The sequence below is a fragment of the Urocampus carinirostris genome, chromosome 8 (genome assembly GCF_059441175.1).
Source record: "Urocampus carinirostris isolate Australia breed hairy pipefish chromosome 8, RoL_Ucar_1.0, whole genome shotgun sequence".
In the NCBI taxonomy this organism is placed as follows: Eukaryota; Metazoa; Chordata; class Actinopteri; order Syngnathiformes; family Syngnathidae; genus Urocampus; species Urocampus carinirostris.
In genome coordinates, this window is record NC_142356.1 from 38,994,665 (window position 1) to 39,138,843 (window position 144,179).

At 39.7% G+C, this 144,179-nt stretch overlaps 4 protein-coding genes, 2 long non-coding RNA genes and 2 pseudogenes across 13 annotated transcripts; 5 read left to right on the forward strand and 3 right to left on the reverse strand.

Moving 5' to 3' along the window:
* Positions 1-11,877: 11,877 nt before the first annotated feature.
* On the forward strand, positions 11,878-18,717 carry LOC148361843 (uncharacterized). 2 transcript variants are annotated; one of them, XM_088342648.1, is made up of 17 exons: positions 11,878-12,325; positions 12,407-12,562; positions 13,037-13,155; positions 13,232-13,403; positions 13,614-13,720; positions 13,795-13,897; positions 14,003-15,103; positions 15,563-15,687; positions 15,765-15,861; positions 15,960-16,082; positions 16,326-16,498; positions 16,620-16,717; positions 17,510-17,637; positions 17,819-17,999; positions 18,088-18,229; positions 18,308-18,384; positions 18,565-18,717. In XM_088342648.1, exons 1-16 carry the CDS (start codon positions 11,935-11,937, stop codon positions 18,380-18,382), a joined length of 3,291 nt encoding a protein of 1,096 aa, XP_088198774.1. In that variant the 5' UTR covers positions 11,878-11,934; the 3' UTR covers positions 18,383-18,384; positions 18,565-18,717. The 2 variants fall into 2 exon arrangements, with proteins under 2 accessions (XP_088198774.1, XP_088198773.1); XM_088342647.1 differs by having other exon boundaries at positions 13,795-15,103.
* A 4,131-nt stretch (positions 18,718-22,848) lies between these two features.
* Positions 22,849-83,653, forward strand: rbfox2 (RNA binding fox-1 homolog 2). 6 transcript variants are annotated; one of them, XR_015851158.1, is made up of 13 exons: positions 22,849-23,819; positions 35,963-36,013; positions 58,102-58,305; positions 62,169-62,339; positions 62,690-62,743; positions 64,439-64,531; positions 67,481-67,568; positions 68,686-68,742; positions 68,819-68,969; positions 70,262-70,307; positions 70,652-70,688; positions 75,678-75,769; positions 76,483-76,524. XR_015851158.1 is itself a non-coding variant. In XM_088342649.1 (13 exons), the coding sequence occupies exons 1-13, from the start codon at positions 23,568-23,570 to the stop codon at positions 78,094-78,096; spliced, it is 1,377 nt and encodes a 458-aa protein (XP_088198775.1). In that variant the 5' UTR covers positions 22,849-23,567; the 3' UTR covers positions 78,097-83,653. The 6 variants fall into 6 exon arrangements, 5 of the variants coding, with proteins under 5 accessions (XP_088198775.1, XP_088198778.1, XP_088198776.1 ...); XM_088342649.1 differs by lacking the exon at positions 70,652-70,688 and adding an exon at positions 78,052-83,653 and having other exon boundaries at positions 76,483-76,555; XM_088342652.1 differs by lacking the exon at positions 70,262-70,307 and adding an exon at positions 78,052-83,653 and having other exon boundaries at positions 76,483-76,555.
* On the reverse strand, positions 74,605-74,694 carry LOC148361845 (U2 spliceosomal RNA; annotated as a pseudogene).
* Positions 83,654-91,031: 7,378 nt separating the features above from the next.
* On the forward strand, positions 91,032-92,307 carry LOC148361846 (uncharacterized). The gene is made up of 2 exons (XR_015851227.1): positions 91,032-91,083; positions 91,840-92,307. It is a non-coding gene; the product is annotated as an uncharacterized LOC148361846 (long non-coding RNA).
* An 83-nt stretch (positions 92,308-92,390) lies between these two features.
* LOC148361847 (uncharacterized) lies at positions 92,391-93,560 on the reverse strand. Of its 2 annotated transcripts, XR_015851226.1 has the most exons (3): positions 93,427-93,466; positions 93,183-93,349; positions 92,391-92,766 (listed from the first exon to the last, which is right to left on the reverse strand). It is a non-coding gene; the product is annotated as an uncharacterized LOC148361847 (long non-coding RNA). The 2 variants fall into 2 exon arrangements; XR_015851225.1 differs by having other exon boundaries at positions 93,183-93,560.
* Positions 93,561-98,663: 5,103 nt separating this feature from the next.
* LOC148361848 (U2 spliceosomal RNA) lies at positions 98,664-98,842 on the forward strand (annotated as a pseudogene).
* Positions 98,843-100,365: 1,523 nt separating this feature from the next.
* pde6ha (phosphodiesterase 6H, cGMP-specific, cone, gamma, paralog a) lies at positions 100,366-103,903 on the reverse strand. The gene is made up of 3 exons (XM_088342654.1): positions 103,766-103,903; positions 102,001-102,119; positions 100,366-100,873 (listed from the first exon to the last, which is right to left on the reverse strand). Exons 2-3 carry the CDS (start codon positions 102,108-102,110, stop codon positions 100,756-100,758), a joined length of 228 nt encoding a protein of 75 aa, XP_088198780.1. The 5' UTR covers positions 102,111-102,119; positions 103,766-103,903; the 3' UTR covers positions 100,366-100,755.
* A 12,886-nt stretch (positions 103,904-116,789) lies between these two features.
* erp27 (endoplasmic reticulum protein 27) lies at positions 116,790-131,256 on the forward strand. Its single transcript, XM_088343205.1, has 7 exons — positions 116,790-116,958; positions 117,837-117,922; positions 122,861-122,998; positions 123,067-123,183; positions 123,260-123,385; positions 130,009-130,206; positions 131,145-131,256. The coding sequence occupies exons 1-7, from the start codon at positions 116,901-116,903 to the stop codon at positions 131,184-131,186; spliced, it is 765 nt and encodes a 254-aa protein (XP_088199331.1). The 5' UTR covers positions 116,790-116,900; the 3' UTR covers positions 131,187-131,256.
* Positions 131,257-144,179: the final 12,923 nt, after the last annotated feature.

A 144,179-nucleotide genomic window follows, 5' to 3' on the forward strand; every position in this document is an offset into this window, starting at 1 on the left:
TTAGGTGCCTCGCATCAGTAATCATGACAAAAATAAAGATAAAGCAGATAAGTTTGGTGGAAAATAAAGCATAAGGGCTTCTTCAAGCTCAGCGGCGCATTGTTAAGACAATAAAATATTTAACTTTTAACTTTTGGTCCTAACTTTTTTTTTTTTTTTTTTTTTAACTTTTTTCAACTTTGAAGTCAAACGTCAAATGACGCACCCCACCTTCAATAAATTAAGCTTTTTTAAACACTAAGGAGGTGCTAAATAATACACACTGTCTCTATAAGCAGTGGTGTAAATACTTTGACTCGACTAATAATCTCTAATCTCCTGGTATCAGATCAAATCATGATGGACCATCATTACTGAGTCCCGTAAATCTGTTTTGGACAAACAATGTGTTTGACTTTTTTTAAGCAGTTGGCACGAGAGTTGAGTGATTAGCGGGTCAGCGGCACAATTCTGCGGTCATGGATTTGAAACCAGCTACCAGCCTTCCTGTGCAGAGTTTGCATGTTCTCCCCGTGCGCGTGTGGGTTTCTTCCCACATGCCAAAAACATACGTGGCAGGTGAATTGGTGACTCTAAGTTGTCCCTAGGTATTAATGAGATACGAATGGTGTTCTGTCACTGTGTGCCCTGCAACCGGCAGGCAAACAGTTCAAGGTGTCCCGGCCCACTGCTTGAAGACAGCTGGGATGGTCTCCAGCACCCTGTGACCCTCGTTATAAGCTGTGCAGATAATGGATGTTTTTGAGCTCACTGGTACCCCATTAACACACATTCTGAGTCAGGGGAGTTTACTGTCCCAACATGTGGGCCTCGACAGCACACAACAGCCATTGTACAGAAGGTGCTTATTGAGAAGATACTGCAGAGCAGCAGCTGTCACGGTTGAAAAGTCTTTTTAAGTTGTGAACATCCCAGCAAGCTTTTCCCTTTGTTGCAAGACTGGAAGTGCAAATGTATTGAAAATGCTGCAACTGAGACATTCCACATTTGGGGCACATGCTTGATTTTCCTTATGCAGAGGAACCCTTACTGTGTTTTCTCTTCGTATTTCTCTCTGAGGCTTTGAAATGGACCATTCCTTCTTTCCTTTGAAATTCCTCTTCACATTCCCGCTTACATCCAACCAATTTCCACGCCCTTCAATACAAAATTTAAGTGCAGCACATCATACATTTGGACATTCCAAATGAGTTCCAGAGGTTTACCCCCGCCTATTTTTTCCCCCTTTCTTTTTGACACTGTAGCACATTGCGGTCTCATATGGAGGAGCAAGAATAGAAGTACAGCAACAACAAGGGAGTCCTCGTGCAATACATGACTTAATCATACAAATATGTCCTCACCTTTAATCCCTCCAAATAGCTTTAAAAACCTGCTGTGACTACAAATTCGTTTTTAGCATAAATACAGAATAGTGTGTCCACATGCTAGGGTAATACTGTTACTTTTCTATTAGCAAGGACAAAAGTGATTCTGTTGTCTGCTGCGATGCAATGAATCATTTGTGTTTGTTTTAGTATCCATCAGCTGATGTACAATATTTATCACGAGGAGTAAAAAGAATGCAAATGATGTGGACACCAAGATATCAGATCAAAACAAGTGAGAACAGTTCGCATGAGTTCGGACCATGTTTAAAAAATTAACAATAAGAATGATTATGGTATGGAGGGAAGAAAACTACACACAGAAATTCAATATTTGTGACTTTTTATGCCTGATATTGCAATCTAAACTCGGCAGAAGCACAAGAAGATTTTTTTCCTTTAAACAGTGTTTATTTTTTAAAACAATTTAACTGGTCGGGATTTTAAAAGCAATAATAACAACTTTCATGATTGTTTTCAATGTTTGTTTAAAATTGTTTTTCCCAGGGATTACTGTATTACTAGTATTAGTCAGCGTCTCCTGGTGGTAAATAGTCTTCATTCATTAAGAAAACAATATTGATTTAGATATAAGCAGAAATTCATGAACTTTCACATAAACGTGCAATTTTAAAATACTTGGAGGTAAAAAAGTATTTCTTTCAAACAACATGAGATTCATGTAAAGGGAGCTGACATATTTGTCCGCTATTTTTCTACAACAGGTACCCTAACACTTCAAAAAAGCTGGGCAAAAAATGACAAGTAAAATGGTGCATTTAAGTCACTGTGAGTCTCAGTGATTTGTATTCTTCCTTGTGCTATTTAGGACTTGTTTTTTGTTACACTCCACAATACACATCTAAGTGGTCAAATCCTACACCTTGTGCCTTTTTTAATAATATCCTACTGAAAAATCTACAGACATAGTCTATATTTGTCTTTCTATGCCTGATATTGTACAGTACTTCAAATCTAGCAGAATCACTTACATATTTAGTTTAATGGTGCCTTTGGAGTCATTTTTGTGTTGACAACCATTCTGTACAAGCAACACTTTTTACTTTTCTGCTCGTTTTCAATGTACAGTAATATGTTTTCCTATCTGTTTGAGTGTTTTTGGATGTTTCACAGTCCGCCTGTTTTTAAATTATGATAAAGTAGAATAGAGTAGAGTAGAGCAGAGTAGAGTAGAGCAGTGTTTTTAAACCAGTGTGCCAGAGCTCAGTATTGTGACATGAGACCTTTTGCAATGTGCTGCAGGATATCGTCTAGTTTTGTATGTGCAGATAAGCATGACAATGTTCAGTATATTTGCTTTCTTCCATTGATCAGCCGAGAAACTGTAATATTCATCCATATCAGTAGGTGGCAGCAGATTGCACTTTTATTTCTTTTTATGTACTAATTATCTGCTCATGAGTTAGCAAAGTATATCTAAAACATATTTTGTTTAACAAAACTGTTTAAGATTGCACTGAAAAAGAATATAACCTAAACCACACAAAATAAAGCACTTTTAATTATTTTAATTATACTTTTCTTGTTTTTACATACCAGTTATCTGCTCATGAGGTTGTAAAATGAAATGTTTGGAATAACTGTTTGATGAAGCTGTTAAGATTGCACTGCAATAATAACAATAATTCATTAAAGAAAAAAAACGCTTACACACACTTTTGATAATTACAATTATTAATTTTCTAGTTTACACAACAAACAAAAAAGGAACAAGTTACAATGTTGTAAAAAAAAAAATCTTCCGCTGGATAATAATTTTTGCTTATTTGAAGTATCATTATTGCTATTCTTTTCTGGGAAAACAAGATAATAATACAGTTTAACAGGTTATAGATATAGTAAAAAATGGAATACCCTGTGTTATCCCATGAGTCGCAGTGAACACAAATGATCAGAAAAATGTTAAACTGTCAATTTTACATGGCATGATCATTAAAACTTCCATTCCCAAACAAAACATGAAATTCGTGCAAGGGATTGATTTTTAAACATTTTCAGTGGACTGTGTGCCTCAAGATCTTTTCATGAGTAAAATGTACCCCGAGTTAAAAATAAAAGCTTGAAAAACACTGGGGTGGAGTAGGATAGAATAGTTTTGATTGTCATTGATAACAACATGGTGAACATTGTTTACAGTGAGATTAGACGTGGTACTCAATGATAACCATGTAATAAATGTAATATACTTGGATATTGTTTTTCTATTTGTTTATGTATTTGTTGAGTGTTTGTCTCCCACTCTCGCTGTTTTTAAATTAGAATAGAATAGGAAAGAATTGTCAAAACCTGACCGGGAGGCTTTATTTTACGGGAATGGGGGAGTCATGCGCGTGAACACAAACGCCAGTGATTTGGCGATCCCTGGGCAAAAGAAGTAAGACAGAAGTCCAGCGTGGAAAAACAGGAAGCCAGAGGCCGACGAGATTGATACCAGATACCGGACAGATGGGGTTGAAACCGGACACACAGGATCGATACCAGATATACGAGCAGATACCGGACAGATGGGGTCGACACCGGACAGGACGGGACAGCCAGGATCGGATTGATACAGGAGACTAGAGTCAGATATCAGAGAGAACGAGACAGATGGGATCGATACCAGATACTGGAGACTGGCACAAGATATCGGACAGGATGAGACAGGCGGAATCGATAACGGATACCGGAGACTGTGAGATACCAGATAGGACAAGATAGACGGGATCGGTACCGGACAGGTTACATAAGCAGGATACCGGACAGAGTCAAAACACACGTCTTGCGGGTGCAGATGTTCGTTGACGGACTGATATGAGGTGAGTGAGAGCACCAAACGGGCGGGGCCAAGTGAGGGTAATGGGCAACCGTGACAGAACCCTCCCTCAAGGGACGGCTCCAGAAGTCCCAAAAAACCAAATACAGTGCTCTTCAGAATGGGCCGATGCCCCCGAGGAAGATGGCCCCACTTCGGCATCTGGAGGCATGGACCAGGCAAAGGCTGAGCGGGCAGGCAGATATCGCAGGCTGGCAGACGGCGGGCCAACGGGCGGCGGGTCAGGCGGGCAGACAGGCGAGTCGGGCGGGTCTGACGGACGATTCAGGCAGACAGACGGACAGTTCAGGCAGGCGGACGGAAAAGTCCGGCAGGCAGACGGCAGGCACATGGACGATTCAGGCAGGCAGATGGACGAATCTGGCAGGCAGATGGACGAACCAGCCAGGCAGGCGGGCAAGCCAGGCAGGCAGACGATTCAGGCAGGCAGACGGACAAGTCCGACAGGCAGGCGAGCACGCAGACGGACGATTCAGGCAGGCGGATGGATGAGTCAGGTAGGCAGACAGACGAGTAAGGTAGGCAGACGGAGGACTCAGGGCAGGCAGACGGAGGATTCAGGCAGGCAGACAAATGATTCGAGAAGGCAGACAGACAAACGAGTCCGACAGGCAGGCGGGCAGGATGACGACTCAGGCAGGCAGATGGACGATTCAGGCAGGCGGATGGACAAGTCAGGTAGGCAGACGGACGAGTGAGTTAGGCAGACGGAGTACTCAGGCAGGCAGAAGGACGATTCAGGCAGGCAGACAGATGATTCGAGAAGGCAGACAGACGATTTGGGCAGGCAGATGGACGATTCAGACAGGCAGACAGACGATTCAGGCAGGCAGACAGGCAGGCAAACGGACAATCCAGGCAGGCAGATGGACGACCCAGGCAGACAGACGGACAGGGAGACGGATGATCCAGGCAGGCAGACGGATGACTCAGGCAGGTAGACGGACGATTCGAGCAGGCAGACAGACGATTCGGGCAGGCAGAGAGGCCGATGTGCACGGCAGACAGGCCGACGAGGACGTCGGACAGGTCGACGCAAAATGTTCCCGGAAAAGCCATTGGAGGCACAGCAATTCCCATGGCGGGCGAGTCCCTGAGTCGAATGGGCGGGTAACGCAACAGCACGGCAGAAGGTGAGCCCTCGGGAGGCGGGGCCGCTGCCGGCAGCCGACGCGACAGGAACTCTGTGTTCAGCTAATTGCTCATGCTGACGCAGCATGAGCTGTTGTCGTTGCTGGAACAGCAGCAGAAGGGTGGTGACGTCACCCGACAGTCGCCGGACCTCGCCCTCCTTCCGGTGCAACTGCTGCATGGTGAAGGGAGTTTCCAGCTGTCCCCAACCCGCGCTTGTGTGAGCGTTCGCTCGGTCCATTTGTGATCAGTCGGTACTGTCAGAACCGGAATAAGGGTAGGAACCAGATGCGTAACGTTTTGACACAAGCTTTATTTTACGGGAATGGGGCAGTCATGCGCGTGAACACAAACGCCAGTGATTTGGCGATTGCTGGGCGGAAGAAGTAAGACAAAACAGGAAGCCAGAGGCTGACGAGATCTATACCAGATACACGAGCAGACACCAGACACACGGGGTCGACGCCGGACAGGATGGGACAGACAGAATCAATACCAGATACTAGAGACTGAAGTCAGATATCAGGCAGGACAAGACAGATGGGATTGATACCAGACACTGAGGACTGGAGTCAGATATCAAACAGGACGAGATAGACAGGATCGATACCAGACAGGATACACAAGCAGGATACTGGACAGAGTCAAAACACACATCTTGCGGGTGCAGAGGTTCGTTTAGGGACTGACAAGGGGCGAGTGAGAGCACTGAACTTAAATAGGTTCGAAGCCAATCAGACAACGAGCTGCAGCTGGCGCCTAAAGGGCAGGGCCAAGTGAGGGCAATGGGCAACTGTGACAGAAATAGTATAGAATAGAATCACAGTCGTCCAGGCGTAAGCACCAACCTGAGAACATTAACGTCAATGAATAAACTGAAGATATCTATGCCCAGGTTCAAGACATCATAGACAAAGCACCAAAGAAGAATATCATCATCTTGCAAGGCCATAGAAACGCCCAAATTAGTGTGAATGCTCATAAAAACTGGAAAAAAATATTAGGAACAAGCTCTAACCCACAAACCAATGAAATAGGATAATGGCTTTTTGAACTAGCAAGCTACAACAACTTGGTGCTGGCAAACACTCTTGGTAACCACAAAAACTCCAGAAAATGGACATGCCACCATAAGGATAGAATCCGCCACAATCAGGTTTACTATAACACGATTCCACAACATTTCAAAAGTGGAATAAGACAGCAAGCAGGTGCAAATATCCTGGAGCTGATGTGGGAAGCATGATGAACTTCCATGTTTGTCTTCAGAAGGTCAAGAAGTCATGGAACCCTGATGTCCCTAAGAATTCTGGCTCATGGGAAAGGGACGACTAACCTATCCTCAGAGAAGACATAGAGGCAGCAATTAACTCACTGAACGGAAAATCTCCAATAATCAACAACATCTCATTAAAACTCATACGAAATGGTGGTTATCAATCTATTGACATATTGACAAAGATTTGCAGAAAGATCTGGCAAACAGGTCAGTGGCCATCTGCATGGACAAAATCACTCTTAGTTATGTTGCCAAAGTAAGGAAACCTTCGGCTATGCTCTAACTACAGAGCCATCAGCCATGCAAGTAAAGTCATGCTAAAGGTCCTACTGTACAGACTAAAACTACAAGCTGAAAACATCCTAGCTGTAGAACAGGCAGGTTTCAGGGAGGATAGGAGCACCACAGAAGAGATTTTGAATCTGCGCATCCTATGTCAGAAGTATCAACAACACCAGAGAAACCTATGTCACATTTATGTTGATTTTAAGAAGGTGTTTGACAGAGTGTGGCAAGCCGCTTTACGGGCCACCATGTGGAAGTTCAACATGGACCAAAATCTAGTTCAGACCCTTGAACAACTGTATGCCCATGCCAACACTGTGTTACTGATCAATCGCAGATTGGAGCATGGTTTCGGACCACAGTCGGTGTGAGACAAGGCTGCATTCCTTCTCCAACTTTATTCAACATATTCCAGGAGAGGATCATGTCCGTAGCTCTGGAGCAACATGAAGGTACAGTCAGTATTGGGGTAAACAACATCATTAACGTCCATTTTGCCGATTATGATACCAGATTGGCAGGAGACCAACAGGAACTCAGAAACCTTGTCATTCGCCTGGACAAAGCATCAAGCCAGTATCGGATGGAACTCAGCACAGAAAGTAACAAAACTAATGACCAACAATCCCCAAAGTATTAACACAAATGCCACCAACAGAGAGCAAGTCACCAAATTTAAATGTCTTGGAGCCGTCATATGATAGGAGGGGTCAGAACCAGGAATCATGGCCAGGATAGCTCACACTTGCCAGACTTAAACAATATGGAGGGACAAGAACATAGCAGTGAAATCAAAGATAAGACTCATGCAAGCGTTAGTTACTTCCATCTTCCTCAAACCTTGCGATACATGGACTTTCAGAGCAAAACTGGAAAAGAAAATCCAGGCCATGGACATGTGATGCTAGAAGTAACTTCTAGGCATCAGCTACTTAGCCCATTTGACTTACTTGTGCAATACCATCAGAGGGCACATTGGACCCTGCTGTTGTCAGCGGTGCACGGATGGAATCTTCAGTGGAATGGTCACATCACAAGATCATTAGGATTGACCAAGATAATTTTCCAGAGCATAGTCCAAGGGGGCAAAAATACTTACAGTAGGGACGAACTTATTCGGTTGGGTGGGCGTCTAAATTTCGACTTTTCGGGCACTTTTTACACCGCCTATGATATACCGAGCGAACTTCAAAGAGATCCGGCATCCTTGTGGACAACTATTCCTCCTAATAAACGTCGACAACGGCGCCGTAAAGACAGAAAACAGAAGCGTGGTTGCCGTGCGGGTAGATGTGTGAAGCGTGCGAAGTCAAAGGAGCAAGAAGGACGCGAGGATGTGACTAATTCCACCATTCATTCCTCGCCGGACAACCGACGCTTTAAAATCAACGCTCACGAACGGCCCCAACGGCGACATCTTTTGACGATCTCTACAAAGACTACAAAGACTTCAGCTAAGTCAAATGATTCAGCAAAGCTAAAATTTGGTCTTTTAAATATTAGATCGCTTGCTCCTAAAGCTTTACTTGTTGATAACATTATTCGTGATTATAAACTTAACTGTATTGGTCTTTGTGAAACTTGGTTACGCCCGGATGAGTATTTAGCGCTAAATTATGCTTCACCCCCTGACTACGCGAGTAGCCATGCAGCACGCACGTTGAAAAAGGGTGGCGTGTTGCGCTCATTTCTGAAAAAACGCTCAAATTTAATCCTCGTACCTCTAATAATTACAAGGCGTTTGAGGCTCTTGTGATGCGGTCCTCTCTATTGTCAATTTATGTAATAACTATCTATCGCGCACCTGGGCCATACACAACTTTCTTGGACGAATTTGCTGAACTTTTGTCTGAACTAGTAACCTATGCAGACAAAATTATAATTATCGGGGACTTTAACATTCATATGAACTCCCCACTCAGTTCACTTACTATTGCGTTTAGGTCTCTAATTGATGCATTTGGTTTTAATCAACTGGTTGATTTGCCAACCCATAAAGATGGAAACACGCTAGACTTGGTTCTGACTCGAGGAGTTTTAACCTCAAACATTATGGTGTTACCGTGTACTACCGTTATCTCGGGTCATTATTTAGTTACATTTGAGGTGCTAGCTAAATGTAGTGTTAAAAAAGCTGAAGGATTTAGCGGACGCAATATAAGCACTGGCACAGTTTCTGAGCTCTTTGAACTCCTTCCTGGAGCAGTTGTGTCCTTTCCTTCATACAATGGCTCGATTGACTCACTCATGAATGAGTTCAATACTACTCTGACTAGTGTCCTGGATTCAATAGCGCCCATAAAGCAAAAATCACGTCCTAAAAGACGCACGCCTTGGTTTACTGATGAAACTAGAACCCTTAAACAAGAATGCAGGAAATTGGAAAGAAAATGGCGCGCTACCAAGCTTGAGGTTTTCCATCAAACATGGTGTGACAGCTTGTTAAAGTATAAAGCGGCCCTTGCCTCTGCAAAATCGGCCTACCTTTCGAAGGTGATTGCGTCTCAAAAGAACAATCCCAAAGTCCTTTTTGACACTGTAGCATCGCTTACAAGGCAACAGACTATCGCAGATAGTTCGACGCACTCTGCTCATGACTTAATGGTCTTCTTTACTAAGAAGATTCAAAGCATACAGGAAGAAATTGCTAAATACATTATTAATACCACACATATTAAAGGGCTGAAATCTACAGATGCACGACAGGGTGGCTGTCCAGGGAAATTGTCCAGTTTTAGTGAACTGTCACTTGATGATCTCAAACAGGTGGTGAATGCGGCCAAACCGACGACTTGCCAGTTCGACCCGCTCCCAGGTTCACTTATTAACAGTCTTTTTGGCGTCCTTGGACCTTCAGTTCTAAATATTATAAACATATCACTCTCCTCAGGTGTAGTTCCAGCAGCTTTTAAGTCCGCCGTTATTAAACCCACACTGAAACGACCCAACCTTGATCCAGAAATCTTAAGTAATTATAGACCTGTGTCAAACCTACCTTTCCTTTCTAAAGTACTTGAAAAAGTAGTGGCACAGCAGCTGAATGATTTCATATCCGAGAATAACCTTTTTGAATCTATGCAATCAGGATTCAGGGCTAACCACTCTACTGAGACAGCTCTGATCAAGGTAACAAATGATCTCCTACTGGCAATGGATTCTGGCGCTTCATCACTTTTGCTGCTGCTGGATCTTAGTGCTGCTTTTGACACAGTGCACCACAATTTCCTACTAGAACGGTTGGAAAAATGGATTGGTCTCTCAGGAACCGTCCTCTCGTGGTTCAGATCCTACCTCTCAGATAGGACGCTCTATGTTAAATATGGTGAAATGACATCTGAGCCCTTTAATGTTACCTGTGGTGTTCCGCAGGGTTCAGTGCTTGGCCCCCTTCTTTTCAGCATTTACATGCTTCCATTAGGTGATATTATTCGCAAGTACAATATCAGCTTCCACTGCTACGCAGACGACACTCAACTATATCTTCCGTTGGAGGAATCTCCCACAATAAACTGTGGAAATTTGGAGGCCTGCCTCATTGAGATAAAAGAGTGTATGTCACTCAATTTCTTGCGTCTTAACTCTGAAAAGACTGAAATGTTAGTCATTGGTCCATCTAAATGCCGTGACTTATTCTCAAAAACTGCTGTGAACATTGACAAATGTCACATCACACAGAGTGACTTAAAAATTTAGGTGTCATATTTGACCCTGATCTATCCTTTGAAATGCATGTAAAGAAAATTACTAGAACCGCTTTCTTCCATCTTCGTAACATTGCTAAAATCCGTTCACTACTGTCTCAGTCGGATGCGGAAATTATAATTCATGCGTTTTTTACCTCCCGTCTCGATTACTGCAATGCACTACTCTCTGGTCTCCCGAAGTCTAGAATCAAGTCTCTTCAGCTGGTACAAAATGCCGCAGCGAGGCTTTTAACTAGGACAAAAAAGTATGATCACATAACACAGATTTTGGCTAACCTGCATTGGCTCCCAGTTAGCCTTAGATGTGATTTCAAGGTTCTCTTAGTATTATACAAAATCATACATGGACTTGCTCCCTCTTATCTTTCAGATCTGATTTGCCCCTATGTCCCGGTCCGAAGCCTGCGATCTGAGAGTGCCAGTCTTCTGGTGATCCCGAGAGCAAAGAAGTGTTCTGCTGGTTCGAGAGCGTTCTCCATCCGGGCACCGGTGCTGTGGAATGCTCTTCCCCCTGAGATCCGATCTTCAACCTCAGTGGACATGTTTAAATCTAAGCTTAAAACTCACTTCTACTCCATAGCATATGAATAACCTACTCTTCTCGTCGGCTGAAAAATAGTCGGCTGAAAAATAGTCTGTGTAATATAGTGTAATAATCTGTGAATCCCTTTGAGACTCTTCGTGATTTAGGGCTATACAAATAAAAATTACTTGACTTGACTTGACTTGAGAGGAAAACCGAAAAAAAACTGTGCCGACAGCATGAAGGAATGGACTAGTGCCATCTTTGCCATGTCCCAGGCGAGGGACCGTCAACAGCGGAGAAAGCTGTCCAGAGTTGCATCCTCATTGGTGCCCGACATCCCATGCGGTTAAGGGGTCCGTGAACCATGAACCGTAAACAGTACTCAAGGATAAACGAGTAAAAACGTTATAAAAAATAAAAAATTAAGACTTGAAATAAAAATATTAGGATTTACAAGGTAATGCCTTTAGACTGGTTGTAAGTGCATAAGAAAAGAGTGCAAATAAAGTAGTGTAAAATGGCATGTAGCAACATTTCGCCCCCAAAAAAAGAAGAAAAGATGGAATAAAAAATATGAATGTCTTTCCAAATACAAGCAAAATATTTTCCTCGAATTCTTGTGTGCTTGTTAAAAGGGTTTTTGTCGGGGTGAAAAACATATTGTACATTAAAAAAAACAGTCACCTAATTATGACGTCACTATCAACTGGCGTTTTTATTCTTCTCTCTTCTGATGGGCTGAGCTCGGTGTGACTTAATTGGCTTCACCTGGCGGACACGCTAGCATTAACGTCAACAATCTCAAGATGCATCATGAAGGAAAAACTCAAATATACATCTTGTTTTTATTGGCAACAATTTACTTGTTTAAGTTTTGCGGTTCTGTACCACCAGTGCCTTTGGGTAGCCGTCTTTCCGCCTTCGTAAAACAAGAGGCACTTTTAGCCGAACAGGAAAGGGTTAAACAAGATTTGCCTAAAGGGAACCTACATAAACGGCTTGTACAGGATGTAAAATATGGCAAAAATGTCAATAATAATTTTAGACCTCGAAGTACAGTCCTTGAGGATTCCCATAATTTCAAATTTACTGAAGCTGATCCAAAGAACACCTTGTCATGGACGTGGACCAGAGGTAAAGCAATCGGGTCACAAAGCTTGTCCGACACACAAGATCGATTTCAAAGTGATTTCTCAGGTACGTATTTTATGCACTCAAATTTTCCCATGCTACCTGACTACTATAAACAATATTTCTATCAATTGACATATGCACTAGGGTTTTCTGGTATTCCGGGAAGAGTCTTTGTATCATCCGACTCCGGTCCACATGCGTCTGACTGGCTGGCGATGAAGCCCTCGCTGCTGTGTAATCAGAATTTTATGAGCTTCACGGCGTCAGGACAAGGATTTTCCCAGCTGTTAGTGGACAAAGGTCAAATATATTTAATGTATCTCCACAACTGTTAATTATCAACATTTTTTTGACTGAGACTGTTGCATTTTTTTGTATCATGTGCAGAATTGAAAGGTTTGCATATCCTTTTTTGGTGAGTGATTTACCGTGCCAAGGACCTTTTTATATTTGGAGTAATGCAAGTGAATTAGCATGGTAGAAGCATTGGACAACAGCAAATCTAAATCTCAAAATACAAAGCGGCTGTGTCTAATACTAAGGCGTATTAAAGGAGATGGTTTCCAAAATTTGCCGTATCTACTGCATGCTTTTGCCAAGAAGCTACTGACCTGTAATATTTTCTGGTCTGAATGCACATGAGATTTACTTATTAAAAACATTCATTGTTTTTCTGAAAATAGATAAGACATTTCAAATTTCTGTCAAATGACTGCCTAACTCATACAAATGACAAAATGACTACCAAGTTTTTCCCCACTTTTCTCTGAACAGGGGAAGCCACTCCTGTTTCTCTGTTGTATCTCTCTTTATACTGTGGTTACACAGTGAGGACGTCATCGCATGACCTTCAGATGATTGTGCCGTATGATGCATGCTACATTACCCAGGAGGTATTCCTCACACTGTCATTCCTCACCTCACTGAGTGTGTCCTTGACCAAAAACTAGCTTCTCTTCTCCCCCCCAGAATGGCAGTTACGTGCTGCCCATGCTTTGGTGGGGCAACCCATTCAAGCTCTCTTGCCCAGTGCAGATTCCTACGGCCACATTGTCAATCCCAGACGTCTTCTGCTCCCCTTATGGCATGGCGGTCAATCTATACCAGCATGTGGACATTTTACCAGTGCTGGGGGTTTTTGGTATTCCTATCTTATTGCATTTAGTGACATTTCTACAGAGTCGTTAGTTGCAAACATTTTTTTTTCTTGGGAGAAGAGTGGGCAAATTCTGCGGCATACATAGCATTTAATGCAGAAACTCTGATGAAGAAAAAAAAATTCAAATTCAATCCTGTGAGGGAAAGATCTAGCTCCTTATCGACTGACATGAACTCACAATGTGTTTTCCAGTAAATGGAAATTGGGCTCCATTTATTTCTGCCCAGTGTGCCTACCGCATCGATTCCCAACCCGAGGAGTTGATCTTCTTCATCCCATTCACTGCACCTTGTCTCAGAGTAAGTCGCGTATTTTTAACTGCTGCTACAAGTGCTTGGGACTAAATGTGTTCTCTACATGTTTTTTTTTTCAGGATGAACCTAAACTCCAGCTTGTTTTAGATGGTCAACAAATGATCCTGTCCTGCTCTTTCTCTTCTCCACCATCTTCCTTACCTCAGTCAACTGAAAAAAACAGTATACCATATACTCATAATCTTTCCACTTTGCCTCCATTTTCAGACCAAGAATCACTTGCTCAAGTTCCCAATTACCCTCAAACTCCTCATATCTCCTCTCAAGGTCCTCAGCCCGACATCACTCCTTGGTTTTCTCAAGCTGGTGCCGCACCTCATCACTATCCTTACCCTTCAACTAATTTACCTTTCACACCTGGATCTTCAACTTGGGGTCAGATCTTGCAACCTCCTGATTATCCTCACCATAGCTACTCAGGGTCACAGTCCCCAAAATTTGCCCATGTTTACCCAAAACGGCCACAGGTTGCTATCCCGTGGTTTTCCCCGGAGAGTGCTCAAAGTCCCCCTTCAAATATGCCTTCTGTTGCACCTGGATATCCAACACAGGACCAGATTGCCCGGTATCCTCATTACCATCCACAAATGATTTTCCCCTGGTTTCGATCACCCACACATCCTGAGGTATATCCGCCTGGCTCAAAATCTGACGGATTCCCTCCTCTTTCTGAAGATGGTGTCCCCGGAGCTGGTTTTCTTCAGCCGTTCCAATACTCCCCAATTCCTTTACTGCCGGTTCCCCTTGAACCTCAGTCGCCAGATTTATCCCCCTCTAGGTTTCTGTCTCCTCATTTTGCCCAAGTCAATCCTCCTTCTCCAGAGCCTGCCAGTCCTCTTCAACCTGCTTATACTTACCCGCCTACGAATGGGAATTATTTTCAAGGCAGGGAGCCAGGTCCACTTCCTCCCCATGCCACTCCATCAAAACAACCTTCAAAGCCACACTACCAGCTTCCATCTAATCTAAATGGCTTTTACCATTCATATGTACCATTTTTGGACCCCAAAAAAGATTTCAACCTACTTCCCCCCTCCACTTTTGGTTTTCCTGGCTATCCTGCTCCCCAAGATCCCAATTTCTCACTTCCACCTCCTACTGAGGGACATCAATCCGAATGTCTCCCATACTCTAACTCACGTTGTGCCCCCCAGCAGTACCCTCATCCTTATAGCTCTACACCCTATTCACCAATACACCCTCCAGTTTCCAAGCATCTGACAGATTTACCTGCAACCACACAAAAACCGGCACTTGATGGGACCTTTGTTCGCCCTCCTTTTGTTCCAAAGCCCAAGGTTTTCTGCTCCCCCAATGAGATGCTTATTCAACTCCCACCAGGTCCTATTTCTGGAGTATCTGTTAAAGGTGCGCATGATTTTCGACCCTTCTTAGGTACAGTGCATTGTATGTCTGAAAATGCATATGGTTACAATCAACTCTATTTTGCTGCAAAGGAGCTACTCTGGTATAAGTTTATATGGGGGAAGGGATGAGTGTGGTCAAGTAAAGAAAGAAAGAAAGAAAGAAAGATATATATATATATATATATATATATATATATATATATATATATATATATAAACAACTGCGGTGGTCTTCAATTCGGCAAAGACCTTACTGAATGACTTTAGTCAAGGCGAGACTCATTGAGGAAGAAAAATGGACAACCATATTTCACTGAATGTATTTGTTATGGATTTTATATATATATATATATATATATATATATATATATATATATATATATATATATATATATATTAGTTGATGCACCAGTACTTGTGCATACAAAGAAAATGCTGGATTCTGTTTTCTATTTTCCAGATGCAAAAGGGGAGATCAGTGTACAGGATGCTCCAAAGCACTGCGGATATTCTGCTAGCTCAGGAAAAGCCGGCAAAATCCATTTTAGCCTCCGGTTACACACGCGCTGCCACATGATTGTGCAGGCAAGTATTGACCCAGATTACACGATGAGCACACCACCTTTTGTGTAATTGACCATTAAATTCTTTTTGTCTCGAAGGATAACATGTACATCATTAGCGTCATCTATATGACTCAAAGTGGCAAGATGGAGGCTAACTTTTACTGTCCAGTTCCACCCTCTTTATCCAGAAGAGGTACTTTTTTGTGTGCTCATAATTCTTTCATGGCATTCATTGGACAGTACATTTCAAATACTTTAAATTATGTTTTATCATTCTTTAAATGTTGTAAGATTGCAACCTTCCAAGGGACAAATGGCTACCTTGTGAAAAAAAAACGCTATCAGAGGCTTCGTGTCTTTCCCTGGGCTGCTGCTTCAGCAAACATCCCCCTGCCTGCTACTACCGTATGGATGGTGAGTTTGTCTTTGTTCTCAGCAGCATTTTCACACCACCTAGCAGTTAGGATGTCAGTTATGTTTTTGGGTGCAGCACTGAACTTTCAGTACAACAGCTGCTGGATTTGGGCGACATAAGGGCTGTGTAAAATTACTTTGGGTTTTATCAATGGCCTCCTGTGCAGTGCGACCTATTGTTTGTCCGACCTTTCCAATACTACATATATACTCTAGTCTTTGCGTGCATGTTTTCTTTTTCAGAGTGCACAGTAGACCGTCACTTTGTCTTTTCTGTGCCTGCAACTCTCACAGAGCCCCCCCTCGCTCCCGGCCTATTGGGGGTTGCCAACAATTCCACCTGTAAACCAATAAAAGTGACTTATGACTATGCCCTCTTCAAGCTCCCCATGGATGGCTGCGGGACTCGCAGAATGGTGACTTTTATCAAGTGGAACGTTTTCTGAATTCTAAAATGCACTATGAGAATAGGCTGTTTGAATTTTGTGATGCCGGAATGGTTTGTGTCAACTGTGCACTTTTTTCTGCCTCTCACAGGAAGTTGGTAAAACTTTGATCTATATGGTGGAAGTTGTCAACACTGTTCAGAGTATCAGCCTAAATTATGGCACCATCACCAGAGAGTCTCCAGTCAGGTCATATGTAGTTTATTTTTACTGCGTTTTCTGGTTTAAGTGTACTGAATGGTTCAACTTTGTTTCTATGTAATGTTTGTGAAGGTTTCTAATTTATTATGTTAATGATGCAGCAAAGTTGTGGGAATGGAGTTACTAATGAGAGCAAATGGTGTGTTAGGTTAAATAAGTAGAGATCACACCGTATAGAGTAAGACTGCAAGGTTATGCACCAGGGTGCCCCCTAAGGACATCCTAGGTGCCCATGGACCTGTTCTGAAAATAGTTGCCATTGCAATTTTCTAGTAAATAATTTTAATGGTTGTTTTAGTCTATTTAAGCCCACTTCCAATAATTAACATGGAAAGAGCACAGTAACAACATGGTAATTACACAAGTTGTTTTAAAGATCAACTTTGTATATAACCTTTGGCTAACTAGTATGAAAACGTAGCTCTCAGCTTGAAAAGGGTTAAACTCCTGGACTAGAATGTTTATAGGCCTGTCTGACCCATTAAAAAAGTAAATTTATATGCACTCATTTAAATGGAAGCAATAATCGGCTAGTGAGTTATGCTGATTTAACGCTCACTGGCATTCCCTGAAACCCTAAACGCTGTTCAGTCTCTGGTCAGGAAGTCCATGCAGGGTTAACAGAAAACTGTGTGATTGATTTTATTTTACTTTTTAAAAACAAATGCCTCCCATTTTTAAGTGCAGGTCCAAAAAGCCAAGTCAACTAATACACTGCTCTTCACCTAACTTAGGATGAAACATGTTACAATACATTATCTTGTATCTTCTCCCTTTCAGGTTGCTTGTGGAGTGTAGATTTGTACCAGGCAGCGCCTTAACAGTGAGCTACTTGGTTAAAACTCCCACCCTGGGGCCGGCAGTCCAGACTCTAGGGAGGTTTGGGGTTCAACTCCGCCTGGCCAAAGGTAGAGGCGGATACCTTTTGTTTAATCTTATAACCATGGAGTTTGTGCTAAATATTTAGAGGTTACACTGCTTTGATCATTTGAAGGAGTGCTTCCGCTCAGATTTCTTGAATTTTGTATAGCAGAACGTAGATTTGGAAAATGTAGTCCTCTCCCACTTCACCAATTCACCCAATTTCAGATGCTCATTACACAAGCTACTACCCACAGTATCACCAGCCCCTGCAGATGCTGCTTGGAAAACCCCTCTTTCTGGAAGTGAGGATGGTCAATGCACCAGATCCCACCTTGAGGCTGTTGGTGCACTATTGCGTGGCCTACTCGCGCTCTGGAAATTCAGTGTGGGTCCTACTTTATAACGGGTGCGTTCAAATATTTGTCTATAAAAAGTATCACCTAAAGTAAGGAGACTGGTTTGGTTTATCTGTAATGACTTTTACATGTGTCAAGATGCCCCAACCCTTTGGATCCAACCTCTCACGTTGTCGTGTCTGATCGAAAACCTCACTCCCCGCCTGCTCAAACGCGTCGCTTCACCATGAGTACATTCCAGTTCCTTCCTGAAGGAGAAATCAAACAACTTAATGAGGAAGTGAGGAGGACAAGCACAAATATTATAAGGTCAGATGTGACTAGTCTGACAGGGTCTGACATAGAGCTCCTTTTTCAGATTTACTTCATGTGCGCAACCGAAGCTTGCTCTGAACGTGACGGCCCGTGCGTTGAGGGCTGTTTTGGGCGCTGAGAGTGAGTAAAACCAATTGCACCCCACTGATGACTTTGAACCAAACCCTATGAACCTCGGCCGAAAACGACAAGAGTGTCATTCATGGCTGCTCTAAAGTCTGACAGATGGACCATGATTTAGTCATGAGAGGTTGTAAATTATTGAACAAGACTGATCCATTTCCTGTCTTTGCATTTAAGGAATGGAAGACACTTGATAACTGCAACAACCTGGCAAGATCTTTCTGATAAAGTGATATTTGTATTTTTGTCATTCTGGTCACACATCTTCTGTATTTTTTTTTACCCGGTAGATGTTAGTCACCACACAATAAAAGTTCCTCAAGGACGTAAGGGTGTGTAATGAGTGTTTTAAATTTGCCACAACCAAGTGATAAAACTAGAAGACGACTATCAGATATTTCCAAGGGCGCTTGTGTAAATAAGTTGCCTACAATTTGATGTTAAAACCTTATTAGCCCTGTGCACCCCTCATCAGCTGTATTGTCTTTTTTTTTTTTTTTTTTTTTTTTTTTTTAAACCTCCCACTTCGAATTGACACCACACACATACACTGGTACTTTTTCTGTAAATTTATTTTTAAGTGCAAGTAGATGAAATCAGCAGAGGCACAATCCTACCTACATTGTAGCCTGCCTGTACTATAACTCATCACTAATTTAGCCAAGCAAAGGATATCTGCGGCCCATAACTGGGCCGAGATGTCTACTCTCAATCTTCATTCTTGTGCAAGGCTTGTTTGCCTCACAAGCATTGTCCCCATGCTGATGCCAGGTAAACAATGAAGAATTTGAAGCTGGCCCCCCGCTCGTAAATAATTTCCTGTGCATTCCATTGAATGTTTTCGGAGTTGCAAAGCTAAACTTTGGTTCCGACTAGCCCTAACGGGCTTTTGTTTTCTAATTCATGGATGTTAGGGCTGTGGCACAGTCCTTGGTGTACACGTATAAGACGAGAGTTGCGTAAGGGTCAGAAAACGCAACACGTGAATGTCTCCAGTGTGCAATTTACATCCAGTATTGGAGACATCTTGTGTTCAGCTGTAAAACTGGTGATTGAGAGACTGCATGTAAACTAGGGTGCTGAATTACAGACCCTGTGACAATTAGTTTGCATTTTTTTAACACATTGTTTGTATAGTTCAGTACACAGTATAGTAAAACACTTTGTTGATATTTTTTTAGATCTGCAAAATGAAAATATAGTTATGTGATGGGACTCCATAATGGTCACCTAATGACTGAGTGAGGGGGCTGGGAATCCCCTCCTCTGAATCAATCTCCCGAAAAGAGTCAGAAATGACTCTAACCACCTCCCACTAGGGGGATATGGCTGTGGTGTGTGTATATATATATATATATATATATATATATATATATATATATATATATTACTCGCACCACAGATGTTTCTAAAGTGGCTACCATATTGAAATACAAGGAAAAAGGTGCAACAACAAATCTATCTGTGTACTTTAAAAAATCGATGGGCCTTTTGAAGACTAGATACAATAAAAGGTTGAGGGTAATTAACTAAATACATCCATATTTTTTAATAAAAAATGACTAGTTGTCATTTGATCCCAACGTCTGAACTGCAATTTCATACCAAAACATCATGGACTACTTGATATCCTGACCACGTCTGTAAATCTTTGACGATTCTATAAAAGCCTCAAAACATAAACTAGTTTATTTGTTTGGCTGGGTGAAAAAAGTGAATCCATTGTTCACCATTTAGGTCTTGAAGGTGTACATTCAGCCATTTAATATTTTTTGTATTTGTGTTTGTGACTGGCGGTTATATGCAACTTACATTTTGCAGTATATAACACAGGCAAATTGAAACTTGAGTTTTCCACGGTTAATCGCTGTGAATTACCTGACCAAAAGTGATCTGGATGAATGCAAAAGTTGCTTTCTTTGAGGGTTTGAGAAATATTTGTCTGCTATTTTTTTTTGTTTCATAGAAGCTTGATAGGTCTCTTGTTTTATGATGTGCATTTATAATCAAAGCCGGAAAAAGATTATTTTCTAAATTTCCCCAAATAGTTCAAAAGTTTGCATTTTTAATACATTGCATAACTGCAAACACAACCGTTTTTTTTGCCCCTTAAAATTCTACCGCTTGAAAGAAAAATCAGCTTTTTTGAATTCAAACAACTTGACTAGTATTTTAATCTATGGCTGCTTTATTCTGAAGTGAGACTAAGTCTTTGTTCGTAAATAAATTGCTCCTCACATTTGATCCCACCCCCCTTTTTTTTAATATATTCTGCAGACTGTGTATTTCCCAATAAATCTACGTTTTATGTCAAAACGTTGGATTGTATCTAAACAATTTGAATATTGCAAAATATTATATACAGGCAAATTAAAACTTGAATCACTTTGAACTTACCTGATACGAAGTGATCTGAGCAAACTTCAGTGAACTCTGTTGCTTTCTTTGACATCTCAAAAAATGTTTGACATTTTTATCACCATTTGATGGAAAGCTCTTTTATGACAATTTTTTTGTGTGATGAATGAGAAAGATTGTTTCAATTCACTTAACACATCTGTTTGCTAGAGGTTCAAGTGACTTTTAATGATCAAAATAAAGAACAACTATTCAGAATTAGCCATCTTTGCCATTTACACTTACTTGAAACGCCTTCAATTTGGGTAGGTACCATCTGAGTGGGCCAAATCCGACTTCTCAGAATTAGTTAACGTAGTTATTTAACACAACTTCCTTCACTTAACACAAAAGTTTTGTGAAGGTCCAAATTTTCCTTTAATAAACGCAAAGAACAATTATTCGCGATCAGCCATCTTTGCTATTTACATTTGCTTGGAAAGCAGCATGATGCTGCATTCCAGAAAAGTGAGAAGTCTCACTCGTATGGCACCAGATCTGACCAAAAAGAGTGTCAAGAAAAGTGGGAAGTTGGGTTTGCCAACCTTTGACCGGATCAAGTCACATTTATTTGTATAGCCCTTACTCACAAAAAGTTTCAAAAGACAGCACAGGATAACAATTACACCATCACTTGATTCCAAACCAGTATGGGTCCAGGAAAAACCCAAAACCTCAGCATGAGGAAGAAAACTCCAAGAAGGGGCCCCACAAGTGGCAATCCCACTTCCAGGACGACCAGGGTGCAATAGATTCAGCATTGGGTAACAGTACACAAATATCAATAAAAGAGAACAATAGGTAGCATGTTGAAATTTGTCCGTAAAGTGCATGAAGCAACGACGCCTCAAGCCTGTAACTTAGTCCAAGAATTCCATAACAGCAACAATGCAGCTTCCCCTCTCTTCCGGCTGGTCGATGCAGGTGTTGACATCCTTCAGGTCCAGATGCTGATCTGCTGACTCATTTTAAATCGTCAAATAGGATATCTCCCACTTGGGTGTTACCAGGTTCGACCTCAAAAAACCTAAGTGAATGTCAAAGTCAAAGATGGCTGATTGCAAAAAGTTGTTTTTTCTTTTGCTCGTTAAAAACATTTTGACCTTCATCCAGCAAACCCGTGTTCTCGCAAGCTTTCAAATTGTGGAGAAAAAATGGCGGTCCATCGCCCACACTTAATCATGTAAATCACATACCTGACAACCGTTTTTGCCGTACAAAGTACGCTTTATGCATTTTCAGACGTGTATGACGTACAAGAAAATGTGTACGGAAAAACGCAAATTTTTCAATTATGGGTACCATCCGGTAAACACAGACTATCACGAAACTGCAAATCAAGTCAAACGAGTTCGCCGCCGAAGCCTCTATCTCGGTGAAGTTTTTTTTCTTCGTGGCAAACGAAGCGAGCGGTTTGATGCTACTGTGCACATGCGTCTGCCGCCTGGGGATTTCCCATCATGCATCATTCCGAAAAAAATAATGGTGTAAGATTATTTTGTACGGGAAAATACGACAGTTTATACGGGCATGGAGCCTTGGAGGTTGACAGGTACTCGAAGTTAGGGTACAAAATTTTTTCTCTAACTTTGCAACTAAAACCTCCCACCTTGAGTTCTGGAGATTGGAGAACTCCCACTTTTCTGAAATGCAGCATTTGACCTAAAAACAGCTGTGTTCAGTCATTTCAGGGGAAAACGCGTGCACGAAAAAAAACTCGAATCAACCCCGCGTTGAGATTTTGCTGCGCACTCAGTGGCCTAAAATGCTAGCCTTTGACCACTGGGTGTCATCCAAACAATAAAAATACCAGAGCTGCACAAGGCGCGCTTCCATGCTGCATTACTCAAGATTTGGCCTCTAGGTCCTCGCTTGTGTAAGAACTTGTGAACTGCATGTGCAAGAGCAGAGCCAAAGAACATAACAACGAAAATACGCCACGAGTGAAAATTCCTCTCAAAAAATTGAATAGAGTGGGCTCGCAGGAGCATACGTCTTTTGGACCATCAGGTTTGAAACCCCACACCCCCTCTCCTCGCTCAACCGTATGGAGGCACTGCGGCACATTGCGCACACTTGCAGGCTGCGTGGCTCTGCTTTCAAAGGGAGAGCGGAAGACGGGAGGAGGGGAAAGACTCGCCAAGAGGGAAGGGAGGTCGCTTTCCTCCCCCCCTTCTTCTCCTAGCACACGCCGCGAGAACATACCGGGAAAGCTAGAAAGACGAACGCAACCGCGAAGGGAAAAACTAAACTGTGGTCAGTTGTAGCTCCTTTTCCCCCCCGTACGTTGGGTTGGAGGGCAGCGGACACTTGCGGACTATTATAGGGGCGAGAGAGCGTTCCTGACCGGCCTAAACGTCCACGCTTGTCGTTCGTCAACGAGGAAACATTGGCTACATGTCAGAGGGGCTTTTCCTTCGGTAGGATGTGGTGTGTCTTAAACAACTGCCCCACAGTGTAAAACGAAAGAAAATACATTTTTCCCACTTGGACATTTTGGCGGTAGGCAACCATTTGTTGTGATATCGCTGCTCGTTGATTTGTTTTGCGGAAATCAAACATAGCAAAGGCCTGCTTGGCGTCGCCGCGAGTTGTAGGGGCTGTATTTAAATATTTTTACCCTACAAACTCGCGTTTGTTTAATCTGCGCGACAGGGGCTCACTCAAAGGTCTGTGTGGTTTCAAGTTGTTATCTCTCTGCCACTAGCGCTGACTGGGAGAACAACAGTGGGGCCTTACAATAACCTCCACTGGGGTGAAATAAAAACATTTTCTCCCACTCTATGTTAATGTCGACCGACGTTGCGTCCATTATGCTTCCCGTGTCCCGCGGACTCATTGAGCGGGATAGAGATCTTGACGTCCTGGTCGGAGTGCATCCCAACGCGGGAGGTGTCCCAAATGCTGTCCGAGGAATGAAGCGAGGAGACCCAGAGCCTGACGGACAGGCAGTAGCCTCGCTGGTCGACTCCACGGGGGCCGAGTGCAAGCGTCCCCGGATGGAATGCTTAGGAGCAGTTGGCGAAGTTGGGCAGGTAAGGAAGACTCTAGCACCATATAGGACCTTCAGTGTTTCCTTTAAGGGGTCACGACTGGGCTGAGATTCTTACAAGAAATGCAAAACCCCTGCACACGTGCCTGCAAAACAATACTGCATGGTGACTACATGTTTGCACTGAGTTGTTAACACACTCCGCCGATATTGCTTTCAGTGCGTATATTTTGCAGTTCTAATGGTAAATGTTGACTCTTTCACTGTCATGCAAAACAAAACTTGGCATTGAATAGTGGATATTTGTTTTAGATAGTATGCACGTGTCAGTGTTTTTGAGAGCTGGGAGCAGGAAGGTATATTTGAGACGCACAAAACCCAAAGCTTTACAACAGGTTAGCAGGGTACCAGTTACAGTACTCTTGATCCTCCTACCCGTTGCTCTTCACAAGCCTCTGATTTGCAAATATCACTGACCTGTTTCCCCTGATGTCAACACACTGTCATATTATACTGTGAAATGATCAAATATGTCTGATGGAGGTTTGCAGGACTGCAAGAGGATGCTTTGTTCTTCATTATGGTATATTATGTATGTTGGAGTGCTCCTCGAGGATGTCGAAAGCTATTTGCAGACCATTGGAAATGGCTGTAATCGTAGCGAAGTGGTCTGTTTGCTCTTACTCTGAAAACTAAAAGGCTCGACTGCCATATAGGCCCATCAAAGCACTTTAAAGTAGATGTTTGTGTGTGGGAAAACAGCACAGATCAATAGCGTTGGTATCTAAAATGTATTGACCGCAAGCTTGTCGGATAGTCCGGAAATGAAAGCTCCGAGAGTGCAAAGGAGGCAAGAGAAGGCCAACCTCAATGGTGCTCTTTCCAAACAGATTTTCCCTATCACTGGCAGGAAAGAGGCTTTGTTTCCAGCTAATGGGATCACATCTCAAACGAGAGGGGGGTTTATAACAACACTGATCCCTGAAATCCTTATCTATGTTAAAGCTTTGCACAGCGTTCATGACACCAAAACATTAGTTCATTTAAGTTATGCAAGGTATCTGCTACATTTCCCACAGCAGTCAGTTTGAAATGCTTGCAGTATTCCGTTTCTTCAGGGAAAAAACAATTTAAAATCATAGTATTTAGCAAGAAACAAGAAGCTGATCATGGGGGCAATAGGATGACCGGTTTAGTCAGGTTTGGGTCCCAAGCCACCAGTGCTAGAAGAAATACAAAGTGTCATGTCAAACAAAGCCCCCAAACTTACCCTGCCTGTTGTAATAAGTAAAAGATAATTAATGTATGTGCTCTTAGTAGACATTGTGATGGAACCAGATAACTTTGCAGTGTATATTTTCCGTTACTGTCAATCTTGCCAAATTGTTTGTGTGTACTGCAATATGAAAAAAATGTTTGGCTTGCTATTCTAGTTGCAGAACTGATAATATAGCCTTTTATGAAAGTTATTTTGATCAAAATTCAACTGAATCTGATTTCCTTAAGTTTTATTTTTTGAAGGACTTGAGTCCATGACGTGGAAATGAAATGCTATCCTAGTAATAATGGTACACATTCCAAGAATTTAAAAGTTGAAAAATTTACCCTGAAGCGCTGTGTCTTTTGAATGTCTCCTACTTGCCTCCCATGGAGCTTACCCCTCTCCTAAGCATTTATTGCTGCCACAAGCCAGGAGTTGAACTTTGACCTCTCATTGAAGACGACACAATTGGATGAGAAGGAAGAGCAATCTGTATGGCTATATGCGGTAACGGGACTGTTCCCGCCACCCGTTGGCTCATTTGTCAGAAAGGGTTGATGTCATTTTGCTGAGTGGGTGGCAGTACAATATGAAATCCAGCACTTTGGTTTGCATTAGTCAACGTAGCAAAAGGTTCATGATTTCTTTGCAGCATTAAGTAATTAAAAATGTTTGGATGTAAATTTATACCAGTCAATTTTGTTTTCTACTGCAGCTACGGAAATCAGTCATTTACATTTCCTTCGGGCGATTCATAACACCACCCTGCATGCATATTCTAAATCTGCTACTGGCCAATGTTGAGATGGGGTTGTCACTTTCAATATCCATCTAGCATGTTGCTGAGCGTCACGTTTGTTGTCACTACGCATAGACATTGGGCTGTACATGTACTCCTTTTTTTCTCTTTTTTTTTTTTCCTTTTTTCCACCCTCTAACATTGTTGGGTCTTGTCTGGGGTGAAAACTCTGATGACACTTGGCTGGGACACAAGGATACGCAACTTTCGTCTGTGTTATTGCGGAACTCGCTGCAAAATATTTATAGAAAATAAACCCTGATTATGCATTAAGGTTCTATATCAGTGTTTTTGTATTTAAAGGAGTTTTCTAAACTAGGGATCCACTAATTTTGTTTTTCAGGTCTGATACTGATTATTAGTATTAAGAGGTAATCGATATTTGGAAGCGATATTCATTTGCTGTGAAAGCTCAATTTGGTGCGAGGAATTTTTGTTAGTGTAGAAAGAATCAAATAATTTGTTATAAATTCAATTAAAACTTTGATAGCTCTCTGAAACCTTTTACAGTAAATAAATTATAATTTTCAACACAACTAACATGACTAATCTTTAACCTAAACCGAAAACTAACCGTCCAGGAAATAAAATTTAGGCTTAGCAACTCGTGTAAAAGTACATAAAATGGAAACGTTTTACAATAAATACATCGATACAGCCATAATTTAAATTGGCTTAAAACAAAACGTGCATCGAAATTTCAACGAAGCAGGCGAACTGAAAAGTGTGGGTACTACTGTTTGATGGACTAATTTCATAGTAACTGCTAATCACTACATTTGAGCATGCTTTTATGCTCTCAATCACAAGCACACATTCTTGATTGGATGACTAATATGATATGTGGTAATATATGTCTCCACCTGAATGCGCTTCCCTTAGACAAGTTAACTAGACTTTCCCCCCCAAAAATATGTACCCTAACTTCGAGTACCTGTCAACCTCCAAGGCTCCATGCCCGTATAAACTGTCTTATTTTCCCGTACAAAATACAAAATAATCTTACACCATTATTTTTTTCGGAATGATGCATGATGGGAAATCCCCAGGCGGCAGACGCATGTGCACAGTAGCATCAAACCGCTCGCTTCGTTTGCCACGAAAAAAAAAAACTTCACCGAGATAGAGGCTTCCGCGGCGAACTCGTTTGACTTGATTTGCAGTTTCGTGATAGTTTGTGTTTACCGGATGGTACCCTTAATTGACATTTGTGTTTTCCCGTACAGATTTTCTTGTACGTCATACATGTCTGAAAATGCATAAAGCGTACTTTTTACGGCAAAAACAGTTGACAGGTATTTGATTTACACGATTATAGTGTGGCCGATGGACCGCCATTTTTCCTCCACAATTTGAAAGCTTGCGAGAACACGGGTTTGCTGGATGAAGGTCAAAATGTTTTTAACGAGCAAAAGAAAAAACAACTTTTTGCAATCAGCCATCTTTGCCATTGACATTCACTCAGAAGGTTTTTTGAGGTCGAACCTGGTAACACCCGAGTGGGAGATATCCTATTTGACGATTTAAAATGAGTCAGCAGCATCCCTTCACCCCCCATCTTTGTGATTTGGGTTGGCTTTCGAACTTTCCTAGCATCACGCATCTTATTTTCACCATTTTCATCTTATACTAACAAATAGAAACAAAAAACCTGCGGGAATTAGCTTCTCGTCATGCTCAAGTACCGTATTTTCCGCACTATAAGGCGCACCTAAAAGTCTTAATTTTTTTCAAAAGCTAACCATGCGCCTTATAACACAGTGCGCCTTATATATGGCTCAAAATTAAATTCGCAAGGTCTCGCAACTTACTTAACAGCCGCCGACTCGATTTTACCCTGAACGTGGAGTAATCCGCGGTGTATGCTGGGATTTATATACCGGCGTTTCATTGGCTAACCAATGTGTCAATCATCATTTGAATCAATCACTATTGGCTGAAGTTATTCGGAGCCTCGGATTGGCTAGATGGCCAAAAGAAACCCTGCAATTGGCCGAGTTTAGCAATGCGTAGCAAGTCCGCGGTGTATGCTGGGATTTATATACCGGCGTTTCATTGGCTAACCAATGTGTCAATCATCATTTGAATCGATCACTATTGGCTGAAGTTATTCGGAGCCTCGGATTGGCTAGATGGCCAAAACAAACCCTGCAATTGGCCAAAAAAGATGTGTCAATCATCAGTTAAATCGATCGCTATTGGCTGAAGTTATTCAGAGCCTCCAATAGGCTAGATGGCCAAAACAAACCCTGCAATTGGCCGAGTTTGGCAATGGCGTAGCAAGCTTAGCAAGCTTGCTAAAGTACACCATAATGAAACATGTTTTATTAGTCTGTACTTGCAAATAATTTACTCTCCTGGATTTACTTCACTAACGGTTGTAAGAAGACCATGATTGCGTATCATTATTGAACGTGAGAACTTAGGTGAGTTATGCGGCTTTATATTTTCCCGGTATCTTGTTTGAGAACGATCTTGATGTTGCTGTGATGAGTTGAGTGAATTAAACTCAATTCCAAGTGTTTATTGTCATATGCACAGTAAAGTTGTGAGCGAAAAAGAAAATAGAAACATAGAAATGTTTGGCATTTCTTGAATCCCAAGACTTCAACCTTCCGAATGATATTTGAAATGACGCTTTTAAGTGACATCGTACGGACACCGCATCCGCACGTGTCTACGACACGTATTCGCTTCTTTGCAAGCTTTGGGAATTTTAAGGGGGTAATCATTTTGACTGAATCATCTGACTGTTTTGTCGACGTTCCCATTGTAGCGCCTTATAATCCGGTGCGCCTTATCTATGGAAGATATAGGACCAAAAACTATTTTTTGGGGGTGCGCCCTATAACCCGGTGAGCCCTATAGTGCGGAAAATACGGTACTTACCTTGCCACCCATTCCTCTTACCCTTTGTGTTTTACCTCGAACAGCTTTGGGGGGGGGATCAACTGTTTATCCCCGTTCAAGAGAAATGGCCCATTTGCCCGCACATAAATCTGTGTCGGTGAGTATCTTGAAACAGTTTTTTTGTGGCTCAGTTGACATATTTTTTTTTAAACAAACACAAATTCAAATATTTACAAACAGAAATTAACACTTGAATCAACTAAAGGAATTTGAGTCATTTCTGTTTCTTATAATAGTCGTATAATGTTAACCAAACAGAATGCGGTACACAATGCACGATGCAAATTAATGTAGTACCAAGAACGTGAAATGTGAATCGTGTTATACTGGGGTTTCACTGTATGCCATTTACAATTTTATTGCTGATTAGAAGCAACTTATTTGTCACTGGAAGTAATTGCGTGCTCTGGAGATTTGTTGTATGGTGCTAACGCTGCACTCTAGCATTTACAGAGCTGATTTGTTTGTTCTACGAAAAGTTTGATTGTTATGGACCTGTAAATTTTAAGTTATACTAAGTTAACCTGGCTCTTTCATTACTCAGTTTTACGGAAGAGCATTACGCATACAAGCGTATGACGATTTCTTCATGTCCTGGCAAGTTCCTACGTGTATTGAAGCAGCAGGAAGGCTCTCAACAAAAATTTGAAATTGTTACATCGCAAATATCTCGTCTGACTGCGATGTATCCAGTAACACTAAAGATATATTTTTTTTTGATGGAATCACTTTCGTTTTTATTTATTCAATCTTGACAAAGGTACCGTATTTTCCGTACTATAAGGCGCACCTAAAAGTCTTAATTGTTTTCAAAAGCTGACCCTGCGCCTTATAATACAGCCTTATATATGGCTCAATATTAAATCGCGAGGTCTCGCAACTTACGCAACAGCCGCCGACTCGATTTTCCCCCGAACGTGGAGTAGTCCGCGGTGTATGCTGGGATTTATTTACCGGCATTTGATTGGCTAACCAATGTGTCAATCATCATTTGAATTGATCGCTATTGGCTAAAGTTATTCGGAGCCTCGGATTGGCTAGAGGGCCAAAACAAACCCTGCAATTGGCTGAAAAAGATGACTGAATAGCAAGCTTGCTAAACTACGCCATAAAGAAACGTGTTTTATTAGTCTGTATTTGTAAACATTTTACTCTCCTGGATTTACTACACTCACGGTTGTAAGAAGACCATGATTGCGTATCATTATTGAACGTGAGAACTTAGGTGAGCTATGCGGCTTTATATTTTCCCGGTATCTTGTTTTAGAACGATCTTGATGTTGCTGTGATGAGTTGAGTGAATTAAACTCAATTCCAAGTGTTTATTGTCATATGCACAGTAAAGTTGCGAGCGAAAAACAAAATAGAAACTAAGGAATAGTTGGCATTTCTTGAATCCCAAGACTTTAACCTTCCGAATGATATTTGAAATGATGCATTTGAGTGGCATCGTACGGACACCGCATCCGCACGTGTCTACGACACGTATTTGCTTCTTTGCAAGCTTTGGGAATGTTAAGGGGGTAATCAGTTTGACTGAATCATCTGACTGTTTTGTCGAAGTTCCCATTGTAGCGCCTTATAATCCGGTGCGCCTTATCTATGGAAGATATAGGACCAAAAACTATTTTTTGGGGGGTGCGCCCTATAGTGCGGAAAATACGGTAATCAATAATAATCCTGTGGATCAGTTCTGGCCATCCTGCTATCATTATAGTCACTATTGTTATAGGAAACCTTTGTTTTCAAGGTGGTCAACTCACAATGTCTGCAAAAAATGCACTTAAAGTTCTTGCAGCGTTTTCTCAGTGAGTTAGTGTGTTTGTTGTGAAAACGTTCCAAGTATACGGCATGGACTAAAATAAACTTGGTTGCTTGTTTTTAGCCCTTGCAGATAAGGGCTTTGTGAATACGACACATGAGTGTTCTTTTTGTAAAGTGAATAGTATGGCCTGCTTTAGCAGCCGTGCAGGATGAAAAGTCAAATATAGTTTTCAAAAGAGCAGCATTCCCAAGACACGATAGGAATAGATATGCGTTCTAAGACCAAATGAGATGCTTCTTAGGCATTTGCACACCACTCACAGGAGAGGAACAGGGGTCTTTTAACCATGATTGTGAAGAGATGAGGGAAGCTGGGAGGCCAATTGACTACAGGTTTCATTCGGGTGCGTGAAATCCCTAAATACTTGAATTTTAATGTTGCGTCTTCAAGGAATGAAAAGTACTTGAATTTTGGGTGAAGAGCTTGTAAATGCTTGAATTCGTTGCCATGTTTCTTAACAAGTATGCTAAGACATTATGCTCACACGCACTATGGTTCCTTCACTTTTCCATTGCATTTCTTCTTTCCTCGTGATTAACCGCAGCAGGTATTAATTTGTATGGCATTGTCCTACAAAGTGTCATCGTCCCCTACGGGTCGCAGACAAGTGGACCGGTGCATGCCACACCTAAAAAGGGCACTAGAAATGTGTGTTTGTGCACAGATTACGTATCAAATGGACAAAGCAAAAAAAATAAGGTGGTAAATTGTAATGGGAAGCACTTCCTGCAATCAAAATTGTAAGCTACATCTTACTGTCATTTTACTCAACGCGTATATGGCGAAAGATTTGTCTTAAATATTTACACATGTATTGTTCAGATCAGCATAAATATTCACAATTTACTCAAGATCTGAAAATGTGTCTTGAAAAATGCACAAGCAAGATTAAAAATTGCGCATGTAAATCCCAGATATTTTTGTGGCTCTGCTAAAACATGATTCACACCTGATTCCTTCTTTTAAGGGTACCTAAGAAATTGGAAAATTGGCTTTGAAAATCCTTATATCGCTTGAATCTGGCCTCCAGGGGTATATGATCCCTGTAACCAACTTCTAAATTCAAAATGGTTTCTTTAACCAAGTTAGCCTCCTTAATACTTTATTTACATGTATAACTGATGGATACGTTTTTGTTTTGACCGAGCACTGAAAGGGAATGTTAGAGGCTTAGAAGTTGACCTTGCCACATATGAGTCACTGATTTGACTAATTTTCAAGGCAGTTGGACATGTGCACATTAATTATCCTAAGCACTAACTCTGTACAGTCACTATTAATATCTGAAACCTTTTCAAATGTAAGATGTTGTAGTCTACGCTGTTGACAAAAGCCCTCAGCTATTAAAAAGGTGTTCCACCAACTGCTATAGAGAAAAAAAACTGAACTTCTGTCATTAATTCTCTGAACCCCCAAAATGTCTTATCAATGATATGTTGTATCACTAATGAGAATGAACTATTTATACTGTTTGTTGTTGCGGTTGAACCACTTTTTAAACATTGACACTGTAACCGAAGTACCTGGCAAAATTAAATAGATTTTAAGCCTTGTGAGCTATTGTTACCAAACCAAATCTGTCACTGTTTTTTTTTTTTTTTTTCCAAATCTCCTGAACTTTGACATTTCACTGAGTGGAAAACTGCATTCAATGTAGTGACCCGCTTCGGTTATCGCTGATTTACTCCTTAACGGATTTATATTGTCATTGATATCATTGCGATGTGCATTGTGTTTTGAGTAGACAGAAGACTGCGAGAAAAAGATTAGGGAGTGCACTTTGTGTTGGGTGGGTGTGACTCTCTGTGTGCACGACTGATAGGCTGAAGTATGCTGTCAGTCAAACAGCCGGTTTGGGCATGTGCAGTCAACGGCTCTGAATCAAAACAAACTGGAAGAATAATGGCCGATAGCTTTTAGCAGCCTGTTACATTGAAAATAAATTCATCAATTGAATCAGTCTCTAAGGAAAGTCAGAAAAATACCAGGAAATGCTGATCACCAGCAGAAGCTGCATGGACTTTTATTTGCTTCCAGGAATCAACTGAGGCGGCGTTGGAAGGCAAGCAATAGCCTGTATGCAGGTCCAGCATACTGCTTAGCTACGCTAACACCCGATGCTAGCGTCCCACTAGCTAGCTGCCCAATTACGTACCCACACAGGCGGAGGGGCTACAATGTCCATGTTAGTGTGGTGAAGGTCCAAATGTTCTGATTTTGCCATGTGGGTCGGGTGGGTGATAAATTCCGGACCACACGGGTGGACGTGGCGTGCGTGTTGAAGTAAGTTGGGGCTTTTCGCTCGTACTTGAAGCTGCACGTGCTTATGACGAATGTCTTTCAATTTCCTTCTAAATTTGTAGAATGACAATGAAACAATTAAAAAACAATTATGTGTTGCGTGTTATTTGTCGATCTGTAGTAGTTATTTTGTTACAGACGTATAACTCTGTCGGTTATCATCTCGAGGTAAGTTTGCCTCTTGGACACTTTTATGAAGGTTGTGACGGCACTTCACAGATTTTCACTTGTCGCGGCTGGGTTTGGTCGCCATTAACCGTGAAAACAGAGGGATGTCTGCATTGCTTTTGTAGTTGGCAAGCTGTTATTGAGATGGACTCTGCTGCTGCTCATTCCATGTAGCCCCCCTTTTCATTCCTCCTGGAAATCAAGCACATGACTCCACTCATGTATGAGTCATTGTTTTTGCTCCCTCGGTTCTCTCTTGTCTTTCTTTCTCAGGTTGTCTCATTTTAATTCCAAACGGTTTGCATTTGGCAATATCTAATAACTCTTTGTTTGATTCCTTGTAATCTGCATTCTTTAGATCTTCTGGCTTTGTTTCGGGGAAAAAAAGGTTATACTTAATTCATGTTGTTTAAGCCTCTAAAAGGTGTTCCATTATTTAGAGCTTCTACCTCTCTAAGCCAGTTCACTAAGTGTGTTTTTGGCTCTTAGATTCTCTAAAAAAACAATTCTGTCCTAGACCCACTTCCTGTTCCACCAGCCAAAATTGCTGCAGTGAAAAAGTCGCGTTCATTTTTAGTGAAACGGCCCTTTGAGGGTTTACTGTGAGATTGCTGCAGTACTAATCAGCCCAATGCAAGCTGCTATGAGCAAGGACCAAAGTGTTCCCCCTTGGGGAATAGAAAGCAAAGGGACATTAGTTCCAGAATGGAATACCATAGAGGGAGGACAGTGACGAGGAAGGATTGTCTTCTAACCGAACAAGATGAAGAAAAGCTGTTTTTCCCTTCAAAGTGTTGTTGTAATGCTTTGCTTTCTAATGGCATACATTAGCATAAAAGCTGGAACAGTGTCATGAGGGTTGTATGAAATGACTTCCAACCATTTGTAAGATTGATTTAAATCCTTCCAAGTGTTCTACTTCAAACAAACATGTTTTCCATTTGAATGTCAGTAATTCTGGAACAGTCTTCACAAGACCCAAGCCATTTGCTGTTTTTTCCTTCTAATGTATTTCTTACATGGATTGAGACATGTTCTTAAATACTAATCAAGGCACATAGAGCTTTTTTGTAGTAGATTATTTTCCTTCAATTTATCAAGATGCAAGTTAAATATTGATATAAATTTATTTTTAATCAATTTTATAAATACTTAAAGATAAAACATCCATCCATCATCTGCACCGCTTATCCTCAGTAGGGTCGCTGGGGTGCTGGAGCCCATCCCAGCCATCTACGGCCAGTCGGCAGGGGACACCCTGAACTGTTTGCCAGCCAGCATAGGGACAGACGATTCGCTCGCTCATTCACACCTAGGGACAGTTTCGACCGGCCAATTAACCTGAGATGCATGTTTTTGGAATATGGGAGGAAACCGGAGTGTCCGGAAGAAACCTAAGCAAGCACGGGGAGAACATGCAAACCTCGCATAGGAAGGTTGGTAGCTGGATTTGAACCCATGACCTCAGAACTGTGCCGCACACGCGCTAACCACCGCCCCGCCGTGCTGCCCAAAGATAAAACATGCCAAACTTAATTTGGTAGTGTTTTTTTTCAATTGTATTTTTGTCCCCGTTTTATCATTAAAAACTCGTAATAAATACATATACAATTCATTTACCTCTGGTGTGACTTGACTTGAGTTGGTACTGTGAAGTTGGTGGGTGGAAAAATAGAGAGTAAGTTGACTGCAACAGCGAATTTAAAATTAAAATGATTTAAAAACTTCCACTTGAGACGGTTAGAAGGTTTTTTAGCTTTTCTTACCTTGTTTATTTTAATATTACTTCTGATTGTCAATTGGTGACAACAATAGAACTTTGCAACATAGCATATTTCTTGATAGTTACAAACTTAGTTTCCTTGGTTATCATGTTTTTGCTTCCCTTTTTGCATCACAGTAAGCCTAAGGTTGCGTAGCAAAAAAATAAAGGTTTGTATCCATCTTGCAAAGTCTTTACGAAGCTAACGAGATCCTCAACTGAATGAAGAGAAAGTTATTGTGAGGGCGTTAAGACAAAAGCAGATCGGAATCTTTTATGATGCGGTGACACAAACCAAGCCAGCATTTTATTTGACCTCAACCAATAGACTGTCATCTTGGAGACAACTCTTTACACACTACTCATCTCATCTCATCTCATTAGCTGCACCGCTTATCCTCAGTAGGGTCGCGGGGGTGCTGGAGCCCATCCCAGCAATCATCGGGCAGTGGGCAGGGGACACCCTGAACTGGTTGCCAGCCAATTGCAGGGCACACAAGGACAGACAACTCGCTCGCTCATTCACACCTAGGGACAATTTGGACCGGCCAATCCACCTGAGATGCATGTCTTTGGAATGTGGGAGGAAACCCACCCAAGCACGGGGAGAACATACAAACTCCGCACAGGTAGGCTGGTAGCTGGATTTGAACCCACACAGGAGGTTCCCAAGACCTTGGAACTGTGCTGCACATGCGCTAACCACTGCGCCGCCGTGCTGCCTTACACACTACTATGAAGTTTAAATTAATACATTTTGAGGCATGTGTAACAATAAGTTGTTGATGTTGTACTGTGGGCAAAATGCCATAAGAGGGGCAAAAACATCTTATTCCTCACTTTAAAGTAGAAACATAAGAACGAGCAGTTAATCACGTATTGAATTTTAATCTTGATTTTTAATATTAATATTTCGTTTTAATATTTAAGATGAGTGTCTTAGCAGGTCCAAAAACTGTTGATGTAACCTGCAGAAGAATCGATTGCACTTTACTAAAAAAAATTGTAATTTGAAGAACTTTTCAAGTCAAGGCCATGCTCTATCTTACTGTAATTCCAAATAATTGTATACAGTCAATTGTGAATGCTCAAAGGTTAATGGTATTGATTTTGTGTGCAAACAGAACGCGTTTTGAAATTTAAAATTTGGTTTCTTTCAGAATAATGACCCGCTGACCCTCGGTTACCATGGATACCCATCTCACAGTCAGGTAGGAAAGCAATTACTTCCGACATGATAAACTCCTTTTTTTTAACTTAAACCTCTGTTGATTCATGACGAAATGCATTACCTTTTTCAATGTCAGACCATTCACTCAAATGGAAAGAGCCTATGAGAGGCATTTTTTGCCATATTGATCAATTTTTGGAGGCCTACAGAAAATTCTAACTAGTTTTGCAGGTTTTGTACAAATGGAAACTATCTTACTATCTTTTATCATTGTTGAGTGAACAACAGTTAAAGTTTTTTTTTAAATATTTGCTTCAACAAAACGTCAGTCAAAACAGCTTTTGTGAAAGCAGAAGTTTCACTTTGGTGCTTTATTATTCAATTTTTTTGCATTTGTAATACATGAAATATATGAATTATGCTTTCACAAACACAAAGTCACTTTGCTTGCAAAATAACATTTTATTGCAAGAACACCGGACTGCTGCATGAACAATGCATGAACGTTCAGCCACCATGGTGATCACGTTCGTGCGGACATGCACAAAACATCCCTCTCTGGCGATGAGACGATCAGGATGGGAATCTGTTTTAGGGATTTTTTTTTTGAAAGGGGACATGCTCTGTTGAGGAGTTATAACTGCTTACTATTATTTATCCATATCTACGCTGGTCTCACCACACTGCTTCAGCACACCTACTCGCTACATGGGGCCACCCACTCGCTCTCATTCCCCGGAAAAAGGAAGCGACACTATAAAGTGGGGGGTCCCTCCATGCGTGCCCAAAGATCTTATCAAAGCCACTTCTGCTCTCTTATGATGATTTTTTTATAATGAAATAATTCCAAACAGTATAATAGATTTTAAAAATTAAACAATATTTTGTTTTACGTATTTGTACGTTGTGGCATTGAATAAGTTAAGTATAAACTGGATTTCACACCACACCCCTCCTTTGATATGCTGTTTCTACCTACATTAGCCAACATTCTGATAAAAAGCATCGACTAGTAGAACTGCAGTGCGTTAAATATTAAAGTGTTTGCTGGGTTCTACACCAGTTTACTAGCAATCTGTTTCCCCGTGTTCCTATTAGCCTACTTGCTGTTATTAGACTGTTCAGTTGATATGGTTAATCCTTCGATCATCCGCCATTCATCTACTCATCCTCTGATGCTCTAGCCATAATCCCCCTCCCATTCCTCCCAAACCCCTGGCTGCACTCAAAACCTTGTTGATTGTATAATTTTTCTCCGGTGCTGCTGAGATTATTCACATGGCTGGCAGCCAATTAGCCAGTTCTCATTTTTTTTGCCGCATAGTGATGAGATGATACTTCTTTGAACTGTTTCTCCTCCGCTAATGATGATGTTGGAAGGAGAATAAAATCATAAAGGCAAACGAGTTGCCTGCTGCGAACTACATTTTTGTGATAAATTATGTAAAATCATGAATAAGTAAGCAGCGACACTGTGGCATCCACACGGCAGAGAAACTAGATGCGAGTTTCAAGTTAGAGCACCAATGAGAGGTGGATAAAAATATCCCCAAGTGTTTTTATGAAATACAAGACAATCTTGATTTTTTCTTCTTTGCAAAATTATAGACCACTTTAAGTGGTGGTCTTTTTTTCTCAGTGTATAGTGTGGAGGAAAACATGCTCTAGACACTCATTATTCAATTTGGGGATATCAGATATTCAGAGGAAGGAGACCAACACACGCTGAAAATTTTGTTTGTATTTTTTTCATTAAATGTTTTGTCTGCGGGTACCTTAAGCAGTGTTCCTACGGTACATGGTTCACGGATTTCTTACCTGCATGGGTCGTCGCGGCACCTATTAGGACGCAACTCTGGACAGCCTTCTTCACTGTTGACTGTTGCTGACCTTATTTTGGGATTGTAGCAAAGTTAGCACCAGTCCATTCCTTAATACCAACGTTATCACGACAACCCTGTATGTAACATCCCACATGCCGACATTTCTTGTGTAAATACCATGTAAATTATAACTATAGCCTTATCCCCCTTGTCTTATAACATTATCTTCTCTGTTCCTTTATCTTCTTGCTCATACCTTACTATGAATGTGTAAAACTGGAGTGTCATGCCCAATTTCGTTGTCACAATATGTTAGCCCATTTGTAACAATGACAATAAAGGTATATTCTATTCTATTCTATTCTAATGTTGTCGGCCCAATTCTTTTTTGGTCGTCCTCTCTTCCTGCTCCCTTGGACTGTGCCCTGAAGAATTAGCTTGGTCAGCTCTGATGATATTGTGACCTGACCATACCACTGAGTTTTCGTCTGCGCACAGTTGACAACTGTTCTTCGTATTGTCCAATGTGCCCTCTGAAGGTTGTTGAGCACCAATTCGTTTCTCACATGGGCTCAGTGGTTTTGCATCTCATTCTCCTGGATTTTCTTTTCCAGTTTGCTGTGGGAGTCCATATCTAGCAAGCGTAGAGAAATATTGAATTCAATGACGCTTGCATGAGTCTAAACTTTTATTTTACTGCTATATCCCTCCAGATGGGTTTAAGTCTGGCAGGTGCGGTTGTGGTTTGAGCTATCCTGGCCATGATTTCTGGTTCTGACCCCTCTTTTGATATGACAACTCCAAGATGTTTAAATTCGTTGACAAGTTCTAGCTCTCAGTGGTTGATGGTGATGTTTGTGGTGATACCGTGGGGATTGTTGGTCATTACTTTTGTTCTCAGTGTGTTCCTACACTAATACAAAAATCTGTTTATTGGTGCAGAAAATGCTGACGAAAGGGAATGAAAAATATATTTGTATCAGTTTTATAACTTCTCGTGTTGTAAAAGGCTTAATTGAAAACATTTGGGTTGCGGATTATTTCTGCTAATGTTATGTAAACATGGTAATGTCTCTTCTAGAAAAAAAATCTTGCCCCATTGGGAGAAAATGTTGTTCTTTTACTACAGATATTTTTAGTTTTAACCTATTTTTTGTTGTACCATACAGAAAAATACAGATAGGATACCTTTGCCCATGTAAAGATTTGCTTTGCAATCTCCTACCCTTTTTATTTTACTTAAAAGGAAAAATAACCCTTAAAATAAGCAAACATTATGTACAATCTGCCACGCCAGACAATTTAAATGATTGTATTTTTTCATTTATAACGCGCATAACAGAATCAAACCCCGGGTCGCTGTGGTGAGAGCTCCAAATCCTAACTACTAGACCACCAGTGAAATAGATGACATGAGAAGGCATTCGATTTTCTCATTATAGCACTATTTTCCTTCACAAGACCAGAGACGAATGTTAGAGAATGTAGAAAAGAGAAAGTTGTCCTGAAAGATATGAATAAGTGCAGAAAAAGTGCAACAAGGGAGACAACTTTTTGTATCTGATGATGAATCGGACTTTGAAGGACAATAAATAAATAAAGTACATTGTATATTTTATGTTAATGTTCATAGTATACATTATCAATAAATGGTTCTAATCATGGCCAAACGTATTCAACAACGTTAGTTACTTAAAATTCTTAGTTTGAGTTAAGAAAAGTAAAATACAATTTTATGCAGATTTTTTTTTTTAACAATAAATTAGGCGTTCTGGTTATACATGAGTGTGCGTTATACACAAATAAATGCAGTAGCTAAAATAAGCAATATTTGACAACCGAAAAAATATATTTTGGTAAAATTTAAACTAGATCTTGAAAATAAAATCTGTTTTTATTTACGGTACTCTAATCTGTTTTCACAGTTTTGGGATATTTATCTGAGTGAGAAAATTAATGCAAACTCTTTTTAAAAGAAATGTCCACTTTGATACAGAACCTCGGATTATTTGGATTTTTAGCTGCTATCCAGAGACCCTATGTTGTTCTGAAGTCATTTTTGCAACCTTGAACTTGTCTAATATTCCTAATCTTAAACAAACACATATGAGGTTTTGGGCTTATTGTGTTGGGCTTTCCCTGGAACTAAAGCCCAATCAGAGCAATTTACTTTTAAGGCACAGAAGTGCCAAGGAGCCATTGATGGGGAATAAAAGCCCCTGAGGAAGACACTGATGGCGTGCGGAAGATGTTCCCACATTGCGGAGGTGCTAAACTGTCATCTTGGGTGTGAAGGTGATGTGATCAAAGGCTCCTGGAGGAAGAGCCTAGGGAGCTGCAGAAGCTCAATGTGTGAAAGAAGACGTGCGCTGCCTGCTTGATGCAACAAACAACACTTTAGTCTCCCATTACAACCATGCTCTATTAGCATCTTAATTGGAGCATATGAAATGCTTACGTAGCTGTAATATGAAAGTGTTTACAATGGTAGATTTATTTTCTTTATGTGGTTGCTTTATTAGGCCTGTACCAACAGTTTTCTAAAAGTTGAATTATGATGGATTCTATATTGTCATTGATAACAACATATGTCTGAACATGGTGTTCATTATGGACAAGCCATGACGGGTACAAAAGTCCTATAACTGTACACCACATGGGTTTAGGTCAGGGGCGGGGCATTCTTCCTAATCACGCCCCTTCTGGTCTCACTGTCATTGTCCACGTGAGCATTGAAGTAGGCGTGGGGTGACTAGCAAGGAGGAGGGTAGGAAAGGAGCAGGAGCGAAAGTCTCTGCTGCAACTGAAACTTAATAATTTACCTGTTTAATAAATAAAATGACTGATACCGATATATGTCCGATTCCCAAATATCGTTTCCGATAATTGGCCCGCCCGATAATCGATCGACCACCAGTTAGCGACACAATTCCTGTACGCACACTCTCACGACTATGAATAGAAATTAGTAGATATTGTATGACATGCACCTTTGAGCGGCGTCGCTAATGCTAGTTTTCATATATTATATAAAATCTTTGCTCGCAACACTTGGTGCGCTGCTTACGTCATCATGGCACACTTCACTTTCAATGATTGTTCAGAAAATAGTGTCATTCCACCAAGGTAAATATTTTCAGCTTTCTCAAAAGTGATTTTTATGTGCAAATGATCTGTATTTTACTGCCTAATACAGTCCCCAGAAAAGAGATGCGAAGTTGTTGTAGAAAAGTTTTTCCCGAATGACTTATGCTGCGGGCGCATTTGACACAGTGGGACATTTTTATTCTATTTTAAGTTGCTTTTCAATGTGACGTGTATGTTTTTGGTGTTGGATCTTATCAAATGCATTTCCACAAAAAATGCAACTTATACTCTGGGTAAGACTTACGTTTTCCCTTCTTAATTATGCATTTTTGTCAGTTGCAATGTATACTCCAGAGAGACTTATAGTCTGAAGAAATACAGTAAAAGGGGAGAGATTCGTCTCAAAAACATACATATTTGCAATTTACTCAAAATCTAAAAATCATATGTCTTGATAAATTTACATAGAAGAATAAAAATGACGTCTATAGATTGCTGATATATTAGTGGCTCTGCATAATAGACTATTCACTCCGTTTTTTTGTTCTTTTAGGGTACTGGAAAAATTTAAAAATGTGTTTTGAAAATCCTAAAAGTGCTTGAATTTGGCCATGACAGGTGGGCAGTGCTTGCAATCTTGTGTCAGCCATTAGCTTACATCCTGATAGAACTCAATGGGAGACTTTAAAAGCAATAGTTACTGGTCTCATCATTCAAAATTAAAATTTTTAGTTGTATTCAGAAACTGTTCAAACCAAATGAGCAGCACAAAATGCTTGAATTTTAATATTATGTTTTCAATGATTAAAAAGTGCTTGGAATCTGGATAAGGCGCTTGTAAATGCTTGAAATTTTGCAAGATTTCTGAACAAGTCTGCTTAAAAGTGATGTTGACACTGCTCTCTAGTGGCTTCACTTTGCCATTGGATTTCTCTCGTGATTAATGGCAGCTGCTAACAATTTGTACGGTATTGTCCTATGAAGCGTCATCACCCTTACGTGTCGCGCCCAAAAGGACAGGTGAATGCTTCACCTAAATAAACACAGCATTATGAAATGTGTATTAGTGCAATAATTACGTATCAATTATGGAAAATTATTTTAAGCCATGCAAAAAATAAAAGTAGCGTTTCCCAGTGTTAAATTGTGATGTGAAGAACTTGTAAGCAACATATTACCGTCATTATACCTGACAGCTATATGGGGAGAGATTTGTCTCAAAAACGTTTACTCAAGATCTAAAAATACTATGTCTTGATAAATGCACACAAACGATTAAAAAATGCATATGTGTATTGCCGATGTATTTGTGGCCCTGCGAAAAGATTTATCTGGAATTTTACTTTTATTGGTACTGGCGAAATTAGAAAATTGTCTTTGAAAGTCAATAAATAGTTCTTGAATTTGGCCATTCAAAAGGTGTACAAACCCTGGAGAAAGTCGAGTGATCATTTTCCCACTGGTACCATCAGGCGAATTGCGGTAGATAGTGGCAAAAAGGGAAAGGTTAATGGGACAATGAGGGAAAGCGAGAGGGGAGGAGCAAGATTTCAGGTGTGACAGAATCATTGGGGGTTGGGTTTTTCTAAGGGTGTGTAGGCCGTCTCCGCGTGAGAAAGAACGAAAAGATGAGCAGGCAAGGGCACAGCAGCAAAACGGAACGCTGCGTGTAGCAAGAAAGACGAGAGTGAGAGCGAAACGAGAGAGATAAAGTGACAGGGACAGAGGCTGGAGGAGGAAGAAGAGGAGGAGGAGAAAGTGGTGGCGAAGGAGGAGGTGGGGAAGGGAGCTGTCAGGGCAGACCCAGCAAGCGGGGGCAGAGAGAGGGAGATTTTGAATCCGTGATACAGACGTGAGGAGACCGAGCTAGTGAGGTGACGCAGGGAGAAGCCAGGCAGCGTGACGAGAGGAGGAGGAGAGACGACTGTGTGGTGTCGCTCACAATACGATGATGGGACTCTACTACCCTTCCGTGTTGTCGGTAAGTGTTTACCTCCCTTGCGCCCCGATTGCCGACGACTCTTTGCAACCGTTCCGCTCTCCTGGGCCGCCATCGAATGTAAAGTGCTGATTAATGACTAACGGACAAGGACCCCGGCCTGACCCTTTCGCTCCGCTCGTATTTATTCCCCGCCTCCAAAGTTGCCGTTTTGCAGCCTTCGCAAAGCTTAGCGCCGGGCGGCAGCGCTTGTTGTTGTGGCATTTGTTCTGCCGCCCAGAGCTCCAAGCGCACGCAATGTGAACATCAGAGCAGCTCCTGCCAGAAATTGTTCTGCTACGTATTATGTATGCTCGGAGAAAACTATGCGATCAGTACGGTGCAGTTGGCTGCTGATTTTCTTGTGAAGAAACTCCGCACATGGCTGCAGGGCTTGAAGAGCAATAAGGGGAAGGCAGTAAAAGTAGTCTTTATTGCCCCCACAGCTGTTCTGTGGACATCATTCTTGGCTGTGAGCTAAATGGACAGGTGTATACAAAATATTTGCTCGCCCCTCTTGCTCTTTTGCTCACTTCCACAACATAAGCGGGGTGCACTAAACCTCTCCTAAAAAGTTAGTTTTCGAATCATTTCATTTGCTCTTAGTTAGAAATTGAGTCTGTGCGAGTTTCCTAATTCAGTCTCTCATCGCGTGTGCGCTCCCCTTTCAGCTCTACCTTGCTCTCTTTACTGTTTGACCTCTTTTCTCCCTCTTCTTGCTCTCCCCGGGGCCCTGGCAGCTGTTATCTCAATATTTTCTTTTAAGAGCTCCTGGATGAGGGGGGGATGGGGGATACTGAGGAGAGAATAAGAGCAGCAGAATAGAAATTGATTATTTGGGAAAAGGTGACGGGACACCCCCGGCAAGGGAAGCCTGCCGGATGATGAGGCTGACATTATGCAGGGATGACTTGTTCAGGGTATATTAGGCCAGAAGGCCAGTTTCTTTTTATATGAGTGTGTGCTGACTTTGCAGTTTATTTGAAATATCCTGGTGCAGTTTTTTTTGCTTTTTTTGTATCTGAAAAAGTTCAAGCAAGTGACTGGCTGCTCTGTTGAAATATTTTCTCAAGCCCCACCTATGCCCTAAAGCCAGGGAGAGACTCTTATATGCGGCAAACACACACTCACACACTTACTTTACAGGATCCCCCCCTTCAAATGCTTCCTCCGCCTCAAAATCTTATCGATTCTTCGCAGGGTTAACCATTATGCTCTTTAAATGATCCCAATGAGCTATGTTGCCTTAGCAACAGGGATGAGTCATTCACTTTGCACAGATTGTTAGTTAGATGGTTCGAGGCGTGAGGGAGACCGTTGATCTCGCCGCTGTTAGATAAACACCTTTGCTCTTGGTGTCTATTTTTTTTCCAAGCGAAGGGAATCTGCTGTGGTTGCCACAGTGCAGTATAAACGCATCTGCCTCCTTTGCAGCAATTTGCTCTCTAATTGCTCCGAAAGCATTCGCAGTGAAGCATCTGCGTTGCTTTGAAATGTATCGGGGTTGCCCTCGCTGACTCGTGCCCAGCGCTCTTTTTGGATTTTCAGTTAACCTGCTATAATATATATGTAACGGTCCATGTTTATAATTATGTATTGAAAGTGGCGAGTAAAGATGTATGACTTTGTTTGATCACCTGCACATGTTTGTTTAGAGGTGGCTTGCAGCTGTTAATAAGAATTAAACAAAGACAAATAATGTCAGTGGCCTTTTTGTTTTGTTGTGTTTACCATTCATACATTGCCGCAGTGGAGCCCGCCGGACCATTGATGGAGACGGAGGCGGGGGCAGCTGAAGTCAGTGATAGGGTGTGTACAGGCCTGCGCACATTTACAGCAGGAAAAAAAGGGGAGTCTCCGGATTTAAATCCTTAAAAGGGAAGAAATCGTGGGCGGATAGCGGAGGATTTGATGAGCAGACAGGTTACCCTATAAGGAGAGAAGGAAGCCTGGAGGAAGGCGGGCCAAGATGCTACTGAAACGTTGTTGCTATGAGGCAAATGAGCTTGATTGACTCGAATGGGGGCGGCACGAATGCGAGGGTCCCGTCTGGATTTTATGAAGCGTAAAGAAGCGAATCGGCGAGTGGGAGGAACGGAAGAACAGTGGCATGATGGGGGAGGAGGAAGAAGGACGGGGGTGATGCCGGATAGAATAATTAAATAAGAGGGTGTCTCCTGGCTCATCGGTATGCTGCAGACACGTTTTAAATGGTTTTCCATCTCTTTGCAGCCTCTCTAGGTTCCTTGTAGAGCCAAAGGCCAAAAGGAGAAGTTAACCTTTTGTAGGGCACACGTTGGCATGTTTGTAAATTTTGTTTGCACCAAGCAGTACATTTAAGCACTTAAGGATAAAGAATACTAACGGCCGGCTTGCATTTTCTCTGAAAGGCCAGCAGACAGAATGCCGACCGCTAAGTCAACTAAATGTCACCATACATACCTTACAAGCAAAAATGACTTGGAATTGTACAATTAAGATGTTAAGAAATGTAGACAAATGGGAGGGCACAAAAAGCTTAATCATTACTTTGTTTCCCATTCCGATAAATTAATTTGCACATTTTTTTTATATACTGTACAGACGCTGCCCTACTTACGAACGAAATAATAGGTTCCGGATGATCGTCCGTAAGTTGAATTTGTTCGTAAGTTTCAATGCTATATTTTGTATATTTAAGGTTTATACAAGTATTTTTAAGGCTTGTATAAGTAACATGTATTGTATTGTACTAAAAAATAAACATTTGATGAAATAATATGCTCGATAAAGATAAATAAAGTGAAGTTTAACTTACCTGTGGAAGATGGGCTTCAAGAGTTGGACTACTTCCACCTCCGTGGTAAAAAGTGGCCCAAAATAATTGATCCAATCATTTTATCAACCGCATCAAGCTTTCTTATAACACTTTTCTTCTTCTCCTCTTCTTTAAACTTTACACCAACCATATTGAATGGATTCACAAGATATAATTTAAAAATATGTAAAAGTTCTGGAGATTCAGTACAGTTTGGTTACACACGAACTAAGAAGTAGAAGCCGGATTTTTTCTTCGGGGTGGATGCTGGGTGACCTCTCACAGCGCCAGTAGCTTCGAAAAAGGTGCTCGCAATACAAAATCTAACAGCAGTGTCCGGATTTTTTTCGTATCCACAGTTTTTCGTAAGTCAAGTGGTCGTAAATAGGGGAGTGTCTGTACTAAATTTTGCCGACTCTTCCAAATTCCTGAAATTTCAGATTCTCAACAGTAAATTTTCACCAAATTATATTTTCTTGCATGATGGTAGATACATTAGATTTGTTCCAAAAACAAAAGGAAAGTCGTTTACTATAGATAGAAACCTTTTTTTGTCAAAATGTATTACATTTCAAGATAAATATAATAAAACAAGCATTTGTCATGGACATTCAGTTCATTCCATTGTAATATGAGAGACGTGACTCAACTATCCATCGACTAGTTATCAAATGTTTACTCCAAATTATTCAGGTTTTTGAGCGCTGTTCTCTGGAACATAACAGAACTTATTGCATTAAAACTGAACTCAATAATTATGCCTCGTATCATCCAACAGCCCGTGCAAAGCTACGTCTTTAGTCTAAAGTGTTGGACTGGGAAGTTTGTGTTGCTAATTTGGTTTGAGCAGTTTCTAAATACAACTAAACATTTTAATTTTGAATGATGAGACCAGTAACTATTGCTTTAAAAGTCTCCTATCGAGTTCAACCAGGATGTAATCTAATGGCTGACCCAAGTAGGACCCTCAAATGCCATTCTTCATATGAAGTAACCCAATGCTGCCATGTCTTTGCCGTGTCAGTCTTGAGGCTTTTCTCGCAGTCCCAAAGTGCAGCACTGACTACCGTGCACGAGCCTATTTTATAAAATGCCTCCTCAGACGCACTTGCTGCTGCTAACTGACCCGAAAGTAAGTCAGCCATGGCTAGCTCTCTGAGTCGCTTGCCTTGCTTGATCAGGGCATACACTTACACAACCCTTAATGCCCCAACGCCAGGGGAGTGTATGCACATGCCGATATGCACCCGAGATGGACACAAACAAAGCATGCACAAATCTGAGTGCTGACACGGATGCCCACTCTGAAATCTTTCTCCACAAGAATGCCCCCTCTTTCACTTAACATGCCAGTTTGTTTTTATTCATTGAATATGAATCACAACAGCCAGAAAAGAAAAACGTAACTTGATGGGTCAAGAGCACCTTTTTGAGAGTCATTCGCAGGCAAACACTATTTTTATGGCTGGTGGGTTGTTGACTTTGTGTTCAGGTAACAGAAAGAACCGCCGGAATGAAGCTAAAACGCTTGTCATCCGAATAGGCCCAACAAAATCACAACGCCTTCTTTGGCTTATCTCCCCGCTTCTATTTTGGTACTGCTAAAAGAACATCCACAGCATGGACTGTCCATTCTTTTCTTCCAGCCCGAACTGTTCCTCTATGTTTGCCCAAATGTTTTTTGAAGAGGTTTAGAATGCTGTCAAATATTACAAAGTGATGCTGCAGACGCATAAAAGTATCAAGTCCTGAAATCATTGCATCACCGGTTTCCCAAGTTTGAGTCATCGTTAAGGATGTGAGTTGTGACTCACCAGCACAGTCTCCCTAAGTGTATTTTTCCAACAAATTGTGCGGTGTTTTGTATTAGTAGTGTATCAACCAGTACTTGTGAAAGTGGATTACTTCTGTCTAGTTGTGTTAGTTAAATGTTCTATTATTGGTTCTAACAACTCCCTCTTAAAAATTGTTCGTTGTTTGAAGCGTGATTATTGTTATGAGCTAAATACAGATGAGGCTGACGCGCCCGTTGGCATTAGTGATTAGTGACACTTGGTAGTTGTAAGGGCCATAAATGGATGCAGCTAATGTGCCACTAATGCTAATGCATCATTTTCGTGCCTTTTAACATTTGCACATTAGCGGCATGTGCATTAGTACTTTTACTCTGTAACAGTAACACTTTTTGTAACATTACCAACTCTTAGAAATTTCTTAAAATCATATAAAATGGGCTGACTCAGGGTTCTGGTCATGCTGAAAATGGCCTGCGTTAAGGTATTTATGTATTTGTTTTTTGTTGGAGCCATAATCATCTCTCATCACACAAACCAGGCTTGGTGATAGGCATACCCTTTATACTAAAAGCACAGAAACAACTTCAGTTTCTGTTTGTATTTATGACATAGTTTGGTGCTTACCGCTCACCCTAAATGATGCTTCTGCCGGCTATCATTTATATCACTCACCCAAATGCTGACTGGAGGCATTGCAAGACACAGTCTGAGGTCATGCAGGTTATCATTTTTGCATGTCCTGTTTTGTTTCTCCCCTGCGGCTAAATGCTGTCCATTTTTAGAGAACCTAATTACAGCTTGCTGCCATGTTAAGACCAGGAAAGTAGTCGACAAAGAATTCCATTGTTGACTATTGTCGTCAGACATGTTTTTCTACCAGAGTGAGGCATCTCTACATGAGTATAATCTGTGAGTTGCTTATGTGCAATAGTGTCACTGTCTCATAACATAAACATACAGAAATGGCGGTGTCAACATCCAGCACGCGTACCAAAACTTCTTAAGTTTGGGAGCATTTTGCTCGGATGCAGCGAATAACAAGACTTGCTTTCAAAGATTGCAGAGCAGGCCTGGAGTATCATGACAGTACTTCAGTGATTTTCAGTTTTTAGTTTGACTCGCCTCGGTAAGATTTAAATAACATTCAAGCCAGTATGGTTTTGCTTTGTACATTTTGTACGTGTATATTTTACTGTAAAAGAGCTTGAGTGTTATGCCAAACTGTGCCTAAAAAGGTATTTAAAATTAAACGCATGCGGTCTGAAAAACAAACGTCAGTGGTTAAAACTTCAGACTACAAATGTCGGTTTTTAATCGTGTTTGATTTCAAACTGTTGAGAACCATTAAGTTTTGTTAGACTTTTCAGTTTACTACTGAATGTATCTCATAAAAAAGCACAAAGTATTTGTTTTATCTACTGTTCTACTGCTGCTACTGATCCTGTCCATGATTTGCAATAATAAAACAATGTCAAATTGATATAAATTTATTTATTTGCCTGTCCCTAATAAGTGAAGAGGGTTCTGTCTTGACTGCGGCTGTATTTTATTTGCATTTTCATTTAATTTGTGTACATACCTGCAGCATATTCAATAAAATATGTATTTTTCATGGTACCTATTTTTCTTGTATAGCCTTTAGTTGCTGCCCTAGTTATGGAATGCGTCTTGAATATTTGATTCGCTTTGTGGATTTGTCATTTTAAAAAGTGAGTGAAATCGTTTGTATTTAAATGAGCGGAATGTGTAAAGCTGCAGGGTTTGAAATTTGTGCACCCAGCTGCTCTCTGAGCATGTGAATGAAGTTTAATACGCTGGTTAGTAATGTAGCGACAGCACTCATCTGGTGCTGCCATCCAGCTGGGATTCATTTCTGGAATTTCTGGGATGGCACATGTGCTGCAGAGCATGTAACTAGCCCAGTGGCGGTTTTTGTATGCATGCTAAACACAATCGTAATAGATCATAGTTGCTGATGAAGATTACCCAAGCAAAGTCATAGCAGATTGCACCGCTTGAAATGTTTTGTAAACATTTTCAAGTTGTCTGCCGGCGTAGTGACTTTTTGCAGCCATTCAGCGCGAAAAGAGGCTCATGTTCCACATTGTAAATGATGCCGCAGTGGTTTCACGCTGTGTCGCCATGGCGACCACCCACACCGAGGTAATATAAGTGCATTGGAAAACTAATGTCCAAGTGCCAAAACTGAGACACGACGATAGGATACACCGAAACATGACGGGAGAAAGTGGCCCTTCTTGTCAGCCGTACGTCTCTGGCCCGTCGGTTGTGGCTGAAATAAATGCTGGAGACACAGGTGTGTCACTAAGAAAGGTCAAAAGCTGCAAGACAGATGGCAGACACACAAACACACGTACACGTACTAGATACACGCCCTCCCACGCGCTTTTTAACACTCCCAAAGGGACAGAGATCTATTGTGCTACTCAGATGGGTTTCGCCGCAGCCTGTCACACACGACACACTAGTCAGTGTAACCCACCAGATGCCAGGTAAGCTAGCACAGTAAATTTTTGAACGTGCCGTTTTCTCTGAAAGGCAAGAGACAGTCAATCAAACCATTGTCATAAGACAGGGGTCGGGAACGTATGGCTTGCAAACCAGGTATGGCTCTTTTAATGAGGACATCTGGCCCGAAGACAAAATGAGGGCTATGCTAATCTCTTCTGACGTTCTAATTGTAGTATATGCAAGGCTAGTGTGCAGAAAATATAGGGCATGGTTTCAACTACAGTTCACAGTCACGAGGATACACAAACAGACCTGGTTTTGGCTGTACGTCTCTATGGAAACCTGTACATCAGGGGTCAGGAACTTAAAGCCATACTGTATGGCACTTTTCATGGGTACATCTGGCTCGGAGATAAAATGGGGCTGTGGCAATTTCTTCTTTGTTGTTCCATTTGTAGTACAGGGATCCCTTTGTTTTCACAGTTAATGGGGACCTTAACCCACTGCAAAAAACTGAAAATCTGCGAATTGGCGTCACACCTTCATTAAAGCCCACAAAGGGTTTAACTTACCCCGAGATTGTCATTACCAACTTAGACTATACGACTGTAAAAACATAACTTTAGATCTACAAATATTAACACACCACACATAGTTGTAGTTGAATGGTTTTATTGTAATTACACAAACATAAAACGAGATGGAGGGCTTCTCCTTTCAGTGTAAAAAAGCAATTTGGAGAGCGGCTGGCGAGCTGCGTGCTAGCATCGGGTGTCCTCATAGAGACCAATCTCAGCGAAGAAAATCTTACCTGTATGTAGCGGTTTCCTACGAGTTGTTGATCAAAGTAATCCGTTTAATGGCTAATTGACCTGGTTTGGCGAGATCCAGGGTCTGCACCGGTGGCTTTGAAGAGTTGTTAGCCTAGCCGGACCAGCAGCACACTCTTGCCTTCTCCCAGGCGTCACCCGAGATGCTTATGGAACCCGATAATAATCCCATAAAACACACGCTGATGACCACAACGTTGTTGCGCTCTTCTCACTTTTCTTAAAATTCGATTAAATTGATCAATTTACTTTCAATGTAGGGCAGCATGGCAGCGCAGTGGTTAGCGCGTGTGCGGCACAGTTCTGAGGTCATGAGATCGAACCTCCTGTGTGGAGTTTGCATGTTCTCGCCGTGCTTGCGTGGGTTTCCTCCAGGCACTCCGGTTTCCTCCCACATTCCAAAAACGTGTTTCAGGTTAATTGATCGGTCCTAATTGTCCGTAGGTGTGAATGAGTGAGTGATTGGTCGATCTTTGTGTGCCCTGCGACTGATTGGCAACCAGTTAATGGTGTCTCCTGCCCACTGCCTCAAGATAGCTGGGATGGGCTCCAGCACCCCCAGTGACCCTACTGAGCGGTGCAGATAATGGATGGATGGACTTTCAATGTAACCAGCCGCTAAAAGCTGTCCGGCGCTATATGCTGACAGCTTACACAAGCCTATCAGAGCCGTGCACCCATATGGTCACACCCACCCAACACAGAGCACACCCCCCCCAATCAGTTCCTGCGGTTTGCTAACAGAACACAATGCACGATACATTATCTATGAAAATAAAGATAATCCAATTCAAAATCCGAAGCTTAAAGTTGCTAGGAGTGGTCTATACAAAACCGAAACAACACTCCAGACACCCGGTTCGGTCCAGAATATGTAGGGAATAGTTTCAATCATAACCTTCTAGTTTGCAGTATTTTGTAAGATGTTTTTTTTTACATAGGAAATCTGCTCGCTCAATGTTTTGAAACCAATATTTACAGGAAAAAATGCTAAAAAGAGCTAATTGCAGGAGGGAGACAAACTTTAAATGGTACATTGTTAGTTTTTAACACTGGATCGGGCATTATCTCATAGATTTTATGAAATCATTATCCAGTGAAATAAAATGCCCTAAAGAATTAGCTCATGTCCGGATAGCGGATTTGGTGGTTTTGCTGACTTTTGTCTTGGAAAATTATGGTATGGCTCTCACCAAAAATCCAAATATTTTACTTTCATGCCTCTTTGGGTAAGTTTTCCCCGACCCATGCACTAATCAGTGTAGCCTAACAGATGTCAGTTGAGCTGGCACAGTACATTTTGGGACGTGCCGTTTTCTCTGAAAGGCAAGTAAATATCAATTAAATCATTGATTGTTATACGACCTAACCGCAGCGCCACACTCATTAGGGCTACTTTTTATTATCGTATAATTTCGTTACAGCAGGGCATGGGACGGATAATTAGATGTAGGAGGGCCGCATGGAGGTACAAGGAGATGAAGGAGAGGTTGCAGCGAGCGAGTGTTTCATTTGCGCACAGCAAATACAGTGGCGCCTCAAAAGTTACATGTTGGCAAACGAAATTTGGCTGAAAGTCAAATAAACTTTCAAAGTGAGGTTTTCAATGAACATCAGCAAGAGTAGCAATTAAACTCAAGGTTCCTCAGTTCACTGTCGTATGTCCTAATCCTTTATGTTCCAGCCAGTTTTTATTTGTTAATATTACAATGGTTTCCTTTTCAATTTTGTCCCTAAGGATTTAACTATCATTTTAAACCTTCTTGTGTACTGTACTGGTAAGAGTTTATAATGCTGTCAGTTGGAACAGCTTACTTTAAATTTAATTGTACTCAATGTTTGTGCGGAATTTTCACAAGTGTATTAACCCAAACTTACAAAAGAAATAGTGCAAGGGTCATTGGTATCTCATAGTCATCATGGAAATGTAGCAGAAAGATTAGATATTGGGGTTTTAGAGAGAAAAACATCAACCTCTAGAAACACTATTGTTATCTTTCATCTATTTCATACCAACCATCTTTGAATGTAAGATAGCTACTATATATAATTATTGTAATACCTCCCAAATGGCAGTCAAGTAAAAAACAGTGTGATAAAAGTGATTTTTTTTTTAAAATATAAATTATATTTATTCCAGTTTTTGAATGGGCAAACCTACCCTTAAACCCTCGTTTTCAGTGATTTGGCTATCAAACAATGGTATATCTTTCAAATTTCACATGACTCAGCTCAGAAATGAAGTGATTCCTGATTGGTCCTCACCTGACCGAAGAAACAATGTCACTTTCAGTCTATGACATGTGGCAAAATGGCCGCATTTAGAAATGTATGAAAAGGGATGTTTTTTGCCACCCAATTTATAGTGTACAAAATGACTATGTATGAATCTTTAGATGAGTCAAAATATTTTGTTTTATTGACATTAGCAACTCAGCAACTTAATTATTGTTCTTTTTTTGAGGCGTTACTATTTTGCCAACTTATTTTGGAGTGATGGCTTGAACATGAAGTATTTTTTACCAAAACCCTTCTACTTTCGTCATTTAAGAAACTAAATGTTTTTTATTTGGCAAGATGGTGAAGCAGAGTATGATCTTTAGCCCAGGTAAGAGCTTGACCCAAATTTCGGCCCGGTTCGAGCCTCAAATTTCAATCACTACGTTCGGGATGCGTCAGCCTTCTAGTGCTATTTACCGTTAAACTTGAGGGGCTGTGCTTCTCCTTGTAGAATTCTTTCTTTATTATCCACCGGTCATTGTTCTTTTTTGTCTCTCTTTTAAGTGCTGCGCTACATTCTTTAGGAAGTAGTACTGGTGTATTTGGCCCAATTTTCACCCTGTTAAAATGACGGACAGCCTTAAAATTTTCTGGTCAACTCTTATCAAAATTTGTCAAAGATGGAAAATTGTCAGTTATTGTAACATTTGCTGACAGAGATATGAAATCTGAAAATGTTTATACAGTCTTGTTTAATTTTGACCTTGTTACGAAAGACTGGCTTAATTTATTATCATAAATCACTTACAAATAAAACATTTCGGGTTTGCTTCGGGCTCGGTCCTGCAAAAAAATATATTGGCTGGGCTCTGGCTGTGTCGGGCTATGATACTCGCGCCTTGGTTGGGTCAGGATGGATTTTTTTTTTAAATTTGGGCCTAATCTTATCTCTGCATGCTAGGTAGAGGATAATTAAAAATAGAGCCTGAATCATGCTTTCTCTTTAGAGCCCCGCAGTCGACATTGCCCATACGTCTTCCATCGCTCACCACCTGGTTTTCCTTTCTCCCAATCTCTGTCCATTGCCCCTGACCATTTAGGGTAACCGTCCCACTGCTGCCAGCTCAGAGTGTGTGTTGGTTATAGCCTGCCCTTTGTACACCCTTTACTTCATCCTACGCACAATGTAACTTCCACGAGTATATTCCTTACCACTAACGGGCACTTGGGCAAGCTTCCATGCTAACAGTTGGCGGGTTTGCCTGAGGTGTGTGGGAGTTTGCGTGTCAAAGGTGGCTTATATGTAGAGACGTTGGCGAGTGTGTATGTGTGAGCAGGCGTGACACACGCGATTGCACAACACTGAGCATGGGGGGCACGTGACCCTCAATAATAGATGTACGCAGTGAATATTTGATTGGTGGGGGAAGGAGACATGTTTTCCTGTGCACATATGGGCAGATGCGAATATTTGAACACACCCGGATGCCTTTCACCCGCTGCTGATGGAAAAGTGGCGTCTGTGTAAGAAGGTGTTGATGCTGTGGAATACAGTGTTACCTCCTCTTACGAGCTTAATTCGTTCCATGATTGTGCCCGCAGCTTGATTGATTGTGTAACGTGTGCATTTTCCTGATATGAAATAAGGAAAAACTAATTTGCTTGTTCCCTACCTCCCAAAAACATCTATGTTAACCCTAAATAGCTTTGAAACACATCTTCCTGATCACTCAAAGCACAAATACAGACGCTCCCCTACTTACGACCATTCGACTTACTAAAAACGGTTGGTACAAACATTTTTTTCGGGATTTCAAAAAATATCCGGACATTGCTGTAAGTTGGATTTTGTATTGTGTGCACCTTTTTCCGAATACAGGACAGTACTGTAGTGCTTCTTTCCGCCGCTACCTTCATGTGGTGCTGTGAGAGATCACCCAGCATCCACCCCAAAGAACAAATCTGCTTCCTCGAAATAGTTCGTGTGTAAACATTCTACAGTAAGACCTCTGTTATCGCGGTTAATGGGGACCAAAACCACCCGCGATAAGTGAAAATCCGCGAAGTAGCGGCGCACCTTTAAAAAAAATATATATTTTTTTTATTATCATTTTTTTAGACCCGTTTAATGAGGAGCAAAACCCCCCGCAAAAAGTGAAAATCTGCAAAGTAGCGACGCCCCTTCAAAAAAAATCTCATCTCATTATCTGCACCGCTTATCTTTATTATTCGCGAGCGAGCCACTAACCCGCGGCAAGCCCCTAACACCGCGACAAGTCGAGTGGGCCGGCCTGTCCGAAGCGCAGCAGAATGCGTGTTCACGCAAGGGGGGTGAGATTTTGTACGGAAGTCGGATTTGGGCACAACACCTGCGCGGTTTTGGTGCGGCTTCCGCTTCACCGCCCCCTAACCCCACAGGTCCCCCTTACCCCTTTCCCCCACCGTCGGCCGGAGCCATCGAGGGCCGTGTAGCGCCATGTAGAGCCATCGCGGCCCGAGCGGGAGACGTGACATTGGTGACTTTTTTTTTTTTTTTTTTAATTAGCTCGCTCTATGGTTTCAATAAGCGTATTATATAGAATACGATCGCTTTTGTCGGAAGCGCAGCAGCGTTCACGCGAGGGGGGGGGGGTTCTGTACGGGAGTCTGATTTGGGCACAACCCCGGGAAACGAGAACGGTGCGCCGTGCTAGGGTCGTCGGCCGAGGGGGATTCCCGCAAAAGGGAAACTCTGCAAAATAGCAACGCCCCTTTAATTTTTTTTTTTTTTTTTTTTTTTTTTTTTACCATTACAGACCGCGAAGCTCTGAATCCGCGAACGTCGAACCGTGAAGTAGCGACGTCCCACTGTATACTCTTATCTCTAGCTCGCTAAGAATTTTGACATTTTTATTGTTGATTATCTGGTGCATCCATTCAATATGGTTGGTGTAAAGAAGAGGCGGGCCGTTTCTTTTGAAATGAAAGTGGTATAAGAAAGCTTGATCCGATTGAGAAATTGGTTGGATCGCTTTTATTCGGTAACTTTTTACCACTGAGGAGGAAGTAGCCCAATACTTGAAGCTCATCTTCCACAAGTAAGTTAAATTTCACTTTATTTACATATATTTTATCTTTTAGTACAAAATACAGGTTACTTAAACAAGCCTTAAACATACTTATATAAACCTTAAACATACAAAATATAACACTGAAGCAACTTACGAACAAATTAATCTCACGAACGATCGTCCAGAACATATTTTGTTCCTAAGTAGGGCAGCGTCTGTCGTAATTAAACACCCCCCAAAAATACATGAATTAGGTAAATAAGATTATATTAATGAAATGTGAGTTAATCTTCAGGGAGTCGCCGTATTGAACGTGTGTGCATAGTGCATTAGCAGGAGGGTGCGTTACATGTGATAGCTCATGTCTTTCGATGATGCTTAAGCACTTACAGTACACTTAAAATTAAAGTTAATGTAACTTTGAACAAACACGCAAACATTTCACAGCATACTGTCGTTATTTTATTTTATTTATTTCATTTTAATGTGCAAAGCACTGCAAAAACTCTTCTGCAACTTTGTGACCAACACTCGCTGCATCCAAACGACAGTCATAGAGCCAGTTGTCGCCTTTAATTTCTCATACCAGCCTTGGCAGGCATTTAAGTATATTCCAGTTGTACCTGATGTTGCCTCAAGTTGTGGATCTTTGTAAAAAGCCAATAACGTCTGCTCCTTGTGTCGCTATTTCCCATAGACCCATGTCATGTATCCACAATAGCAATTCTTTCCATGTCATTATGAATGGTGTTGGCAATGATGAAAAATGGTCATGCTCCTTGTCCAGTCAAGTCATGCCTTGATGATATATTTCATTATCGGTAGTGTCCAATAGATGTTGACCAATTTTACTCCTCTGCTAGGTCACTCACACAAACTCCATGATTGTCTTTTATTTCCTGCTTAGTTTTAATTCATATAATTCTCCTTTTTTCCCTAAAAGCCTCTTACCATTTTTGTTTTCCGGAACTCATGGCTAGGGTCACACAAAATGGATGCTATACGATAAAAACAATTTTGTTGTGTAATATAAGTAAGTGCGCTGGATCAGGCGTCTGTTGGGACTGGCTAAGGCTATTGATAAGCGCTTTCTAGTGGTAGCCTCAGGGACTGCTTGCAGCTTGGATTTACCATCATACAGAGCTAAGGTTTTTTTGTTCCCCAAAAGACTTTTAAACAGTAATTCCTGCTCTATTGTGGCTTACGTTTCACTGTCTTGATACTTAGTAGATTTTCATCCTGCATTTTGTCCTGCAGCAGACATTTTGCCCTGTAATCATGGGGTGGAGGGCTGTCTGTGTGTGTTGGGTGGGTCTGACTTTCTGTGTGCACAACTGTGATGCTCTGCTGTATGCCGTCAGTCAAACACACTGGATATGTAAGCACACAAGTCAATGTCCACCCACCCAAAACAACCTGCAAAGCACGGCTACAGCTAATATTTTAGCAGCTATTCACATTGTTAAAAAAACGTATATATCCAGACTCTAAGGAAAGTCAGAAAAGCGCAAAGATAGGCCGATCACTAGTGGGTACTCTGGATTGTTTTCGGGTCCGGGAAGAGACTGGGGCGGCGTCAGGAAAGAAAGCAAAAGCCGACTGTTGCAACTATGTAACAAGCCACCCCTGCCGAGCCTGTATCTCACTAACTCCCGATCCATTACCCATAAAACGGACTGGGAGCTACAACCCGTGGGAAACCGCTACATTCAGGACAGTTGTATTTTAATCATCTAGGAGAACTGGCTCAATTCGAGGATCCCCGATGCTAGCCTGCAGCTCGCCAGCAGCTCTCTAAATAGCTCTCTTGGACAGAAATTAGAATTTTGTTGTACTTTTGTATAATGACAATAAAGACCATTCATTCTGTTCTGTGTTCTGTGTTTTCATTTGTAGATTTATAGTTATTTTGTTACTGATATCGAATAAATGTTTATTTTTTGCCGGTTTTGAGTATTTCAAGACTTCTTTTAGAAAGCAGCCCCTTTTCAACAAGGGATTACTATATCGAAATTCTCATACTTAGAGGTGCTCTTACAAAGCGCTACCACTGTATTTCACCCTTTCCCAAACAGGGTTCCCAGGATAGTTCTTCTGGTCAGGAGGGACTTGTACCTCCGCCTTTTGCAGCCTTCCCTCCTCCTCCTCCGCCTCCTCCCCAGAACGGCCTTGCCCTGGATTACGGCGGCAGCCTGTATGCGGGTGCGGTACAGGGCCCAGTTGAAGCCAGCGGAGCAGTGAACGCAGTCGTCAATGTTGTCAACAGCCTTAGTGGCCAAGTGAGTGTCAGCCTCCCTCTTCTTCACCGCATCCCATGACATGTTAAAACGCTGCGGGGATTTTCTGTCTCATCAAATTAAGACAAAATAAAAACACGCTTGATCTAATGCAATGCAGAGCTCACGTTGTTGCTATTAGCCCTTTATAGGGCAATAAACCCTTATTTGAAGCTAACTATAGCTGAAATGGATGCCTCATTATGAGGCTTTGATGTATATTATTCAATTTACAACAATAAAAGGTAATGAGCATGAGGTTTTAGTTTAGGGGAAACTATTTGTACTAATATGTATTTTGCATTAAAAATAGTTGGAAGAAAAAGACAGAATGGGCCAATACACATTTGTAATTCAACATGGCAAATTTACCTACTGTAGAGTTCAAATGTTTGGAGTCACTAAGGCTTTGCTGCCTCAGAAACAGGGCAATTTGCTGTGGTTGACAGAATAATAAATTCTTGTTTTCACCAGAATTTCCTGAAGGGGAATGTTTGGCTATCAGTTCTTGCCCTCAAACTTAAGCGCTCTTGGACATTGCAGCAGGACAACGATCCAAAACACACCAGCAAGTCCACTTCTGAATGGCCAAAAAACAAAAAGAAGGTTCTGGAGTGGCCAAGTCAAAATCTGTATTTAAATCCAATTGAGATACTGTGGTGTGACCTTAAACAGACATTTCATGCTAGAATAACCTTCAATATGGCAGATTTGAAACAACCCTGGGCCAAACTTCGTCCACGGCATTGTAAAAGACTCATTCTGAATTGTAAACGTTTGATTTCTGTGATCGCTGACAAAAGTAGCCCAACTTTTATTAGGTTTAGGGGCCAATTACATTTTCACACAGGGTCAGATAGGTTTAAAAATGTTTATTGTGTGCCCTTAATGAAAGGAATCATCATTTCAAAACTGCATTTGGTATTTCATTGGGTTGTCTATGTGTGATATTAAAATTGGTTAGATAATCTGAAAACTTTGTGAGTGATAGATATGCAAAAAAAACACAGAAATCTGCAAGGTAGCAAATACTTTTCATGGCACTGTAGGTGTATAAAGGGCGATTTCCAGCAACCGGCACCCCATTTTTGTTATAGTACATTGTGTTTGCTAATTATGTTAGCAGGCTAATGAATGATTACTAAACTCTAGTGTTAGGACCGTTTACGCTTTAAAACTGACCTTCCTTTGAGCTAGGCAAGTATCTGAAGCATTACGTTTGTGGCCATAATCAAACTTTCAAAACGGCCAGAAAAAACTTCTTCGTGAAACTGAACAGTCTATTCTTGTTCGAAGAAATGAAGCCATTCCATGCAAGAAGTTGCCAAGAAATTCAAAAGTGTGTTCTACTCCCGTCAGAGAAAAGCACTTGCAGGCTTTAACCAGAGTAGAAAATTTTGGAAGCCCTACAGCACAACTCAGCAAGAGGACGAGTACATTAGAGTAAATAGTTTAAGAAATAGGCGCCTTACTGGTCCTAAACTAGCAGCTTAGTTAACTTTTATCATCAAAAAACGGTGTCAACATCTACAGTGAACAGGCGACTCAGAGATGTTGGCTTTTCAGGCAGAGTGGCAAAGAAAAGGCAATACCTGAGACTTACCAACAAAAGGAAGAAATCAATATGTGCAAAAAACACCGACATTAGACACCACAATTGATGAATTAGGGTGCAGATAAGCACCACAAAAATCTATCTTGTGTTGAGAGTTGAATTTTTCGGTAAAAATTGCTTATTTCGTTCTAGCTATACTGATAAATCCACGCTATATTATTTACAATAAGTCAGACAAATAGTAGAATTTTCCAGGGGTTCCATAACTGAAAAATGCTGGGTTAAAAGTTACTCAAGTTTGGTAAAATGGCTAAGCCAGAGTATTAATATTTCAATTCAGGTAATTAGTCTTAGCCTAAAGTTTTGGTGAGCATGCAGATAGGTATTTGGATTTGATAGGAATAAAAAAAAAAACACAACACGCGTGATTTGTTAATGTCCAAAGAAATTGGGTCACTAAGGTATCCGTTTATAGTGCTGTACATTGTATGTGTAAAAGTATGTTTTTGGGCGTTGGGTGTGAAACGTGGGAGATTCAGAATAAGACAGGGTGAAGAAAAAGTCCCAGCTAGCTTTTTTTTAACGTTTATATACACCCAACATAAATAGATCGTGATGGCCTTCGCAAAGCACATTGGTTCTATTTTGGATTGAGCGAGAAAATGGATGATGTCTGGAAATATGACAGTTGCAGCAGCTTGTGATTAACGAAGCCTTTATCCTGTAGGTTAACAAGGAAGTCATAAAAGAGAAGATATTCCCTACATTTTCCTTTCAACTTTCACCAAATTAAAAATCTGATATTTTAGAAAAATGTATCTTTTTTCTGGACAGGGTTTAATTTTAATAAAGCATTTTAAATTCAAATTTTACAAGGTAAATATTAGGCTTTTATGAAAAGGCATTAGCCACCAGCATCTTCATGTAAAATGCTAGTTGGTATTTACTGGCATTAGCTCCTGAAGTGTGATGCTAGTGGCTAAAGAGAATATGATCACCAAAGCGCTTACATTCGCTAAAACATCTATCCATCCATCCATTATCTGCACCACTTATCCTCAGTAGGGTCGCGGGGGTGCTATCTTCGGGCAGTGGGCAGGGGACACCCTGAACTGGTTGCCAGCCAGTCTCAGGGCACACAGGGACAGACAATTTGCTCGCTCATTCACACCTAGGGCCAATCCAGACCGGCCAATTCACCTAACAATGCGTGTTTTTGGAATGTGGGAAGAAACCGGAGTGCCCGGAGGAAACCCACGCAAGCACAGGGAGAACATGCAAATGCCACACAGAAGGTTTGATCTCATGAAATCAGAACTGTGCTGCACACGCGCTAACCACTGCGTAGCCGTGCTGCCCGCTAATACATGTATTGATTTTGTTGACAAAAAAAAGGGCAGAATCCAGGCCAGGGATTACTGAAAAAGAATTAAATAGGCCCATGGCGACATGATCTTGTTCAAGTCCTTTTTAATATTGATCTAAAATTGTCATATTGACAATCCCTACAAGTCTATATTGTTTAAATTATTTTTATTTTCTAGAAAAGACATTATGATTCTGGTGACTATTTTGCAATAAATGTGACAATTTTTGCTTGAATGTTTAACAATACATTTGTTCATTAAGTCTAAATTCCAATTTTTAGCTTGTTTATCAGCAAGTCACTGTTGCACCTATCATTTTCCAGCCTCCCTTCTATAATTGGTCGTTGAAGTTTAGGCATGTCATTTCACATTAAAAAGAAACAGAATAAACTAGAGAGCATCTTTAATTTGTAGTCATTAAACAAAATTCAGAAGATAGCTGTCAATTAATGCATCTTTTTCAAAGATATAAATGTAATTTACCTGCCACAACCAAACCATTTTTAACAAGACAGTTCTGATAAATTCTTCATTATGTCAAGTACATAAAGCTATCCAAAACTGTGACCACTTAAATCTAACTAGATTAGAATGATGAAACCCCAAATTTGGTCAAAGCAACCCAATACTTTATAAATTGGGTCGATATTACAACGGCATTGATGTAGTATGTCACAAAACGCTTAGAACATGATGAATTGTTTCCTATGCAAAACAAATAACCAGATCAATACTGCAAGCGATATTAATCTTCATGGTTTAATCAGACATGTTGTTACCTGCTAATCTATATTTCCCTAATTAATTCCCCATTATTAGAAACATCTCTTCTGACTTTCAGCACCATTAGCTCCTCACACTAGGCGGCTGAAACAATAACGCAGGTAAATGGAGACATTTATTTAAATCATGTGTTCTTTCCTCCCTTGCCCCTGCGGCCCCAGCAGTCAGATGGCTCCTCTCAGATTGATGGCCAGCCAGGCTCAGGAGCTGGGGGAGGGAGCGGCGGCGGGAGCATCGGAGATGATTCAGACGCTAAAGGGACGCCCAAACGCCTCCACGTGTCCAACATTCCCTTCCGCTTCCGAGACCCCGACCTGCGGCAGATGTTTGGGGTATGCGGACTGAATTATTCCGTTTTCTGACAGCCCCTTTCCTCTGAATCATCAGTGACAGATCACTATTTAGCCCATCTGGGTTTCCATTGTGCATTTTTAAATCGTTAATTTGTTGCATTTACATTAGCATGCCCTTTTATCAGCGTGTAAACAATTGGTGTAAACAATTGGTGTTCTTTGTTAAATCTGTTCATGTGCATGAACGGTATGGTGCACACATGTGGAAGACATATTTGGAGGAACGCCTCCCCTGGCTCACTGCCAGCGCTTAGCAGGCTGGAACAGTGCTGACATCTCGTGGCAAGTGGCGGTATTATTAAACTCATTTTTTTCTCTTCTTTTTGCAGCAATATGGAAAAATTCTTGATGTTGAGATTATTTTCAACGAGAGGGGATCCAAGGTAAGGCGAGCAGGAGGGATAGCATACCTGTCCACCTCAGCAAATTGCTTCTCTTATTCATGATTGCAATACCCCCTATTAAGAGATTATAAACCCATTTACTCAAAGCAAGGCAGACTTTGTAGAATCAAAACAATTGTAATTTGTGTACACAAGTTTATTTTTTTTACTAAATTGCAAAACAATTGTAATTTGTGTACACAAGTTTATTATTTTTTTTACTAAATTAACAACACAAACAATTCTTTCAGCATCCATCTTTCTTAGTTCTTTCCCCACAGATACTTAGTTGACCCTGTCTTGTCTATTTCAGCTCGAACATTTTATTAATAGAAAAACAAATCATGTACAAAAACTGCTATACAGCGTACACAATTTAAAATGATACAAAAAAATTATAAAATATGTGGGAAATTTAGAAGTTGACAGGGATGTGATTTAAAAGTATTTTCCAATATAAACTCGCCCAATATCCGAACCTGCCTTTCCTCCCTCCACCTTTTAAAAGGGAAGACAAATTATATTGAAAGAAAATACAATTTTGTCATAACCAAAATGAGAGATCAGGTTTACAAGAGTGAGGGATAAAAAAAAAATCAATATAAATTTTCTATAGTTTTTAAAATATATATATTTATATATATATTGCGAATGCTGCTGCTGTACAATAACTTCTTTATATATTGCATTTCCCATTTAGATATACATTAATAACACGTGTTTCAAATACAGAAAACGCCCCCCCCCCCCAAAAAATCTATGTATTGTACATTTCATTTTTGCAATGAGAAAAAAACGAGCTCAGAGACACTGTCACAGGGCATTCACCATCGTAAACAAGCGCCAAAAACTGAGACGTACACATCTTGATTTTTTGGTGCCGCTAAATGTTTTTGCACAGCTTTTCATTGCACTGTTACAATGCATTATTTTTTCAATGAACTATTATTGTAACATAGACTAGTCTCTAAGGACTAAGTTGTAAATATATTTGCCTATTTACTGAGTCTTTTATGTTCTTTTTCTCTTTAAAGTTTTTCTTGCGTGTTCGTCTTAGAGTGCCATGTCTAATTTCGTTGCATACAATGTTTTACTACGTGACAATGACAATTCAAGTTTTTAGTTTTTAAAGATAAACTAGTCCAGGATCAGACCCCGCATTTCTTCTATTTTATGATGGGGAAAAAATATCACAATTTAAAAAAGATTCAATCTCATCACTACTTTGTTTAACTTGCATGTTTCCGAGGAATTACCTTTCATTTTAAAAATGACCAAAACGAGAGATTAAGTTCACGTTGATGAGACAAGATTTTTGGGGGAAAAAAACGAAATCAAAATGTTCATTTTTGATTTTTGTTTTTTTGCAAAAGCCGCTGCTTTACAATACCTATACAATATTTTCCTTCTAGCCAAAGATTCATATTATGTTACAAACACACTTTTTACTTTTTAATGACAATTTTTCTAAAAATCGTTTTGCTAATAAATCTGCTAAGTTTATAAAACCTGATATACAGTATTTACAAACATTGCCAATTTTAATGCTAGCGTCTGTCAGCTACGTGATCTGCTAATGCTAGCATCTGTGATGGATAGCGGCTGTGTCATCGATAGCCGGTACAGCATTGCTAGTTGCTTGTATGTGCTGAACCCTGTCGATAGGCAATCTAATGATCGCCAATTTTCTCTCAGGGCTTTGGTTTTGTCACATTCGAGACAAGTGCCGATGCAGAGAGGGCCCGAGAGAAGCTTCACGGTACCCTCGTAGAAGGACGTAAAATTGAGGTAACTCGACCCCTCCTCCCTTCACCCCCAGCGTATTTAATTTGAAGAAGGACAACCTCCCCCCCCCTTGTTCTCATTCCATATCTAAAGTGAATGGCGTTCTCCCGATAGCTGTTTTGTGTTCAAAACCTTCTTAACCCGTCTGCCTTCACTCTAGCATGGTGCACACGCTGGTGTCCAAGGAGACCGCACCTCTTCTTGTTTACTATTGCTCTTTGTTTTTTAAAGCCCGTATGGCTTGCAAAGCATGCTGGGTGGCGTGGTAGCACGACAGGCATGGTCGGGGCAGCGCAGCGGCTGATAATATCCGCAAGCATGGAGGACTTTTGTTTTTGTGTTCTCCCTGCAGTTTCCATCATCACTCCATCTTTGATCATGATGTGTGGCTATTATTGTGTTCCGGTTGATTGCAGGGGGTTGTTATTTGCCTTTTTTTATGAAGTTAGTGCTTGCCGGTGTTAGGAGTTTTGCGAATGCTGCATGGTTGGGATCATGGCGTCTGATGAAGCTAATTCCATGTATTTTACGAGATGTATGCATGGTGTGGCCTTTGATGGCCGCTGTTTAGGATCGAGGCGTGCGGTGTCAATGAAGCTTCCAAAGATTTTTGACATGCAGTGTTGCATCCCCCTCTAAAAAAATGACACGGTGGTTTTATTTTTCATTTGCCTTTGCCAGCATGAGTGCAGGATTTTGTGGAAAGTCGTATTGAAGCTGAACTACGCCACGCTTTTGCCGTCTGCTTTTGTACGTATTTTATTTCTTGCAAGTGAAGCTCCTCCGCATGGTTGTGATTGTGAATGCGCAGCACTCTTTTCTGTCTGCGTGGGTGCAGAACAACAGAGTGGAAGGCTAGTTATCATTCCCTTCTCTTCTTCTGTCCGTCAGCTTTCTTCACTCTCACCATTGCCAGTCAGTTTGTCCGTCTCTTTGTCCGTGTCCTCCCACAAAGCACCCCTTTTCTGCCTATGTATATTCTTCTATCCTGTCATAGAATTCAAATCACACTGTAAAACGGAATCATTTAATAATTTTAGCATTTATTTGAAGATTTTACCTCATTCTGTTAGTTTCCTTGTGTTTACTCTTTCTTTCAATTAATGTGAGTGTCGTAGCTGGTTCAGCTTGGTCGATGTAGGCAACTGTTTACATGTGACATCACTCCCTCTCTTTTAGGTCATTGTTATCGTTGTGTTCTATATTTCTTTTTTTATAATTTGGCTCATCATTTCTTTCTTACGCATATTTTTCTCTATTTCCCTGATGATTTTTGTATGTTGTTGTTGTCAGTCTCCACGGTAACTGCTGGCGTGTCCCCACGCCGTTCCCCCGGCAACGGTAAGTTGTGTACATGGCATCCATTTTGAATGAAACCCCTCTCCCCTCACCCCATCTGCCCTAATTGGGATCAAAAAGAAAGGGGCAAAAAAAACAGCACCAAAACGACAGCCATGGGCGATTGATTGGAAGGTCCTGATTGACTAATTCTGTGATTGTTTGGGGAGGTGGAGAATAAAAAAATATTTGGAGAATAGCAATTGACCGCATGGCATAATGAAGGCCACCTTTGCAACTGAATGTACTGCATCTATCTGCAAGTGCAACAATTATGACCTGCAGCACTTCTCATGCATTCATTCCAATCACCTCTTGAACTGTATTGAACTCCAAAGCTGTGTATCCTGCATGGTTGACTCTTTATTTTCTCTTACTCTCTATTCTTAGCATCTGTGTTACATCATCTGTCGTTTGTTTCAGCCAGTAGTTGCATTTTGGTATTTTAGTAGGACAGCACGCGGAAGCACAAGTGATAGTTCAGTTGATAGTGTAGCAGATCATCAATACGTGCGCATTTAGACTATACGCTGCAGACAGATGTAGAGGGAGAGCACGAGAATGAGGATGAGGACCAATTGTGGGTTCAAGTAGTTCAAATTGGGTCCACATTCAAATATAAAGGATTGGAATGCGTGTATATCGACAAATTTGTTTATTTTCTGTTCCTTTGTCGCCTTGATTAACGAGTTTGGTTATGATTATGTGTATTTGTTGCCTTTGTGAAGGTCTTTAAGATCCGGTGTGCGACAGTGACTGGGATGCCTGACAGTGTTTCACAAAAAAACTGTTTGATTCTCATTCGGTTTGATTTTCATTTCATTATATTTTTTCCAGGAATGACATTGAAATCCACCCTTTTTTTTCCCTTCATTTCTTTTGTCTTCTCAAATGTTTTCTCATCTTCCATTTGATTTGTGTTCCATAATTAAAGTATGCGTCCGTTTAGCATTAGGTTTGCTTCTTCGGTTAGTTCGTTTCACTTTTCACTGCAATGTATGTGTTCTGTGTATTTTATGTGGACTGGCTCCTCCACCTGCATCCCTCTATCTGTCTTTTCTCTGTCTCGCACCTTTTCTTCTCCCTTTCTGCGATGTGACTGGGAGGGCTGCCGAACTTTTTATTTTTTGAATTGCTCTGTTGCTGCCTCAATGCTTGCTGATTGTCTCGTCGTGCTCACCTCTGCGGATGTAAAATGCTCTGGATTGGCCGTGTGTAATTTGTTTTCAAATATTTCCTTTTGCGTTGTGTTCAACTGATGGAACTGCTGCTTAATTCACTTTCTTCCCCCCTCCTTTTATTAAAAGTATAGCCATGCAATAAACTTGGATTTTTTTCTCCTTTTTTGTTGTATGCCTTTTGGTTGCATTGTTTGTGTGCAAAAACTGCCTTGACCACTCAAGAGGATCCTCGTTTTTATAGTTTCTTTCAAATGAAAAGCATGCTATCAAATACCATTGCTACTCATCAAAAGAATTTACCATGTCAAGAGAGAATTATGAAGGGATAAGAGCAATTCATAGTTAACTAATTCTAAGTGTACCCTTAACAGTGTGTTACCATATAGTTTTTTAGAATATGGTAAGTAGATAATATGGTTCCTTTTCCATTTAGGTCAATAATGCCACTGCCAGAGTGATGACCAACAAGAAGGTGACCACCCCGTACGCCAATGGAGAGGGTCTTGCAGCCCTACCTTATGGTAATTCCAATGTTTACCGTTTGACTTTAATAAGAAAGGCAGATTAATTCAAATGAATAATCATTTACTACTAAAAAACACACAAAGATTAGTTAGTAGTGGTATTTTATCAGGGCAGGGTTGGGTTCACATGGATTCAGGTCAGGTGTATCGACATTTCGTTCTGTGTACATTGTTACAAAGAATGACAATACAAAGGAAATTATTATTATTATTATTATTGTCCAAGATGCCCGGCGAGGGGTTCTTGTTCCAGTAAACTCCAAGAGTAAAGGCGACAGTCCAAAAGTTCTTTAGGTTGTACTCGGGATCTGGAAGAGCAGGCAAGGGTTTGGTACAGCTAATGAAAAGGTTGAGAAAAAGAGTCAAAGACAACAATCAAGCACAGATTCAATGAGACACTATTTAATTAGTGACATGGGAGAGTCATTATAGGAAGGAAATAAAAACAAGTAATTGCAGCTGTGAGAAGTCATTGACCAAATGAGGTAATGTTGAAAGACTGAGAGAAGAGAAAAACTGATAGAGAAGGGAGCCTACAAAGAAATGGGAACCCAAATGCAGGACTGTGACCAAAGAAATGGCAAATTGGAAATGAAGTTGATGTTTGATCTAATGCAGCTAGCAAAGCTAGCATTGCTGAATAATACATGTCTTGTGATCCCTTCTTGGAAAAAAATAACAGGCTAATTTTATCTGAGCTGATTTGTAAGCCTTTGCTACCGTGGTTGTTAGCGCTCACTACACACACTAGGAAATTGCTGGTTATTGCGTCAACGTTAGCAGCGCTGAATTAAATTGAATTGTCTTTACTGTCACCGATAGCAACCTTGTGAAACATTTTATGCAACGAGATTAGACATGGCACTTAGGGTAAACATGTAGTAAAGACTTATAAGAGAAAAAGAAAAAGTCAAAGGGGTGGTGGTCGGGGTGGGAAGAGCCCTTTGTCATGTTGATTTATCTGCTGTGGTATTGCAATGTCCTTTAGACAAGGCAGAAAGCAGCTGATGATGTTCTAGGCTGTGTTAATTACTCCATTTTATATACTTCAGTTACTTTGGTATTCTATTTCATCATCTTCTTAAATTGAATGTTTTGATTTGTTTACCTTTAGCTGGCTGGAAGTTAAGTCCTGTGATGGGAGCCATGTACAGCCCAGAGCTCTACACAGGTTACACTGTTTACAATATTCATCATGTTTAGCATTATGCTGTTTTTTTCAAGTTTGTATTCTCTATATTTTCCAGTCCCGGGGTTTCCCTACCCTGCAGCAGCGGCAGCAGCGGCCACCACGGCCGCGGCAACCTTCCGCGGCGCTCACCTACGGGGTCGTGCACGGCCCGTTTATAGTGCCGTCCGGGCAGCTGTGCCGCAAGCTGCCATCCCTACCTACCCTGGGTGAGTACCTCTGACTTCCTGGTCCAAATTTTATCCATGGGCGTGGTGTGGGGTTTTTTGTGTTCCCATGACACATTTAGGCATGGCTAAATGCAAATACAATTTGTCCATCTCCAATTTTATGATCATCAGTAACTAATTTGACTCCAGTGCAGGGTTCACCAACACAGTATTAGGTAAAAACCCAATTCTTAGAATGTGCCCATCAATTACACACTCATACCTCTATATACGAGCACCTCTAAACTTGAGATCTTATATATATGATTTTTTTGGATCAAAATTTTTGCTGGACATATGACGGGAAACACGAATTTTGTCCCAGAGGCTACCTCTAGAGACAGCTCATGACCCCTCACTGTTCATTCTACTGCTCTTTTTAATCAAGCTTGCCTTATGCATTACAGTAACATTTTGAATGGGAGGCAGAGAGAAATCGCCTTAGAAACCTTTTTCTTTTAAAGACCTTTAGAAAGTGAAAGCTTTAATAGTCCAGCTAGAAGAGCAAAATAGGGGAAAAATACTAACTGAAAAAGGCAAAAAAATTAAAGAAAAACAAATGAGATTTTTCTGGTAAAGAAAAGTTGTGTGTGTGTTCATTTAAAGTAACATTTCCCTTAAGTATTACCTTTTTAAGGTATCAACAGTCTCTCGTGCTCCGTCAATCTTCACTCGCCCCTTATTTTTTGTAGAGTTTCTTTATTGATCATGAAGATGTGTTTTATAGCTATTTAGGGTTGACTTTGATGCTTTTGGGAGTTTGGGAACGGATCAATTGGTTGTTAGACATTTCAATTCTGAATAATTCTCTCATAACACAAGCAATTCGAGATACGAGCACAATCCTGGAATGAATTTAGCTTGTATGTAGAGGTACCATTCTGAGCCTTTTTTTTCGCCCCACTCCCAATAATTACTAGTGATAACATAGTAATTTCAAGTTATTTTATAAATGCATATTAAACTTTTGCACTAATCTGTAACAAAGAAGTAGCTCTCGGCATCGAAAAAGTTTGTGACCCCTGCTCTAGTGTCTCATTTGTATGCAAAAAAGTGGATTTGTTTTATGCATGTTGCACGGTGTGTAATAATCTCACTTTTCTTTCTCTTCTCTCTTTCACAACATGTTTTGAAACAATTTTATCTTTACCTCCATTGTCCAAATTGTGGCACATCACTATTTTTTTTCCCTCTCCTCGCCATTATTTCCCCATTCCCCCACACACTTCCTGTTTAAATTTCCACCCCCACCACTGCAATTTTCCCTTTCCGTTCTACTTTCTCTTTCTCAGCGTGATGACCTATCAGGAAGGTTTTTACAGTGCCACCGATCTTTATGTAAGTATAAGTTTGGTTCCGCCCACCTACTCACCCGGTCCTCCTTATGTTTCGAACCCTTTTGCCTGTAGGTGTTCAAGTGTGACAATAGCACAGACCAAACCCACAAAAACGTGAACTCTCAAGTGGTTCCGACATAACTCCAATAGTCATTCCATAAAATTCATTATCACACGAATACAAGTTGCATAAACACAAAGAGATTCTTTCACATTCATGAGTGTTCTTCTGTAGGGTTTGCCTCTGTGCTTTTGTGAGTTGTGTACCATTACAATTATGAGTGCGTAATGGTGCGTGCGAGTGCGCGAGCAGGTTGACAAGAGCTGTTTCTGTTCTCTCTGTAGACTAGTGTTTCAGGACATTAGTGGCAGATTGCCTCAGGTAGGGTTGAAACTCTCCGAGCGAGAGCCAGTGTGCATCCTCCTCGTCTTCAATGACTGCGTGCTGCTAGACATTTTTTGACCATCTGAGATTGAGATGCCTTCTCTGTCCTCTTTTACTAACTCACTGAAATCTGACAAGGGTGGAGTTGCGGAAGGGGGAGAAATTGATTTGCAGCAGGGAGGAGATATAAGTGTTCAAGCATAAATAAAGGGCTTTTAATTTGTGATTTATTTAAAAAAAAGGATAAAATGAATGTTTGGTGTGGCTTATTTTGTTCACAAGAGAATTTTATGATAAAGGTAGATTTCTAAAATATACAGTGAAGGTATATTTTTATACTGTATACAATGTTTAATCATGCGATATTTTATTTCTTTGTTTAGTCCATTATTTAAATGCTTTTATTTAAATATTAGGGGAAAATTTTATGTTATTTAAAATGCAATACATTACAAAAAGAGAAAAAATAAGAGCAACCTTGTAAATGGGAGATGATTGCTTTTATTTTACTTTATTTTAAACTCATAATTTCAAATAAAAATAAACCTTGCCTGCCACTTGCCGCATTAGAGAAATATGCTCATCTGCAGTATTGTTTTATTATTTTACGAGAACAATTTGGTTAAAATATAATAGATACTTGCTAAATTATCTTTAATTCCTGTGCAGTCAGCTACACAAGACACATGGATTAAGATTGGGTTTCTGGAATCTAATTTTAACAGCTGAATCAGTCCGTTTTTATCCATTTTTAGGGCTGTTTTTCCCCCCAAAATTACCAAAATGAATGTCAATTGGGAAAATAGCGACTCTGTGGATGGCCTAATTGCAAAAGGTGGGGTAGAACGCAGCAATAACAATCCACTTGTGAAGGCAAAGTAGGAAAATCAGTTGAGTGCGCCGACGATACCGAAACGGGAATTTGAGGTTTTCCGTCCTCAGAATACCTGTAGTGACAATCTGATTCAGACCCCTTCCAGGAGTCTCCCTGTGTGTTTCACTTTGTGGCATGCTAACTCAAATCAGTGTCGGCATGCAGACGAATTGTACTGATAAGGCTGACCTACCCCAACCTTTAGATCCTCCCCCTCATTCTACTTAATATTTTAAAGTTGGTCTAAAATCCACCAATCCCTCACGCCCTCTCATTATTTCTTGGTCAACCTTTTCCTCACCTCCTTCCTCTTTCACGTTCTTTCTCCGTTGCTTCACCTCCACGGGTCAAGTCCTCCCAATTGCCTTGCGACGCCAACGTGTGTGCTGCTCCTGAATGCGGGGCCTTGGTCGTGACCGATCTTTAGGCTAGAATGCGGCAGTCTGTGTTGATGGAGGGATGTTTGATCTCATTACTTGTTCATATTGAAGATTCGGGGGAAAAAGCATGCTGTGTCTGTGATTTGGTTGCTTGGCCACCTGAGGGGCCTTTTTGTGTGTGTCAGCAGGAAATGCAGTTAATGCATCATCGTACGTTTTTGTGTGTCCGTAGTGTGCAAATGAACCTTTTTCATCTCTTTTGCTTTCTTTCCATGTACGTTTTTAGTAAGGTCACACATTAAAGGTATTCTCAGATTTTCTTTTCCCATTTAGCTACAGAACATGTAGTGTTCCTCCCCACAATCTTGCATATATGTTGCAAAATATTCCACGCGACAGGGCCCGCAAATTTGACCCATCTGGCTTATTTCCTGTAGAACTGTGATGTCATTGAAGTAACGCAACACATTCAAAATGATGAATCACATTAACACAACATGTGAAATGAAGTGCTTTTAAATACCTTAAATTGTTGCCATGTTTCACGGCAGTGTGACTCGATAGACCACGCGTTAAATGAAGAGGAAAAAAACGTTTTGCTTAAAAATGACCACGACACGCCTTAGTTCACACACAAATTGTACTTTAGAAGAATTGACTTTCCTCTCTCCAGTAAGAAAAAGAGTGTTGTCAGTAAGAAAAAGAACAAGAAAATGTAATACAATATAGACCAAACAGAGTGGAGCAAACACTAATGAAATGGGACACAGGATCTCTGTTTCATTTTCTACCCCCCTTTCAGTGAATGATAGCTGCTGGTTTAATACGTGGCTTAGGATTTATAAAATTATCTGGTTATTTTTCCAAGCATTTAGTGACCTCTTAACACAGGGATTGATTCACTATTGATTTATTATTTTAAAGCTACAGTGGAACCTCGGTTCTCGACCATAATTCGTTCCAGAACCCTGTTCGAAAACCGATTTGTTTGATCACCTAAATCATTTTTCCCATTAAAAATAATGTAAATCGTTTTAATCCGTTCCAACACCCGGAATGTTTACCTTGAATGTTGAACGGAAACATAAAGCTAATCCAGGCTAATCTTACGTTCGCGTTATCGTAATCTTCTGTACGAAAGATTACGCTAACATAAATGTGTAAAAATAAAAAAATCAGATCATTTACAAATCATTTAGCACCCGGGTCCCCACAACAAGTGGTGAGCGGTTCATTGGAAAGGGGGCTGCGTTCCAACACCCTAAATGTTGGGCTCCGTTCCAACACCCTGAATGTTTACCTTGAATGTTTAACGGAAACATAAAGCTAACCCAGGCTAATCGTACGTTCGCGTTATCGTAATCTTCCGTACGACAGATTACGCTAACATGAACGTGTATAATTAAAAAAAAAGATAAAGAAAATAATTATGCATAGGATTTCTTGTCTTTGTGGTGGTCAGCAGAAGGCGCAGGTAGACGGTGGGGAGAGGATCAGACAGTCGCACACCTCCTTCATATTTTGCTATTATTTATTTCTTAAATGCAATAGTTGTGCGCACTACTTTTCTTTTTTCACCTGTAGCAACTTTGCTGCTTGCACTGACTTTCTTCGGAGGCATAATTAGGGGTTAAAACACTTCGTACACCTATATTAAAAGCCAAAGCAAAACGAAGCGCGTCCGCTTCGTGATAACAGTTGGTCACGAACAGAGCGATCTACACCCGTACGCCGCTCAGCATCGCACCCTAGCGTACGCACTCACGCATTACCGGCGTTCGAACTCCGATTTTTTTGACCGAACAGCGAAGCAAGAATTTCTCGAAATTTTTGGTCTGACTTCGATTTGTTCGAACTGAGAGGCGTTCGAAAACCGAGGTTCCACTGTACTAAAAAGTGCTTGAATTTGGCCATAAAAAGGTATATGCACTCTTGTTATAGTACCAGAGAATTAAAAATACAGCCTTATCAATTTAAACCATTGCTTGAGGCAAGTGGGCGAGGGCGACATTGACATTCGCGACAAAGACGAAAGAGAATGAGTGATTGTTTTCTGAACGCAGCTTGGTAGGTAATGTTTAAGACCCTTCTTCTGAGATGGTGTCTGATCTAATTAACTGTTTCTATCCCTTTTTCATGGAGGTAATTTAGCAACTATGCTATGAAGCACAGTTCGTTGATAACAACAACAACACGTTATTTAGCCCAGCCTTCATATGAAAGCAGGTACACAAAATGTAACTTTGTTTGATTACCCTGAGTCTGGACTTCGAACGAGTTTGGGCTTTGGCATTGATGCCAGCGGTGCTGCGAAGCTTTTGTAGTACTTCAACTCCGCTGTTCCATACGAAAGAAATATTCAGCTTCGGTGAAATTATGGTTGTAGTGGAGAGATGCCTTGGATAGCATAGCCCAAGCTTACCATAAGAGGCCGTTTCCCATGCTGAGCCGGATTCGCAGGGCAGGCAAGCAACCTTTGATGGCTGAGGGCTAAGGGGGTTTTTAAGGGTTATTGTTCTGTCTTCGTTATTCATTATCCATTAACCGTTATCGGTCAGTTCATAATACGCTACAAAGCCTAGGAGCCGGGACACTTACTCTCAGCCAAAAGGCCAAGCTAAGGTCCTAGCCCTAAAGCCTTGCTACGATCATTGCGAATGCACCGCTTCCGGAGGTACTGCAATACCGGGCCGATGCGTGGAGTGGACAGAGCAAGCTCTTATTCCATCTCCGGATTGCAAAAATCAAAGATCATGGCAAACACAACAGACACTGTCTACAAGGGCAACAAGGATGCCTAAGCACCAATATATTCTTTCGCGCGCACGTCACACATGCCGACGCTAGCCGTCTTCAGACTTAAGGTTCTCTCAACCCGTACCAAAGGAAGATGCTGATTTTCCATTTCTTTATTCGTGCAAATCAGAGTCTTAACTGTCGGTACAGCCAAAGCCTTGAGACTTGCCTTGAAACAACAACCAAGTCATGTTTTATAGCCCTTAATCACAAAAAGTCTCAAAAGGCTATACAGAATTTGAAGGGCCCTTACACACTGGCATGTTCTTCACAATTTTTGTCTAATTCCGCGCAACATTTTTGTCTTTCGCCCAGCAAAAAAGACTAACATCATGAGCCGTAGCATTACTGCATCCACCTGCGACACAACGCCTAGGCCATCTCCACAAAAACAAGCGAAATTTGCTGAAAAGACTCGTAACTTCTTTGACTAATTAACATGTAAAACAATATGGAGACTTGCTTACAAGTGTGCTGGGGTTACTCTGATGACGTCACAGTTTAAGATTAAGTTAGGCTGTCTTCAGAATGCATTATCTCAGAAAACAATTGGAACATAGCGATTAAATATATACTGTATATAGATTTTATACATAAACCATGTAGTATTTCCTCAGATTTTGCATGTTTAAGAATTTGGGATTACCTTTAAGAACTGTTCTCCCTCCGTGTCCAACTTAGCAAAGGGCACGATGTGCACAATTTGTAGATCTTTGTACGTGGGTTGCTCATGGATGGAGAAAGTCACAAAGAGCCTGAGCTACATCCTGGTGAATGCTAAACCAAATTAGTCTTGCTGACTGTCTGCCCGTTAATCTTTCTTCTTTTCCTCACATTGTAACCCTGTAGTTGGCTGGCGGCTTCTCACTGTGTGTTAATTGTCATGCACGATTTTAACAAATCTCTTCACTTTTTCCTGTCTTTGCTACATCGAAGGGAGGTTATGCTGCGTATCGTTACGCCCAGCCAACAGCCGTGGCCACACCCGCTGCTGCTGCCGCGGCAGCAGCGGCAGCTTACAGTGACAGGTGAGGGGTTCACCCTGCTTACTTACTTTTTGGGGATTTTAATACTTCGCTAATTTCAACTAAATTACATATGGGCATATTAATATTCAGGGAAAAATCTTATTGGAAACTGAATATTGTCAGTATTCTGATTATGTAGAGCCTAGGTCTATCGCGAATAGAACATAGTCGTCTAATCTAATATGAAACATATTAGCAAATATTTTTCACATTCGGGATTGCCGTCTTTTTTTTTTGTTATTATTCATACGTCCTTTTAGTGTGTACCTGTCTTTGTTTACAAAGTCTAGGAACTTAAAGCAAAGAAGATACATTTGTCTTCTGCTGTTAGGCTGCATTCTCTTTAAATGTGTTGAAATCTTTAAACTTATCAAAAGATATATTTATCCGCTCTTCTGTTGACTTTTGGAAATCATCCTTTATTTAATGTCAAACTGCGGAAATATATATTTGATGACGTTGCTCCCATCTATCTATGGTAATCAGGATATTCACAAACACTATGTATATGGGGTTATTCGTTTGTCTCCAGGCATGTAAACGATTCATTGAATTGCTCGAAAAATCTAACTTGTGATCCTAATCAGACTATTGCCTGCATGTAAACATAGTAAATGACTTAAGTGGATCCTTGGCTTCTTTACCTTATTTGATGAATATTCATATTTTGCTTTTAGTCCTGATCTTAAATTTTTATTTTTTCTCTCCTAAAGCTACGGACGAGTCTACACAGCTGACCCCTACCATGCTGCACTTGCCCCGGCTGCCTACGGTGTTGGAGCAATGGTAAGTCGTCTTTAGAACTGTAGGACCCAATGGAGACCATCATCATTACAATGGTAAATCCAGTCTGTCTTCTGATAACAACACCAATAATAAAAATAATAAAGGCCTTAAATTGAACCTTGAGGCACACTGTTCATATATGCATCAGTGTTCATTTTACTTGTGAGAAGTGATAGGTCCCGGGGACTCGCATGCTCAAAAATCTATGGGTCCCAACCAGTGTTCCCTCTAAGCTGCGCGCGTGCGCAATTGCGCACTGCTCGCACATTCTCTGCGCACAAGAAAATCTAGCCAGCGCATAAAAATGAGGGCTCAAAATTACTTATGAAGAAGCGGCTTAAGTGAAAGTTACAGTGCATCAAGGTAAAAATACACGGGTTCCCCTGACGTTGTGTCCCAAATGCGGTATTTTGAAGTCGAACGAAGTTGAGTAAAGTTTTTAGAGTATGTCGAGAACCGGCTTCTTCGGCTTGGCTCACTAAAAGGAACTGGCTCTTTCGGGTCCTAAACGGCTCTTCAGGTTGTTTTTGCTTCTTAATCCCAACATGACCAAATATTAAGTAAAATTATGCACAAAATGACTTAAAGGAAGGGGGGAATAGAACAAAAAAGAAAAAAAAATACTAAAATGAAAAAGTAGTGAAAAGCTGAGAAAAAAAGAAACAAAAGTAAGAGAAAAAAAGAAGGAAAATTTAGAAAAAAGCCAGAAAAAAAGGAAAAGAAAGAAATGTAGGGAAAAAGTAGATATAGAACAAAATTAAAAAAGCTTGGAAAAAACGGTTCGGAAAAAATAAACACAATGAGATTTTTTTAAAGGAATTAAAAAAAAAAAAATAGAAAAAAAAAACAGAAAAAAGAATAAAAAGTTTGTGTTGCATTCAAATACTTTCCAATTATATCAAGTGAATCTTGTTGCCAACATTGTACTTCCACTAAAAAATTTGATTAAGTACAGTTCTGTATCTTACAACCGACTAAATAAGCCCCCAAAAATGTTAATATTATGGGACAAAATATATCAGGACATAAAAAGAAATGGATATCTTGTGAAAGAATTTTAAGAACAAATGACGTAGGCTGTACAACCTTTGCAATAGTACATGAGTCAATTCATTCAAAAGAGAAAAATTATTTTGCATTGCCGGAAACTCAGCAAAATGTAACTTGATGTCAAGTTTTGGACATGTTTGATAATTAATTATCTTGCCACACTTGGGATTATGGTGTCTCACTGTTGTTTCAAGCGTTGCTCACCGACTTTGTGTGAACGCTCAGACCCGTGGAAAATTAGCGGGAACATTGATCCCAACAGAGATCTATGGGTCCCCAAAATTTAGTGTTATCGAGGTTGTAAATTAAACTTTTACAAAGTAGTGAAAATGCACTTTTCCATCGTGTAAATCAGTTAGTTGAGTTACAATTGAGGAGAACCTTAAGATTGAGATGCAAAAGGACAAGTACTGTATGTGTTTAACTCTTCTCCTCGATGTTTGCAGGCCACGCTGTACAGGGGTGGCTACAGTAGATTCACCCCTTATTAGAGACACTACATTTCCCAGGAGCTCTTACAGCAAGCTAATCTGAAAGTGCTCTACCTGTCGTCGTGAAAGCGGACTGCACCCAACTCGGACTCAATCTCACCAAATTCCCACCCCAGTGTTTTCTTATATACACAGAACAGAGAAAGACTGATGGGTGGCCTTTACATTTAAAAGAGAAACACCCTACTGAGAAGAGCGACAAAAAATGAGGCAAACATAGCCACCTTCCCTTATTGCACGGCTGTATTGTAGATCCCCTACCCCACCTTCTCAGTCCTTCCGCATTCAGCAGCACAAGACTTGTGATGGAGCTCGGACGTTCTTCCAAAGGATGTATGCGTTGAACTTTTTTTTTTTTTTGACTAACGTGCATGTTCAAGCTTAACTGCTGCAGCGAAACGCGAGAAAAAGTTCGCCAACGGATTGCGTGCGCAAGACTGAAAACGGCAGCTCGAAGAGACGACTCAAAACTGAAGGAGGCTCACCAGCGCCGGTCCTTCCCTCGAGTTTTTTCGCTATACAAAACAGGTGAACCTTTAAATTATGATATGCAAATTAGTTTAGACTCGAATTTACCAAATTTAGAACCTTTGAAAATAGTGACCCTATTTGTCATTATTTTTTATTGTCTGTTTTTCTTTAACGTCAGATATTTTGGCCCAACGTCTTTTTGCATAGAGTTTGGATATTCATTTTTAAATATCCTGAAAAAATTAAGTTTGTATTAGTGATGAGTTTGGTATCAGGATATAGCTTTTACTGCATGGGATTAAGGTTGAAGCATTTTATTCCCTTGCAACTCATTCTAAAATGTATTTAAATATATGTAGCAAATACATAAATTAATACGGACTCATTCACTGAAGAATGACTGAAGTTTTTATACATAGTTTGAAAACTGAGGAAAAATGTGGTAAAATAGGTAAAATCATATATTTATGTAAAATTTTCTCGTTTCGCTGGCAGATAATTTTACTCAATAAAGTATAATACAGTTGAATATGAAAAACAAAACTTTCCTTTTACTTTCTTTTAATTCCTCATTTTTTATTTAAAATTGAAAAAAAAATTAAAATATTAAATTACAATTAATTCTAAGCACTATTTTTATGTGTAATAAAATACAACGGGGTAATAGAAATAATACTCTAATTCTAATATTTTTTTTATTATGTTTTAGAAAAAAAATAAGGTGAATATACTGTAAAATACTTATTTTTTTATTTTAATTACAAACATGTTTTAAATCTGGATTTCATACAATATTCAGGATCATTTTTCTTATTGAAGAAGTATTTTAAAAATATACAGTGGAATAAGAAAAATATTTTTTTCTTATTTTAGAAAAGAATAAAGTCACATTAATTTGTATTAAAAAGTATTTGTTGTTAAAGAATACTACATTTCATACAGTTTATGGAATGTTTTAATTATTTTTTTAAAATGGAGTGGAATCAGAAAATTTATATATGAATTTTATTTTTTATTTTATTTTTTTAGTCGGTTAAATATCTCTGTTGCCCTCGTGAGGATGAGTGGTTTTCAAAAATAATAAAAGTCAAATTTACAGTAAAATGAGACCAATAATAATTATAACATTGGTAAAATCGGCTCGCTACAACGGGTCAGGTGTATCGACATTTCGTTCTTACAAAGAATGACAATACAAAGGAAATTATTATTAAAAGCACTGAGGATATTTTCTGCCAGTGGAATCAGAATGGATTTTTGCACAATGGGGCCACCTAATGGTGCCACATGAAAGAAGAAACGAGAGATTATTTAGAATAAATTTTAAAAAATCAGCTCCCTCTAATTTGTCTTTAGATAAGATCCTATCGATTCCTTCCTAGAGTTTGCCGAGGCCTTAAGAACTGGGAACTGTAAATTCATATTTTGCCTATTCTCGGCCAAATTTCTACAGATTTTTTCCATTACACACTAAATCAGCAACACTACAGTAACAACACTCTTCTTATTTTGCTTTGCATTTACCTTTCATTTCAAGTATTACCCATTGTAGGCATTAGATTCTTCCCTCAGGCTCTGTAATTAATGAGCAACTACAACACTGATTAAGTCTTCCTGAAAAAAAAACTAAGTAGTTGAGACTAGTGAGAAATAGATTCTGTTAAGTAAATGAAAAAAAAAATATTTAAATGCAAAACACCTTACTATTGTGCATATTTCTATACTATTGTATTCTATATTTCCAAATGTGGCTTTTCTGGCTATTTTTGTTTGTTTTTGTTCCAAAGATTTGTAGAAAGCACATTTTTTGGACTATATGTATAAATATATTATCGTCGTTATTGTCATAACCCTTGATGATCCTATTATTGTTATTATTTACCTTATTTTTTTGTATCCACATATGTTGTTTTGCCTATAAAGGTGCAAGTTAAATTCAAAGTTTTTTTAAAGAAAAGACTATTATTTTAAGGGAACGTGTTGAGAAAATCATACCAAGATAAGAACTAAGGGTATGCATGTAACACTAGCAGACTGTTTTTTGTGTATGTGATTGTTTAGCATGATATTTGACCATTCATCAAAATTTCCTGAATGTTTATTTCTTTTTGTCCACGTTTTCAGATGAATCAAAGCAGTCGAAAGTACCACTCTGATTTAAAGGGACACTGCGTAATATTTGACTACTAGCTGTATCTGTATTTAGTGAAATCGAAAAATAAGAAGGAAGGATACAAACTATAGATACTCAGTGAACAAACAACACAATTGTTCTTTTTTTGCCTAACCTTTAACAAGGTTTTTGGTTTTTTAAGGCACCCATAGTAGCAAGATTGCTGACAATCTTGTCAGCGTCCTCTAGGTCAGTGTTTCTCAACATGTCTGACATCAGGACCCACCATCACACCCTAATTAAAAGTCTTGACCCAAATAAAAAAAAAATCAAATTCTCAACTTTATGAGATGAAAATGTTGTGCAGTTTAAAACAAATATAGTACAATATATTCAACTTTTTTCCAAAAACAAAATGACCAGGAAAACTAAAAATAATTAAGCCGACATCATTTAGTAGCCACCCCCTAAAACGGTTTTTAAAAAAACGCATACTAAAAGAAAAGAGGAATGAAACCAACAAAATCACAATAAAATAAGACGTGATCCCTGTCAAACACAAATGGGCCGCCACCGATTGACTGAACACGAAAAAGAGATTGAGCAAGGCATAATCACCATCTAACGTTAAGGAATTTAACTAACCATCTTTAATGGAGGCTTTTAAGGCCTGCAACCCACTGAAAACAGGTCCGCGACCCACTTTTGGATCCCGGCCAACCACTTGAGAATCCCTGGTCTAGGTCAAGGCTTCTGCACACTTTATGTGGTTTAGGATTTCAACGAGTGTGGCACCAAAACAACATTTTAATTAGTCGCACTTTTTTGGTCATTTGGCGAACCAGATTAGAGGTGGGGTGCGTCGTTTTGAAATGTCTGTAAAAAGGTGAAAGTAGAAGATTTTCTCTATTATGTGTTAACAATGCTCAATTGAGTTCAAATAGCCCTTACAATTATTTTTCTACCGCGCCTATCTGGCAGGAGCAGGGTTGTTACGGGTGTTTGAAATCCTCGCAAATGCTTGAAATATAATTATATGTTTTCAAGGTTTGAAAAGTGCTTGAAAATTGTTGCCATGTTCCGCGTCAGTTTGACTCGATAGACGACGCATTCAAGTAAAATGTCTTTTGATGGCAGCAAGTTAAATGTAGTAAAATACATGAGCAGTTCATATTCACAGTAGCCTAGTTCACGCATAGGTTAAATTTGAGAATCATTTACTTTCCTTGGCTTGCACACCCACCCTAAATACATCATTACTGTAGGTGGGATCAATAATTATGCTAATAACAACAATTAATAATTATTAATAACGATTTAATAATGTATTATTTCTTTAAATGATACTAGAGAAATTGGGAAAACTAATTGAAAAGTCCTTAAAACCTGCTTAGAGCTGCACATGAAAAGGGTGCATGAACCCTGTAGGAGGATCATGAGAAGGAGTTTGGGTGGAGAGTAACTTGATGCTCGTCCCCACGTGTTTTATATTTGTTAGTGCAGCACGAAAAATGGTAAAAGGCCTATTTCAAGTATAGTCCAAATGCCAAAACACTAGGAAAGATGGAAATTGTTTATTCTAGCTCGTCTAAGTAATGCACGTACTTGCATGCGAATTATGAACGAGATGAGTGTTAGGGATGTTGCAATCATGACTTTAAGCCAGGAGATGGCAGCAGAGTTAAAAAATTTCCAAATTTTGTACAGCTCCTTTAAAAAGCTTGACGGGCCATATGTGGTATGCAGGCCGCAGTTTGCTTGCTCTAGGTATGAGCCTAAAGTCATGTCCAATATACAGTAATCCCTCGGTTATCCCGGTTAATGGGGACCAAAACCACCCGCGAAAACTGAAAACCCGCCAAGTAGCGACGCCCGTTCAAAAATGCTTAAATTTTTAAAAAAAATTTCATTATTTTATTTAATTATTATTTTTCAGACCTGCGAAGCTCTGAACCCGCGAACATGGAACCACTAAGTAGCAACGCCCCTTGAAAAATGCTTTAAAAAAACCAACATATATACTGGTATATATATATATATATATATATATATATATATATATATATATATATTTTTTTTTATTATTATATATATTTTTTTAAACTATTATTATTATTTTTTTAAATTTAATTATTATTATTTTTTAGACCCGCGAACGTGGAACCGCGAAGTAGCGAGGTCCCACTGTACAACTTTCTCAACCTATAAATATTTAAAAGAATGCACGTTTATATGTTAATTCATGTATTTTTGCTTCTTATTCAAATCGGTGTTTTTTAGCACTAGGAGGCGCTAAATGATACGCAATGTCCCTTTAAGTCACATTTTGTAGAGTCTAACCGGAACATTTCAAGTGAGCAAATCTGTGCACATCCTGTTTTAAATTGTGTGAGAAATGTGGCAGATCTATCTCATATGTGCTGCTCGTATTTAAAAAAAATTCGTTATTTTATTCAAAATATCCATTCAGTTATAGAATGTGTGCTGGACTAAATACAGTATACACAAAAAAGGACTAGCCAAAGATGCTAATAAGTCCGCAGCACATTCTATTTAACCAACTGCAAAATGTTCTCAAAACTGGCATGGACAAACCAGCATGAACGATTATTTATCTAACAAAAAATAAGGTAGTTTTGCATGAAACTTGTCGTACTTGACATTTGAGACATTTGCATCTTTCCTCGGCATCGTAAGGAACTCCAAGGCCGATAACAGCTAGCGGTTGATGGCTAATGATGCTAGATCTGCATGATAAGCCCGAGGAAAGCAAAGAAGAAATGGCAACTTGATTTAACGTAGTCATGGTTCTCCTGCCACGCCATTTTAGTAACAATTGAAAGTGGCGTTCACCTTTATGGATGCTTTAAACGCTCAAAATGTCAAGCCCGGCCTTTACCTGTTTTTGTTGTTTAATTTTTATTATTGACTGTCCATTTAAAATGTTTTATATAAAACTGTTTTGTTGTGAAATGGCTCTTGTCTTTATTTTTTCACATAGTGTTTGTACCGGTGCATGAAATCCTTGAAAATGCTTGAACTTAAATGTGTTTTCAGGTATAATTTTTTTTTTATTATTTTGGGTGCAGTGCTTGTAAATGCTTGAATATGTTGCCACGTTTCTGCTTCAAAATGACGCTGACATTGCTTTCTGAGGCTTTGCTTTGCAGTTGCATTTAATCTTCCCTCGTGAATGACAGCAGCTGGCATTAGTTTGTACAGCATTTTTCCTAAGAAGTGTCATCGCCCCCTACTGGCCGTGCAAGGACAGGTGCATTCTGCACTATCAAATGTGTATTAGCGCAAGGATTATGAATCATTTATGTGCATTTACCACAGGCCATGCAAAAATGAAGGCAGAGTTTCCCAGTGGTAAATTGTAATGGGGACAACTGCCTGCAACTGAATATGTAAGCTACATATTAGTCATTTTTATAGATCACCTATATGGGGGAAGATTTGAAGACTCTGGCACCGGTCATACAGGAACCGCACAGCCCGGATAAGACTGTTCGGTATCCCATACTCCAGAAGAACCCGGTTGAATGGCTTCTCCAAGTCAACAAAACACATGTAGACATCATGGGCAAACTCCCAATGAATAAAAACAGAAGGTATAGTTACTAGTCAATTTAGTTGTAAATATGTTGTACACTAAAGTCAGTCACTTTATTATATGATCATGATATGTAGCTGTACAGTGGAACATCGGTTCTCGACCATAATCCGTCCCAGAACCCTGTTCGAAAACCGATTTGTTCAATCACCAAAATCGTTTTTCCCCATTAAAAGTAATGTAAAATCGTTTTAATCCGTTCCTACACCCTGAATGTTTACATAAAGCTAACCCAGGCTAATCATACGTTCATGTACGAAAGATTACGCTAACATGAACGTGTAAAAATAAAAAAATCAGGTTGTTTACATGTCATCTAGCACCCGGGTCTCCACAAAAAGTGGCTAGCGCTTCATTGGAAAGGGAGCTCCGTTCCAACACCCTGAATGTTTTACGTAAACAAAGCTAACCCAGGCTAATCGTACGTTCGCGTTAGCGTAATCTTCCGTACGAAAGATAACGTGAACGTGAAAAAATAAAAAGGATTATGAATAGGATTTCTTACCTTTGTGGTGGACGGTGGGGAGAGAAAAATCAAAAGTTTTTCAACCTCTTCCAAAACTTGCGGCAGTTGCTTGCTTATAGCGCTAACTTCCTTAGCCGCAGCACTCGATTTCACAGCCTCCTTATTCTTTACTATCGTACTGATAGTAGGCTTAGCCATGCTGTATTCACTAGCAAGATCGGAAATTTGTACACCTCTTTCATATTTAGCTATTATGTCTTTCTTAAAGGCAATAGTTGTACGAACAACTTGTCTTTTTTCACCTGTCCTGCTAGCACTGACCTTCTTCGGAGGCATAATTAGGGGCTAAAACACCCGCACGCCGCTCGGCATCGCACCCTAGCGTACCGGCGTTCGAACAGCGAAGCAAGAATTTCTCAATTTTTGGTCGAACACCGATTTGTCCGAACTGAGAGGCGTTCGAAAACCGAGGTTCCACTGTATTATGTAATGCAACTGAAAACAAGTGCTAAAAAGCACAAGGAAGACTACAAGTTATGGAGACTCAAAGGGACCAAACCTCACAATTTTTCCATTTATTTTGGTCAGCCTTTCACAGGGGTTTTGTTCCTGTAGGTGCAAGTTAGCTGGACATTCATAGATCCGACAGCGAGCGCTAAGCCACGCCACTCAAGTTACTGTATCCACGAATAATAAGTCGAGCAAATATGATGGCCGAAACAACAGCAAGCGACTCTAGTCGGTATTACTGATAGCATTTCTTTCGGAGAACCTATCTCAAATTCAGTAAAAAAGGGTCTCAATTAGTAAATGCAGAGTTATATTCATGGCATCAAGGTGTCCAAAGACCCTAACCTTGTAAGGGTGGACCCAAAATGTTGGCGATCTATAAGGAAGTCAGAAGCCCTGTGGCAACTACACATTGAAAAAGATTCAAATTTGTGCGAGATGATTGTATATAGAGGATATACAATGAGTGATCAAGAATATCTTATTCATGAAACGAGTTTTACTTTGATTACGAAACCTTGGTTTGATTTTTGTTTTTGTCATATGCTAATGAGGGCGCACCGTTATACCTAAAGAAAGTGCAAGTTAAGCGGCCGTAATAACTTACAAACTTCTTGCCAGTAAATGTAGACCGCATTGGTTACTGTGGATATTTTTAACGACTGTAAAACGCATACAATAAAGTTATACATTGATTACAAACAAATTAGAAATTAGTATTTATACACATTAAATACTGGGATCCACTGCGTACGCTGATTTCTGACTACAAAGTGACCCACCCCACATTAGACAAAGTCGAAGGCCAAAAGCTTTAGAACAGATGACCTTGTTTCGATTCTGATCAATCCACTGCAAATTGAGTTGATCGTGAAGCCGCCCGCATGCCTTTATCCATCTCAAACATTTCTCAAAGTTAGTTTTTGGATGAGGAAAAACGACAAACCTACAAATTGTTTTGGATACACCTGATCTACATTACAAGTTCCCCAAACACACCCTTGAACGAGTTTGATACAAAGCACTTTACAAGCGTGTGGATCCAGTGCCGGTTTTAGGCACGGGCGAGGCGGGCAGCCGCCCAGGGCATCATTTTTTCTCGAACACATGAGGGGGCGGCATGAGAATTAAAATAATAATAATTGTTGTTATTTTTATTATTATTCACTGTATCACTATAAATAAAATACTTAGTTGGCGGCTTCTGTCTTCCAAATAACGCAAATTATTCATGAATTTGAAAATACAGGCTCCGCATTTTTTTGAACTGCGTGTAATGGAGCATTAATCACAAAATAATGGAGCAAGTTGCTTATAGCGATATTGATTTTGCATCAAAGAAAGCATTATTCAGCTACATTTCTTTAGTTTGCTTTCAATTGTGTGTAATTATTTTATTTGCTGTATAAGAATTTTTCATTACATTTTATTATCTTATTTGATTTCATATTTTATAAGTGAATCAAAGAAGCAGAATGAATCGAGGAAGCAAAGTTTTGGGTGCTCTTCGGAGAGTGATGAGCAACAAGAGTATGAGTATGGATTTTAAGAGGGGACTGTATGAGAGTGTGATTGTGCCGACCGTGTTGTATGGTGCAGAGACTTGGAGCCTGAACGCAGATTTTAGAAGGAAATTAAATATTTTTAAGATGTTTGAGGAGTGTGTTAGGAGTGACAAGATTGGATAGATTGAGAAATGAAATTGTGAGAGACAGAACTGGATTAGTAGTGGAACAGAGCAAGCGTGTGGATAAGAGAGTACTCGCTTGGTTTGGACACATGGAGAGGATGGATGAGGAGCAAAAGTTTAAGAGGATCTACAGAGCAGAAGTAAATGGAAGGAGACCAAGAGGAAGGCCGCGATTCACTTGGATGGATGATGTTATAAGTGCACTATAGATAGATAGATAGATACTTTATTCATCCCCGGAGGGAAATTCACATTTCCAGCAGCATCCCTGAGCTGAGAACAATACAATAATAAAGCAAAAAGAATACAATATACAAATACCCAGTGTGACGTGCAAATGCCCACTGTAGCGTGTTATATAGAATATCTAAATAGTGCTACACAGAATACATATTGCAATAAAATTCGGTAATATGCAATGTAGGTGGTGTGGTTTAATGTGGGCTTTTACTCTGCCGGGTAGAGTTAAAGAGCCTCATGGCATGAGGAAGAAAAGATCTCCTCAGTCTGTCCGTAGTACAAGACCGTGACAGCAGTCTGTCGCTGAAACTGCTCTTCTGTCTGGAGATAATGCCGTGTAGTGGATGCGATGGATTGTCCATGATTGACCGCAGCTTTTCCAGTGCCCGTCTCTCAGCTACTGTTGTTAGGCTGTCCAGCTCTTTGCCCACAACAGAGCTCGCTTTCCTAGCCAGTTTATTGAGACGAGAGGCATCCTTCTTCTTGACGCCGCCTCCCCAACACGCTGTCGCATAGAAGAGGGCGCTTGCCACAACTGTCTCATAGAATATTTTCAGGAGCTTTTTGCAGATTTTGAAGGAGGCCGGCCTTCTGAGGAAGTAAAGTCGGCTTTGCCCTTTCCTACATAGAGCTTCTGTGTTGGCAGTCCAGTCCAGTTTGTTGTCCAGCTGCACACCCAGGTATTTGTAGGTCTGAACAAATTCCACACATTCTCCTTTGATGGTTACAGGAACCGGGTGAGTTCTGGTTCTCCTGAAGTCCACCACCATCTCCCTGGTCTTGGTGGTGTTCAGGTGCCGATGGTTTGCGTCGCTCCATCGGACAAAGTCCTGAATCAATTTCCTGTACTCCTCTTCCTGCCCATTTCTGATACATCCCACGATCGCAGTGTCGTCGGCAAACTTTTGCACATGGCAGGACTCAGAGTTATATTTAAAGTCCGATGTATACAGAGTGAATAGGAACGGAGAGAGCACGGTCCCCTGCAGAGATCCTGTGCTACTAACCACAGTGTCCGATGTACAGCCCCCCTGTTTCACATACTGGGGTCTGCCTGTCAGGTAGTCAGTAATCCATTCTACAAGGTGTGAGCTAATTCCCATCTCTGTCAGTTTCCTACTCAGTAGCAGAGGCTGTATGGTATTGAAGGCTCTGGAGAAGTCCAAAAATGTAATCCTCACAGCCCCCTTAGCCCTATCCAGGTGAGAGAGGGATCAATGTAACATGTATACTATAGCATCCTCCACTCCCACCTTCTCCTGGTAAGCAAATTGCAGAGGTCTAAATCTAGTGGAAGTTAGAGCTCTTGTTGGTAAAAAGAATGAGTGGAGAGGTGTTTTGAAAGGATAGTGGGATGTTTGGACGCGTTCTAAGGGATGGGCAGGGCACTGTATGATGCGGCAGGTGTAAACCAGTGAAAGCTGTCGGGCCCTGCAGTTGAACAGAAGAGTGTGTTGTGTCACCCTGACCTGAGTGACATGGCCGCTTTCTTGTCTCCCATTTAATCTGGAGGGACGAAAGCATGACCAACTTGGGTGCCGAGGTGCTTGGGCAGTTGGGTTGGCCATGGTCCAAACAATTTGTGTGTGATTTTTTTTTTTTTTTGCTACTTTTTCCCCTTTTTATTTTCTTTATTTTTTATTTTTTTTGGTTTCTCGAGGGATATAACCAGGGTAGATAGATAGATATTACTGTTCTATTCACAATTTTCAATGAATAGTTGCCATTTTTATGCATGTGGTGTATTTATATTTATTATTTAATCATCTTCGATAATTATTTGCTATTTTTTGTACATAGTGTACAGTGGAACCTCGGTTTTCGAACGCCTCTCAGTTTGAACAAATCGGAGTCCGACCACAATTTTGAGAAATTCTTGCTTCGCTGTTTGGTCAAAAAATCGGAGTTCGAACGCCGGTAATGCGTGAGTGCGTACGCTTGTGTGCGATGCTGAGCGGTGTACGGGTGTAGATCGCTCTTTTCCTGACCAACTGTTATCGCGTGTGGACGTGCTTCGTTTTGCTTTTGCTTTTAATATAGGTGTGCCAAGTGTTTTAACCCCTAATTATGCCTCTGAAGAAAGTCAGTGCAAGCAGCAAAGTTGCTACAGGTGAAAAAAGAAAAGTAGTGCGTACAACTATTGCATTTAAGAAAGAAATAATAGCAAAATATGATGGAGGTGTGCGAGTGTCTGATCTTGCCTGCGCCTTCTGCTGACCACCACAAAGGTAAGAAATCCTATTCATTATTCTTTTCTTTATCCTTTTTTTTATTTTTACTCGTTCATGTTAGCGTAATCTGTCGTACGGAAGATTACAATAACGCTAACGTACGATTAGCCTGGTTTAGCTTTAAGTTTACGCTGTTGTTGTTTTTTTACCGCTAGAAGGCGCCGAATACACACTACCATTAATTAAACCGATCTTTCCAAAATGTTGGTTTTTGTTAATGCAGTACTGTGTATATAAAAACGAGTACATTTGTTTGCTAATAATGTATTTTCTTAAGCATTGTTAGTGCGTTAACTTAAATAGTAATTGAAATGAGCAAAACGACATGGTTGATCATTTAAAGATATGAGTAGGGCCTATTTTGCGAATATGCTAAACAATAATAAAAATAATTAAAAGAAAGATGTAAAAGCCAGGTGAAACATCTTCAACTATGGAAGCCCAAATTGTGTGGAAATTCAATGAATAAACCAACACACCAATTAATAAAACGAGCTTTTGAATTTGAAATATTTTGCTTAATAACGGGAGATTGACCGATGTGTAGCTATTCATTTAAAAATGAGTGTGCCATTATCTCATATGTGTTTAATTTTTTAAAATATGTTAATCAAAATGTATTTTCAACAAGCACAAAAGGTCAAGTTTTGTCAATATAAATTTGAAAACATGGAGTGTTTTAAAATCAGAGGTAATGTCAACTGTTGGGCACATATACAGTAAAATGTATTGATATGTTTGGGGGTGGATTTTAATTCATTTTAAAATAGGTACCGTTATTGCTCAATACTGAATGATCTCAAATAGCTCTCATTTTCGCCAAGGGCACTACAGGTATGGCAAAGGGTAATATCGATCTTGTCCACTAGAGAGCGGCAGATACAGTAAAAATAAAAATTGGTTCATGGCAAATTCAAGAGCGCCGTGAACTTTACTGAACTTCAATTGGTGAACTTGTTTCAGATTTCAGAGTCTTTTATTTCTTTTTTTTTTAATGCTACTTGAATTATAGCAGGGGTCCCCCTTTGTTTCATTGTCATCCACCAAAACAGCCACTGTCAAAGCAGCGTCTTGCCATTTTAGAATAGTTACGAGCTCTTTTTAATGCTTTTGTCTAGCTTGCGTTTAAGCTAATTTTTGAAGTTCTCGTATTTTTGTTTATCCCTCGTTCCAAATGCCAAAATGTTGATTTTATTTGTAAATATAGTACTTTATTTTTCCTTGGAAGTACAAAAGGAAACATGGCTGAAAGCGGGGCCGCAATGGGCCCCATTTTCAGCCCGGGAGTGTTCTACCCAAAGGTGTTGTGCCTAAATTCGACTCCCCTGCAAAATCTGACTCCCCTACGAGTGAACGCGCACCATGATTCCCAGCACTGCATTTCCGACTCCTTTTGTTGCACACTTAGGCTGCGTCCCATTCTTCGCACTTCCACTCGCTATGTGCCCTAGTCACTCGGTTTGCGCGTTCACGTGAAAATGGGGTGTGTCCCGATACTCTCAAGACCGAGGCAGAAGTGCCCTCAAACCATGTCGTAACCACTTCAAGACCGAGGGGGCTCTCGACCTCACTTGGCGGCGAAGTGACTACCCAGAAAGCTTTGCGAATTCTCAATATCAACAAACATGCCCGAAAAGGAACCGCACAAATGTAAGTAGTTTTCCACAACCACGCATGTATTTGCAACAAAATGTATTGAGATATCTTAGTTAGACGTAAATGCAATAGAAAATCGTATTTTCGCGTTAAAACACGAACATTGCAAAATCGCTACTTTACGAAGTGCACTAATCTACCAAGGGAGCTGGCAAAAAAAAATCTTCACGCTACAAACTGTAAAGTAGGATAACTGCAGAAAATCACGGTTCAGCCCATCCCTGTTTTTATCTTAAACGAGTCGTGCTTTTACATTTACATGGCCAGTCGCTAAAGGAGCATAGTCAGAATACCGTTCTGGACATAGCGCTTGTTTACTGCACACAATTTCGGGTGTCGTGTTTTATTTACAATATGATTCTTTCATGTGAGATCAGAATGCATTAGTTTTCATCATGCATTATGAGTAATGTCTCCGAATTTCTCGTGGAAATACAGTTGAAACAAACTACTATCACATAGTCCACTGCCTTCTCTGTAAACACATATTAAGTAAACTAATTACCTTCTCAAAATGTTGTCCAAATGTGGAGACAACTCTAAAGCATATGTGATGCTGGCCAATAGAAGGTTCATACAGCCATAAGAATAACATGTCATTTTTTTGTATCTATTCACTATCAAATAATCATCCAGAACACATCCTATAATTTCCTGTCTCATATCAACTTGTTGAGCATCCTATACACAGTTGTTTTTGTACAATACATCAGCATTAAGTAATTCTTGTTTTTTCCACCCAACCTAAAGGCCACTGTAGAACGTCCCGTGGAAGAGCTGGTCACCATCACAGCTACCACGCCATCCACACCACCGGGCACGTCGTTGGCACCTTCTAATCGGGCGCCAAACCCCAAATCACCCAGAAAAAAAAGGAAGCACGATACACTCCTTGACTTTTTGAAAGCGGAGTCTGCCGGAGCGAGGAAAAGGCTCGAAGAAACTGTGGCCAAAACTGAGCGGTTCCCGTCCTTTTTGGGAAGCTCGTGGACAAATTTCCAGAACAGTGACATCTCTGCAATGTTTCCCTTTGTTTTATAAAAGGATTTTTTTTTAATTATTATTAAGAACTCAATGAAGTTCCAGTTTGTGTTTCCAGCTTTATGGAAGTATTGGTATATTTTTGTTAAAATTTGTGACACATTATTTATTTACTATTATGTATTTTGGCCCAATGTGAGTTTGTTTTTCTGAAAGTAAACTATTATTTAAGCTGGAGTGATTTGTAGTTGTTTTCTGTCCAACAGTCACATAGTTCACACACAGTATCTCACATCATTATGAAATAAACCACCAAGGTGTTACTCAAAATGAAGATGTTTATTGAATAGTAATGCAGAAAAGCACATAATGCAAATGTGGGTCTGACTTCCAGAGCCTAAAATATGGCTTTTGGGCAATTTATTCCATATTAACTGTGGACAATTCTTTGTACGGTGGACCTGGGAAGCCTGAAGACCCGTGACACCACACGGTAGGACAGAGCGTGGACCAGCCAGTACACGTAGATCAAGACCTCCAGCCATGGCCCTGTTCCCTCTTTAGCAGCTCCTGCAGGGCCCACATAACCTTCTTGCTCAACCTTAAGTCCTGAATGAGTTCTGACTCCACATCCAACCATAAGCACAGGATGGGAACATTCCTGTCCAACCTGTCCACGCTTATGGGACAGCCACTCTGGAACACAATAGATAACAAATCAATTTAGACATAAATGTGGGCATAGAAAAGAAAAAGACCGCTTTAACTGTGATGTAAGCATCATGAAAAAATGTTGAAATTACCTTTTTATATTCAATGACAACTCTTTTGAATTAAATTCCTTATGAACTAAGGTTTTTGGGTCGTACAGGGAAGTTTGGTGACGATATTATGCCAGCTAAAGGGTCAGGTGGACTGTTCTTGTGTTTGTTTACGTTTCGTCATGTCACAGATTCAAGACCCCTACAATATGTCATAAAATGGCATTAAGATACTAATAAGTAGATTGCCATCTATGTCTACACAAACTAGGGTATTATGTGAACGTGCATTGTATGTTAACTCTTACTGTATATGACCGAACGGGTCATTTTTTTAATGAGTGTACGTACCTTGTAAAGATGAATCAGCACTACATAGCGCCGAAGCTGTCTTCAGTATAGCACATTTCTCCTCCGTTGATTGGAGACACGGAAAAGATGAAGAGCTTTCAGGCAATCGGTAATAACACAGCAGTAGCGGGCATTTTTAACGTTGCACGAACTCTCCAACTGACACACTACAGGTTGAGACTCGAGTTGTTTACATGTGACGTAGACCAATACGTCACTGAGGTCTACAGCCAATTAATATTACCGCCATCTCCTGGACAGGGGTGGAACCTTGCAAGTCTTGTCCAAACCATCTCCATTTGCACTCCACTCGCGGAGGGCACTCCTCTATCGAGGGACCTCACTGGAGGGTTCTCAGGGCCGAGTGAGAGAAATGGGATTGGGCCATAGTCTCCATTATGTGTTTATCAAGGCATTTTGATTGGCGTGATTAAAACCAAACCAAAAAACGATCGTAGTCTATATGATTTTTTTTGGTTTGAACAAATTTATTGACACTAAAAACAGAAAACAATCATGACAATCTCAACAGCAATTAAGCACATTCACAATATTATATTCCAATATTACGTTTTAACAGCAAACACAAAGTGAGGTTTGAACAAACCTTCTCGAAAATCTTATTATATGATGAGTTATTAAGACATGCAAACGTCACCAACACCGGAGGCGATCCAATGTAGCAAAATGCTATAATACTTACGATCATGACCAGTTGTATTCAAGTTGTCAAGTCATGTTTATATGTATAACTATTGAGTGGTAAAGTGTCAGGGCATGGGGTGACTAGGAAGCTCAATGAACTAATAGTGAGAGTAAATCTTTTGCCTAGCTTATGAGGTATTGATTTTGTAACTGGGAGATGGAATAGGAGCTTGCTCTGTCTACTCCACGCGGTAAAACTCAAAAACTTCAACATGAGTAAAATGAAGAAACCTTGAGAAGGGACGGCACATGAGGTAATCCCCCTTCCTGGATGACCAGGCTGCAAATGGATGTTATAATAACAATTAATACTCAGATATCGACAATAGGAAATATAGGTCATTCATATAATATAGAATAGAAGTGTGTTTTAAGCCTAGATTTAAACAGTACCACTGAGGTTGCAGATCGAATCTCAGGGGGCAGAGCATTCCACAACATCAGGGCCCGAATGGAGAACGCTTTTAAACCTGCGGTTCTCTTTTTGGCTCTTAGGTTCACTAGTAGACCAGCATTTTCAGAGCGAAGGCACCGGATCGGAACATGAGGACATTCGGAAATGAAATCTGAAATTTGTGAGGGAGCAAATCTTTATTTAGTGTACTATAATAGCCCTGTTGTAATGTATGTTTATTGCATGTAGTTGTTCACTGATTGTTGAAACAAGAGGACCATTGTAAATGAGGCAGCTGCCAAAATCGAACTCCCCCCTAACTCCCAAAAGAAATCGTGTCTTTTCCTGTTTCCCGCCCGTAATTGTTCATTTTTGTCCTGTTTAATTTCGGTCTCCAGTTTTGTTTCTGTCTGTTTTTGTGCTGTTGTTATTTTCTCCGTTTTTTGTTCCCGTCTAGTTTCTCTGGTTTATTTTCGATATCCTGATTAGTTTTTCTATCCTATCTGGCCCTACCTGTCCGGTATCGATCCAATCTGTCCGATATCAACTTGGGCAATTGGAATCTGTCTCGCCGGTCTCTGGCTTCCTGTCCTTCCACGCCAGACCGGCTTCATGCATGCATGACTCCCCATTTCCCGTAAAATAAAAGGCTTGTGTGAGAACGTCACGCGATTGGGTCCTGTATCTGTTCTGGTTCTGACAAGCAAGGGAGTGAGATATTGGCATAACCTGCCGAATCATAAACTCATTATACATACTAAGATCGCGACACGAAATTAAATATCCTTTAAATTACTCTGTAATTTCTACCCTGATATAATTTATTAAGTAAAAAGAAAATCACAAAAGAAATTGACAGCAACTTTTTTGATTCTTGCTCTGAAACTTATTTCATTTGTTTCAGCATTGTATTTATGTTCATTTGTTTTGGCAGCATTCATGTGATTTTAGTCACGATAGTATTAAAAAGATGCCATTATTGTAAGAATATATTATTTGTGTGTCTTTTGAAACTGGTTGGAGGCTAAATTATCCTTTTTATTTTACCAATGTGTTATTATCAATGTCTGAATATCACATTAAGTCAAGTCAAGTCATTTTTATTTGTATAGCCCTAAATCACGAAGAGTCTCAAAGGGCTTCACAGATTATTACACTATATTACACAGACTATTTTTCAGCCGACGAGAAGAGCAGGTTATTCATATGCTATGGAGTAGAAGTGAGTTTTAAGTTTAGATTTAAACATTTCCACTGAGGTTGCAGATCGGATCTCAGGGGGAAGAGCATTCCACAGCACCGGTGCCCGGATGGAGAACGCTCTCGAACCAGCAGAACACTTCTTTGCTCTTGGAATCACCAGAAGACAGGCACTCTCAGATCGTAGGCTTCGGACCGGGACATAGGGGCAAATCAGATCTGAAAGATAAGAGGGAGCAAATCCATGTATGATTTTGTATAATACTAAGAGAACCTTGAAATCACGTCTAAGGCTAACTGGGAGCCAATGCAGGTTAGCCAAAATCGGTGTTATGTGATCGTACTTTTTTGTCCTAGTTAAAAGCCTCGCCTCATTTTGTACCAGCTGAAGAGCCTTGATTCTAGACTTCGGGAGACCAGAGAGTAGTGCATTACAGTAATCGAGACGGGAGGTAACAAATGCATGAATTATAATTTCCGCATCCGACTGAGACAGTATTGAACGGATTTTAGCAATGTTACGAAGATGGAAGAAAGCGGTTCTAATAATTTTCTTTACATGCATTTCAAAGGATAGATCAGGGTCAAATATGACACCTACATTTTTAACTGAGTCACTCTGTGTGACGTGGCATTTGTCAATGTTCACAGCAGTTTTTGAGAATAAGTCACGGCATTTAGATGGACCAATGACTAACATTTCGGTCTTTTCAGAGTTAAGACGCAATAAATTGAGTGACATCCACTCTTTTATCTCAATGAGGCAGGCCTCCAAATTTCCACAGTTTATTGTGGGAGATTCCTCCAACGGAAGATATAGTTGAGTGTTGTTTGCGTAGCAGTGGAAGCTGATATTGTACTTGCGAATAATATCACCTAATGGAAGCATGTAAATGCTGAAAAGAAGTGGGCCAAGCACTGAACCCTGCGGAACACCACAGGTAACATTAAAGGGCTCAGATGTCATTTCACCATATTTAACACAGTGCGTCCTATCTGAGAGGTAGGATCTGAACCACGAGAGGACGGTTCCTGAGAGACCAATCCATTTTTCCAACCGTTCTAGTAGGAAATTGTTGCAAATTTTTCAGAAAGAAACCATCATTTTCCTTGTTTTATAAGCAATTCGGGCAATATGTTATCTCAATCAAATCTTGAGATAAATAAAACGCCTTAAAATATGCAAATATAACATTGTATTTTACACATTGTTTTAGTGGTATAGCTAGGCGTTTCCAAAAGTGGCTATTTGGTGACGAGCAGTTCACAGCCCTTAAAACTTTGCCTTTGTGTTGTTTCCTTTGGCCATTTGTTAGACATTGTGAATGAGTTGTTTGACTTCTATTTCTAGACGTCAACCCATGATTTTCCACACTTGCGCGTAATAAAGGTGCGTAAAAATGAATCATAATTGGCTTTGGACACGTTTACATTCGGCTTTGTTTTGAATACACACCGTAAATGTATACACAATAATGTTGGAAGTTTCATTGGCTAACCAAAAGTATCAGTCAACATTTGAATAGTCACTATTAGCTAAAGATCTTTGAAGCTATATTGGTCATGATCTTTTTTTTATTTTATTTTTATTTTTTTAAATACAGGCCCTCATAGGCTAAAGACCATTAATAAAATGCTCCAAATGGCTAACGGAAGTATTAAATAATCTGACGAGTCTGTTTATTTTTAAAGGGGAGTAATAAAGCAAAGCAGACGGATTTCAACAAAGATCATCAAACAATGCAGGATTGCTTTTAGGCAGATTTTTTTAATCTGTCAGCATTATCTTTTGTTTTACAGTAAATATTTTACACGGTTGGAATCATTGGACCTTCGTGAATATAACCCGACCATATTTACGGGGAATGGTATCATGAGCTGATTCAGAGGAGTAATATAGGTGAGCTATGTCGGCTTTCTAATTTTAGGGCATCTTGTTTCAAACGGATTTGGATGTTTCTTTTTGAAATGGTGAGCATATCATGAATCCTAAGATTTCAAACTTTCAAATGATATGTGGCATGACAAATTTTATTGACTGGCGACATCATGAAGACACGACTTTCTTTTACGAACAGTCTGACGGTGGGCCGTCGGAACGTTAAGGTTTTCTTAAAATAACACAGAATCATCCCAAAGTTAAATATCTATATTTATGAACAGGGCTCTCTCAGAAAATTAGTATACCGTAAATTCCGGAATATAAGCCGCTACTTTTTCCCCAAACTTTCAACCCTGCGGCTTATTCAGTGATGTGGCCAATTGATGTAATTTTTCTAACGGCCGCCAGCGGCACTCGAGTACAAATCGTAAGATTTAGACCGGTGGAATATATACGCCAAGGAAGACTGCAACTTCTTGGCTTGTGCATAAATTAAATTAGCGTAAACATACCCTCATCATGCAAAATGCAAAAAGAAAGGCACGTCAAAAAATCCACCATCACCAACGGGTTCCGAAAAGCCAGTCTGCCGCGTGACGGAGAGGAGGGCACAGAATCAGGAGTGGATGAGACTCCCAGCGACAGTAACAGCGCGAGTGAGGCTGCAGGAGCGTGGGACGACGTCTATATGACAAAGTTTCTTTCCGACACTGAGTAAGACGACTTTGATGGCTTCAGTTCTAAGGAGGAAGATGAGGACGGTTTACCGTGATTTTTACAAGTACGGTATGTTTTTTTAACAGACCCGTTTACTGTGTTGCCAGCGTGTTGCTAGCGTATTGCTACCATTAACTGCCCTGTCACAGGCACCGTTTGGGATGAAAGTTATATTATTATTAAAGCTTTGAAAACTCTCTCGGTGTACCGTCTTTCTTTGTAAATATGTGTAACCATGTATAATATGTATTTGCAACTGTATATTTTTGTAATGTATCTATTTGAGACACTTATTCTAATATGTTTTGCACGGGCGAATGAGAAAGAAGGGGCGGGACAAACGCGGGGTGACGGGAAGTGGGGTAAAGGTGAGACCTGTTTGTGGATGCAGCGGACAATAGTGGATATATATTTTTCCCACCCTTACCTTTGGAAATATACACTTTTTTTTCCTTGGATTACTTTCAACGGGACCCGGACTCTGCAGGCTTGCATCAAACCTTAAGTACCGGTATCATTTTCCGTTCATTTTGCTGGCTGTGTCTTTTAGACTCTGTACTTTAATAAAGGACATTCTAGGTCCTTAGCTTGGCCTTGTGGTTCTATCGTATGATCCCAGTTAAACGGCAATTGGCCTTTTGTGTACTTTCTATGAAGTCACTATCTTTGATTTTTGCATTTCGGAGATGGAATATGAGCTTGCTCTGTCCACTCCACGCATCGGCCCGGTATTGCAGTACCTCCGGGAACGGTGCATTCGCAATGATCGTAGCAAGGCTTTAGGGCTAGGACCTTAGCTTGGCCTTTTGGCTGAGAGTAAGTGTCCCGGCTCCTAGGCTTTGTAGCGTATTATGAACTGACCGATAACGGATAATGGATAATGAATAACGAAGAAAGATCAATAACCCTTAAACCCCCCCCCCACATTCCGTTTCAGAATAAGAGCTTGCTCTGTCCACTCCACGCATCGGCCCGGTATTGCAGTACCTCCGGGAACGGTGCATTCGCAATGATCGTACCAAGGCTTTAGGGCTAGGACCTTAGCTTGGCCTTTTGGCTGAGAGTAAGTGTCCCGGCTCCTAGGCTTTGTAGCGTATTATGAACTGACCGATAACGGATAATGGATAATAAATAACGAAGATAGAACAATAACCCTTAAAAACCCCAAAACCCCACATTCAGTTTCAATCGTGGGACTTAAAGTCGGGTTTGGGTAAATTTTGTGTTACAATTTTTTTAATGTGGGAGCATGCGGCTTATATACAGGTGCGGCTTGTGTAAGTACAAAATCGGTTTTCCTCTTAAAATGTGGTGGGTGCGGCTTATAATCAGGTGCACTCTATAGTCCGGAATTTACGGTATTGTGATTAAGTACTTTATTTTCTGATGTTTAGTAATTTTGTTTTGTGCAGCCCTTTTAGACTTTTTGTGATTAAGGACTAAAAAACAGCTAATATCTCATACATTCTTGATTCTTTACAAGTAGACAGAAATATTGCTTGTCTTTTATTGTTTTCATATTAACTATGATGACTTTGAACCAAATGCAATATTGCACAACCGTTACGATACCAACGTTATCACGACAACCCTGTATGTAACATCCCACATGCCGACATTTCTTGTGTAAATACCATGTAAATTATAACTATAGCCTTATCCCCCTTGTCTTATAACATTATCTTCTCTGTTCCTTTATCTTCTTGCTCATACCTCACTATGAATGTGTAAAACTGGAGTGTCATGCCCAATTTGGTTGTCACAATATGTTAGCCCATTTGTAGCAATGACAATAAAGGTATATTCTATTCTATTCTTCTATTCTATATTGCTGGTAATAGCAAAAACTTCCATCAATCCATTATCTGCATCACTTACCCTCACTAGGGTCACGGGGATTGCTGAAGCCCATCCCAGTGGGCAGGGGACACCCTGACCCGGTTGAAAATGCAAATAGTCTATGTTTGGATATCAAAATATCATGGAAAATTATAGGCAGTACGCCTTAATCAGCTATATTAAATTAGTAAATGCTTTTAGTATTTCAGTTGATGACATTTGTTTTTTCGATTGCATTACCAAAGTTAAACAACATCTCCAATATTCAAATTTTCTGAGACAGTCCTGTAAATGCCTAAATCCTTGGCACTTTGCAGCGAACCGCTATTTGTGTCCAAACACTTTTCCCCCTTATTTTCAAATTTCATTTTGTGTTTATTGTTCATGTATTTTCCCATTTTACTACTGTTAGTTGAATTCAATTAAAAAAGACTCAGAGGCACATGTAAATCGGGGACAACATTTATTGACAGTTCTATTCAACTGAACTCCAATTCCTACGGAGGACACTGTCCAAGTTGCCGTTCACATAGTTCATAAAAATAAAAATACATTTCTTCCATACATAGCTGTACAATAAGGACTGGTTTCAAGGTGCAAGGGGAAAGGCAGGTAAGGATGGGTAGCAGGATGGTAAAAGTCCTTACTTTAGTGCATAGTGAGCCTTTTTGTGGTCCAAAGAGAAGACATATTTCAACATGTTTGCACGGTTAACACAAGTGAGCAATTTTGCATGTTGTGCCTAACACAAGAAGGTCGTTGAGGACGAGTGGGGAAAGTGAAGAGCAGGTGTGAGGTATAACGCGCCGAAAAAAAGGAACGCTTGAGGAGGCTTTCTAGACAATTCCGTATTTGGCCAGGTCACTAAGCTCCATGTCACCGAAGGCTTCCCAAGGGCAAACCACAGTGATGTCCGTGCCAAGGCCTTCCATGCCGGGGATGTCGTCACCAAACCTGATGAAAGGATATGCAAATGTCACGTCAAATTGGAACACACCTGGCAATTTGACTTCCGTATATCAAATGAGAAGGGGTTTTTACACTGCTTTGTGGTTATTCTTCTTCTACACCATTAAAACACAGAATTTGATGAACAACCAAACCTTCAAGTCTTTATCTAAATGCCAGGAGTCTCCACCCCAATTTTGATCAAATAGGGAATTCGTTGGAATTTTTCAAACGCAAATCCGCCATTTTTGCAATGTCAGAAACATGGATAAATGAAAAAAAAAAGGAAGTGAAAGACTATGATTTCCACCTTGAGGGCTACAAAATGGTATGTGTAACAAAAATTAAAAACTGGTGGTGGTGGTGTTGCAATTTTTACCAAGAAGAATATTGAATCTCTTATATCAAACATAGAAACTGTGTGAATGTATTACCGTAGAAATGAATGAGAACGTAAAAAAAGAACCATATTTTGCGGACTATAAAAAACATAAAAGTGTGCCCTATAACCCATTGCACAGAATACGGTGGATAAGACTAGAAATGCATACAGTAAGTATATGTTACGTGTTACCATACAAAGTTTTACCCTAATATCAGAACGTACTATGCAAATCAGCGTCGTTGCACAAGAGTAAAAATAGTGTAATAATGGGATAAGATCTAATGCCGTAATATGTACCCATACACACAGAAGCTCTTACTGTAGTCTCCATGTGCTTTACAGTCCACTACACCTTATGTATGAAAAATATGTTACTTAAAATCTGGTGCCTCGTAGTGCAAAAAATTTGCTACAATTGTTAATTGCTTGTACACCTCATCTGATACCAAGTTAAAAGACTTCACTTCAGTTTATAGAGACCTAATGTTTATGTGATGATGAGATGTAATTAATATTACCTATAATTACTTGAAATATGAATCTGTTTATATCATTTGATTAATGTTAATAGTGTTTGGACTGTCAATGGGATGGGACCAAGATAAGCTCTGGCTTATTCCCATCAGCTCTTCTTTTCTTTCTGTTTTTTTTTATAACTGTTTATCAAAGTTGTTGATTTTCAATTCATTTTTTATCTGATGAACGGTGTTGGAAGAAATGGCAATCAATCAATGTTAAATTCACTCACCCTTTCTGGCCTGGTTTCGGGGCCTTGCTCTTGAATGTGCGAGTGGTCCTCTGCTTGAACTTGGGGGGTGCCTTTTTGTCAGCGGGAGTTGCAACTGCTGCGTCTGCCATTGTTATGATCTGGAAGTCCAATTTAAGAAGCGTTAAATCTTTCTTTTTTAATTTTCTCTAAAGATGGCTAAGGTTCAGATGATCTCACCTGCAGATTAAGTTTTAAATGCATGTGTTACGCAAACGGCTTTGTCTATTTTTGACCTGGGCTTTAGAGATTACTCTTTTAGTCAACACCAGATAATCACTGGTTTACCTTACTCCGAAAGACAATCAGTCCTCAGTTGTAATCGTTTTTAATCTTTGATCAAGTCTTGCCTAAGGAAAATTAACCAGATTTATATGAAATTAGGTTTATGCTCACATTTTCAGGATCTGTCTACAATCTTAAATATATGCCACTTTTTTCCGCTTTAAATGAGAATCATAAATCCGAGATAAGTGTGTGCAAATATACTCATCATCCATTATATTAAAAAAACCTACTACCCACTACTGCTATTGGTTTGAACGTTTTTACCCTTTTGCACTTTTACCTTATTAATTTGTTTTATTTACCCTAAAAGGCTAAAAAAATGTACAATGACAATAAATGGCATTCATTAAAAAGTTTATTTTTAATTTGTTCTTTTCACAAGCTAGGAATTCAAATTGTTTATCCCCCAAAAGTTACTTCCTTTGTGCAAGAATTACCCCCAAACAACTGAATCTAACTGGAATTTTATATGAAAACAGGGAAAAGAGAATAACTCCAGGTTAAAAATTTGCAAAAGATCTAGATGCGAAAAATAGAGAACATTTGCTGCCCTACCTTACCAAGTAAATTCTAATAATTTTCATAATTTTTTACTCAGTCTGGATCGAAACATAAAATATTGTGAATAGTTTTGTCAAGATAATAAAATGTTGTTTATGAAATAAAATGAAATTACCTAGAAGCAATTCCCTTTGAAAAATAGGTAGATTCAACTAAATTGAAAACAAATATTGGAAAAATGACATTTCTTCATATCTGTGTATACTACTCTTTCCTATTAATTTGTTTTCATTTTATAATGTACATTACTCAATATTGACTGTTGCTAACAAATTTCTGCTTCATACTAAAGCTCAATCAAATTATATTATATTTTTATTCACACCTCCCAAATATTATGTCTGGTGCCACCTGAATCTTTCTAGTTAAAAAACGTTTACCCCAAGTCCTTTTTTAAAGACAATAATTATTGTGTATATCAAGGGGTCTCCAACGTAGTTTCTGCGGGCACCAGGTAGCCGCCTAAGGGCAGCTGAGCAGCCCGCAGACCTGTTCTGGAAGTACCTCAACAGTGATGGTTCATGGTCATTTACTAGAAAGCAATTTGGTAGTTGACTGAATCTGTTTACCCTATTTCCAATAATTACCCTGGTAATAACATGGTAACAACATAGTGATTACATGTAATTTCAGAAATGCATATTAAACTGGCATCCCTTTGCGTTATTTCGTAACAAAAAGGAGCTGTCCGCTTAAAAATGTTGGAGACCTCTGGCTTGGATTGATTTGAAGAAAGAGAAAATACATTATGTAGCCTACAAGAAAGACATCTTTTATCAACTGTTTAACTTTGAATTCAGATATTGAATAATTTAAAAGATAACTTGTTTTCCCTATTAGTCTAAGAGTCTGAAAGTCAAAAAGTAACAGTTTTAAGCACATAAATTGGAGTTCTTACCAGTTGGTTCTGAGTGTCTCAGTTGTTCTCGTCTGTTTGAGCTTGAGTGCCGTTTGTTCTCCTGGCGTCTCTTTTATACGCTAACTGCTAATCCCTTTTGCACAGGTCTACCTTGGGCCACATGGACGCTAATTGGGCTCAGTGCTATTTCTGCAGTTAGAACAGGTGAAGATCCAGTGTTACGTAAGAAAGCACGCATGACTCAGGAATGACGCGTGGTAAATTTTGTTTTTCTAGAGTTTAGTAATCATCCATTAGCCTGCTAACATAATTAGCAAACACAATGTACTATAACAAAATATAGAATATAGAATATACCTTTATTGTCATTTTTACAAAATGGGTTGAACATATTGTGACAACGAAATTGGGCGTGGCACTCCAGTTTCATATTTAACAGTGAGGATAAGAAAAGAAAACAAAGAAAATAAAGGAACAAAGAAGATAAAGATGATAATTTACACAACATTTACACAAGAATTATGGGCATGTAGGATGTTACATACAGTTTTGGGATCGTATTAGTGCAATATGCGGCAGTACAAAAATAGGCAACATTGTGCAAAGTGAGCAAAGGCATGAATACAATTTTACATCTGTATGAGATAATGTGTTTGCAAGAGTTTCAGTTTTTTGTGCGGTGTGTGTTAAGGGTGGTAATGGCTCTGGGGAACAAACTGTCTATGAGTAAGTTTGTTTTTGTTTTGTGTGACCTGTAGTGTCTGCCAGAAGGCAGCAGGTCAAAGAGGTGGTGGCCGGGGTGAGAAAAGTCCTTGATGATGTTTTCTGTCTCTGCTGAGGTAGCGAGAGCAGGCAATGTCCTCCAGACTGGGTAGAGAGCAACCAACGATTCTCTGGGCTGTGTTGATGACCCTCTAAAGTGTTTTCCTGTCTGCTGCCGTGCACCCAGCATGCCACACCGTAATGCAGTATGACAGAATGCTCTCCACAGTGGCTTTGTAAAAGGACACCAGCAGCTGCTGTTTCAGGTGATTTTTCCTGAGCACTCTCAGGAAATGGAGTCGCTGCTGGGCCTTCCCTACCACCGCTCTGGTGTTTGCAGACCAGGAGAGGTCATAGGAGATGTGCACACCCAGGAATTTGAAAGAGTGGACTCTCTCTACAGAGTCTCCTTTTATAATGAGTGGTGCTGGGTTCCTGCCTTTCCTCCTGAAGTCCAGTATGAGTTCCTTTGTTTTTGTGGTGTTCATTATGAGGTGGTTTTTCGAACACCATGTTGTCAGTGACTCCACCTTATCCCTGTACGCCGCCTCGTCCCCTTCAGAGATGAAGCCGATCAAGGTAGTATCGTCAGCGTACTTAACGATTGTTTGTGAGGTGGGTCAGTGAGCAGTGGGAGGTGTAGAGGGTGAAAAGCAGGGGGCTCAGTACACATCCTTGGGGGGAGCTAGTGCTCAGTATTAGGGTGGGAGGGACGTGGTTGCAGAGTTTTACGGACTGTGGGCAGTTTGAAAGCAAGTCCATTATCCAGTGGCAGATGGAGGAAGAGAGTCCTAGGTGAGAGAGTTTCTCCACCAGGATCTCTGGGATAATGGTATTGAAGGCTGAGCTGAAGTCCAGAAAAAGCATTATGACGTAGCCCCCCCGGTGGTCCAGGTGTCTCAGCGCGGTGTGAAAAAATGAGAAACGCTTCACGAATTGGGGTGCTGGTTGCTGGAAATCGGCCTCTATACAGTGCCGTGAAAAGAATTTGCCCCCTCCTAATCACAAAGGATTCTGATCATCATACCAATTAAAATATTACACAGAGACAAACCAAGGTAATACAAAATGCAGTTTTAAAATGTGTATTCCATTTATTAGTGAGTTGAGCCACCTTTGGTAGCAATTACAGAAATAAAATGTTCACGATAATTGTTAATGAGTCATTCATAACGCTATGAAGGAATTTTGGCCCACTCTTCTTTTCAAAATTGTTTCAAATCTGCAATATTGGAGTGTTTTCTTGCCTGAACAGCTCATTTATGGTCCCACCAGAGCATCGCTATTGGATTTGAATCCGGTCTATGACTCCATATACTTTTTTTTGTTTTCGCTTTTTGAGCCATTTAGAGGGAGACTTGCACTTAAGTTTAAGGGCACAAACTGATGGCTGGATGTTCTTCAGGATCTTCTAGTAAACACCGGAATTATTTATTCCGTCAACCGCAGCAAGTTGTCCTGAACCCAAGGCAGCAAAGCAGCCCAGTTACAGCAAGTGTTCATGACTCCTCTATGAGTAAGACAGTGGCCAAAATGGTATCCATGGGATAGTTCCCAGGCAAAACCACTGCTGTCACATTCAAACACAAAGACTCATCTCATATTTGCCAAAAATCAAATTGATTATCATCAAGACTTTCAGAGAAACTGATGAGTCAAAAATTGAACTTTTTGAAAGGTGCAGCGTGATGGTCTGGAGCTGCTGTACTGCCTTAGGACAGGGAAAACTTGCTGTGGTTTCCAAAACAAAAAGTTCTGGTACATACCAGAAAGATCCTAACGGCAAATGTCCGGCCATCAGTTCATGCCCTCAAATTTAAGCGCTCTTGGATCATGCAGCAGAAACACGATCCAAAACACACCAGCAAGTCGACCTCTGAATGGTTAAAAACAAAACAAAAATAAAGTTCTGGAGTAGCTAAATCCAGATTTGAATCCAACTGACATGCTGTGGTGTGACATTATGGGGTAGTTCATGCTAGAAACCCATCCAATATGGCAGATTTGAAATAATTTTGCAAAGTTGAGTAGTGTTGTGAAAGACTCACTACCAATTATCTTAAACATTTGATTTCTGTCCTCGCTGCCAAAAGTTTCCCAACTCGTTCAGGGGGGCAATTATTATTTCACAGATATTTCATTGATTTTTCTGTGCCTTAATAAATGGACTCAAAATTTCAAGACTTTCATTTTCCTCCGTGTTTGTCACTGTGTGATGATAAAATTGGTTTGATGATATGAAACGGGGGCAAGAAGTTGCAGGCCACATTGAGTTGAAAACAAAATGCACAAGGCCAGGCTGGAGAAAAAAATGGCTGATTGATGTATTGACTATTTGTATAAGCCAATAGAGTCTTAAATCCGATATCTCGGCAATACACGGGGAAAAAAAAGATGACATCAACCAATCCATTTTTTCTCTGTGAATTTACCTGCTCAAGTTATGTTTCATTGTCTATTTATTTATAAAGGGACTATTTCATCCCATTGGTTTTGAAACACACAAAATATACAAATCAAAATATTTATTTACAAATAAAAACCTTTATTAAAGTAAAGGGTCTGCGTTTATATAGCGCTTTTTAAGTCACTGCAAACCTCTCAAAACACTTTACAATTTGTTTCACACTTTGCCTTCTTACACACTCTAACTAACCTACAGCAGTGTCAGTCATGCAAGGCAACTACCTGCTCATCAGGTGCATTAGGGATTCAGTGTCTTGCCCAAGGACACTTCAACATATACAAGGAGGAGCCAGGAATAGAACCTACGCCCTCTTGACCCCAAGAGAAGCACCATACCACCTGAGCTACTGCAGGCACTAAATTTGCATTTGCAACAATTTGCATTAAAAAGCCACTTTCAAGACTGTCTCTAGGCTGGCCTGTGATCGCCTCAGGATCCCGTCAGATGTTCTGGAAGAAGTGGCTGGGGATAGGGGGGTCTGGACTTCCCTGTTAAGGGGAGGAGTTGTAGACTGGCCTAAATTGCATCATAAAATACTGCAATGAAAACAGCGAGGGTCGGCAACAAGCGGCTCTGAAGTCGTATGCGGCTGTTTGGCACTCCTTATTGGCTTCCTGGCGGTTTTTCAAAAACGTTTGACACTGGAAAATCATATTGTTTCTACCGGAGTACAAAATGACAAAAACGTTCTTAACGTATTTTATTGAATAAAGATATACACAGTATATTCATACAGTATGTGTTGCCTTCCTTAAGTTTTTGGAGATTCGAACGTTTTTTTTTTGGTCCATTATGGCACTATCAACATTTTGGGTTGCCAACCACTGAAATACTGCAAAGATAATAGCACCAAACATTGTGCAACAACAAGAATTAAGAAAGAAATTTACATCTTTTTATAAATAGGCTAAATATTTGTTGTTTTTTACAGGTTTGTGTGCTTGTTTAGGGAGGTGATGGTTCTAGGAATTAAACCGTCTCAGTTTTAGTTTTAAAGAACTGTAGCTTCTGCCAGACGGCAGTTGGTCAAAGAGGCAGTGAGAAATCCTTCAGACTGGGCAGAGAGCAAGCAGCCCATGATGTTCTGGGATGGCTTGATGACTCTTTATGAGGTTCTCCTGTCTGCTGCCGTCCACTCAGTATTCCCTCCAATCCGGCTTCTTTTCTGTTGTTAATCAAGTAGTGTAGTTTTTGTCAAACAGTCATTTTTTTCAGGTTTCTAATGGAACTAAAATTCAAAATATGCCTTTTTTATATTGTTGACTCCCCCAAGCGTTTTTTATTTTTTTTTGCCTTTGTTCACCTTCCCTGATCTGAACCTAGTTAAGGTGTCAATTATGAGGTCTTAGTGAGATTTTGACTCTGTGAGAACAGACTTCTAATTCCACATCTTAATGATAGTGCAAGTGCTTTGTAAGGCAACAAAAAACAGTTCAATGTTATTTTAAAGGACCTATGTCAAAGTAAATTCCAGCAGGCCACATCCAGCCCCTTGAGAAGGTTTTCTTCTGCCGCTAAGATGATATTGATTCATTATTATATGTATTGAGTCATTGTGTATATGTTTTCACTGTTGGTTGAATATTTTTGCATTTTAATGAATGATAGAACATGGTATTTTTTTCAAGTTATTTTAGCCTACTTTTGCTAAAATACAAAATATATGCTCCTAATGGTGCGTAATAACACTTTTTCTATCATTTAATGTTAACGTAATGGGGATTCTTTTATCAAGATCAAGAAAATTGTTAGAAATTGAACATTACTGACAGAACCAGAATAAAATAATTGATTTATTTATCTGACCATATCAGAATATTTTTGTTAGCTTTTCAGTGGATTACGTTCACTCGACTACATGAATACATTTTAAGCTTTTGGAAAGAACTCAATCAGTCAGTCCTCCATTTGGCTTGTAGCTTATTTGTTAATTTGGCCCTTCTACGTCTTCTACCGTTTTGACTTTGACACCCTCGTTTGAGAGGAAATAAAAGATTATTCTTATATTAATGATTATTGTCACCAGAAAAAAATTATCTCTATTATTTTGTCTTCACTTCTTTTCGCCCAAAGATAATTTTGGAGATATATTGTTTTTCAATTAAATCAACTATACATATAATATCGACAGATTTAGAAAAAAATATTTGTTAAATACATTTTTAATAAACCATGAAGATAATTGACAAATAAAAACAAATATTGGCGCTACGTTTTTTTTGTTTTTTACATTTCAACCATACTATGAAAAAAATCATGGAGGTACTTTTTGTCTTTATTAGGCACCACAGGTTGTAAGATGCTTTCCATTCCTATGACTTTGTACGTGTCTAACACTTGCAGCGTCAAGATCAAGCTTAGGGATGATCCGATGACGTTAAAAGTTGTATAAGGGTTGCTTGGAAAATAGCCTGACCTAATTGACACTAATCCAAAAAGCTGAGCTTTACTTGCGTTACGTCAGTTCTTTTTCTTACCTGAAAAACAACTAGTGTGGGCCAAAATCCATGAGAAAACTGTGAACAAACGCAAGCGAAGCATCGTCGTGAAAGAAAATAAAAATCGGATGAGAAAGGAAAGCAACACGCCTCTAAAAATAGGTCAATACAAAGTGTTCACCGAACAATAAATTGCATAGTTTAACTGAATAATTATGATTACAATTACAAAAAACACTGCAAACTTTGTGTGAATAAAACAACATATACATGTAAATGTATATGTATATATACTTATGTACATACATAAGTATATATATATATATATATATATATATATATACATATTGTAAAGTTAACTATTTTTAGTTGTGTATTTCTCAGACTCCCATGCTATGAAATTAACCTGTTTTTATATTCCTAATATACAAGTAATCATCACACACACACATAGTCACGTTTCAAAGATCAGTCTATTTCTATTATTTGTAATACCTTTTCAGTCTAATTTTCATTGTAATGTAATATAACACTCATGTGTGACTCCATTTCCTGTTTATGTGTGACTTCTCAATAAACCACGCCTACTGACCGGATGTTGTCAGTACGGCCCGGGCAAGATGGCTACTGGGCCGTGCTCCCTTCATCCACGAAGAGATAAAAACTCAATAAGTGTTTATATATATATATATATATATATTGAAAGATTTTATACATTTGACTATAAAAGGATTTTATACGACTGAATACAAATTACATTTAATGCAATAGATATTTTCACTGGCTGGGCTGTGGCGCGAGGTCAGGGCACCCGAGTAGAAAAGGTTGTTTACAGGAACGGCAGGAACGGGACGGAGGGCTGATAAGATAATCAGCACATTGTCGGAGTTTATAAAGATATAAACTCGTTGCTGGTGGAATTATTCAGGTCCAAGCATTTATATATTTTTAATCTACTTCGCGAATGAAGAGAGGACAGCCCGGTCGCCATGTTGGTCGGCTGCCCGGGCCGAACTGCCTGTACCCGTTCAGTAGGCGTGGTTTATTGAGAAGTCGCACATAAACAAGAAATGGAGTCACACATGAGTGTCATATTACATTACAATAAAATTAGACTGAAAACGTAGAAATAGACTGATCTTTGTAACGTGACTATGTGTGTGTGTGTGTGTGTGTGTGTGTGTGTGTGTGTGTGTGTGTGTGTGTGATGATTATTTAGACTAATCTTTGAAACGTGACTATGTGTGTGTGTGATGATTACTTGTATATTAGGAATATAAAGACAGGTTAAACAAGTTAATTTCATAGCATGGGAGTCTGAGAAATACACACTTAAAAATAGCTAACTTTACAACATCCAGACGCAGAGGGGCCCTGATGATGTAGAAACGCTTGGTGTCGTTTTGAACATTCCGGACATCGCGGCGAGGTGGTGGAGCCCACGTTGGGCTTCCTTGGCACGCCAGTGTGAGAAGCCGGCACACCATCTTGCGGGTAGACGTGGGCCAACTTGGAGAGATCTAAAGGACTTCAGAAGAGGGCTTCCCAGAGACTCCAACGACACTAATTCGGCCGTTTTCGATGGAGTACACTTAGTTAAATTGTCAATGAAATTAAATCTGCCCCCGTGTGGAAATGTCGGCTTTCCTGTTCATCTTTTCCGTCAAGAAACGAGCGTGCATAAATTGTTGGGTGAATGTAGGTTGTTTTTGGTTAACGGAGTCAGATAACTAATTCGAACAATTTGGTACATTTTTATATTTAATTCCCAACAATCTCTCTCTCTCTCTCTCTCTCTCTCTCTCTCTCTCTCTCTCTCTCTATCTATCTATCTATCTATCTATCTATCTATCTATCTATCTATCTATCTATCTATCTATCTATCTATCTATCTATCTATCTATCTATCTATCTATCTATCTATCTATCTATCTATCTATCTATCTATCTATCTATCTATCTATCTATCTATCTATCTATCTATCTATCTATCTATCTATATATATAAATGCTAAGTGTGTGTCAGAAAATTAGAATTTTGTAATGAAGTTCTTTATTTTCTCTGATGCAATACAAGTAACAAAAATGCCTTACATTTTGGATTTATTTTAAATGGACAAAAACATTGCATGTTTTTTTTTGCTATTTTAATGTCTCTTATTATGGCAAGAACTCAAATATCCCATCTAAAAATGTTAGAATATTATGAAAAAGTATACTTGTAGACTGTAAACAATAATCAGCAATTTTAACTTATCGGTAATTAAGGGTTCACAATACTTTAGTTTTTATGCAGTGAATGTAGAATGTATGACATTTGATTACAGAAAATAAATAACTTTATCACTACATTCCAAATTTAACAAAGTTATTATTAAATAACTACAATTCAAACTCATATAGTATAAAAAGTAAATATAAATATTTCTATTAGAACTGTTTCAGAACAAAAGCCAAGAGTCAAATAGAAAAGCAGCAATGTAACAAAAAATACAAATATATATATAGTGCCAACTATACTGTACCTTCCATTGCACAATAATTTCAAAATAAAGTCAGAAAGTGTAAGTTGTGTAAACAGTAAAATCTCATACCTGTCAACCTGTACGGTTTTGCCGTACAAAGTACGTTTTTTATGCATTTTAAGACGAGTACGACGTACAAGAAAATCTGTACGGAAAAACACAAATTTGTCAATGTTGGGTACCATCCGGTATACACCGACTGTTATGAAACGGCAAATCAATCAAGTCAAAGGAGTTCGCTGCGGAAGCCTCTATTTCGGTATCGATTTTTTTTTGTTGCAAACGAAGCGAGCGGTTTGATGCTACTGTGCGCATGCGTCAGCCGCCTGTGGATTTCCCATCATGCATCATTGAAAAAAAAAAAAAAATATATATATATACGGTGTCTGATTATTTTGTATTTTGTACGGGCATGGAGCCGTGGAGGTTGAGAGGTATGCAATCTAAAGACCTCCAACAGTTTGAAAAATAAAATATGTCTACTACAACAACTGTTATAGACAATCGTCAAGAGTCCAACCCAAAAAATCATCACTGTAACCAACAAGCCATTTTTGCTTTGTTGGCAGAGTGACAACAAGTCTACATGTTTTTGTTCAGGAACGGTAACATGCATACATTTTTGGTTGCAGTTCGTTGCTCTCTGTAGAGTGAGCGTTTTTTCACGTATTTATGTAAACCAGCTCAGTAGCCTAGATGGTAAGGCGCCCGCTTTGAGACTGGGAGGTCTGTGGTTCGCGCCCCGGCCGAGTCATTCCTAAGACTTAAAAAGTGGTCGGCAGCGCCCTCTGTTGGCTGCGGCTGCATCGGCTCGCTACAACGGGTCAGGTGCAATCGACATTTCGTTCTGTGTACATTGTTACACAGAATGACAATACAAGGAAATTATTATTATTATTATTATAAATTTGCCTGAGTCGCGAACTACTTTACAACACAAATGACACCAGGCATTGTCCTTTTCTACAACTATAGTATCCATTCGATTCGAGTACGTGCTTAGTATCTACAATACTTATATTTGGATCGATCCGCCCAACCCCTAAACAGAACTGCTCATAGCACCACAGTGTTTTTGAAAATATTTCCTCAACAACCTCTAATTTTGACGTTATTTCCTGAATGACGAAAGTGATCAGAATCGCTATGTGTGGCCTCTCGGGATTCTTCATCTTCCGACCATGTGTGTCTGTTTAGTGAGCAACTGTATGTTTACTGCTGTTAAATAGCAACAGTAGTCTTAGAAATTCTGTTTATGACTTCAAACCAACATGTGGATGACTTATCCTTTGAGTAGTTGTTGTTCTTCAGTGCAGCTGTTTTGCTGATCTGCGGTCAGCCACATTTACTCCCTCCCCCAACTGCATCAAGTGCAATCGCGAGTTTGTTTTTATTTGATTACAACATGCGTCCATGGTTCTTGGAATTACTACTATAATTACGTGTTTTATGTGTTGTTATACAACGGAATTGACTGCAGAGTCTAGTTAAAAGCTTCAAAATCACGTGCAGAGGAAAATGGTGTCAAAAATCGTATTTACTGCAGGTTTTGATAGAATAACAGTATTTTTACTGGATTTTGTTTGTGGAAGAGTACTGAAAGGAATTAATCAGTTAACAGGGGTGTTTAAACTTATCTTTGCTCAGTGGCCTCATGGTCAAGAAAAAACACAGCCCAAAAAGTATAGAAAAGTGAAAAAAATGTACAAAAAGTACTGACAATCATAAATATCTATTTAAAAAGTACTGAATAGCATAAAAAACTAGTGTAAAGGTTAGAAAAGTACTAAATAGCATAAAACACAGCATGAAAAAAGTAAAATAAAACCTCATAAAGTATGAAAAACATGAACATTTTGAAAGACTGAAATGTAAAAAAAGCGGAAAATGTTTTGAAAGTAATATGTAAAGCATCATAATGTATGCATGATTGCCGATGTGAATCACCTGTGCCCCCTCCTTTGGCACCAACTGCCTCGGACTCTGGCTCCCTGTCCCAATTTAAACCCACTCCTATCTGTCCCCTGTTGTCAGTCCATCTGCGAACAGCAGTTTAACACAAGGCAAGCCTTTTTCGACCCTGACTCCCACCTGTTTTTTGCTCCTGTCTGTTCCCCGCCTTTGACCTGTTTTGGATCCTGACCACGTCTAATCTCCCGTCCTGGCTTTCAACCTCTTTTTGTCCCCAACCACGTCTACTCTCCTTTCCTGGCTTCCGACTCGCTTCCGACCCCAACTACGTTTTTGCTCTCCTGTCCCGGATACTGACCCATTTTTCCGTTCCCGACACCGCCATCGCTCGCCACGGAAGATCCACTTCCATGTTGAGAGCGACTTGCTTCCCGAGCCTAGCGAACGCCGGATCGTGGGCACAGCCCTTCCTCTTTCCTTTATAAAACTTGTGAGAAACGTAACGCAATTGGGTCCTGTTTCCGTTCTGGTCCTGACAAAAGCATTAAATCGTATCAAGTTGTGAAAACTGTAAGGAAGAACAGAAATGTTTTGAAAAAGTATTACAAAAATATGAAGATTATGAAGTGTTTCATTTATAATCAGTGTACACCGGGGTTGCAAAAAATATCATTAGCTTTTCATGGAAATGACTAAAGAGACAATCTTGAACGAAAGAAAGAAATAGAAAGTATTTTTAAAGTTTTTTTAAAAGTAGTACGAGTGTGGAAAATTAAAAAAGTACTGAAAAGGTACTAAAAATACTGGATATCACTTGAAAAGAATTAGTGAAAAGTAGCTAGATAGCTAGCTAGATAGCTAGCTAGATAGATAGCTAGATAGATAGCTAGACAGATAGATAGCTAGCTAGCTAGCTAGATAGATAGATAGATAGATAGATAGATAGATAGATAGATAGATAGATAGATAGAGATACTTTATTTATCTCCGTAGGGAAATTCACATTTCCAGCAGTATCCTTGTGGTAAAAAATAAAATGGGAGATGTAGAGTACAAAAATACCCAATATAACGAGTATAGTAAAGAGTATTTAAATAATGTTCCCAAAAATATGTAGAAGTATGAAGTTTTACTAACAAGTACAAAAAATTGAACGTAAAAAAAGGAAAAGGTTCTGAATGTATTGAAAAGTAATGTAAAGTGTGAAAAAGAACATGAATGCATTAAAAAGTACTAAATATTATGAAAAATATTTCAAATAGTTCAACAAATGTGAGCTAGTAATTTTATTTCTTGAATTATGAAGATTTTTTTCTAATGTTAAAAGTCCAGTGTATAATATATAGTGACACCTACTGGTGTAAAAATGCTTAATTGATTTTAAATACAGCACAACTGAGCCCTACATGTGTCGGACACAGTCCTGTAATTCAGGCATATTATACTTATTTTCCACTGTTTCCATCTCTTGCTACCTGGCAGCAGGTTATGACTCTGTTCTGTTTAGTGCTAATGTCAATCCAAGCTACGGTAACCTTTAGTAATGTGAATTATTACCAGTGTGCGGAATAATCCTGTCACAAAAAACGCCGTAATCTAACGGTGTTGTTTATCTCAGTAACGGGGTAATCTTTATGTACGTTTTTGTCATGTATATCCTGATTATTTTATTATATTGTTTACTGTTTTTTTTATTGTTTTTTTTGGTTGCACTTCAAGTTTAGGATAAATCTGTTGCCGGTGAGGTGCAATGAATATTACAAGGTTTTATAACATAACTACCTCTCTGTTCTTCTCTATTCGACTGACTCGAATACTGCTCAGAAAACTTTTAAATTGTTTGACGTAAAATTATTTACTTTTACTATAGAGTAATTCCATTACTAACTTATGTTTTGAAAGAAGTAGTTAGTAATTACCACTAATTACTTTTTTTCAAATAACGTGCCAAACACTGATTATTACACACTTACTTTAATTTTCTGGAAGGTTGGATGAATGCTGCTCCTCACATGTCAGTCTTTTTAACACAGAGTTGAACCCTACCTTACTTATAAGGGCATTTTGTGCTGTGAAATTGTTTTTAAATATTTTTTTATGCGAAATAGGTTGTGCTAGTTAAAAAATGAATGACTACTGTGAACAGTACAGTAGTAGACAGTGTTCCCAAATAGAACAACAAGGAGAAAAAAGAAACATTAGTAGTCAATTTGCCTCATTTTAATGTGGTCTACTACAATGATTTAGAGCAGTGTTTTTCAAACAGTGTGCCGGGGTACACTAGTGTGCCGTGACACCTTGTCCAGTGTGCCGCTGGAATTTGCCCAATTTTATCTTTCTAAAAAAAATCAAGCCAGTATTCAGTATTTTTGCTATCTTCAGACGAGGAACTGTAATAGTCATCCATATCAGTAGGTGGCAGATTTTTTAATATACTTTTTATGTACTAATTATCTGCTCATGAGGTAGCACAGTACATTTAATAACTTAATTTGTTTAACAAAGCGGTTTAAGATTGCACTGTAAAAAATAAAAACAAAACATAAATCTTTTTTTAAGTATCATCTTATTGTTTTTATATATTTATTACCTACTTGTGAGGTAGTACAGTGAAATATTTGACATAACTTCACTTTCGAACATTTACGACGGACGGTGTGCCTCGGAACTTTTTTATAAATAAAAGTGTACCTTGGTTCAAAAGGGTTGAAAAACACTGATTTAGAGGACTGTAATCTAGATAAACCTGAAGACAGTTTTGAGGGAGTTTATGCTCCATTTTATGAAATTAGCCTATGTGTATAATCTATAAACGATAAAACAATGCAGTAGTGTTAACAATATATAAGATTTTTTTTAATCATTATTGAACCACAGTCCGGTCTCAGGATGACACGTAATCCAATGTCCCTGCACCCAAATTTATCAGGAACAGGTGGCCATTTCCCAAGAAACCTCCTTTCAAAATTCATCATTACCTACCACAGTAGCAGTGGCCACGAGTTAACACTTAAGTAAAGAGCTTAAGAATTTTTGAAAAGACAACTGGACAACTGAAAATAAGCAGGAAAATGCTGTTTGGATTGTTTTTATTCATCCTTGTGTCATACGTCACTGCAGAGGAAAAAGGTAGATTTACTAATCTGATGCTCAATGTTTTTCACCCCTTAAATATTTAAGGTTTTATTCTAGTTTGTTAAAACTTGACAAGTTCAGAATTGCTCCATTTGGTCAATTCTAAGCTTTTGTAAATTTAGGAGAGATATTTCTATTTTGTAAGTGTAAAAACAATCCATTTTGGGCACATTGACTCCAAAAGGCAAGACTTTCTTTGATTTAAAGTAAAACCTTATTTGATGTACTGTACAGTATGTGCCAATCTTTAGACATTAGAAAGCGGTAGATTATATTGCGCACTCTATTCTTATGCACTAAACACAAACCATTACCAGTACGTAAAAAGCAAACAAGAAAACCTGTGCTTGTTTAAAACCGTAAGTGGGAAACTTACCAAAATGGAAATCTAATGGGATCATTACAGCGGGTTATTCACGCACAACTTCCGTCTCGCTTCAAAATAAAGCAACGGTATTCCAAATTACGAGTCAATATTTATTAAACGTCTTCAGTGTTATGTTATGATCTATTTAAGGTTTTTTCTTAACTATGTTTTATTTTGTACAGCACTTTGTCTTCTGCTGTGGTTGTTTTAAATGGCTTTGTAAAGTTGAGTTCTGTATTGTGTAAAGTGCTAGTGTTTGTGAGTATGAATACGAATTTTCTGCACACACACTTTGACAAAGACATCAAAATAAAGAAAATTGTGTTTTGAGACCTTTCAACCACTATGTGGCGCTAGAGAGCATTAATGAAAATATTGCGCTATTATCACTGGCCACTGTTGAACACATGACCTGGCAAGGTTTTGTGCTGATATGAATTACAAATATCACTATTGAAAATGATTATAACATCAGTTGGCTAACATCAAATAATTTTATTTTCAGATGCGTCACTCCCACGATTAAACGACACTAAAGCTGCCGAGGCCTTCCTCACCTCTGCCGAAGTGGCGGTGATTGGATTCCTGGAGGTCAGTGAATCCAGACAGACATTTTAAATAGCTCCGTTTTACGACTTTTATCTTCCGTGCCGCAAACCAGACATAGAAAATCTCCAAAGATTGAGCCGTTTGTTTGCATGTGTGACGGCGAGCACGCTTGGAACAATCGGCGGAGTGGATCTTGCCAAACTGCCACGCCTTTTGGCAGGAAGACGGGTTCGGAGGTTGAAGGCTCGGTCGTCAGCTGCGTCCTCCAACTCAGTGGTTCTCAGCTTGTATGACCCACCAGTTCCCCCTAATTACTAGCCACAACCCAAATAAATAAAAAAAAAGTCAACTTCTCAAATGTTTAAGGTTAAAATATTTTCCATTTAAACGAGCAATATTAGAATGCGTTCGTTTTAAAACAAAAAATAACCAAAACCAAATCGACCCCTGAATATTACTTTTACAAGGGAAATGTGTTTGTTTCTTTGTGGGTTGTTTATTCAGGCACAGCTCAAGGTATAGCATCATTCATTAACAAAAGGAAACAAACTATTCACAAAAAATAGCTGTGCAATAAAATTATATAATACTCCGGGTTCGTACGGGTGCTTGGAATCGTTGAGAAATGCTTAAATGTTGATGGGGTGTTTTCAAATATTGCAATTTTGGGTGAAGTGCTTATAAATGCTTAAAATTGTTGCTATGTTTCAACTTGTCTTAAAAATGATGCCGGCCCTGCTCGTTGCTTCGCCATTGCGATTCTTCGCTCGTGATTAACGGCAGCTGCTATTAGTTTGTATGGTTTTGTTCTATGAACCATTATTCACCCCTACGGGACAGGTGCAAGCTACACTTGAACAGGGTGTTAGAAAATGTGTATCAGTGCATGGTTTATTTATTATGGAGATTTAATATGGGCCATGCAAACAATTAAGGTAGCGTTTGACTGGGGTAAAATTTAATGGAAGGAACGTCCTGCAACTGAAAGTGTAAGCTACAACAAACCCATTTTAGGCTAACACTTGCATGGTTTGTGTCAAGGACCTGCTTGGGGTGGCGCGGAAGCAAAATGCAGAATCAAGAATGAAAGCAACAATGAGCCATTTATACAATCCATGTTGAGGACACAAATGAGACACAAAACAATCGAGAGTATCTTGATCACCAGAGGCCTTGTTGAGGCCCAGGGGCAGGCAGGGTGTCGGCAATCCGGTAAACTGACTTTAGCGAACGCGACAGTCCAAATGTTCCGCAGGCAGAATTTTTGGTCGGGAAGAGGCAAGGGTTCGGTACACTAAAAGCAAAAGCAAAGCAAAGTGAATACAACACTAGAACGAGACCTGAGTGACAACAAACTGGCCAAAATGCTAAAGATAATTATAAAAAAGGAGTGAGCAGGAGAGGTGATTTAGGTGCAATCAGGGAAAGTGACGCTAAGTGTGAGTGGAAATCAGCATCAAGGTGGAGGTGACCAAAAAAGTCAAAGGGAAAGCAAGAGGGGGAGAGAGAAAGAAAAACCAAACTTGACAGCCAGACTGTGACAGTGAGAGATTTGTCTCAAAATACTTACACATGTTTTGTTCGGATCCACAAATCTAAAATCTAAATGCACACGCAATATTTAATATCACGTATGTAAATCGCAGATATATTTGCTGCTTTGCAAAATACACCGGATGTTTTAATGGTACAGGAGAAATTGGGAAATTGAAAAGTGCTTGAGTTTGGCTATGAAAAGGAGTACAAACCTTGAATACATAAACATGTGCCCAAAGAGTGTAAGTTGAAGCCCAAAGCTTTTGAGTACCTCCCCATATGTTTTCTTTGCAGGGAAGACATATTCAAAATTTAAACAAGAAAACAGCACAAAACCCCACATAGAAATGATATTTCAAACTTATAACAGTATCACTAGTGACTCTTCAATATATAAATGTTCTTTCATATATTTATGTAAGATACATATAGTGTAGGGGCAGCACGGCGGCGCAGTGGTTAGCGCTTGTGCGGCACAGTTCATGTCATGGGAACCTGTCGTGGGTTCAAATCCAGCTCCAGACTTCCTGTGCGGAGTTTGTATGTTCTCCCCGTGCTTGCGTGGGTTTCCCCCGGGCACTCCGGTTTCCTCCCACGTTCCAAAAACATGCATTCAGGTGAATTGGCCGGTCCAAAAATTGTCCCTAGGTGTAAATGAGTGAATGAGTTGTCTGTCCCTGTGTGCCCTGCGATTGGCTGGCAACCAGTTCAGGGTGTCCCCTGCCCACTGCCCGGAGATGGCTGGGATGGGCTCCAGTATCCGGTATCGAGTCTCCAGTATCCGGTATCGATTCTGTCTGACCTGCCTTGTCCGGTATCGATCCTGTCTATCCTGTCCAGTATCTTGCTCGTGTATCCGGTATCGATTCCGTCTGTCCTGCCCTGTCCGGTATCTTGCTCTGGTATCGATCACGTCTGTGTTGTCCGGTTTCACTCTCGTCTGCCTCTGGCTTCCTGTTTTCCCGCGCCTGACTTCCGTCTCATTACTTCTGCCCAGCTATCGCCGAATCACTGGCGTTTGTGTTTACGCATGGCTGCCCCATTCCCGTAAAATAAAACTTGTGTGAAAATTTTACGCGTCTGGGTCCTCCATCTGTTCGGGTTCTGACATTTACAAAAAATTAGAAGAAAATGGTGAGGTTTGGTCGATTTGAGTTTCCGTAGTTTGTATTCTTTCTTGTGCTTATTTTCAGTTACACTACATAATACAATGGCATTTAGAGATCAAATAATGCACGCTGTCCCTTTAATGCTGCATATTCAATGAAATACAAAACGCTACTTCAGTAGATTTGTGTTAATCATAGTAAAATATATACAGTATCTTGTATTTTCTCCGCTGTATCTGCCATGCTCAACATTTGTCAACTCATATTTGCAGGGCATTATCCACATCTACTGTTACGGAGTGTAATTGACCTTCAGTTATGATTTTATTTTCTGAGTTTATTACACCAAGGCAGAAGCCTACGGCTTACTGAAACTGGTCTGCGACCCACTTTTGTGTCCCGACCTTAGAGTTGAGAAACACTGCTCGAGCTCAACCGGCCATCTGACAGGAAGTTCGAAAAGTAAAACTATCAAGAGAATAACACAACCTTTTTCAAACCTATCTTATTCGATTTCAAATAGATTGCAGAAAGTGTGTAAAAATGCCTCCAGAATAGTTTTCATATAATGTCTGCATCCATTCCTGCTTTTTTAACGACCGCGCTCATGTTTGCAGTTGCATTTTTCTTGTTGGTTTTGACGGGGAAAATGTTTTTACAGCCTCAGATGGGCTTCGACAGCTTAAGTGGGTCCAAGAATTCTCTCGTCGCCCATCCATTTTTACATTCAGAATGTGGGAATAAAATGAGGATTCCAGACAGATGTTAAAAAAAAAGACTTGTCCAACCGATCAGAACAAAAAAAAAATGCAGTTTTTAACCAAAGTTACTTGTGGATCACAAAATCCCTGAAACTGCAAAAAATAAAATATAAATTAAAAAATATTAACTCTTCAGTGCTATAAGTAAAGGATGGAATGCAAAACATATACCGGTAACTATTTTCAATTCTATTTCAACCAATTAAGATACAGGTCCTTTGAAAAACAAGAAAAAAAATACAAAATAATATAGGTAGAACAAAAAGAAAAAATCAGCTGTCGATTGAATGATTTAATGCACTTTGCTTCAGAGCAATCAATATCATTAAAATGAGTCCAAATTTGGCTCATGTTTGTTTTTTCATACAGTACTTTCTTTTTTGTCTTCCGTATTGTACTCAATTTTTACCCAACACCCATAGAGCCTTTTCCATGTTTGGAAACAAGTGTGAGTTATTGAAGCTGCATGTGCCTTGTTAAAGCAGAATGGCAGGGTTCATGTCAGTTTATAGCAACCCATCCATTCATCCATCATCTGCACCGCCTATCCTCAGTAAGGTTGCGGGGGTGCTGGAGCCCATACCAGCTGTCTTCAGGCAGTGGGCAGGGGACACCCTGAACTGGTTGCCAGCCAGTCGCAGGGCACATAGAGACAGACAACTCGCTCGCTCATTCACACCTAGGGACAAAAAAAAAATCTTCCATGAGCTTCTTTTCAGAATCGATCCCTGGCCTGCCAAGCAAAAAAAAAAAACATATCTTCATCATTTGTAATTTTTCACTCGTTTGCCTTTATGGAATATCTTTACTGTAAACATTCATAGAGGCAAAAAAGTAAAAAAACACGATACCTTTATTTACATGACAGTGGAAATATGTGTATACGTCTGTATTAAGATATTAAATATGCATACAATAAGTTTAAACCTTGAATGAAATCCAAACTGAGTTTTGAGGTCATGGGATCAAATCCAGCTACGAGCCTTTCTGTGCAGAGTTTGCATCTTCTCCCCGTGCTTGCATGGGTTTGCTCCGGGAACTCCGGTTTCCTCCCACATTCCAAAAACATGCATGTCAGGTTGATTGTCCCTAGGTGTGAATGAACGAGTGAGTTGTCTGTCGCTGTGTGCCCTGCGACTGGCTGGCAACCAGTTCAGGGTGTCCCCTGCCCACTGCCCAAAGTTAGCTGGGATGGGCTCCAGCACCCTAGCGATCCTACTGAGGATAACCGGTGCAGATAATGATTGGATGGATGGATGGATGGGTGAATTCTAAACTTACAAGGAGGACAGGGAAATAAGCATTCAAATAAGGAATCCCCACCTGTTTTAAGGCCCTCCCCTCACTTCTCTCTTTTCAAAAAAATCTTCTAGGTTGCAAAAAGCAGATCAGCCCTAGGGGTTGTGGTTATTAAAGAACAGCAACACGAGTGGCCAATAGCAACAATGATTAATAAAAAAGGCAAATACTTTCAAAAATCAATTCCCATTCTTCGGTATCAGGCAGTTAGCTACCTGGTTGAGATGTTACATGTAAAAACAATTTGTTGAGCTTACACAAATTTGCCATGATAGGGGGAAGAGAGTCGTGGCTACAACGAACTGGTGGCAGCAGCAAAGCGGTTTGATTCCATCCCAGTGGCCATTTGTGCTGTGAAGGAGGTCTGGGCTGACTATGAAATTAAATCTGACACCATCACCATTTTCAGAAAGGTACCGTCACAGCTGCACAGGTTTGTTTGCGGCAATGACAATGATGCTTAAATATGTGTTACGTCCAGGCTGATAACCATCAAGAGAATCTTGTGACTGCCGAAATCCCCAAGATAGAGACAGACGGTCTTGTGAACTTCATCAGTGTGAACGAAGTCCGTTACATGACAGAATACAATCAAGTGGTGAGCACGCAGAAAAAGTGTGGATCTAAGTGTACAGTTACCACGTTTCCCCATCCCGAATATTGTGACTTTTTAGTCAGCAGTGGGCATCTTCAACTCCGAAGTGAAGACACACCTCCTGCTCTTTGCCAACAGGGGACAGAAAGAATTTAATGAGCTGAAGGAGAAGTTGGCAGCTTTAGCTCCAGAGTTTACTGGGAAGGTAAGCAAGTAAAAGGGATGGGTTTTGTATTTTAGTTTTTATTGACGGTTAACCTTACCCAATTAGAACTGAAGCACCTGATGCTATATGTAAAAACGGGGTATTTTCTTGAAAATTAAACTACATTTTCAATGCCTAATTAATCATTATCTCAGCTGGTAGAAACATCATCCTATAACATTTTGTAGTGTTTCAGAAAAAAAACTTATTAAAAATCCTCTCTATATTCTTAACACACGGATAGCCAATAAAACAACAATATGCTACTTTTCATATTGTTTTTTGTTTGATGTCGTGTTCATATTATTTTACTTGTTTGGCGATTCAATCAGATGTATTATAATGCTCAAATGATATGAGTGACATTCGTGGTTTCCAAATTAAGTGAGTTTTTTTTTTTTTTTTTCAGTAAAAATATGATTAAAAAACTGCAAATGACTCAAGTACAGGTGCCATAATGCAATTGTGCCATTCTAACATCCAAATCGATTAGTATTTATTTGTCCTCTAGGCCTTTATAAAGAGATTTGAAAACATCAACAATATACCAAATAGTTCCATTCTTTAAGTCTGAGATTTTGTCGGTTTTCCAAACCAAGACGTACCCAAAGTAAATTGATACTGTTCTTGAACCGTTTGGAGAATATAGACGGTTTTGGTCTCTTTTGAAAGTTAACACTCTAAAGTTTTGTCCCAAACAGAAATAATCACTGCAACAAGTCAAGTCAAGTCACATTTATTTATATAGCCCTTAATCACAAAAAATGTCTCAAAGGACTGCACAGGATTACAATTACACCATTACCTGATCTTAAACCATCTTGCGGGCAAGGAAAAACTCAGCGTGAGGAAAAAAGAAACCTTGAGAAGACCTCACAAGTGGTAATCCCCCTTCCAGGATGACCAGGGTGGAATAGATTTAGCATTGAGTTACAGTACACAAACATAGTAAACATCAATAAAAGAGAACACTAGGTAACATGTTGAAATTTGTCCGGAAAGTGCATGACAGCAACTATGGCAACGACGCAGCTTCCCATCTCTGTCAGCTGGTCAATGCAGGCGTTGAAATGCTTCAGGTCAGACGCTGGTCCGCTGACTCAAAAACATTCAGTAATATAAGTTGGTGCACACAGAAATAGGTTGTTATTCTTGCATGATTATTTATTATTTTTTTTTTTGCAATCAAACGCCCGCAGATGAGTGTAGCGTGGGCGTCCAACCTGGAAAGCAGGTGTGACAATAGCTTGACGCCGTAACTGGTTTCTGTCAAATTTTAGGACAGTTTTCTTTTGGTAGGTCTAAGCGTTTCCAAAAGTTGAAAGTGTTTGACTCCTCTTTCCAGAAGTCAATCAATGATTGTGCACACCTGTGTGTAGTAATGGCGCGTAAACATGAATCAAAAGTGGCTTTGTGCACTTTAATTTTAGTCTAATTTTAAGACACAGTGAATATATGCATAACATTCCGTTCAGAATTTGATTGGCTTACGAATATGTCAATCATAATTTAAATTAATTACTACACGGCGTTCTTCTCTTTATCAAACAAGCTTTTATTGGCTAATGCGGGCTTTGGATCGGGGAAAAAAAGCCCGCTGTCAGCAGAGAGTGGTGCAAATCAAAAGGTCATAGGCTAATGTCCACATTGGAAATTATTTTACGAGTCTGTTTGATTGTAATCATGAGTTATTTGGCGAACCAAACGGAATACAACAAGGATCATCAAACGATGCAGACATGCTTTTAAGCGAATTAAAAAAAAAATGTTTTATCTGTCGGTGTTATCGTGTGTTTTGGAGTAAATATTTTACACCAAGCGTGTCAAACTCAAATTCACAGTGGGCCAAAATTAAGCAGAGGAGTAAAGTCACTAAGGGGCAGCACGACAGCGCAGTGGTTAGCGCTTGTGCGGCACAGTTCATGTCATGGGAACCTGTCGTGGGTTCAAATCCAGCTCCAGACTTTCTGTGCGGAGTTTGTATGTTCTCCCCGTGCTTGCGTGGGTTTCCTCCGGGCACTCCGGTTTCCTCCCACATTCCAAAAACATGCATTTCAGGTGAATTGGCCGGTCCAAATTGTCCCTAGGTGTGAATGAGCGAATGAGTTGTCTGTCCCCGTGTGCCCTGCGATTGGCTGGCAACCAGTTCAGGGTGTCCCCTGCCCACTGCCCGAAGATGGCTGGGATGGGCTCCAGCCCCCCCGCGACCCTAATGAGGATAAGCGGTACGGCTAATGAGATGAGATGAGATGAGTAAAGTCACTAGCCAAAGTCAATATTTATTGAAAAAATAACTGCAACTCATATGTAATGTTTAACCTTTTCATATGGAAAGAAACTTTAGTTTTGCTTAAACACGGAATTTGGAACAACCAAAGCTTGATATTACAAAAACTTGAAAAATCAAATTTGAAATAAAAGAGACAGTAGTATTCATTTCTTATTTAGATAAATAAAGTAGTATGACTTTCCCCTTATACTTTCAAGTTCATTTTTCAAGTAAATCTTTTTCAAAGCCAACAACAATGGAACCAAAAACAGTAATAATAATAATTTCAACTTTTGACAGACCATGCCTTGCAGTAGAAAAAGTGCATAAGAAACATACAGTATATTCAAGCTCAGTTTTCTACGCTCTGATTTACTCTGCACATTGGTCTAAGCCAGATATCTAAGCTCGTCAAAGTCTGAAATCAGGCTGTGAGCTAAGGAAAGCCTCAGGACGGAGTGAAGGTGCTCAACAGTGTGTTGACTTCTGTGAGGTGTTTTGTTCACCTTCATCATAGAGAAGAGTTGCTCACATAGACTGTATGTGCTGCCAAACATTGAGAGCATCTGAGAAGCTTGGGTGCGTAATTGAGGCATTGTGTCGGGGAGAAAACATAGAAACTGCGCAGCACCATCGGAGTCATATTTTGATTCTAGCATGTCATTAAATTGGAGTTCAATTAGCTCCATCTGGGGGCTGGTTAGTGTGCTTTCCACATCGATCGTAAACGGGTTACTGAGCAGTTCTAGTCTCCCTTTCTGAGCCTCGAAGTCTGCAAATCGCCGAGAAAACTCGACGCAGAGCGCGTTGATTTTTTTTTTTGACAGATGTTTTAGAAGGTGGGATTCATTGGTCAGTACTGGATGTAAGGAGTCTATGTTTGCAGATAATTATCTTCTCACCTCATTACTAGGGGATTTATTGGTGAGCTATCCTGGCTTTATAGTTTTCGGGTATCTTGTTTTAGACTAAGCGTGATGTTGCTCCGATTAGTTTTTTTTTAATGGTCAGCATATCTTGAATCCCAAGAGTTTAAGGTTTCTAATGATATGTGGCATGACATATTTCAGTCAATGGTGACATTGCATTTGTTTATTAACAGTCCAACCGCATTAAGGGGTTAAAAACAAACTGTGTGTGAAGAAGATTTGCCCGGCCTAAACCCAACTGTAATGGTTGACATCTTACATCTGATTACAGATTTCGCCTATTAGTGTTTCTTTTTAAAAACGAGGGATCAATGTGTTTGCCCTGTTGTGGGAGGTAACAAATCTGAATGTTGGCCAACCAAACATAGAAGGAAAGCTATTTTCCCTTCAAATCAGGTCAAGTTAACCGCCGGAGTAGATACATGGAGATGACTTGCTGCCCCTAATCGTACACCTCCTGCGGTTGGGTGGATGTTTTCAAAATTTTGTTTGGTCACCAAACTGTCAGTCAAGTCAAGTCAATTTATTTGTATAGCCCTTAATCACAAAAACGTCTCAAAGGACTGCACAGGATTAAAATTACACCATAGCCTAATCTTAAACCAACATGCGGGCAAGGAAAACCTCAAAACCTCGGCGAGAGGAAAAAAGAAACCTTGGGAAGGGGCCTCACAAGTGGTCATCCTCCTTCCAGGCTGACCAAGATGGAATAGTTTTAGCATTGAGTTACAGTACACAAACATAGTAGACATCAATAAAAGAGAACACTAGGTAACATGTTGAAGTTTATGCGGAAATTGCATGACAGCAACGACGCCTCCAGCCCACAAACTAGTCCAAAAAGTCCATAAGAGCAATGCCGCAGCTTCCCATATCTGCCGGCTGGACGATGCAGGCGTTGACATACTTCAGGTCCGGACGCTGGTCCTACGTCCTTTTCCTTCATATCACCACCAGCCAAACAGTCGGAAAATACAAAATATAGGGTGGGCATCAATCATAACCTTTTGAATATAAGTGTGTCTTAAGTCTAGATTTAAAAACTTCCACTGAGGTTGCAGATCTTATCTCCGGAGGCAGAGCATTCCACAACACCGGGGCCCAGATGGAGAACGCTCTTCAGCCTGCAGACTTCTTGGCTCTCGGAGTCACAAGTAAACTGGCATTTTCAGAGTGGAGGCTCCGTGCGGGAACATAGGGGGAAATCAAATCAGAGAGATAAGAGGGTGCAAGTCCATGCAAACATTTGTATGTTAATAAGAGAACCTTAAAGTCACATCTTAAGTGGACTGGGAGCCAGTGCAGGTTGGCCAATACAGGAGTAATATGCTCAAACCTTTTTGTCTTAGTCAAGAGTCTCGCAGCCGTCTCGCGGCCGCATTCTGCACCAGCTGCAAACTTTTGATGCTAGACATCGGGGGAGACCAGAAAGCAATAAATTACAGTAATGAAGCCGAGAAGTAATACAGTAAACGCATGAATTAGAACCTCTGCATCTGATTGGGACAGCAACCAAACGAATCTTCGCAATATTAGGGAGGTGGTAGAAAGCTATTCTAGTAATATTTTTCTCGTGCGACTGAAATGACAGATTAGGATCAAATATAACACCTACATTTTTGACCGAGTCACTATGGGTGATATTACTGTACATTTGTCTAGGTTCAGGGCAGTGTTTGAAAACAACTCACGACAATGAGCTGGACCAATAATCAACATTTCAGTTTTTTCTGGGTTAAAGCGCAAAAAATTAAGTGACATCCATCTTTGAATCTCAGTAAGGCAAGCCTTCAGTTTTTTACAACTTAACTATCCAGTTGCCTCCATTGGCAGATACAGTTGAGTGTCATCTGCATAGCAATGGAAACTAATAATATACTTGCAGATAATGTCACCAAGCAGAAGCATAGAAATACTAAAAAGAAGGGGGCCAAGAACAGAGCCCTGTGGAATGCCACAGGGCACATTATAGTGTTTAGAGGTCAGATTGCCGTAATTAACACATTGCACCCTGTCTGACAGGTAGGACCTAAACCACGAGAGTACAGTTCCTGAGATACCAATGCATTCCAGGGGAACGAGTAATATGTTGTGGTCGGCAGTGTCAAAAACAGCACTGAGATCCAGCAGCAGTAACATTGATGAGGCACCGGAATCTATTGCTAAAAGGAGATCATTGGTTACTTTAGCCAGGGCTTTCTCAGTAGAGTGATTTGCCCTAAATGCTGACTGGACAGTTTCAAAGAGGTTATTTTCCGACATAAAGTCATTTAGCTGCTGTGCACTCAAAGCCCATAAAAAAATAGCCTCAATCGTAAAGGACAAGCCTTCATGGGGCCCAAAGCAAAATTAGATTTGGGGGGCCCCCTATTACTTGATCATTTGCAAAACTACTATAACTCATCCCATGTTTCCCTGTCATTACAAATACACTTAAATACTAGATGTGAGATTTTTCTGTTGTAGTTAGATTGTAATCCACAGAGAATAAGGCCACGGGAGCAGATTTGCAAAAAAAGTATTTTAATTTTATATTCAGAAAAGTATGCAACTTTCTCTACTGGCCACACAAGAATCAATATGCTAAAACCTTAAAGGGCAGCCAGGCATGTTTTAAGTCATGTCATGTTTATTTGCATAATCCTTACCTACAGTACGGTTTAAAATCTGGAATGGTACAAAATTACCTACAAGAGCAGTCTGTGGTTGATTTACACTAAATATTCAAAGTGATATACTGTAGTACAAAGTCAGGTTAACCATCTAAAAGTGACAAAATAAACTAATTATTTACTGCAAACACAATCTGCTTTATTATTTGTGCTTTACATTAACTGCAACAACAAAAGTACTGAATTTAAGATCAAACAAATACTTAAAAATATATATAAATGCACAGAGGCACCTGAAACAAGGTAAAAAATATTTATTTTTTAACTACTTCAACAAATGTACAAAAACTGAATTTAAATTCAAATACTTAGATAAATATATAAATATACGGAGGTGCATGAAAGGCCGTAGGAGCGGGCACAGCTGAGTTTTTTGACTCGTTTTGTTTTTGTTTTTCTTATGTTCGAAATGAACAGTTGCTTTCATTCATTTATATAAAAGGGAAACGCTCTTGTGGGGCCCCTAGTGGTAACGGGCCCCTAAGCAGCTGCTTAGTTCGCTTAAACCTTGGCTCTGGCTCTGTGGAAGACCCTGTGAAGCAGAACACAATCTACGAATTTGTAAACATAGTACACTATACATGCCCCATACTGAGTACTCTTGACTTCCTCTCACATTTCAAACACATTTTATGTGAGATTCACTGAATACTCCTAACAAAGTGTGAGATTATTATAGATTACGATCAGTAAATTTAAGATTGTGTGATGGCAATTTTCAAAAGCTAACAAAATCACCAAACTGCCTCCAAGTTCTTGTTCGTGCTCATCAACGGCACCGAAGATTCCAACTTCCGGTCCCTGCGCTACTTTGGACTAAAATCCAAGGACCTCCCACGTGTCGGCATCTATGACGGCGACTCCGATATGAAGTGGCTGCTACCCGAGGGCCACATTTCCACTGAGCGCGTGCGAGATTTCTGCAACTCTTTTTTGCAAGGGGAACTGAAGGTGAGTAGCCGTTATAAAAAAGGGTTCATACGGGTGCTTAGAATCCTTGAAAATGCTTGAATTTTAATGTTGTGGTTTCAAAGTTTGAAAAGTGACTGAATTCTGGGTGAAGTGCTTGTAAATTCTTAAAATAATTGCCATGTTTCTCGGCAGTCTGACTTAACCACACGTTAAAATGAGAAAAATAAGTCTGCTTAAAAATGACGACAAACACTTCTCTCTGGTGGCTTTGCCATGCTGTTGCATTTCTTCCTCCCTCATGATTAACGGCAGCTGGCATTAGTTTGCATAGCGTTGTCATGTATAGGCTCATGTCAGTTTATACCTGCCGATTGACAGAAAAGGATTGTTGATATTAACATCTCAAATAGCCACAAAGGATGTGCAAACAGCAAGACAATGACTTCATATTAGTGATCAAAGTCAACATCAACAACATCCACTTATGATCGGCATACACATAGATTGTGAGAGCTACTTTGTGGCAATTTGTGGATTTCTTCTTTTAATGGTACTGGAGGAATTGGAAAATTGGCTTTGATAGTGCTTAAAAAGTACTTGAATAAAAAAGGTGTACAAACCCTGAAAAATTAAGAACTTGACGCCTGGTAAAGTGAATGATTTTAGAAGTTTTTCTCAATTTGATGTGAGCCAAAGAAGAATTTCTTGATTCAAAATTGTCTCAAGGCCCCTAGCCTTTGGAAAATGTTTAAAGGGACAGTGTGCATTATTTAAGCACTAGATGCAGCTGAATGGTGTAATGCAGGTGTGGGCAAGCTACTGAACCCCTCATAATCTCCGATATGCAGGTAAGTGCCTTGCGTGGCTGCCTCCGGTATTGGTGTGTGAGTGTGTGAATGGGTTTTAGTGTGAAGTGTATGGTAAAGCGCTATATAAATGCAGTCCTTTTACCAATAATGACGTGATCTATGTTTCAGGGGGTGAAACAGGCAGGAGAAGAACCTAAAACGGAGCTCTAACATCCAAAGATTAGAATCGAAGCCTTTGTTATAAACCGATTTCGAATACAAATAAAAAAGTAAAAACTTTTGTGGCTCAGTCTTCTCTGTTGCAGACGGCACGGGAACCTCCGCGAGTTCTGCAGCTGCAGGTCGAAGCGGTCTTGTTTTGTTTTGTCTGTTTACGCCACCGAGGCCGTCTGCGGTTGGCTTTGCCGACCGCGTGTCGGCGGCCGCGAGCTCCGTACGGCCTGGCACGCTTTGTGAGTCTGCCCACAAAATGTCGGAGTGGCCGCCACAACACAAGCGCCTCAGCCAGAGCGACACACAGCAGAGCAGCAAGACGCAGGATGTTCTAGACAGTGGTGAAAGGTCAGCGTCATGTTATATTCCGATCGAGTGAATCCAGATTAAAAAAAAATGAACCTGATTATAGTTGGCCAATCCATCATTGCTTTACTTGTCGTTGCTCTGTATAATATTTATACTTGAGTTGGAATTAGAATTAAAATTGTCTTTGTATGCAAAAAGATTATACATGGCACTCCACGGTAAAACATGTAATATAAAGATTTTAAAGAGAAGAAGGACAAAAAACTATCAGCATGAATAGGCAAAAAAAAATATGATTACAACGTAGTGCTTAGAAAAAATGGCCTAAGTTATAATGATAATAATAATGATAATGCAATGGAGAAGAATAGGTCTATCTATCCATCCATCCATCCATCCATCCATCACTCTCTCACTCTCTCTCTCTCTCTCTCTATCCATCCATCTATCTATCTATCTGATGCAAACATTATGTGTATCAATCTGGAATATGTCATAAAATCCATTAGGTTTAATCAAAACGACTGGAAATTATTGTATTAAACTTATTGTATTAAACACAAATTTGTATCTTCGAAATACAAAAAGGAGTGCGGTACTAATGTTTGCGCTTGCTTTTTTATATAATATCCAGTGACATGCAGTTAGGGGAGGAAGATGAGGCGGTGCCTCACCTGTCAAGGAAAAATAAAATTATAAAATAGCTTAATTTAATGGTTGTATTTATTGAGTGTTGAATAATATTAATACAATTAGTTTCTAACATATTACTGTCCTGAGTGTCTGTGGATAAAGAATGAGGCACACAATTCTCTTGACTTATGGCAGAGGGTGCCAGTTAGACAAAGGATTTTAAGTTGTGCACACCTCTGCCGCAGACAATAGAATTGGTGATAATATGAACAAGTTGAGAGCAAGTCAAGTCATCTAATCACATTTTCTCTTGTAGCGTTGAGTTTTTGTTTTTTTTTCATAATAGAGGTTTGAGTTAAGGTAAGACAATAAAACTTTTTTTTTTCCTATATTACAGTTTATATGGCAGCACGGCGGTGCAGCGGTTAGCACGTGTGTGGCACAGTTCGGAGGTCGTGAGATCAAACCTCCTGTGTGGACTTTGCATGTTCTCCCCGTGCTTGCGTGGGTTTCCTCTGGGCACTCCGGTTTCCTCCCACATTCCAAAAACATGCATGTCAGGTTTATTGGCCGGTCCAAATTGTCCCTAGGTGTGAATGCCCGAGCGAATTGTCTGTCCCTGTGTGCCCTGCGACTGGCTGGCAACCAGTTCAGGGAGTCCCCTGCCCACTGCCCGAAGACAGCTGGGATGGGCTCCAGCACCCCCGCGACCCTACTGAGGATAAGAGGTGCAGATAATGGATGGATGGACAGTTTATATGTTGATTTCTTGCTCTGCCAATCAAACAATAAACATGTAGGCAACTATATATTAAAGCAACAATGTTCTTCATATTGTAAGATTTAGAAAATAATTACATTTTAGATAATTCTTTAAAGGGACAGTGTGTAATATTTAGTGTCGCCTCATGGTACAAAAAAAAGCCTTCATTCATTAAAAAAACCATTAGTTTGAATAATATGTAAAGATACATTTACTATCATACCATGTTCATCTTTATAAATATTCATAGGTTGAGAAATTTGTATTTCTTTTAATAGCGGAAGCCATACCAAGTAGTCGCCGCCATGTTTCATATCTTGCTGCTGCTCTGTGGCATTGTTTTTTATTCGAGTTAGACAACAGAGCCATTTAGTGGTCAAATAGTACACAATGTACCTTTAATAAATCATTGAGGAGCAATTTGGATAATGAGGAAAATAAAATTTTGTAGATGTTTTTCACATGACAGCGTCAATATTTTTCATCTATGTTTTTTAATGATTGTATTTTCTTGTGTATAACGCACATTCATTTTTACCTAAAACAAACTAAAAAGTGTAGGTTTCACTGTCGTGTAATCAGACGTTTACAGTTGTAGTAGTATAATATAATCACAAAAAGGTTGGATGCAACAGGAATCGTCCCAGACCGCGGCAGTGAGAGCACTGAATCCTAAACACTAAACCACTAGTGATATAGATGACATAAAAAAGGCACATCAATTTGATCTGATTATCAAACTATTTGTATTCATAATACCAGAGACAAATGTTGGAGAAAGGAGTTAAAACAAAATCATCCTGAAAAAGCAAGATGGGGAAACAACTCTTTGATGTATCTAACTTTGAGGGACATTAGATACATACCTGCTGAGAAAAAGTAAATCAAAAATTTATTGTGATGGCCCATGTTATACATGAATAAATACAATATGTGTCGATAAGTTTAATATGCAATTTATTCATGTTGGTGTTTGATCGTATTGATCCCTTTTCTCTTCTTTAGATGAAATCTGAGTGCTAAGGTCACTCAAATTTGTTTTCTCATTCCAAATTATATAATTTTAAAAAAAGAACAAAACAAAAAAAAGAAATGGATACAGACAGTGTGAGGAAAAAAACAACGTTTGAGTTCATACCAACAGAGTCCACCCAAACTGGAAGGGAATTTCAAGGTCCAGACTGCGATCAACACGCTATAATTGTCAGTGCTGTCCTGCCAAGCCGAAGAAGCATCCGGCGGAATTGGGAAACCCTGACAGGTGGCATCCAGACAGTCTTGGATACGCTTTGCGTTTGGTTAAAGTGACATAACAACAATTTTTTAGGTCACAAAGTGGCAAACAATGTCCGTGTGAGTCACAACTAAATCACAGAAAAAATATGATGTTTTGTTAGGAAATGTATATTGTTATGCCATTCACATACATGCTGTATATTACCTCACATACTGTCCGATGCAAACATACTGCCAAACCCCCATAGAACTTTTGGACATAATTCCAAATTTTAGGCTTCAAATTTCAAACTTAAAAAAAACTTCAAATATATTCTGAGAATCAACAACATGTGAAACACAATAGTGAAAGGAAGCAAAATTGATTCAACATTTTATATTAAGCTAACAAATACAACCCCTAGCAAAAAGTATGGCATCACCAGTCTTGAGCAAGCCCTCACTCAGACATTTTAATCAGTAGAAACACACAGTCAATTTCCTTTCCTTATTTGGGCACCTGGCTTAGATTAAGTCTGCTCGTTAGTCAGCAGTCAAAAAAAACTGTGCAGTTATCACACCTTGGAGGGCTCCTCAACTAAGTGAATTGTCAAGAATCATGGCTCCAACAAGAGATATGTCTCTTGAAACCAAAGACAGACTTCTTGAAGAAGGTAACTCTACTCGTATGGTTGCCAAAGATATGGGCTGTTCACAGGAAGCCGTATCAAAGATTTGGACCAAGTACAAACAGCATGGGAAAGTTGTTAAAGTCAAGCGTACTGGTAGGCCAAGGAAGAGATGTAGGCATCAAGACAAACAACTAAAGGCCATGTCTTGAAAAAAAGAAAATGTACAATAAGAAAACGAAAGGAAGTTGGAGACAATTCATGGGACAGAACTGCGCAAAATTGCCTAAGGGAAATGGAATTTGTATATAGGAAAGCTAAAAGGAAACCATCGTTGACGATACAACACAAAAGAATAAGGTTGCAATGGGCTAAGGAGAGGCAATTGTGGACTGTGGATGATTAGATGAAGTTTACTTTCAGTGATGAGTCACTAATCTGCATTGAACAAAGGGATGATGCTAGAACTTTCTTTTGGTGCTGTTCCGGCAAGGTTTACAAAGAGGACTGCCTCAAGAAAGCACAAAAATTCCTATAGTCCTTAATGATATGGGGCTGCAAGTCAGGCAAAGGCACTGGTCCAACCTGCAATAAATGCACAAGTTGACATTGACATTTTGGACAGCTTTCTTATTCCTTCAATCGAAAATACGTTTGGGAATAATAAACTCATTTTCCAAGATGACAATGCATCATGCCGCGGAGCAAACACTGTAAAAGCATTCTTTGCAGAAAGACGCATCCAGTCAATGTCATGGCCTGCAAATAGCAAAGATCTCAACCCAATTGAAAACATGGTGGAAATTGAGAAAAATTTGTAGACAGCAAGGCTCCGACCTGCAAAGATGATCTCGCAACGGCAATTGAAGAGAGTTGGCACCAGATTGATAAAGAATACTGTATGTCACTCATCAACTCCACACCTCAGAGACTGCAAGCTGTCATAGAAGTCAAAGGTGGTGCATCTAAATACCGTATTTTCCGCACTATATGGCGCACCATGTTATAAGGCGCACCTTCAATGAATGATATATTTTAAAACTTATGCCATACATAAGACGCACCCCATTATAAGGCGCTATAAGTGCATGCTGGTTTAAGATCAGGTAATTGTGCAATTTTGTAATTGTAATCCTGTGCAGTCCTTCGAGACATTTTTGGGATTAAGGGCTATTTACGGTAAATAAATGTGACGACTTGACTACAGTAGAGAATGTAGTTACTTTATGCAACCTCTAGATGTTGCCACGCTCAAGGGAATGCCAACAAAACATTCAAAAAGGTCAAACTTTATTAACAAACAAGCTTTCCACAACTCCATTCACTCCCAAAATAAATAAACAGCCGTTTTATTATTTTCTCTGAGGTAAAGCATTTTCGTGACACATCTTTAACATCTTTGAACAACATCGACATATCATTTTATTTTTTGTCCATTTAGTCAACACGCAAAGAAAAAAACGTCTGATACTGTTATTTTAAATGAAACGTTAGTGCAATCGCAATAAAGTGACACTCGTAATGTGCAAAAACAACGAGTGCAAAGCAATAACATAATAACTGTAAAATGTAAAACGTAAACACACAAAAGAAAAACAAAGATCACTCTATAAGCTCCTCATCGACGAATCCCTCGAATTCTTCTTCTGCTGTGTTCGAATTGACCATATCTCAGTGAATGGGCCATCCAACACGTCCGGTGTTTTTGTGCCAGCGCTGTTGCCTTCATACGTATAGTTATCGTACTGACACTTCTGCTTGCCGCTCTTTGTTGAACAACCCACTGTTCAAGTGTCTCCTCTAACTCTGGCCATCTTGCTTTATTGCCACGGAAACTTTGTTGAGTTTTCCTTACTTGGCGGAGCTTATCTTCATCCTTTCTCCACTTCCGTACCATCGATTCATTTAAGTTTAACTCTCTCGCTGCCGCTCTATTGCCGTGTTGTGCTGCGTGACTGATCGCTTTGAGTTTAAACTCGGCGTTGTACGCGTGTCTCTTAACAGGAGCCATTTTCTTATACAAATGCACGTATGAAAGAGAATCTCGCTCTCTCTCTCTCTCTCGCTCTCTCTCTCTCTCAAACGTGACATTCTGAATAATTCTGCGTTTGTTTAAGGTAAATTGTGCTTTACATCTTCACCAGTCATAACCCTGGATTCAGACAAATACTGTATTTGTTGAATATGAATTAAGCAGTTTAATGGGGTAGCCATTTTGCCACTTAGTAAACAAATACAACACGAGCCCCGGCAACTACCAATCGTTTAATATTTCCCAGTATGCACAGCGCGAAAAATGGAGTCGGCGGCTGTTTCTCGTAGTTGCGAGACCTTGCGAATTTAATATTGAGCCATATATAAGGCGCACTGTGTTATAAGGCGCATGGTCAGCTTTTGAAAAAAAATAAGACTTTTAGGTGCGCCTTATAGTGCGGAAAATACGGTACTAGTGATGTTTTGATAGTAATTTGTTTTGTTGTTCATAATTCCATATCTTTTTTCCTCAGAATTGAGTGATTTATTTATTTTTTTCCACCACGTGCTTTATAAAAGTAACATTTACTGACCATTACAATGTTTTTTTCTTAATTTCTGAATGCCAATATGTTGCACTTTGTAATGACCTAACGATTGTTTCATGTTTGTGATCTGAGATTTTCTACAGAAAAAATGTCTGAGTGTGGGCTTGCCCAAGACTTGATTCTATACTTTTTGCTTGGGGTTGTACAAAATTGACAAGTAGGCAGCCCTTTGTACAACCTCCTTTTGCTGTGATAACAGCCACAAATCTTTTTGGGTATGTCTCTATGAGTTTTGCACATTTTGATATTTGCCCATGCTTCCTTAAAAAATACTCAAGTTCCTTAAGGATTGATCATGATAGTTTGTGCACTGCATTTTTCAGATCTCTCCACAAATGCTCTCTACCAGGGGTCGGGAACCTATGGCCCACGATCCCTATATAGTTATTTTCATGAGTACATATTACTCAGCGATAAAATTTTGCTCAAGCAAATGTCCTCTGTGTTGTTACAAATCTATTATTCTAAAAACTGTGTTTAGTACGTGCAAAGCCAATGTAGCACTGGCAGAGACCCAGAATACATAGGGCACTGTTTTGACTACGATTTTACAGGTGTCACACCAACAGACCCCGTTTTGGCTGTCTGTCGGTTTACATGGAAGCTCATTAAAAGATTTATGTTCACTATTGAGACACTTGATGGTGAAAAACCACAGAACAAATTGTAAACACTCAAAAATGCCAGCCAAGCACACAGAGTAATTTGATTGGGTGAGAAGTGGTGGGCGGATCTCTGCACACACAGAACGTTTCCTTTTCTCTCGCACAAGCTCCCAGCGTACTGAAAGGAAATACTGTACAGACAGAAAAAAATTAATTGCAGTTTTTTGTTAATTTTTTTACAAAAGAATTGCATGCACCTTGTTCTGAAAAGGTCAAAATGAGCCTTAACGATCTTAAGTAACTGTAAGAGGGAGACATGTCTAAAGTAGTATATTTGTTGATATGGGACACATTATTATTTCAGCAAGTTTATCAAATCATCTAACATCACACAGTTAGATAAAATGTTTGCTTTTGTCTGGAAAGCGGGTTTGGCGGTTTTATTGAATTTGGTCTTCAAATACACGGTGTGACTCTCTCTCAAAAAAAAAAATCAAAATATTTTGCCATTATGGCTCTTTGGGTCAAAAGGTTCCCGAACCAGCTCTATAGGATTGAGTCCTGGACTTTGTTTTGGCCTTTTGAACACATTTATATTGTTAGTTTTAAACCATGTCATTGTAGATTTTGAAATGATCTGCATTTATATAGCGCTTTTTCAAGTCAATGACTTCCCAAAGCGCTTTACAGTGTGCTTCACATTTCCCAATAGCGGCCTTGTATTGCAGCCATGTAAGACGCTAAGCTGCTTGTTGGGGGTATTAGGGGTTCAGTGTCTTACCCAAGGACACTTCGACATGTAACACAGACAAGCCGGGATTCGAACTGGGATCCCTTGATCCCAAGACGAGCACTCTACCTCCTGAGCTACTGCCGCCCCATTTTGCTCTATGATTGGGGTCGTTGTCCTCTTGAAAGGTGAAACTGACCCCCATTCTCAGTTCTCCTGCAGAATCCAAGAGATTTTCTGCTAGAATCACTCTGAAGAAAAGCAACACCAGAGCATGATGCTTCCACCACTATGTTTGACAGTGGGGATGGTGCTTTAAGGGTAATGTGCAGTGTTCCTCTTACGTTATATGTAGCATTTTGCATTCAGCCCAAAAAGTTCAATTTTGGTCTCATTTGACTAGAAAACCTTGTTCCACATGTTATTTGTTTCTCACATGTGACTTCTTCCAGATGACAAATGCCCTTTTTATGGTACTGTTTCAGAATGCAGAGTGCAACTAATAGTTGCTTGCACTTATTGTCCCATCCAGTGTGATCATGCGCCTGTTGGTTGCTTCTCTGATTAGTTTACACCTTGTTTGGTCTAAAAGTTTAGAGGGACAGCCAGGTCCGTAAGGTTTGCACTAGTTTTATGCTCTCTCCGTTTTGATATTATTGCTTGCACAGTACTCGAGTATATGTGTAAATGTTGCAAAATTGACTTGTGTCCCACTCCTAATTTGAACCTTTATCCCGGACATGCCGAATATGTCCTTTGGTCTTCATAATGTCTGTTCTCCAGTGTTTACTTTAACAGACCTCTGAGCCAATTACAAAGCAGGTGCATTTGAACTGAGACTTAATGACACACAGCATCACTCTGTTTGCCGTTTTAAGTCATTTAGGTCAACATTGGATCATTCAGAAGTCAACAGGGAACTTTTGGAGTCATTAAGCTAAGCAGAAAGAACAGGGTTCCAACATATTTCCAACACCTACTTTTCAGTTCTTTTGTTGTAAATGAAATATAAAAAGTTGAAATAACTGGTTGCACTTCGTGATTGTCGCACATTTCGTTGATTCTTAGAAATTATTTTAAGTTCTTTAAGCCTACAATGTGGCAATAACACAAAATGTTATTTAGGGGATGGGGGGGTTGCATAATATTTTTGCTAGGCACTGTAACGATTCCAGTTATAAATGAAAACTGAAAGGATTTATAAGCCATAAAATCATGTAATATGTTCATAAACTAAATACAAAGGAAGACAAAAGATCAGACAAGGTTAGAACAGCCGAGTAGCCCACAAAAATAGCTCACCAGTGATGGATCACTCTGAAATTCCAGGGAAATTTGATTTCTAACTGGCATGAGAAATCATCAACATGATCTTTAAATACGTGATCCATTCTTTCCATTTTTGTTTTCTAAATTAGTCTCTAACTCATATACGTAAATTACTCAGTGCCCTTATCCAAGTCAGATGTTTAGTTACTGAGCCGATTTAATAATACCACTAAGAACCTTGTAATGATATAATTATATTATAGTAACAACAATGTAATAACATTGTTTTGGAAAAATACATCGAACTGGAAGCCTTTTGTGCAAATAACAAAACACTTGCTCAATATAATGTTTTTCTTGCCTTATTGTGTTTAGAAGGGAAGCATTGGAAACTTTAAAAGGAAGGGGAAAGGGGAAATTAATTTGCCTTAAATAATAATAATAGTAATAATAATAATTTCCTTGTATTGTCATTCTGTGTAACAATGTACACAGAACGAAATGTCGATTGCACCTGACCCGTTGTAGCGAGCCGATGCAGCCGCAGCCAACAGAGGGCGCCGCCGACCACTTTTTAAGTCTTAGGAATGACTCGGCCGGGGCGCGAACCACCGACCTCCCAGTCTCAAAGCGGGTGGTTCGCGCCCCGGCCGAGTCATTGCTTTTGTTAACAAAAAATTTAATTGAATCCTCCTCTTTCCAGGTAAATTCATCTTTTTCTGCCGGCAGATCATTTTGCTTATTTTAGATATTATTTTTCTTATTTAATGCTTAATATAAGAAATTGTTCTGTCAAATTAAGTCAGCTAAAAAAACTGTAAATTAAATACTGTATTCATCTCCCCAGGTAAATTTATCCTTTTCTTTTATATAATACTTAGCCTCCCTAATAATTTTCGTTTTTTGCTGGCCGATAATTTTGCTCCTTTTATATACTGTATTATGTTTCTTACTTTGTATTTTATTTAAAATATATATTTTGAGTCAAATTAAGTTACTTGATAACAAAAAATCATTAATAAAATGTTCCCCTCCCCAAGAAAATCTATATTTTTCTGCCAACGTATAGTTGTGCTAATTTTAAATATAGTTTTTCTTATTTTATACTTTATTTTACCAATATTTTTAGTCACAATAGCTTATCTGATAACATTTTTTTTTAATAAAATACTAATCTTTCCAAGTATTTTTTTTTTTGCCAGCAGATGATTAAGCTCAATTTATAAATTTCTTATTTTGTATTTTATTTAGTGAAATATATTTTAGGAAAATATAGTCACCTTATAACAAAAACTAAAAAATGGTGTCAATAAAATAGTCATCTCCCCAAATCCATTCATCATTTGCTGTCGGCAGATAATTTAGCTTATTTTACGTATTGATTTTCTTATTTTGTATTTTATATAAAAAACAGTTATAGTCAAATTAAGTTACCTGATAACAAAAATTAAGAAACTATTAATGTATTATTCATTAGTCATCTCCCCAAGTAAATCGATCGTTCCCTACAGGCAGATAATTTTGCTCCTTTAAGTATTATTTTTTTCTTTTACAATTGAAATAATATATTTTTCATCAAATTAAATCATCTGACAACAAAAACTCAAAGAAAATATTGATTTTTTTTCCCCACACAGATGCGCAAAACCTCCTATAGGCTCTATTGCAGGTGTTTTTGTGTTTTTAGTTTCTAATTGTAGTAAGATTGTTTTTAAACTTTCAGCATTGTTGGTGCTTATTTAACTTTCTAGTACCCAGGGCAATTATTTTCAAAAGTGTTGTGGCTTCTCAGAGAAATACGCTTTCCCTAAGTAACTCATATGGTAATTACGGGTTTGCGCTGTATGCATCTGTGCACAATTCTAGCAATACGTTTGGATTTTATAGTGCCAGTCTTTTGGAATGCGTTCCTATACGGGTCAAACGTTTCCAGTTATTTTTCAAACTGCCCAAATGTGGCCACTCGGAATCTCATGACATATCCAGACGATTTCATGTTAGTAAAACAGCAGCATCGGATCGACAACTTTGACATTTAAAAAAAAAATACAATTGGTATTTGAGGCATGTTTAGACTAATATCCTTCTATTGCAACTGAATTTTTGTTGACTTTGTTGGAAGGTTCAGTACGAGGGGTGTCACAAAAAACGTTTGCAACAAGAAATTCGTCAACTCTGACCATATAGAATCATTCCAATTTAAAATGCATGGACGTACAGTGATTCCTCAGTAATTCAAATTATTTTTTTATTTTTCTGGGCATTCAAAAATACCCCAAATTATCAATACAAAAAAGGACCTAAATAACAATAATTATTTAAATGTTTAGATAAAAAGAAATCAAATACAATGAAGATAAAAAATATGAAACCATTTGAAGTCTTTTTATTTACTTTTAAGCATCAATTCAATGGCAGAAATCATAGAAAAACTTGAAGACCCTATTTTGAGGCCCTTACCCAAAAGCATATCTAGAAACACTTTAAAACTCTCGATTGGGGTTTAAATGTTGAGTATGTGGTTTGAAGTGTCCTCAAAAGTTTCAAATTAAATACTTTCTCTAATAAGTATGTGTTAACATTGCCCAACTAAGACAAAAGAGCGTTCATATTTTTTTAAAATCTGTTTTTAACTTACTTTTACCCTCAGCGTTCCGGCCACAGAGCGCATTACGCTGGAGGAAAGGTGGTAGAGAAATGGGGGGTGGGTGGGAGTGATTTTACGCACATGCTGGCGGTTTTCTTTTATTTTACGATCAAAAATGTGAAAGTCAGAAAAGGACTGTTTTAAAAGCAGTCCAAATGCCAACCCAAACCAACCAAAAAGATGAAAAAATGAAAGTTTATTTGAGTGCGTCAAATAATTTCACATACTTGCACGCGCAACAAAAGGAGCTTCAATCATGATTTCAGCCAAAAAAAATTGCGTCAGCCAGTACAATATTTTGAAGTTACAAACACCTCCTTTTTGAAAACCTAGGCAGGAGTCCAACATGGGCCAGAAACTAGTTCAGACCATTGAAGAGCTACTGTATATGCCAATGCCAACAGTGAGGTACTGATAGTTTGAGGCAAAAACCCTAGCTAGAAACCCTAGAAACGCTTGAAAACACTTGTTCAAGGCTTAAAACGTACTCTAAAACCATATCTGAAAACCATGGAAACACTTTTAACACCCTAGTTTGAGGCCAAAACCCTACTTTAAAATCATATCTAGAAACCCTGAAAAGAATTAAAACCATAGATTGAGGCCAAAACCCTACTTCAAAACCCTATCTGCAGTCCCTAAAAATGCTTTATACAGTAATCGTAGTTTGAGGCAAAAGGATGCCTTAAGCTCACGGCTCGTCGGGGGCACTACTGAGGTCTCGTATTTTGCAATTACTTCCTTTTTCAATGCCATTGTTGATCTCACTGTTTTCCCCTTCTCATTCCTTTTATTACTTTTTTGGGACCCATTGTTATCAGTCAAAAAGGCAACAAAAATGACTAAATCACAATAATTTCTTAACATGTGTTTTAGGACTGACGGTCTTTGTCGAAATGATGCTACTCGTAGCATCATGGACAGCTTTCTCCACTATTGACGGTTCCTGGCCTGTTTTGGGGTCGTGGAAAAGTTGGCACCAGTCCATTCCTTAATGTTGTAGACCCTGTTCTTTTTCAGTCTTCCTCTCCTCCTGCCCCCTTGGACTGTGCCCTGGGGAATCATCTTTGCCAGCCTTGAGGATCTTGTGATGTGGCCATACCAGGGCAGTTTTCTTCATAGAGTCCAATGCGTCCCCTGATGGTTTCTCGCACTGTTTCATTTGTCACTATGTAGTTGATGCCTAGAGGTTTCCTATAGAATTACATCTCCAGACCTTGATTTTATTTTCCAGATTTGCTGCAAGCGTAGAGAAAGTTGGAAGTAACCAGCGCTTGCATGAGTCTGATCTTTGATTTCACTGCTATGTTTTTTCCCTTTTGGTGGGTTTAGGACTGGAAATTGTGGCTGTGGTTTGAGCTATTCTGGCTATGATTTTTGGGTCTGAAATAACAGCTCCAAAATATTTAAATTTGGTGGCAGGTTCAAGCTCCTGGTAGATTATGGCAATGTTTGTGGTGATACAATTGGGATTGTTGGTCATTACTTTTGTTTGTTTTGTGCTGATTTTCATTCATACTGGTTTGGTGCTTTGACCAAGCGGTTGACCAGATGTCTGAGTTCCTGTGACATTGTGTCCTTCAATGCTGACAGGACCTTCATGTTGGT

Bases quoted from the DNA above. Each gene is read 5' to 3' on its own strand.
- LOC148361843 (XM_088342647.1), top strand. From the start codon at position 11,935: ATGCATCATGAAGGAAAAACTCAAATATACATCTTGTTTTTATTGGCA. The intron at 16,718-17,509 runs GTCATATGTAGT...TCTCCCTTTCAG, and splicing joins ACCAGAGAGTCTCCAGTCAG to GTTGCTTGTGGAGTGTAGAT. The intron at 17,638-17,818 runs GTAGAGGCGGAT...ACCCAATTTCAG, and splicing joins TCAACTCCGCCTGGCCAAAG to ATGCTCATTACACAAGCTAC.
- rbfox2 (XM_088342649.1), top strand. From the start codon at position 23,568: ATGTTAATGTCGACCGACGTTGCGTCCATTATGCTTCCCGTGTCCCGC. The intron at 62,340-62,689 runs GTATGCGGACTG...TTCTTTTTGCAG, and splicing joins ACCTGCGGCAGATGTTTGGG to CAATATGGAAAAATTCTTGA. The intron at 67,569-68,685 runs GTAATTCCAATG...GTTTACCTTTAG, and splicing joins TCTTGCAGCCCTACCTTATG to CTGGCTGGAAGTTAAGTCCT.
- pde6ha (XM_088342654.1), bottom strand. From the start codon at position 102,110: ATGGCAGACGCAGCAGTTGCAACTCCCGCTGACAAAAAGGCACCCCCC. The intron at 100,874-102,000 runs GTGAGTGAATTT...TCCTTTCATCAG, and splicing joins CCGAAACCAGGCCAGAAAGG to GTTTGGTGACGACATCCCCG.
- erp27 (XM_088343205.1), top strand. From the start codon at position 116,901: ATGCTGTTTGGATTGTTTTTATTCATCCTTGTGTCATACGTCACTGCA. The intron at 122,999-123,066 runs GTACCGTCACAG...TGTTACGTCCAG, and splicing joins CCATCACCATTTTCAGAAAG to GCTGATAACCATCAAGAGAA. The intron at 130,207-131,144 runs GTGAGTAGCCGT...TCTATGTTTCAG, and splicing joins TTTTGCAAGGGGAACTGAAG to GGGGTGAAACAGGCAGGAGA.